This window comes from Trachypithecus francoisi, unplaced genomic scaffold (assembly GCF_009764315.1).
Source record: "Trachypithecus francoisi isolate TF-2019V2 unplaced genomic scaffold, Tfra_2.0 Lachesis_group10, whole genome shotgun sequence".
Classification (NCBI taxonomy): Eukaryota; Metazoa; Chordata; class Mammalia; order Primates; family Cercopithecidae; genus Trachypithecus; species Trachypithecus francoisi.
Genome location: NW_022681455.1, coordinates 60,519,487 through 60,633,686, shown reverse-complemented (window position 1 = coordinate 60,633,686; position 114,200 = coordinate 60,519,487). Strand labels below are relative to the sequence as shown.

At 36.9% G+C, this 114,200-nt stretch overlaps 1 protein-coding gene across 4 annotated transcripts; it reads right to left on the bottom strand.

Moving 5' to 3' along the window:
- Positions 1–576: 576 nt before the first annotated feature.
- Positions 577–82,370, bottom strand: PHF3 (PHD finger protein 3). Of its 4 annotated transcripts, none has more exons than XM_033217550.1 (16): positions 82,004–82,370; positions 71,216–71,484; positions 37,791–37,952; positions 32,017–33,796; positions 25,141–25,447; positions 21,792–21,975; positions 17,883–18,030; positions 17,647–17,803; positions 15,754–15,870; positions 13,282–13,413; positions 12,258–12,393; positions 9,328–9,523; positions 8,690–8,837; positions 6,330–6,419; positions 4,198–4,393; positions 577–3,974 (listed from the first exon to the last, which is right to left on the bottom strand). In XM_033217550.1, the coding sequence occupies exons 2-16, from the start codon at positions 71,457–71,459 to the stop codon at positions 1,852–1,854; spliced, it is 6,120 nt and encodes a 2,039-aa protein (XP_033073441.1). In that variant the 5' UTR covers positions 71,460–71,484; positions 82,004–82,370; the 3' UTR covers positions 577–1,851. The 4 variants fall into 4 exon arrangements, with proteins under 4 accessions (XP_033073441.1, XP_033073442.1, XP_033073443.1 ...); XM_033217551.1 differs by having other exon boundaries at positions 71,216–71,392; positions 82,004–82,369; XM_033217552.1 differs by lacking the exon at positions 71,216–71,484 and having other exon boundaries at positions 82,004–82,369.
- Positions 82,371–114,200: the final 31,830 nt, after the last annotated feature.

Below are 114,200 nucleotides of genomic sequence, written 5' to 3'. Positions count from 1 at the left end.
TACCTAAAAGCTTGTTTTCATTCATTGACCCATTATTTTTTACTTTTATCTTGCAAAAGAAATCTGGAGTCTGATAATCCCTCAACCAGATATACCAGTAAAGGGAGATGTATTGATGACATATACATATGAAATTGAAAAACTAATGTTTTTGTTTTTAATGTGTAAAACCCTGACAGCAATTTCTTTGTAATGGTGCAAATTATGACTTAGATTTTGTTTTGTTTGGGAATTTGTTTTCTAACAGGTTAATTTCCAAAAGAAAAGTGGACCAAAGTTAAACGGGCTTTATTTAAATACAAGTCCTCTGTTTTAGGACTTTATGACGACAAATTTCAGAGGATACGGTAGGGAAAAAAGTACTGCAAGTCATTGCAAATTAGATAGAATGTTTGGTTCTGAATTTCCTCCCTTCTCTCCAGCAAAAATAACAAAGACAATTCTGTTTCAAAACCAATTTTTAACTCTAATCTTTAAGTTCTTTAGGAAAACAAACAATCTTAATTTTGTGCAATTATTTATATTTTTCTTCATTAATACAGGTAAGTAAATATACTGAGTTCTGTTTTTTGGGAGTTTTTTTTTTTTTTTTTTTGTCAGCATCATTTGATAGCTCTTGCCTTACATCACAGCCATGAAAACCATGTGTTTTAGGGTTTAAATAAATTTAGATTTGAATTAATAGTTTTCATATTTTTTTTTTCAAGTAAAACTAGTATACGAAACTGTACAGTTACTTTACAAATTAGGCTAAATCACATTTTATAAAAAGATTCAAAACATATTTCTCTTCAAGTTCTGTGGTCTTTAATTTTAATGATTAGTGAGTCAGAGTACCAAATTGTGATGGTGTGAAAGTTTTCAGAAACTTACCTAAAAGGGGGCTATAGCTGTACAGTGTTTCACAAGTAAATTCTAGTCTCTTTAGAACTACACAATTCATCTCAGCCTATAATTTAAGATTTTAAAAAATTGTTTTTCCCCTCGTCTAATGCCTGACATAGATATGTCTATATGTTCTTGAATGAGTAATGAAAAATCAATGTTTGAAGGTAATTAAAGCTTTAAAGAAGAAATTCTTTTACTACTGAATTTCAAGTCACACACACAAAATAGGTGAGAAATTCTTTTATCATATTTAGAATCAAAATATCCCTTAAAATATTTACATTTTACAGTAAAAAGGATAGCAAAACACAAGATCATGTACAAGCTTAAGTATTCAAGTTTCTGAAGAGCCAAAAATGAAAATGAAAACAATGGCCTATCACAAAGCTGTAGTACATGGTAATAAATGACTTCAATGAGTGCAGATTAAAGCAATAAATGTACCCCTTGGGCTTCTGATTCTTGGTCAAAAACTGCTCAACTAAATGATTAGCATAATCTGATTATGAAGTTGCTTGGATTTTTGTTGCTCCTCTACAGTTTCTTTAAAAACAGTGCAATTTAAAACAAACTTACAGAGCACACATTACTCCCAAATTAGTCATTATATAAAGGACATTCACTAGAGGCAGTAAATATATTCCATAGTTAACCATATTTACCAATTAAGGAATAAAACTAAAATTTCTAAGCCTTTATTGCATATTAATAAAACAAATCTTTGAATATACAGCAATGTAAAACTTTTAAAAATATTAAATTCCTATAACTAGGGACAGTTGGTATGAAGAAGGGATGATGAGCACTGGTACAGGGCACTCTGCACCAACACACAGAATTTACTGTTCTGCAAATGACTGACAGTAAAAATTTTAAAGATGGCACAATCCTAGCAGGCAATCTTTCTTTTGTTTACAAGATACAACAGTTATTTAAATGCAATCCTGAAGCAGCCTGCAAATTTTACCTTTTGCTTTTAGTTCTGTCAGTGTGGTCCCTATCTTTGTGGTACCTATCCCTGTCCTTTTCTCCTTCTCTATGTTTACTTTTCTCTCGATCTTTGTCCTTCTCATAGTCTTCACTTTTAGGTTTATCTGGCTTCTTGTCTACACTCCTACTATCTCTGCTTGCTTTTCCATCTGTTCCTCGATCACCATGTGATAACCGTGCCCTCTCTTTATCTTTGTGCCCTTCCTCCCTGCTTTTTCTGTCTCTGTCCTTGTCTTGGCTTCTGTCTCTGCGTCTATGCCTTTCAGATTCTTGCTCCCATTCCTTTTCATGTCGCTCTCTTTTCAAGTGGTGTGAATCACTATGAAATCTCTGGCGGTCCCCTTTACCCCTATTAAATGGCCTATCCAGTTGCTGTTGGTCTTGCCTACCCCAAGGGTCACTATGGCGCCTTTCTGGTCTCCGAACGTCTTTAACCTGGTAAAAACTCTGTGGGCCTATATACCTTGATGCTTGTGAGAGAGGACCCATCATACGCTGTGGCTGACCTGGGAGATGAACAACAGGTGGCCAGGGAACCATGGGATTTTGAGCAAAGCCAAAGCCTGGAGGGGGAAGTAATGGAGGTGGCAAATGTGGTGGAAATCCAAACATGCTTTGTGGGGGAAAATTAGGAGGCCCTGGAAATGGAAATCCAGGTGGGCTAGACTTGAGATGCTGAAGGTTGGGCTGCTGTGGCCTCACAGGTGAAAAGTTTGTACTTGTTCTGGGGCTGGTGCTTCTGGAAGTAAAGGTGATGCTTTTAGAAGGAAATTCTGATGGACATGTGTTTCCAACTTCAAAATGAGATGTCGCTACTGCTGATCCTCTTCGAAATGGGTGCACAGTTTCAATATTTTGCATTAAAATATCCTCCTGTAAGGGTTTTGCTTGTTCTGCCTGAGAAGTCTGTATGTTTTCTACCGATGGCGAGTTTTGTGCAACTTTTAAATTGTCACTCTGCTGAACACATGAGTTTTTCTCTACAGAACACAACTTTTCCTCTACATTCATTTGTTCTGTTAAGTGCTCCTTGTTGTGTGACAGACCAGGAAGGATGTGTTTTTCTCCATTCCTGCAACTATCTCCATCTTTGCTTTCTGAAGTAGTTACAGGCTGACTTCGTCCTGCTGCTTGCCTAGGATCCCTTTTTAGGTTGATAAACTGTGGAGACCTTGTATTAGCAACAAGGTTTTCACTACAGCTCACATTACCATCTATGTTTCCTTTTCCTACATTAGATCTGCATGGAGAACTATCTGAAGTCTGGTTATCTTGCAAACTATTCTCTTGATCTTCCTGAAGCTGTCTTTTTAATGTTTTCTCTTTACTCTCCACAGTTTCCTCTTGTTTTGACTGAATCGATAAATTTGTTAAAAATGCTTCTGTAGAAACATCTGGTGGTTTACCTCTGAGACTAAGACTTGTCAAAGGCCCTGCAGAAATGGAAGAGGATCCTACTATTGATGTTTCTTCTCCTATTACTGCTGACTTATCTGTGGATTCTGAAAGATTATCTACTTTAACTTTTACCTCCTTGTTTTCACCATCAGTGACTTCCACGTTATCTACTTTTTCTATTTTTGAGTTGGTCTGCTCATTTAAAAATGGAATTTCTTTAAGAGCGTTTTGTTCCATCACTGACTGAGCCTGGTCATATACTTGACCAGCGGTGCCCAAAAGGCTTTGAAGTATATCATCCACAGGAAGAGGTTTATTTGCTAATTCCAGAGTAGTAGGTTGATTTTCCCAGCCAATCAGTACGCCAGGAAGAAATCTTAAAGGTTTTGGTGGCTCATGTTTGGTGACTTCCATTAAAGGTTCAACTGCTGTTGGAAGGTCTTCCTGAAGATTCTGCTGAGGTTTATTTCTCTGCTTGTGTAATACAGTTGTAAAGGAATTAAAAAAGTCATTTTCTTCCTCTGGTGCTTCTTCCGTAGAAACTTCTATTTTATTTTTTTTATCAGGTGGCAATGCTATTGGTGCACTTTCAGGAGTCTCAGCTATATGACTCGTACTAGCACAGGCACTGTGCTGCCGCTTCAGTTTCTGACGAATAATTAAGCCCAACAATAGATTAGGTCTATGCAGTTCAAGCCCTGTATAAAACCAAAAACATTAATTAATTCATTATTTTCAATCATTACAAAAAAGGGTAAAATTCTGCCTCTAACTTATTACAGGATATTAAATGGTGCCTGGCCCTGTAAAGCCATCTGTAGATGGCTGGATCCTGAGAAAGAAGGCAGAATCAGTCTTTTCACTCTGGTCCCACCTCCCATGTTATTTCAATCTTATCCTATTATTAAAACGTATACCTACCAGGTCCATCAAAAGGCACAAGAGGGTGTGGAATTTTATCTGTGGCACCCAAAGGAATAAGGTACATATCTTTAACCTGCTTCATGTTGTTAGCAGCTACTCCATAGCGCTTTCTGCTACTGAAGTATGCAAAGAGCAAAGTATAAGAAATTTGATCTTCTTCAGTTACTGGTGTGAAGCGAACCACACAAATTTCCTGTTCAAGAAAAGAATAAACGATTGTTTAAGATAATAAGCTGAAGAGTAGCTTGGTTTTAAAACTATTTCTCAATTAGTAATAATCTACTGAACTTTATGATGATAGTACCAAATAACATGGTTTACCAACTTGAATACAGAAGAGAATATTAAAAGGAAGTAACTCTTAAGAAAAGATCTTTACTGATCCACTGATGGATTTATCTGATGGCTTACACTTCTTAGGGAAACGTAAAGAAATGGAGTCCCAAGGTGATTAACGACTTTTATGAAGGTGACAAATACAACTGTGTCAGTGGCAGAGATGATACTGAAACCCAAGTCTTCTAATATCTATACTATGTCGTGATTTCCAATGCTGTAACCTCCACAAAGGGCTGCCTATGTTCTTGACCCACTGGGAACTAAAAGCATCCAACACTTCCACCCTACCATACATTTATGTACACAACAGAGAAATCTACTAATAATCCAGTTATTAGGCACTGAATTTAGAAACAAAAAGGGCTGCATTAAGAGACCTTAAACACATACAGACCATAAATTTTGTAAAGTAATTTGGCTTACTCAGGAATTTTCTTGATTGCCTCTAGGTTCCCGGCTTTGTTTCAGATAGAAAAGACAGTCCTAATTTGTTACTAATTTGGTAGTGTTCAAAAACAATGTTTTTTTCATGATGGTATATGGCCGAAATGGGAGAGCCAGATTTGCTGCAAAGCCTAAAACTGATGCAAGCTCCTAAGGAAAACATGTGAATGAGCTGAAATATGACTCTATCTCTTATAAAATGTGTGTCATCTAAACTGCCCTCTTTTAGAGTAAAAATCACCATATGTATGTTAGTAACAACTATTACAGCGTGTTTAAATCTGTTAAATTGGAACATACTATAAAGTGTTGGGCAATAATATATGTGTGGATTCAAGACTGATTCTCAAAATGCCCAAGAGTAATACTTCTCATTTTTATTAGTGCTTTAATTTGTATTTTAACACTGTATCAATTTAAATCCTAAAATCTATATTGGAACAAAATATTCTTTTCAGCTTAAGATTACCCATTTTGGTTCATTCCAAAGGAAAACTAGAGACTTCTAGAAAAAGAGGGAAAAAAGTAACATTTATTCATTCAAGATTTATTTATTGAATGACTGTAATATACTAGGTACTATCACATCCCCTGTAAGGAAAAACAATTTCTCCTAATGATTAAATTTTCCTCTGTAGTAATAATATTCTATAAGTTAAAAAAAAAAAAGAAAAGAAAATGTAGAGAGAAAAAGGAAAAGGAGAAATATTATTGTAATAGAGCCATTTCACAGTATCTTTTCTCCTTTCCTCCTATTACTAATGAGAAGCCCTTAACTTTCAGCTGGGTACATGGCCATCTAATAAAGATTACATTTCCCAGCCTCCCTAGCACCTATGTATGGCTATGTGACTAGGTTCTTTCCAATGGAAGCTGATGACTGCAATTTGCCTTTGAAACAACTAGACAGGTATTCCTCATTTATTCCTATTTGGTATGTTTGACTGCTGAGGACAACACTCCAATCAACTTCCATATTCTTTCAGTCACTATATTTTAGATTCTTTTACAATAGCTTAGCTGTGCCCTCACTCAAACACATGTCTATAATAGAAGCAAGGCAAAATTCCAGGGTGAACTTCAGTATTTACTCTAAAACATTTCTTCTAAACCATTAACAGAAGCCACAAAGAGAGCATCCCAGAAGAGGAGAGGAAAAAAAAATGCTGTACTGTTTACAGCCTCAGCAAATGGCTTTTGTTCAGTTTTGTGAGGTGTATTATGTAGACTTAAAATGTGTATTGCCTTCTTTCCCCAGGAGACCTTGCACCCTTGCAAAAGAATTCTGAACTGTTTACTTTCTAAACATTTTCCCATGCTGGTATAGTGAAAAAAGTTTTCCTCACCTTGGTTCCTGATGCTTTTATTTTTTCCACATAATCCCAAACTGTCTGAGGTGATATCCTGCCACCTACTTGAACACTATCTGGTAGGTCCTGTGGTTAAAAAAAAAAAAAAAAAAAAAAAATCAATATATAGAGATTATCTTTATTATGACATTAGCAATTCATACAAATTTGGTTCTAAAACTAATTTGAAACAGTAATAAAAACAAGTAAATAAAAATATTATGAAAAATGCATCAGAAAACAAGATAATATAGAGAGAGTAATTAGGCTTTACTTAAAATGCCAACTAAAAATGACTGATGCCTAAAATACAGCTACTAAGAAAGAGTCTGAGTTCATGCCCAATCTCACTATGAAAGACGGAAAAGGGAAGCAATGGCAAGCATACCACATTAACAATTCAGAAAGAACACAACACATTTCAGAATATCAGCAGAGATTGTAACCTCCCCTTTTGGTAGTAGTAGGCAGGAAAATTCCTTAATAATTAACAGAATTTCAAAGGTTACCAAATCTAATTACAGAGTGCATTTTTGCAAAAAGGAGAATAATACTGTAATAATTCAAAGTTTTTTTTAAAGGCATAATCCTTCTGAAGACAGATGATTACACATAAAAGCAATTAAGAATATTTAACTTTATTCAGTACATTCCTATTTTTTCCATGAAGGCTGAGGAAAATCATAAAAACATACTTGATATTAAATTCAATTTAGTTTATTTAAATTATTAACTACTTTAAAATATTTGATTTGGGAGTTTAGTCCCAAACTAAAAACAAGTACAAAATGGAAGTGAAAAATCTGGACAGCAACCACATAAAAACTGTGACTCGGAGAGGAAAATAATAATTTTGTTTAAAATCAAAAGGATTTTGTAGTTAAGGGCTTACCTCTCCATTTAAAAAATTGTCTTCACCATGGACTGACCAAACAATAAATTTCTAAACAGATTTGTTCAAGAAGAACATCATGGGTCTAATTCATTTTTCTCTTATAAAGCCCACATTTTTAAAATATTTATCAAGCAAACTGTATATAAAATTGATTAGTCTGTTTATTAATCGAAAACACACTGCTAGGCTGGGCAAAGTGGCTCACATCTGTAATCCCAGTACTCTGGGAGGCAGAGGCGGGCAGATCACTTGAGGTCAGGGGTTCGGAACCAGCCTGGCCAACATGGTGAAGCCCCGTTTCTACGAATAATACAAAAATTAGCCAGGTGTGGTAGCACATGTCTGTTAACCCTAGTTACATGGGAGGCTGAGACAGGAGAATGGCTTGAACGCGGGAGGCAGAGGTTGCAGTAAGCCGAGATCACATATCACATCACTGCACTCCAGCCAGGGCGACAGGGCAAGACTCCGTCTCAAAAAAAAAAAAAAAAAAAAAAAACACCCCACAACTGCTAACCAAATAAACTGATATAAACATTACATAAACAATATTATACTGAATTAAACTAATTGCAGCCTAATCCAAAGAAAAGTAAAATTTATGTTAGCCTTAAAAAAAAAAACAAACAGGCAAATGATTTAGGCTTTTCCAAATACTAAAAGGAACTTTTTACAATCTTTTAATTCTTTAAAATCAGCGATGGAGAATAAATGAAAAAGATAAGAGCAAGATAGCAAAATATGATCTCAATATAAATACAGTATATATGTACTGACTTATTTTCCTTCTATACACATACAAAAATACATTTCCTTCAAAATAGTTCAAAAATGTCAGTCTCATTTATCACAATATTATAATGTTACTGCTGCTTATTTTCCATAAATACCACATAATTTCTTCCTATTTCCCTCAGGTGTAAAACCAACCAAGGGTGTCACTGGCAGCAACTACAGTCACTAGTTTCACTGGTTTTCAACTAGCTATAAAGCTTCAACTCCCAGTCTACATAAACCACATTCACAGAAATAGGCAGGTAAGAACAGTAGTCATGAAGATGGGGAAACATAAGCAGTGCGGAAATTAGAAGACTTGTTCAACGAAAAAAATCTCAATGGGTTAACATTAAAGGCCAAAAATATGTAAATCTTTTATTTAAGTGTGTATTCAAAGAAAAACTTGGATAGCCATGTAGACCCTCATTGATTTTTAATTATCTGACACAGTGAGGCAGTACATCTTGGGAAAAGTACAGGATATGGGAGTTTAAAACTTTCAGAGTATAGTTTATTTCACAATTCTAAAGATCCATTTGTTAATTCATAATTATATTACTTGAACTGTTTAAGAATCATTGTTAATAAATATTTCTATTTCTAACTCTGTCTTATTTTCCTGTCAATTACTTTCAGAAACACACATATCAATTCATGCACAGAAGAGCAGAAAAGTTCACAGTACCTCTGTCAGGTATTCAGGGGAGCCAGATACTGGATAGGCTTTGGTAACAAATTTTGCCACAGAAGGCATGTTGATAAAACCTTTCCAGATGAAGTTCAATCGAGCCAGAAAGGTAGACTCAACCTCAACAGTTCCAGGCATCTCTGGACTAGAAAATGACATTAAAAAGCCTAAAGACAAGCTGATGAATAAATCAATGTCCTACTTAGTTATCAGTTACTCGTATTTTAGCATGTGAAGAAGGCCAAAATATGAGGCTATTGACAAAGAGTTCACACTTTTATTTTATAAAATTACATTCATATTTACATAGTTATGTTTTACAAAATTTTCCCTTTTGGGAGAACTAAGATGGAGAAAAGTGCAAGCATTTCTTCTTTAATAATCTATCCCTGACTTTTGGGACCAGCACAATTAAAGAGAATTTAAAGCTGTTTCCCCACACACTCAAATCTCTCACTCAAACCACTCAAAATAAATTTACTTTCAAAGTCTTGTTTTATCTCAAAGTACAGGAAAGTACAGTTACTTTCTCAAATGAAAGTTCCCAAAATGTCACTTCTCTGTTTTCGAAGACTTGCAAGTACAATCTGGCAAAGATCTATGATGAGTGCAGAATTTACAACAGAGAAAATTACCGTGGAGCAGGAGAGAATGTTGACTTTGGAGACTCTTGTTTCTCCTCCTCAAAGAATTCAGAAGCCAAAATATTTGAGGTTGAAGACAACGCATCTGCTATACTTTCTGCTTCATTGTCTGAATGTTTACGAGTTACTCCTACAACAACTTTTACTTTTTTTGGAGAAAGATCATCTACAGGTGGTGCCATTCGACCTAAGCCCAGAATACACCAAAAAAAAAAAAACTGTTATTAACCACAACTTTTATAACTTGACCCATTTTCACTTTCTAAAGTTATTCAGGTTCTATGATTCGATTGTTGAGTAACCATACATCTCCTGGGGTTATATCTAATTGTCATCATTTAGTTATGTTACAACCACATTTAAGAATCAGCAGAAAATTCACCAGTGTTCTCCCCACTGCCAGTCCTCTTCTACATACAGGGATCTAAGCTTATCTGAAATGCAATTCAAAGCAAATCGTGCATGGTTCTACCTATAATAAAAGTTAATTTCCCCTTAAAATCACTTCATAATTATTTCCTACATACAAAACATATAATGAGTAAATATGGACAAGATTAGCAGTCCCCAACCTTTTTATCACCAGGAACCAGTTTTATAGAAGACAATTTTCCCATGGACAGCTGGGATGGGGGGAGAGAGATGGTTTCAGGATGAAACCATTACACCTCAGATCATCAAGCATTAATAGTTAAAGATTCTCATAAGGAGCACCCAACCTAGATCCTTCACATGTGCAGTTCACAATAGGGTTTGTACCCCTATGAGAACCTAATGCCACCGTTGATCTGACAGGAGGCGGAGCTCAGGCAGTAATGCTCACTCGTCCACCGCTCACCTCCTGCTGTGAGGCCCAGTTCCTAACAAGCCACGGACCGTACAGGTTTGTGGTCCGGCGGTTGAGGACCCCTAGAGTAGACAGTGTTCCTCTCTTAGTGATGTGAAAAATTAGAAGAAGAGAATGTTAAACAACTCAGACAAGCTAAAATGAAAATATGATTACTAGAACCTGAAACAGGTTTCTTAATTCTTGATAATTTTTTTTTTAACTAAACCACACCAAATTCCAATAGTCTCGAGATGTAACATGAAGAACTAAGACAAACCTGTGTTATCTGTATCCAGGTTTGGATTATACAGCAACAGCTCATGACTCTACATGCCTGAAGAGACACCTCACCAGAGAAGTTATACAGGTGGCATATAAGCATGAAAAGATGCTACATCAGGAAAATGCAAAGTAAAACAACAGAGAGATACCACTATACACCTATTAGAATGGCCAAAATCCAGAATACTGAAAACACCAAATGCTAGCAAGGATGTAGAGCAACAGGAACTCTCATTCATTGCTGGCAGGAAGGCAAAATGAACTCTCATTCATTGCTGGCAGGAAGGCAAAATGGCACAGCCTCTGTGAAAAATAGTTTGGAGGTTTCTTAAAAGATAAACACACTCTTACTATACGATCCAGCAATTGTGCTCCATGGTATTTACCCAAAGGAGCTGAAAACACATCCACACAAAAAGCTGCATACAGATGTTTATACTAGTTTTATTCGTAATTGCCAAAACTTGTAATAAAACAAGATCTCCTACATTAAGTGAATGGATAAACTATATAAACTATATATGCAGACAATGGAATATTATTCAATGCTACAAAGAAATGAGTTATCCACCCATGAAAAAACATAGGGGAAACTTAAATGCATATTACTAAGTGAAAGTAGCCAATCTGAAAATGTTACATACTAGATGATTCCAATTACACAATATTCTGAAAAAGGCAAAACTACAGACAGTGAAAAGATCAGTGGTTTCCAGGCGTTGGTGGGGGTGTTGGGGGAAGGGATGAAAAGACAGAGAAAAGAGGATTTTTAGGGCAGTGAAAATACTCTGTATAATACTATAATGCTAGATTCATGTCTTTACACATTTGTCCATACCCACAGAATGTACAACTCTAAAGAGTGAACCCCAATGTAAACTATGGATTTGGGGTCATTATTTTTCAGTGTAGGTTCGTCAACTGTAATAACTGTACCACTCTGGTGTGGGATGTTGGTTAACAGCGGAGACAATGCACGTAGGGAGGCAGCAGGTATATGGGAAATCTCTGTAACTTCCTCTCAATTTTGCTATGAACCTAAAACTGCTCTTAAAAATAAAAAGCTTTTGGCCGGGCGCGGTGGCTCAAGCCTGTAATCCCAGCACTTTGGGAGGCCGAGATGGGCGGATCACAAGGTCAGGAGATCGAGACCATCCTGGCTAATACGGTGAAACCCCGTCTCTACTAAAGAATACAAAAAACTAGCCGGGCGACGAGGCGGGCGCCTGTAGTCCCAGCTACTTGGGAGGCGGAGGCAGGAGAATGGCGTAAACCTGGGAGGCGGAGCTTGCAGTGAGCTGAGATCCGGCCACTGCACTCCAGCCTGGGCGACAGAGCCAGACTCCGTCTCAAAAAAAAAAAAAAATAAAATAAAATAAATAAATAAATAAATAAATAAAAAGCTTTTTCACAAAAAAGTAATTTCAGTTTCCGATTTGTCTGTTATATATAATAATAAAATATAAATACTATTTTACTCCTTTACTTTAGTAAATGACAGTATCATCACAACGGCCCACAATTTTTGATGTTCATTCTAATGGTTAAATCCTTGTCATCTGACTCTGGCAAGAAGAGTTTTTAAGATCAAATCATGTATGGTATAATTAGGTCTAGATAGTAGACTATACTACAGTATCAAACTATACCTCAACCCAGAAAACTAGTCACATGAAAGCTTAAACTGTGAGTGAGTGCTTCACCACCAATACTGGGAAAACAAAACCTACTTAAATTACATATACTAGTATACAAGTACCCTTCTTTCATAATGAATGCAAAATTTTAGGAAGAAAAAACTTCCAATTACCTATGCAAATTTTGCAATTGAGATCAAAAAGATGCTGTCTGTGTTGACTAGTGGTATCTTTAGACATAGAGTCAATCTCCTCTTTTTGTTTTTCAGATCCTTCTGGCTTCTCCAGTGACTTATTGGCAGCTGGTTCCTAACGTAAGTGAAAGTAAAAATTAGTTTTAGCTGATAAAATTTGGCCTCAATTATCAAAATCAATTTATATTTCCCATTTATATTTTTCCAAAATGAAACTGTTCCATAGATAGGTTTTTTTTTGTTTTTTACTATTTCTTAAGAAAATGAATGCTAACTTTTAACTGTAACTTAAAAGAGCAAAAATTTAAACATTCCCCATTCTTCAAGGCTTTTAATAAGACTTCAAATTATTTCTTCACTGATTTTTGAAAATAAGAAAAGCTATGCCACCTATCAAACGACAATCTGCCTAAGAAGCACTTACAGATTTCTAAAGCCTACTAAAAAATTCACTAAGTCAAGCCAGGCACAGTGGCTCATACCTGTCATCCCCGCACTTCGGGAGGCCGAGGTGGGCAGATCACTTGAGGTCAAGAGTTTGAGACCAGCCTGGCCAACATGGTGAAACTCTATCTCTACTAAAAATACAAAAATTAGCTGGGTGTGTTGGCGCATGCCTGTAATCCCAACTACCTGGGAGGCTGAGGTGGCAGCATCGCTTGAACCTGGGAGGTGGAGGTTGCAGTGAGCCGAGATTGCTCCACTGCACTCAAGCCTGGGCAACAAAGCAAGACTCCATCCCACAAAAAAATAAAAAGAAATTCACTAAGCCAGAGCACTCCAGGAATCTACATTGTAATAACTATTTAACAGGTACCTATAATACAATTTGCACACTAAGAGAAACATTACTCAACACTCAAAAAACCACTAAACCAAAAAAATAGGCCACTTTGAAATGGATGCATATTTTAAAATTCTTTTCTCTACTTTAAAAACATTAGACAAACTTTTTCTGAATCTTCATGTTTTGAGCTATAAAACATGGTATATCTATCCTTACCTGAATCTCCATGGCTGCTTCCTGTTCTTTCATTGGGGCATCACTCTCAATTTCTATTTCACCTTTATGAGTTATTTTGGTAATTGGACGTCGTTCCACTTCTCTCTGCTCTTTCTCAATCATTTCTATGGTCTAACAGAAAATACTTTTTAAAAAATATTAAACTTAAAATATGTATTTCCAAATGTACACCTTAAATAATAAGAGCTTACCTAAAAATAAATGCATCATCACAGATGACTTTTAATCTTAAGGTAATGTCTCATATAACAAACATATTCTGAGTACTGTCATATGCCAGAGACAGTTTTAAGTACTGGGGTTGTAAGAATTAGACCCCATATCTCAACTATGAGAAGTTGACACGTACATTTATATCAGGAGGCAAATGAAATCCAAAGTAATTTGCAAAGTGGTGAAACACAGTATTTATTTTTGAAATCTGTTTGCTGATTTAGTACTTTTTAGCAGCTGCCACAAGGAAATAGGACTATCTCGCTCTTAAATTCCTAATTCAATGTTCTAACATACCCCACAACAGCAGTTTAATCCAACGACTGATCTGGTAGTCCTTTATTAGTTATCTCCTAACTAAACCTCCTTAGTGACCTTGAAAATTCAGTTGAACAAGCTTAGCAACAAAACATCAAAATGAAGCAAGTATAACGAGAAGTAGTAAAAAGGTAGCCAGGAATAGAACAGGTAAGGAGGCCATAGATGGGACTCCCTTTGTTAAGTACAAATTATCCTTTAAAGAAAAATCAGGTACATGGCCTTAAGAAAGAACAAGCTGCCATTTTCTGATGCAGATGATACTCGCAGCCAGTTTCAAAGCAGAAGAGTGGCATGTGCATATTTGGAATATGGAGGGAAAGAAGAGGAGGTGATATTATTTTCAAAATATAAGAGGAGGAGAAATTACATATGGGGAAGGTAAAGGAATGTATGAAGAAGTATGATATGTCAAATCAAGGCTTCTAGATGAGCTTCAAACTAGATCTGGCATAGGTCTATATGGAGGTTTAGTGCCTCAGATGTAACTAAATATTATGAACAAAAAATCAGGTATCCCAGCACTTTGGGAGGCTGAGGCGGGTGGATCACGAGGTCAGGAGATCGAGACCCTCCTGGCTAACACGGTGAAACCCCGTCTCTACTAAAAATACAAAAAACTAGCCAGGCGCGGTGGCGGGCGCCTGTAGTCCCAGCTACTCGGAGGCTGAGGCGGGAGAATGGCGGGAACCCAGGAGGTGGAGCTTGCAGTGAGCCGAGATTGCCCCACTGCACTCCAGCCTGGGCGACACAGCGAGACTCCGTCTCAAAAAAAAAAAAAAAAAAGAATCAGGTAAATCATGTGGAGTTAATATGAACTATAACTAGTATTTTCTAGAATAAGTGGCTAACATTCTGATGCCATTGTAATACAAAAATTGGATAACATGGCTATCTCACTGTCACAATAGCTCTAAGTAACATACTCAATTTTTAAAGGTACTCTAAGTACCTTTAAGTTCACAATCTCCAAACAAAAACTCTTGCTATCTGTGAGTTTCAGAATTTTTAAATTCGAACATGAAATATGGTGCACACACTCTGTATTACATAACATTCCAGTTAGGTCTGAGACAGCACCATATAATATACAATATTTCTGTGAATATGAACATTCATACATGGCAATTCAGGTCAAGCTTTATCAATAAATTAGTTATGCGAAAATAACTTTATTTTTCAGAGCTTCTGGCATTTGAAACTTTGGATAAGAGATAAACCTGTACACATTTTTATTCTGACTTAATTCATCTGGCTCTACAAATTACCAATATTCATAATACCTTCAAACTGCGCTGCTGAAAAATACAGATGTAATTATGAAAAGTGTTAATTCTTTTCCCATCCTTCTTATTTACAAACTATAATAAAACACAAGGTAATTCTGTAACCTAGCAACTGGAGAAAATGAGGAAAAAAACTGACAAGATGAGGGAAACCAACAGAATTTAAGAACTACAGGAATGGAGAACACGTAACTAAAAGCAGCATGTAGGCCGGGCACCGTGGCTCATGCCTGTAATCCTAGCACTTTGGGAGGCCAAGGTCGGCGGATCATGAGGTCAGGATATCGAGACCATCCTGGCCAACATGGTGAAACTCCGTCTCGACTAAAAATACAAAAATTAGCTGGGCATGGCAGCGCGTGCCTGTAATCCCAGCTACTCGGGAGGCTGAGGCAGGAGAATCACTTGAACCCAGGAAGTGGAGGTTGCAGTGTGCTGAGATCGCACCACTGCACTCCAACCTGGCAATAGAGCTAGACTCCATTTCAAAAAAAAAAAAAAAAAAAAGGCAGCAGCATGTAACAGAAAGTCTGTGTTATTGTGCAGTCTGTGAATTTACCTCTGTATAATTTTTACCCAATGGCTGAAAAAAAATAATTTTGATAATCAAATGCCTATTTATAGATAATCTTACATGTCTGTTTTCTCTTCGTCTCCAAGCAGCTAACTCTTTAGAAGCTAGTTCTTCTGGACTCATTCTGATAAGATGATCAGGAGTTACTTCTCCTTTCAGTACTTTTTTAAATAATATCTGGAAGGATTTTAAAACAGGAATAGAAGGGGAGACAAACATTTAAAAGAGTGGTTACTCTTTTAACGTAAAAGAGTGGTTACTATACAGAAACTTGTAATAAAGATACAATTTTTGAAGACTGATTTACAAATTTTTAATTATTTGTATATTACCTACTACACAGAGATTAAATGACAGCTTTGTGTTCTAGGAATTTATCTAAGGCAGCAAAACAAACATTTCATGTAAAAATCAACACATATGGAGAAGCATGTACAGTAGAACCATTACAATACCTACCCGAAAGCTGTATTAAGTCTACCCAGGGACACAATCTAACCATAACAACAAGCAATCTATAGTATAGGAAGGTACTGCATCTAACAGCTTTACTCAATGTAATGGTCTTCATAGTTTTAAGATTTTACATATTTAAATCCTGACAAGCTTGGAGGAAACTGCAGAGCCAAGAACCACCTGCAAGAAAGAAACCTGAAAGAAACTGGAGGGAGGCCGGGTGCCGTGGCTCACGCCTATAATCCCAGCACGTTAGGAGGGCAAGTCAGGCAGATCACAAGGTCAGAAGTTTGGGACCAGCCTGGCCAAAATGGTGAAACCCCGTCTCTACTAAAAATACAAAAATTAGCTGGGCATGGTGGTGCGTGCCTGTAATCCCAGCTATTCGGGAGGCTGAGGCAGGACAGTCATTTGAACCCAGGAGCCGAGGCTGCAGTGAGCTGAGATGGCGCCATTGCACTCCAGCCTAGGCAACAGGGCAAGACTCTGTCTCCAAAAAAAAGAGAAAACAATCTGAGGGAAATAAATCTTTATTTAATTGCTGAAGTTAAGCTTCCAGATCATGTAATTCCAGAAGCATCTGATCCCTGGGACCATGATGGCAGAATATACAATGTATATTTTTAAGTCTCTGTTAGTATACTTCAAGAAAATACCTCAAATCACATACTGTAGCAAATATCCTGAAACAAATTTGTATCAGTTGTGTGAAAACCTTTCATGCAAAAAGGTTGCATCTAATTACATTCTGTTACCTAGAGTCATCTATAGTAAAAAACTGCTGGTGAACCTAAGTAAATGTCAGACACAAGAGATCAGTCATGTTCCGATCTTTTAAAATGTTCACTGGCGTGACTTTTGCTTATTGTACTTATCAGGGACCGACTTTCAGTGTTGAGAGCTAACACTGACATACACGCACACACATGCACAGCCTTCAGATTTCCTCTGTCCAAAACACAAAATCCCAAGAAAAATATTATTAATATTTACTCTACTGCTAAAAGATACTTGGAATTAAAGTTATATTTAAGACTATCTTTAGAACTAAAGTTATGTATTTTCTTAAGAAAATAAATTACATTTCAATAAAAACAATTTAAAAGCATTTTTACCCTATCTTCAGATTTAAGTACAAAATAGCTATTTTCAGATTTAAGAAAAAAAGTGTTACAAATTTTAGTTTAAAAGTTTTTTAAGAATACATATGAATGAATTTTTTAGTAAACTGGATTATATAAAGGAGAGTAAAGAAAAAAATAATATAAATCAGGTTAAGACATGGTTAGCATTTCAGTAGACTGAATGGTTAATGCTATCCATTAGTATGCAGAATTCTTCAGTAGCAAAAAGACCATTAAAATGACATGTTCTACATCAAAAGGAAATCTAATCTCACTCCAATTAACAAATTATAGATCTACTGTATTTACAATCTGAGATACCTACGTATTCAGGAAAGTTGGAAGCATAAACATATGAACAAAGCATACTTACATTGTTTTTAGGATCTTTCAAATTAAACATCAAACTTCTGTATTTGTTCTTATATTTAGCATCTGTGTCCCGAAAAAAAGAGAAAAGTTCTTTCTCAATTTTTGTGGCAACTTTTGCTGCCTTTTCCTCTGGTACCTTCAAATTTGAGTCTGTAAGTCTTAAAATCAGAACAATTCAATTATTTTTCAAATATATAAAGCATAATTATTCAAACTTCTATAATAATAATATGTTACCTCTTCATAAGAATGTCTTTGAGAGAATGTCTGACACTTTGCCTGATCTGATCTGCAGAAGGCTTGGAAGCAGAAGCAGCAGGAGGATGTACATTAAGCACTCCTTTTTCAGCTTTCTTCTTTTTCATCTCTTGCTTCTCATGAGTACCTAATTTGAATAAATATCAAAATTAATTACATTGCTTTTAAAACATCTTTCCTTTTTAATGAATAATTTTATAAACAAAACTGATTAAAAATCACTATTTAGAAATAAGATCAGGGCCGGACGTGGTGGCTCAAGCCTGTAATCCCAGCACTGTGGGAGGCCAAGACAGGCGGATCACGAGGTCAGGAGATTGAGACCATCCTGGCTAACACGGTGAAACCCCATCTCTACTAAAAAATACAAAAAAACTAGCCAGGCAAGGTGGCGGACACCTGTAGTCCCAGCTACTCGGGAGGCTGAGGCAGGAGAATGGCGTAAACCCAGGAGGCGGAACTTGCAGTGAGCTGAGATCTGGCCACTGCATTCCAGCCTGGGCGACAGAGCGAGACTCCGTCTCAAATAAAAAAAAAAAAAAGACATAAGATCAGAACCCATAGTCCATACTGAAATATTCCTGACACTAAAATCCTAATTAAAATGAATAGTGACTAAAAACTGGTCTTACTCTTTCCTCAATTTAGACAATGGCTTTTAGAGCTAGTTATTTTTCCACATATATATATTAATTAAATTTTAAAAGCTATTTAGAAATTTTGATCTAAACTTATTAGGAGCAGATAATAACCTAATACCACAAAATTGATGAATCTCTTCTGGTTTTAATTGCGTTTAATATTACTAATTTGAAGGCTAAGCTTTTCAAATTATCTTTATTCTATCATTACTAATTCCCACGCATCTCCAAAATCTCAATGTCAAGCATCCCACCGCTCTTACTATATTAGTACATTTATTCTAGAATCTCCTCATTCCAATAATTCTTAAATCTATAATTTTTACCATCTTCATGTATTCACTTTCATACATTATAAACTTAGATTACATAGTCCAATACCATTACCAGCCCCTTGTATACTTAATACCTTTATTCTCTCTCCTTTAAACATGTGTGTTGGCAAAACCAAAACCCTGCTAAAAGCCAACTTTTATCCTTCACCCAAATAGGCAACAAATGGCTAAAGACAAGGGAGAAAAAGCAGCACTGGTACTGACAAATGTCTTTTTAAATTTATAACCACAAGTTTTAAGTAGGTAACTCAACCTTCTGCCCTAATCCTATTAACTTTTCCTAATAAATTTGCTCTCCCACTTTTTAAGATATCTTTTTCATACTTTTTCTCCTCTCATCTCAAACCAACAATACCACTTTCTCAACTACAATCTTTTTGATTTGCTCTTCATATTTCACTGAAAAAATGGAAAAAATGTCAGCTATCACATTTTCCCATTACCAAATCCAACCTACCTACATTAGTTCTTCCTCCTACCACATACAATCTTCCCTACTACCCAATGGATGCACTTTACCTTTCTGATAAATATCTCCCTCCATGTGAAGTGAATCCCATCCCCTCTCATCTCTTCCTGAGTTTCACACCTACACTATCACTTCTCTCTCTTACATCATCATCATCATCATCTCTCTCTAGCTCTGTCTCTTTCTATTGGATCATTCCCATTAGTCTTACAAACATGATATAGTATCTTTTAAAAAAAATTCACATCCACTTCTAGCGACTATAGCATTTGTTTCTTTAAACAGCAAAACTCCTTGAGAGAGTTATCTGTTATCAGTATCTCCAGTTTCTCACTCTTTCATTCATTCACAAGCCACTACAATTGGTTTTTTTCCCTACTGCTCCACCAAAACCACTCTAGTCAAGGTCACCAATGATTTCCATTTTGCTAAGTCATAGACTTAACAATCTTATGTTTATCTTATTAGATGTCCAGACAGCATCTGGTCATTCCTTCCTTCTTGAAACTTCACCTGGCTTCCAGGCCACCAGTCTTAGTTCTCCTCTTTCCTCACAGGCCACCCATTAGTTTCTTTTGCTGTATAAACTCTTCTCTCCCCAATTTTTAAATGCTGATGGCCAGGGTCAGTGGCTCATGCCTGTAATCCCAGCACTTTGAGAGGCCAAAGCAGGAAGATCACTTGAAGGCCAGGAGTTTGAGACCAGACTGGCCAACACAACGAAACACCATCTCTACAAAAAAAAATCAAAAAAATTAGCTGGGTGTGGTGGTGCACACCTGTAGTCTCAGCCACTCAGGAGGCTGAGGCGAGAGGATAGCTCAAGCCCAGGAGTTCAAGGCTGTAGTGAGCTACTACTGCACTAAGCCTGGGTGACAGAGTGAGACTCTGTCACAAAAATAAAGTAAAAATAAATGCTGGTGCTTCCCAAGGGCTCTGTTTCTGTCCCTTCATGATCAAACTCTCTTGTAGCTATTTACATCTAAGCCCAGGATTTTAAATAGGTTGAGTATGCCCTTATATGAAATGCTTGGGACCAGAGTATTTCCAATTTCGGATTTTTTCAAATCCTGGAATATTTGCATTGTATTTACCAGTGGAGTATCCCAAGTCAGAAAATCTGAAATCCACAATGCTCCAACAAGCACTGCCTTTGAGCATCATGCCAGCATTCAAGTTTCAGATTTCAGATTTTCACATTTGGGATGTTTCACCTGTACTAACTGCTATGCATTAGTAAATCCCAAATTTATATACCAATCTCCAAAGTCTTCTAATAGGCTCCAGACTCATCAGCCAAAGATTTACTCAAAACATTTCTACCTGGATGTCTAATAGGAATCTCACAATGGCCAAGACATAATTTTTCAATTTTCTTCCCCCAACCTTTTTCCTTCTCTTTTCACAGACTCTATTTCCTTTACCAACCTATATCGAAGCCATCAGCAAGTTCTGTCAACTCTATTATAAAACATATGTGAATCTGACCACTACTCACTACCTTCATTGTATTTCCATTCCAAGTTACCATCATTTCTTTCCTAGGATATTGCTATGAACTAATCAGGTTACTGTCTTTCTCTCCTGCCCTCCTACAATCCAAACTGTACAGAGCAACCAGTGTTTTCCCTTGTACAAAACCCCCTAAAGGTTTCCCACAACATTCAGAACAAAATATAAACTCTTTGCCATAGTCCCAAAGGTCCCATGAGGTAGAATAAACCATCAAAGTACCTGCTACTCTTGTTCTAATTATAATCCACAAATAATTACTAGTAAAACTGGAATTCTGAGACCCTTGGGAGAAATTAATCACATCCTACTAATGTTACTGAAAGACAGGGAAAGGAACACTATATAGACAGACATATACTCAGGTTTTAAAATAGGGTACAATCAATAATTTTCTTTGAACTCATCTAACACTGTTCTATCCCTTATGTATTACCTTTTAATCACTCCATAGTGGCTTTCCTGCTCCTGAAACGCCAAGCTTGTTTCTACCACAAATCCTTAAGATTTGATGTGTCCCTTACCTTGTACCTCCTCCAAAAATCTTTGCATCCCTTCAAATCCCACCTCACAAGTTACTTCCTCCACTCCATGTAAAACAGAAGTCCCATTACTCTTCCCACCTGTGACTATTCCATTACTCCACTTTTTCTTCACAAGCTATAAAACAACATGCAATTTTCTTACTTGCAAACTTACTGCCTTCTTCCATTAGTATTTAAGTGCCATGAGAACAGGGGTCTTATCTTGATTTCACTAGTGCTTCCCCAGAATTTAGAGCAAGTTTTTAATTACAAGTAACGCCAATCACTTAACCCATTTTTATTGCCATTAAAATGTTCAATTTGTAAAAATTCCCTAAGTATACTAATTGTATATTAAATAGGATATAAATAAATTAGTATATAATTATTTCTGTTCATCTCACTACCTGGTTTTGAAGCTTTTTCTCCTGTGCAAGTAACAGTTGTAGACTCTTTTGGTATTTTTTCACTTTTTTCTTCTGAGGATCTCCGAGGTAAAACTGGTTGTCCCATCTTACGAAGAGGAGCTAGCTGCCATTTTTTAATTTCATTATCTCTACAGTCTGATGAATTTCTGCCTTCACCAGACTCCTGGAAAAATAGTACATCAGAATGAAAATAACTAACAATCTTTGTTTTTTAAGACGTACAAAAATAACTCTTTATTAGTAAAATGAGATTCACTCTTTCATTCGAAATTTATTCTGCACCTATTTTGTGTAGAACACATAATAGTTTATAAAGGAGAAACAAATGACATAAAGATCATGCTCTCAATACCATTAGTAGAAAGAAAATTAAAAACTAAGGTAGTAAGAATTCTCTTATTTGGCTCTGGATATGGAAAAAGGAGAAGGAAACTGTGAAGAAACAAGTGTCTATATTCTAAAACAAATGAAATTACGTTCACTTATATACTAGTAAGTGTATCAATTAAGTCCTCAGTGTGCCTATTGGCAATTTTAATTCCCATGAGGTAGAATAAACCATCAGAGTACCTGCTACTCTGGTTCTAATTATAATCCACAAAAAGTTCCTAGTAAAACTGGAATTCTGAGACCCTTGGAAGAAATTAATTACATCCTACTAATGTTCCTGAAAGACAGGGAGAAGAACGCTATATAGTCAGACATATACTCAGGTTTTAAAATAGGGTACAATCAAAATAGTGCTTTTCTCTAGACTAAGAATCCTCTAATTTTTTATTTGTCTGTTTCTTTGGTCTGCAACTAGACATTGAGAGCAGGAATATACTTCAATATTTATACGCCTAAGGCAGGTAGTGCTATGCCACACAACAGAAACTCAATAAAAAGTTCAACATAAAAATCTAGGGATAAGAAAAGCAGATTCCATAAACTAACATCAGACAAGTCCAAATAAGAGTCAACAGTTCTTGGCCGGGCGCGGTGGCTCAAGCCTGTAATCCCAGCACTTTGGGAGGCCGAGACGGGCGGATCACGAGGTCAGGAGATCGAGACCATCCTGGCTAACACGGTGAAACCCCGTCTCTACTAAAAATACAAAAAAAAAAAACTAGCCGGGCGAGGTGGCGGGCGCCTGTAGTCCCAGCTACTCGGGAGGCTGAGGCAGGAGAATGGCTTAAACCCAGGAGGCGGAGCTTGCAGTGAGCTGAGATCCGGCCACTGCACTCCAGTCCGGGCGACAGAGCGAGACTCCGCCTCAAAAAAAAAAAAAAAAAGAGTCAACAGTTCTTATCAAAAAGGAAGCAGTGGGCCGGGCGCAGTGGCTCACGCCTGTAATCCCAGCACTTTGGGAGGCCGAGGCGGGCAGATCACAAGGTCAGGAGATCGAGACCATCCTGGCTAACATGGTGAAACCCTGTCTCTACTAAAAAATACAAAAAAAAAAATTAGTCAGGGGTGGTGGCAGACACCTGTAGTCCCAGCTTACTGGGGAGGCTGAGGCAGGAGAATGGCATGCACCCAGGAGGTGGAGCTTGCAGTGAGCCGAAATTGCACCACTGCACCCCAGCCTGGGCGACAGAGCGAGACTCCGTCTCAAAAAAAAGGAGGCAGTGATCATTTGTATGGTGCACGCATTTACAAAATCAGACTCACCTCAGATTCTTTTCTGATACAGACTGGATAAAGAGGTTCTCAAAATATTAAAATTGTTAATGTTTTATGATGTCTTATTTATTTATGAGACGGAGTTTCACTCTTTTGCCAAGGCTGGAATAAAGTGGCACGATCCCAGCTCACTGCAATCTCCGTCTCCCGGGTTCAAGCGATTCTCCTGCCTCAGCCTCCCAAGCAGCTGGAATTACAGGCATGCACCGCCATGCTCGGCTAATTTTTGTATTTTCAGTAGAGATGGGGTTTCACCATGTTGGCCAGGCTGGTCTCAAACTCCTGGCCTCAGGCGATCCACCCACCTCGGCCTCCCAAAGTGCTAGGATTACAGGTGTGAGTCACCACACCCAGACTTTATGATGTTTTTTTAAGCAAGACAGAGACAACTCAGTTACGGCCAATACAATTAGCTATATTTCTCACTGTATTACATACATATATGGCCAAGAAATTGTACATAAGAGGTGATTATTAATACTAGTTAATAACAGACAGAAGTTTTCCAAATACATGCTATAAACTGTTCTCGTTGTGGCTCTCAGATCCATATTATCGATTACTTTGATGATCAAATCAACAAAGTAACAACACGAATCAGAAGGACAGAATCTGATTCTCAAAAAGTCTTGACAGACAAAAAATACTAGATGCCACAAGAATGTGGCAAACTGGAACTTAATCCAGATTTGGTATACAAGGAGTGCCTGAAAGAAATTGATTTGTAAATAATAGGTAAGATACTGCAGAACACATCCTCATGCTCTTCAACCTAAAATAACTTCCATATCTCGTTGTAGAGAAATTAGTTTTAATAAGGAGGCTTCAATTCAGGGATGGAAATTTCAGCTCAAACTGATGAACTTTCTAACAATCAGATACTTAAAAATGAAGATGTATCCCCTTGCAATGGATTTCAAACAGAAACTAGATCATTACTTCCTAGAAATGTTGTAGGGCATATTAATAAATCAAAATGGTTGGACTAAAAGATTTCCAAAGTTCCAACTATAAAATTCATGTTCTTTGTGTTTTGGATTATAATTGCCTAACCACATACATGTGTTGCCACTGTGTTTCCTCTCTAGCAGTATTCTATAAGAGTAACAAATTAATGATTAAAAAAGTGATAGGTAATAAAAAGGTAGACAATGAGGAAAGAAAATTTAATCAGATAAAATTTTCTTTATCTGATTATTTGATGTGTCCTTTACACATTTCTATTGAAGCCTAAATATCTTGAAATTTCTATTTAGAAAATACTTTCAGAAGATAGTCAAAAAATAATGTCAAATGTTCAAAGGGCTGGTAGATATTTATAGACTGAAAAGCTTTTCTAAAAAAACTTAGCAAGCACAATTTACACTTAACGGCCACAAGATCCACACACATCCTACAACAGAAAATTCAAGTACCAAACTAAGGGCTAGAAATGGCATAAAAGACGGTAAGAGAGAAGATCTGCATATTCTAAAAGTCACTATCTGGTTTCACCAAGACTGCCAAAAAATTTTAAATAAAAACCTATTCACTTTCATGGAAAACTAAATTTGAAAATGTAAAAGAACATTAAAACTTCTACGGAGAAATTTCAAACTTACTGCAGTCAGTCCATACAAAAAGCTCTTAAATAAACAAAATAATTCATTAATGAAGAGCTCACCCGTTTTAAAATTTTGACCTTGTGCTTCACTGTATCATCTATATATTTGGTTCTATCATTTGCTGTGTGTTTTGATAATCCAAGCTTTTCACACTCCATTGTTTTATCTTCACTATGGAATTCAACTGTGGCTTGGTTTTCCAAAGTATCTGGATCTAATATTTCAGTCTTTTTGTCTTCTTCAGCACAACATTTTACACAGACATATTCTTTGTCTTCCTCGCCCATCTGTTGTGCTTGAGAAAGACTTAACCCAACACAATCACCATGAAACCAGTCATCACATCTCCCACAGCCAACCATAAACCTGGAAAACAGAACACCAAAAAACTTTTATCTCTTTTCTTAACAAGAAAATCTATGTCAAAAATCAGGCTAAATTAAATTTTCAATATTTGATTTCTGAAACTTTGCATGTTTTCCATCTCTATCCATTCCGTAAGTTCAACATACAGCAAGTTTTCAAAGAAAATAATATTCTATTAAAATGATACCTTTAACACCTCAAATATTTCTCCTCTGGTATGAATGAGAAAATGCTGGGGGAGGGAGGGGACAATAAACCATCAGGAAGAAAAGACAACTGGCCTTTGTCAGTCTTGAATACTACAAAGAATAACAAAGTATAGACTAACAATAAATTTCTCCACTGAGAAGAGTGATAAAATCTTGGTAATAATTTCATCACAGACAATTCATCAACATTACAGCTACCTACCCCACCACAGACGTGAAATCATACATAAAGCTGGGAAGAACTGTTTATCCAACGAATCGTTTTAAATAAAAGAAAAAACTAACAATAGCGACAGATACAGAACTCAAAAGCTAGCATGATGAAGCCTCTCAAACTATTAGTCATCTTACCCAGATAACCTCAAAATATCCTGGTTCATGGTGTCACGCTGATTCAGCTAAAGAATATTTTTCTGTACTTTTAAGTTCAAAGGACTTCCTTAATAACTACCATGTGTTTTAGATTTGTTTCTCCAAATAAAGATCACTATTCTATCTTAACATAAAAATATTAGTACTTGGGTTGGATTTAATTCCCAATTTTCTTATAAAAGTTTTCCCATCATTGTCTTTTAGCTAAGTAATAACTTCACTAACCAACAGGACAAGTCCAGAGATGTGAGATGTATGACTCTAAAAAAGCTTCTATCTTCCCAGTTTAAAAGGAGTATCTATAACTACCCGTGAAAATAATGGCAAATGAGATACATACACAGCGATTTAATTTACATGCTTTTTAACCCATTGTTAGGAAAGCTGCAATGCTCATTTCAGACATCCATCCTTAACTTTGCCCTTTTTTTCTTCAGGCTAGCAATTTATGATACAGATGAAAGACTTAGGATTTAGGTCAATACTTTAACAATCTAAAGACTGTGCTGCTGATTTTGATAATAGTGGCACCACCAACAGTGCCAAACTCCTTTCAAAAAGCTGTAGTCCAAGAGAGAGGATATTGAAGGTAACACACTGGGTGATATAGCCAACTCAAAATATACCAGAGGTACTGTTTTAATGTTAGAACTGTAAAAACTACAACAGTGAGTTCCAATCCTTAGTGTTTTTAAAGTCTTGCCAAATACCTCACTCAATAGCAACACTTCCTTTTCCTCTTCCTCATGTGCCTATTGTGTATAAAACCACTACTATGCCTTGAGACTTGACTTCATCACATCTATAATTTATCATTTTTTATCCTTGCTGGTAATGCCTGTGCTAGCTTTAGCAGGTTAAGTCCTCATCTCCCTAGGGATTAATTTGATTTGAAAAAAACAATACAGAATATTTGGGGTTGACAAGCAAGGAAACTTTCGAACAATGTAACATACATTTGGAAGACAGAAGTAATTCCTACAGGTTTGAGATTTTTGATGGGCCCATAATGATACAGATATTCTAGCAAAAGGGGAAAAAAGTTTGAAATGCAGGTGTTTAAAGTCTTCCCACTTCAGGTTGCAAAGTTAAAATATTAAAGATGATTATCTGTAATGAGCGTCGTAGCTTTCCTAACAATGGGTTAACTGCTATTTCTTGAAAGCAACTGTCTAACATGAATGTTTCTGAAATACTGAAGGAAAGCTAATAATTTCCCTTTACTTCCACAATCAAAGGTATATTAAAATTTCTTCAAAGCAAGTCTGGGATAGTTTCAGTGAGACATGACTTATAAACCTACAGTACAAATCATGCTATTGTCCCAAATCCAAACCTAAAGGTCAAAATGTAAAGCATATATCAAGGAATTTTCACATTTTTATTCGACAACCAGGCAAGAGTGGTTTCATGATCGTGAAATTTATCAAGCAACTATTTCAATAAACCTCAAGTTTACATTGGAAATGTCTCATTCAAACTTGAGAGGCTATGAAAAGCAAAACTCTAGTGCCATCTACAGATATATCTTAATAGTTTATATTTCCGTTTAAAAAATGCAGTTATATAAAAGTTTCTGAGAAATCAAGAAAAAAATGGCATCGACAGAAATAATTTCCACATGTCCTAGAGATAAATTCACTTTAAAATGAAATTGATAACCAAAAATGTATTATATGGATCACTTTAAGGTCTCTAAAACATGGAAGTACTAAGAACATTTTAAACCACATTTAAAAAAACAAAAAAGATGGCCTATCACATAAAGAGAATATATTTTCTTTCCTTTTCATGCTGTTGTTCTACTTCAAAAACATGGGAATGTGGGGAGTATGGAATAAGGAAGAGAGTAGCTAGAGTGGCTGTAACTAACAATTACTCTACCACTTTCTGGCCCGTCCTTAAATTTCTTTTTTTTTTTTTTTTTTTGAGACGGAGTCTCGCTCTGTCGCCCAGGCTGGAGTGCAGTGGCGCAATCTCGGCTCACTGCAAGCTCCGCCTCCCGGGTTCACGCCATTCTCCTGCCTCAGCCTCCCGAGTAGCTGGGACTACAGGCGCCCGCCACCTCGCCCGGCTAGTTTTTTTTTTTTTTGTATTTTTAGTAGAGACGGGGTTTCACCATGTTAGCCAGGATGGTCTCGATCTCCTGACCTCGTGATCCGCCCGTCTCGGCCTCCCAAAGTGCTGGGATTACAGGCTTGAGCCACCGCGCCCGGCCTGTCCTTAAATTTCTAATTACCAAGAGGAAAGAAGGAAAAGGCTACAGCCTAGATGTTAAATGTTTTACTATAAAATCAATGTTGTGTGGAGTTTAGCTGTGGATCAATTAACTGGACCAAGTCAGTATCAATCATTTAATTGGAAGAGTTACAAGCAATATTTATGCTGTCTTTTCCTACTGTCACATGTTCACATACAAAATTAAAAATAAAACTAAAAAAACTAAACTAGACCTACTAAAGAGAATTAAAAACTATTATCTTTTCGGCATGAGCAAAATTTTCAAGTTTCTTCAAAGTTAAACTACAGAGATAGCATTTAGAACTCCTCTCTTAACAAATTCATCATAAATTCACTAACATCGTGGGCATTTCAAGATGGGCCTCCAGTTCTGGTGTTCCCTTTTAAGTAACAGACTAGACCATGTTACTGTGTGTGAGAGAGAGAGACTCCCTCTTCTAAAATGAAAAAATTCTATTTCACGTAACATTACATCATTTTTGTTACTAACAATCTGCAGAGAAAAGCAGAATCATTTGTTCTAGAAGTTTCTTCTCAGAAGTTTTCTTGTTTGAAAGCTATAAATCCATTTTCTGTTTGTTTTTTAAATATTATCTGATATACTAGTCTTCTACAATTGGGGCCAAGGAAGTGTAATGCAAACTAAAAAACTCAAGCATCTTCTGGAGAAGTAGAAAAATAGAAACCACAAGGTAAGTAATATGAAAACACTAAGACTTCCTCCTTACAAAATGCCAACTGACTTACATTTAAAAGAAGTTCAAAAGTTGTATTAATTTAAAAATTAGAGGATTAAATAATCTGGTCTTTAAAATCATATACCTTTGGTATAAGTTTGAATCATGAAAATAAATGGAAGCAACAAAAACCTAGCATGATATGTTGCCTCTTTAAGGATCTGTATAGAAGTCTTTAGGATATGTATAGAAGTTGCTTACGATTAATATTACATCTAGCCATGACATAGCTACATTACAAAATATAATTTCCAACTGGGAGCACACACAAGGAAGCTAACTTCAACTGCAATATGTAAAAAAATGATAAAGTACTACTATAGTCTTCACAGAAGCAAAGCTGTTTCAAGTGATAGAAAATGTGTCGTATTAACAAACAGCTTTCAATGTATCTAGTGCATGAAATCAAAGAGAAGGACCAAAATTATTTCCAAATATGCCCTTTCTAATAAACTTATATTCTTACACAAGGATTAAAATAGGAAAATTACAAGCTGCATGACAGGTGCATTTTTTGAGTAAACAAAATGTATACAAGCACAATGTATCAAAGTAGTAGGATCACAGTAGTAGTGAAGGCTAGTTAATACGTAAAAACAACAATCAGCTGGGCACCATGGCTTGTGCCTGTAATCCCAGCACTTTGGGAGGCTGAGGTGGGCGGATCACCTGAGGCCAGGAGTTCGAGACCAGCCTGGTCAACATGTAGAGAAACCCCATCTCTACAAGCATACGAAATAAGCCGGGCATGGTGGTGCTTGCCTGTAATCCCAGCTACTTGGGAGGCTGAGGCAGGAGAATCGCTTGAACTCAGGAGGTGGAGTTTGCAGTCAGCCAAGATCACGCCACTGCACTCCAGCCGGGTCAACAGTGAGACTTCGTCTCAAAAAAAAAAAAAAAGAAGAAAAAGAAAAAGAAAAAACCAATTGCACAGGCTTTTTTATTCACAAAATTGAAGTAATCAAAAATGCTGCTTTCAAAATTGTTTCCAATGTTAACATATATTATTCACATCAATTACAGAGTGTAAACCCAAAATCTCTATGCACCCAACATTCTAAGTCATTCTACAGACTGGAACAAAAACACTCTAGATTCTATACAGTAGATCCAAAAGGTGGCAGCAGGTAAACAACAACAACAAAGGGACTAACACCTACTCTTCAATTTAGGAAAATTATAAAACGTTGGTGAAGCAAGAGTCATCATTAAAAAGCCTGGGCAAACTCCTGAAGACTGGACTGGAAGTTTATCTACAAGGTTAGTAAGTTACATTATAACTTACTAACATGGCTTCCAACTCTATGCCAAAGTTTCATTTTAGAAATTCATTTACTTAAGGAACCTATTCCATCTCTCTGTCCACGTAACAGTATGATAATTTTTCAAATATTCTGGCAGAAAGAAAATGGCTGGTTTAAAGGAGCACTTAAAAGCACCACCTAACTCTTCATTCTTCGCCTGAAAACAGCAGGCCTACTTCAGAACATTTGAGTAAGGTGTTTATTTATTTATGGAAACAGAGTCTCACACTTCATCACCAGCTGGAGTGCAGTGGCTCGATCCCGACTCACTGCAACCTCCATTTCTCAGGTTCAAGTGGTTTCATGCTTCAGTCTCCCACGTAGCTGGGATTATAGGCATGCAAGAGCATGCCCAGCTAACTTTTGTATTTTTTAGTAGAGACGGGGTTTCACTATGTTGGCCAGGCTGGTCTCAAACTCCTGACCTCAAGTGATCTGCCTACTGCCCACCTCAGCCTCTCAAAGTGCTGGATTACAGGCATGCACCACTGCACCCAGCCGAGTAAGGTGTTTTAAAGAAAAAAACATATAATTAAGAGCATGTAATTGACAGTGAATGTAGCACTGTATTCAAACAAGTGACAGCTTTTAAAAACTGGAATATACTGTTATAAACTAACCCCTGACGCTAAAAACAGGCCATGGGCTGGATCACAAATGAAGAAATACTTTGCCATAAAACTTACACAATGGCCCCAACATCTCCTTTCCAAACGCCCCAATCACCCTATCACCACCAAAATAATAACACACTTCACTAAATTGTCCCTCCCTAAAGAGTTTCATTTTTATGCACTAAGATAGTGCTGGGAAAAAATCACTCTAACACAGTTTCATGAATAAGGATAGTAAGAATATAATATACAAATTATAATGTTATTTTATCATATCAGCATCGAAAGAAGTTCCAACAGCAATATGAACACTTGAACAGAATAATCTTGTAGCTGCAAACTCCACTTCATCTCTTGCTTTCCTTTTCTTAAAAAGCTAACAAAAAACACATGAGGGGTGCAGTGTCACAAAACTACAAATCACTGAATACTAGAAAGAATGATGAAAATCAGTGCTAAAATCATCTCTAAAATTTTAAGAGACTAGAATTCACAAAAAATTATTTAAAACATTCAAAAAAAGAAATGCATGTTTTCACTCTACTCCATGTTGACCTGGGTAATCTAACAATTGTTTAGCTATCAAATTTCACTGCAGGATAAAGTTTGATAGTTATGAAATGATAGTGTTAGGTCTTTAATGTGTTTCATTTTAAGAAAAAAAAAAACTTCAAAACAAAAATAAAATTTCCATTATGACCTTCATACTTTATTACTATTTCTTCTCACACCAAATAAAATAATATTTAACTTAGACCCAAAGCAGTGTAACAATTTTCTAATAACCAGGAAGTGTTTGGCTTTTTTGCAGATGCAGTGGCTAAATTACAGTTTAACCTGTGACAATGACAAAATATTTCCATGTATGTCAGCTGTTGGCCAGACTATGCTTTTTTAAATGTTCTAGGATGACACATTTGTAAATTCAGTAGATCCATCTATCATTTATCCAAGACTGATGAAGTTTTTTGTTTTTGCACAGGTCTCTGTGTATCAAATAATGTCTTTAAAACAATTCTCACATTTATCTCAACCCCCAAAAAGCAATTTTTCTTCAATGTACACATCACTCATACACACATACACACACACCTGTTGCCATGGGGTTTTTTGCAAAACCCACACTGCTTGCTGGGAGTCCACATATATTTGCTTTCAAATGAGGAGCTATGATCAGAGCCTTCTCTTTTTATGGTAGCTATGTTATCTGGAATGAACAATGGTGGCTCATCTAAAGAAAAACTTCTGCTGCTCCTTCTTTGGCGGGGTTGTAGGTTCTTCTCAGGTTTTTTCAGTTTCAGTTTATCCTCTTCCTTAAAATGCTCAATGCCTGGGTGTTCAAGCTCTTCCTTCACATGACTATTGGTTTTCATTGCTAGGACCTGTTGCTGAGGCTTATGACACTGTTTCTGGCTGGAATGTGATACATGTCCAGTTTGTGCAAGATGATGAGGTTCTTTCAAGCAACCAGGATGAGCATGTGACTTATCACTCAAAGAATGAGTTAAGGGCTTGAAAATTTGTACTACAGTTTGGTCCTGTAATGTTTTTTTCAATACAGAATGAGCTTGGTTTTTCACAGATTTAACCCCAGAATTGCAAGTCTGAATCTTTGGCTCCTTATCAATTTGTTTTTTTCTGACTTTGACTGGCCTATGAAAATTTTGCTGAGATTCTGGTTCATCAGTATTTCGTTTCACACTTTTGACATTAACTTTAGTTTTGCTATGCATTACTTCATACTTTGCTGCAACAATTTTCTTCGGAGTATCTGTGGTCATGTTTTGCTTAGAATGAATTACAGCTTTTGGATGTTTGGATTTTACACTTTTTGACTCTAAGTAAGAAACGCTACTTGACTGGCTGTTTCTGTCATCCTGAAGGTTTGCTGTTTCATGGGGCTCTATTTTCGTACTTTCTATAGCATTCAACTGTTTTGAATTTTGGTCAGGCACATCACAAATAGCATTTTCCAAAATATTACTTTCTGGTTCAAAAGTACTAGTATCAACCACCTCTAAGTTTGATTTATTAAACTCAGTGCTCGCCAACTGTCTATTAGACTTTGCATCTTCACAATAACCCAATGGTTCCATTTTATCTCTTTCAAGGGTGTTCTCAGTTTTATCAGCAATATCCATGGTATTCCTCAATTCCAAATTACATTCAGTCACTTCATCCACACAACTAGGCAAACCTACAAGGCTGTTTTCTGTCTTATTTGGATTTGTACAAGCAGTATCACCAGAACTATCAGAAGATCCAGGGTCCTCAAGAATATGGTCATCTTCACGGGATAATTTTACAGTCTCCTTTGATCCTTGTTCAACTTTTCTTGTTGCTATCATTTCTTCAACAACAGTCTCATTCGATTTACCTGAAATGGAATCATTTTGTTCATGTTCTTTATCTGAAAACTTAAACAATGGGCTACCAACAGGCTTGGCTTTACATTCCACCAGAGCTTCATTTTTCTTTTCTCCAATAGTAACACAAGTCTCCGAAAGAAGTGAACAAGTTAATTCATGAGACGGCACATCTGCTTCTCCCTGATTATTACACTTATGCTTAGAATCTAATCCATCTTCATCCTTCATTTCAAGACAAGATGACACTGAAGAATGACTTGAAGACACTGATACTTCAGGTACCACTTCAATTTGTCCACTATTTCGGCTGCTCCTTCTATTCTCCTTATGGTACTCAGGTTTCAGTGACGTACAAACTTCTTCTTTAACCTGACTCCTTTCTGGCTGTTTCACTCCTGCTTTAGGGGTAGATACAGTCTTCCCAGATGGTTTTTTTGTGTTACTTAATGGTGCTGCATTTGAACGCTTGGCAATAGTGCTCTGCCGCAAACTTCTTACTTGTTCTATCACAGGGGAAAAAAATAAATAAAAATACTTAGCTATTTTGTCATGTGTTTTTATTTCAATACAATTTAGAATATATCACTTCTGTATTCTGAGCTATAATTTTCTCAACAAAAATGTATTGAACAGTACTCATAATGGTGATATTATATATATACACACATATATGTAATTTAACAAATGTCATATTTTATATTTATCAAACTTCTCTGAATTCTAGCAGGGGGAAAAGCCTCTAAAAAATTCAGACTAATATTATACCTTATTAAAAGAAATGTTTTCATCAAATCTCTTTTCCATAGAAAGTAACCTAGGAGTGAAGTAAGTAAAATGAGCTTCCTTTACCATTCATGCCCATATTAAAGCAAGACCATCATGCATTGTTAAATATTAAATAATTCTAAATATATAAAACCAAATAAATTCCAGTGCTAACGAAATCTGAACTAAAAACCTCCTATCACACAAAACAGGATCTGTGCGAGTTTCAAAATACAGCCTCAAACAGACTCTAAGTCCCTTATCAATGTGCTTCCCTTCGGTCACCATTTTAGCATTAAAGCTATTCCTAAGAAATGACACCTACACAGAGTACCACACACAGTTCATCAAAAAAGAAACACAATTTAAAAGATTTAAACCAAGAAAATGTATCATAAGTATGAAAATAATGTAAAAGCTTCCCACACAATGCTCCTATTAGTCTATTAAATGAAAGAGTCTCCTTTCCCTATTCTGATACATCCCCTTCTATCAGGAGAAAGGAGAAACATGAAAAGAGCTAAAAAGAAAGAGAGCTAAATAATTCACTAAGTACAAAAACAACCCACAAACTGAATTTGTCATTTATCACTGAACTGTGAGAATCTTTAAAAAGGTAAATGTCCAGGGCTGCTTGTAGTTCGGATCTAGTATTAATAGCACACTTTCATTCTCAAAAGTATGCCTATTTGAATAATAAATTATATAGTCACCCTAATCTTACACACTCTTTCTAATTCCCATAGGACTCAACAAAGTATCTGAGTATTAGGTTAAGTACTTAACAATGTTTAAAAATTACTTGGTGGATTATGAACTATTTATCACATGTTCAGTTACATAATTTTTTTAAATAACTAAAATTTTAATAAAGCTTTGTTTCAATATTTAGGTGATTTTTAAAGCTTTAAAGACAGATTATAGTAATTTACAGCTCTACTTTATTCATCCTTGAAATGAAACAAATGAAGGATTTTAACATTCATTACACATTAATAAATAAAGATCTTTTAACACCCAAGCGGTTGCTAAAAATGACAAAATAGTATATTCAACTGTGAAGGATATTCAGATAAAAAATGGTTTTCCAATAGTAAGCAAATTATTAAGCAAAGGCTAAAGTCACTTTTTCTCCTCTAAATATTACCTTCCTTAGTTTGAAGCCTGATTCTATAGGCAAAAAAATTTTATTTTCCTAAAATGTTTATTCTATTCTTTTCATTTCTCAAAGTCACAAGTATACACCAAATAACTGATTTTGAAAATGTATTAAAAACACAGATCAAAGAAAAGATGATGAAATAAATACATGCATCTAAATTTATTCACTTCTCAAAACCCTACTGAAGCTGTAACAGCGGGATCTTTTTTGAAAAATCCAAAAGGCAAGGAAGAACAACAGAGGAAAAACCAGCAGCAAATTTTGGAAACCAAACAGGAGATGATTACCAAGTAACTCATATAAGATACCCAAAAGTAATAAACACTAGGCTGGCAGTGTTGGCAAAAACTAACATCATTAACACCTCAAAAACCTTAAGACTTGGTGGTCCCAGATGATTCTAAAGTGGGAATGAAGACAGATGCTTAATACTTTGAAGGGTTGAAAGCTCTTTAAAAGCAGCAGTTAGATTTCTAGATCCCTCTTTCCCCTACTCCATTTGTTGGGCAACTGCCCTTCCCTGGTCCTGAGCCAAAACTTGTAGCTTATTCTCTGGAGATAGTAAAGCAAGGTTTCTAGGCTGAAGAACATGAGGCACAGTAGAGACTGGCTGTAAAGTACACTGAAATTTGTAAGATTAAGTGAGTCTGTATACACTGAAAGCTGAGAAACCCCAGTCAGTATTCCTTACGGGTTTCCATAATATGCTAGCAATCTAATAAGTTATGGAAAATAACCTAAATTCTGATATGAAGGGTTCTGTCAAATAACAGTACAGCCAGATTGTTATACACTGACGCTCACAGCTGGTAAAACCCAATCCCCACACTTAGTTTTATAATTTTAGTTCCCTACCCTTAAACATGAGCAATAATCAAGGGTCAGACATTTCAGGAAAGCATCTAGAAAAGATGGAGGCCAAAACATTTTTTAAAATTTGTTTACAATAATGCAACATGGAGAAATCAGAAACTATGAAAGGAGACAAAAACTATTTAAAATGCCATTAATAGCTTAATAAAGACAAAAGAAGATACTATATCCATGAAACATGAATAGAACACTACAGAAAGGACCATTCTCAAAACAACAAAAAGAACAGTTAAGACTCAAAAGTACAAAATTTGACTGAAAAGTTGGAGGATAAATACGAGAAAATTTAAGCACGTAAAAGAAAAATTACAAAGAGGTGGGAAGCAGGCAAAATAAAGAAAACAGAGGGACCAGTACCTGTTATGTAACAAATAATAAAGTTTACAGAAACCAAGAACTAACAAAACAAAGAGAAGAATTAACAATAAAATAATTTGAAAAATTTTCCCAGAATTGAATGACAAAATTTTTCAGACTAAGAGGATCTACTGAGTGTCTTGAGCTCCATACACAAAATACACCAAAACCAATACACATCATCATGAAATATCAAAACACCAAAGCTGAAGAGAAAGATTCCCAAACTTCCAGAAGAAATCAGGTAACATACACTCCTACACACACATACACACACACACACACACACATATCAAAATAAACTTCTCAACCCTGAAGTTAGAAAAAAATGGAGCAACACCTTCAGAATTTCTGAAGGAAAATGATTTCCAACCTTGAATTTTAAGTCCAACCAGACCATGATTCCAGTATGAGACCAGACTAAATACAAGGTAAACATACAAGGTTTAAAAAGTGTATCACACTGCTCCTTTTTCTCACAAAACTACTGAAAGAGGTGCATCACCAAAATAAAAAAGTTGAATCCAGAAAGAGGAAATAGGAACTACAACAAAAGCACAAAGCATAGACTTTCAGAAAAATGGTTAAGGGAGATCCCTGAACAGTTTTGCATCAGGCTCACAGGACTAACAAGAGTCTGTCTATATAAGAGGGAATCAGAAGGCTCCAAGAGGTATTTTCAATAAAATGGATATGACAGAATACCTGAAATACACAAATATCTTTAAGGTAGATTTAGTCAACTGGTAGAGCAGTTTTAGTATAACTGCTAGTATGTACACACTAAACAACTGAGAAACAAAAACAAATCAGAAAAACAAGTTATACAAGAAAAGTAACTGTAGTTTCTTAAATGGATCATCTCTAATAGCATATTACTCATAGTAACATAATTACCATTGATCTAACAAAATTATATATTGGAAAAATGAAAAAGATGTTCTTTTTTGTGATGAGGACAAGTAGCAGGAACAAAATCATCCAGAGTGGAAAGTCAATAGATGGATGAATAATAAATCAGAATAATCAAAAAACCGCAACATATGCATGTTACCTAGAGATATAAAGGTAAATACTGAAAAAACAGCAACAACAAAAAAATTAAACCAGCTCAAAGAGTTACTAGTGGTTTCCTCTGAGGAAGGAGAAATGGGTAGTGTGGGGTTGTAGGTACTGCAAACTTACAGAACAAATTGACATGATCTCAAAACTGATTGTCATCAAAACGACTGGATTAGCAAAACATCAAGAAAACATGACTCCTGCTCAGCAGTTTTCTAACTTAACACATCTGCCCCTATACCTCTGATTTTCTAGCTAGACCTCTCTGAAAGGATTACCTTGTGCCATTAAACGAGGTGATTTTCTTGGTGATCTCACTGAATTTTCTTCTACCTTGTCCCTTAAGTTCCTGTTAGGTAAAATCAGTTCTTCTTCATCAATGGTATCATTGCCACTTTCTTTAACAACTCCTTCATCCATAATATCGTCAAGACCAACAACTAGAAAAAAACAACAACAAAAGTTAATTTTTAAAAATATTGAGAATGTTAGGCAATTAAAGGCAGCACAGAAAATACTGTGAGATAGTCTCAACATAACACTACATACTCCTGAAAATCTAGAGCGTGAAATTTTCAAACATGTGAAATTGCCACTACCAAATTCCCAAATCAAGTCAGTTTTATAAACTTCTACCTTGTAAAATAATTAGTCAAAGACAGTATTAGCTATATTATACTCCTTCCTGATTTAGCCTCAAATATCACTTCCATTTATCACTTGTTGACCCCTTGTGAAAGACATAGGTGACTATACCTGGAGTACTCAAGTATCACAACTTTGGTTAAGGCAGTTGAAGAGTTCCATACCCTGAAAAGCTGGATTCTAGGTTCATGTTAGAATCAAAAATTCTACTTCTAACTGGGATCCCAATACTCTCAAGACTTTATGCTACATGTATGAAAGCAAACAATGCAGATGTACTCTTGACTGGTACCAAAAGAAAAAAACAGGAAAAAAATGAAAAACATAATGTAACTTCCCCTTCCCCCAAATGCTGGAGAAAACAGTAGATGTTTAATATAGGTATATAATTACATTACCTTCTCCTAGTCAAAAGAGAGACAGAGTCATGTATTTAATTTGTGGGGTGGAGAAAGAATATAAGAAGACTCAGGAACAGTCAAAGAAATACTAACACCATACTCATATTGTCATTAGGTTTATTTCTATATAGAACAAATGCCACTTAGCCAACATGTATCAGTAATTCTAAATGTGCAGTTGTATGAAATCTTGCCAAAAAGAATGTGATTATTTAGATCAGAAGGTCTGGATTCAAATCCTTACTAGAACGTTAAAAAAAAAAGAAAAGAAAAAAGAAAAACACCTTGATCAAGTCACTTAACCTCTCTATCAGTTTCTTTATCTCTAAAATGAGAATAACAATACCTGTCCTACCTACCTCACAGGGCTGTTGTGAGGATCAAGTGAGATGATGTATGAGAACTCACTCTGTAAACTTTAGAGCACTATACAAATGTTAGTTATTATCTTCATCCTAGGGGTTAGAAGGAACCTCAAGGAGTTATCTAGTCCTCATCTTTGTGTCCAAGTAGAACTTCATTTAAAAGAGCTCAACAAGATAGTGGTCTATCCTAAAATTTAAAGAGAACAAAATTCTTCATAAGTTTACTTTTAAATGACACAATTTTTTTTGAAGAGCAATTTGACAACCAACAGAATCATGAAACTGCTCATATGCTTTGATCAAAATAAATTTACAAAGAGAGGAAAGAATGGATTGTGAAGAAAAATGCTGATCAGAAAACACAGTGTGATCCTCGTTAGAAACAAACACACAAATAAAATGCCTGTGTATGTACATTTAGATAGAAAAAAAAAAAAGAATGGCAGAAAACAGATGAAAATTTTACCAGTAATCATAGGCAGTAATTCTTATCCATAAACAGATAAGAATATATCTTTTTCCTATTTTCCAAATTTCCTGCTATAAGCATGTATTATAAAAGTAAAAATAGAGCCCATGCTTTTAACCATTATGCTATGCACTAAAAGTTTGAAGAATATGCTTTAGAAAAATTAATCAGGATTCATTTAAGATATAATTTGCGTAAAAACAGGTAGGAAGTCCAGTTAGGTATTCCAACATGATGGAATATTTGTTGCCACACATTCACATACATCCTCAGGTTATTTTATTTTATTTTATTTTATTAGGTATTCCAACGTGATGGAATATTTGTTGCCACACATTCACATACATCCTCAGGTATTTTTTTATTTTGTTTATTTTATTTTATTTATTTTATTTTTGAGACGGAGTCTCACTCTGTTGCCCAAGCTGGAGTGCAGTGGTGCCATCTTAGCTCACTGCAATCTCCACCTCCAGGTTCAAGTGATTCTCCTGCCTCAGCCTCCCAAGTAGCTGAGAATACAGGTGTGTGCCATCACGCCCAGCTAATTTTTGTATTTTTAGTAGAGACGGGGTTTTGCCATGTTGGCCAGGCTGGTCTCAAACTCCTGACCTCAGGTGATCCGCCTGCCTTGGCCTCCCAAAGTGCTGGGATTACAGGCATGAGCCACTGCACTCAGCCTCAAAAAAGTTTTGACATTAGATTACAGGTCTACTACGTTCCTTTAAATACGCAAATTTTAAGACTACTTTTCATTAATTCTGTAGAAAATCATATATATATATAGTATATGCATTACAAAGATGCATAAGAAACATTAACAGGAAAACCACAACAGACTGTTCAATCGTGATTATCTCTAGTTGTAAGGAATTTTGCCATTGCTGTTGTTTTTTAACCTTCACTATACTTTCTCTGAGTTTTCCAAGTTTTCTATAATGAGCATGTATTCTACAATGTAAACAGGAGAAAAAAGAACCATCCAAAATAGAAAAACAGATCAGGAGGAAAGCCTGATTAATAGTGTTTGTTGACAGGGAGTGAAGTCATGTAATGAATTTTAGAGCTATACTACAAAGCAGAATCAACAGGATTTAGCAAGCCAAATCCAAAGGTCAATTATAAGGTTTTAAATTATTCCATTTCTTTGCAACATCTGACATAGCTGATTCCTCTCCACTTTCTGAATCTCCATTTTTTTCGCTTCACTTCTGGGATATCACATCCTCCCATTTCCCTAGCCACTTGTCAACAGCCTTTGATAAAGCCTTTTCTTCCTGCTGACATCTACATATTGAAGGATCCAACAGTTCAGTCCCTCCATCTTTCTTCTTTATCTACACTAATACTCACATATCCCTTCACACTCACCTATCCCTAAGGTGATCTTATCCTGGCCCATCTATACTCTGATTCCCACAGGTATCTTATCCAACCCAAAGCTCATGAGACTTTCAGAAGAGTGTAATCTGACATCTTCATCAAGTTGTCTAACAAGTACTTCAAAGTTAACATACCAAAAATAAACACTGATTCTATCAATCCTCCCTCCCCCTCAAAGAACTGTTCCTCCCAAGGTATTCAGAGTAAATGGAATCTCCAATCACCTAGTTCAATTCTAAAACTCAAGAACTGTCCTTAGCTCCTCTCCCCATATCTGACACATCCAAGCTATCAGCATATCCTGCTGGCTTTATCTTCAAAATGTATCACACATCTGACCAGGTAACATTCTACTCCCAAATCACCATCTCTCATCAAGACTGTAACAGCCTCCTAGTGTCCCAGGTTTCTCTACTGCCATCCCCTCTCCCCTGACACAGTTTATTCTCCACACAGTTATCACTGTGATTCTTCTAAAATATTAAGTCAGATCACGTTAATATTCTTCTGTTCAAAATCCTCTAAAACCTTCCCAATACATTTAGACATAAAGCCCAAAATCCTAGCCAGGGCCCATAGGGTCCTATAACAGGATCTTCTCCTGCCAACTTCTTTGACTTCATCTCCTCCCCCTGCTGATTCACTCTCCTCCAGTCACAATGGCTTTTCCTGAACATAGGGAAGCATAAGCCCATCTCCAGGTTTTTGCACTTGCTATACCCTCTGCATGAAGGCTCTTCTCCCAAATACCCATAACTCATTCTTTCCCTTCATTCAGATTTTACTTAGATACCATCTTCTCAGAGAAATCTGCCCTAACCACCTTATGCAAAACAGCACATATTCCCATTACTGCCTACGGATCCTTAGCATACTTTATCCTTTAAAATGTTTCTCTACATGACATTAAGTATCTGTCTGACAGTCTTCTCCACTAGAGCATAAGCTGCACAGGTAAAGACCTTTGTCTCTTACTTGTGGCTGAATCCCCAGAATCTAGAATCACAACCTTGTATATAGTAGGTATTCCAGAAAATATTTGCTGAGTAAAAGCATTACGGGAAAAGACAGATTGGGAGAACTTAAACCTTGATAAGTGAGAAAAAAATGTTTCTACTGACCAAACAGAGAAGTTGGAAAGAACAAATTTGGAAGTAACATACTGACTTCACTTTTTTGATATACTGATGATATGAAGGAAAAATATCAGACCAAAGATGCGTGAAGATAAAGCAGCATCACAAAAATTTCATAGTAGTGGGAATCAGGAAGGTTAACTGCAACCCAAAGAACAAATAAAGGAGAGAAATCCATTAGTTTGACACACAAAGCAGAGAATCAGATGAGTAGGAGTTAAGGAGTAAGTAAATGAAGAATGACAATAATTGTAGTCGCTTTTAAGTTTAATGGAGGAAAGTGGAGAGAAGGAAAGGGACAGAAGAGGGAAAAATCAACAGAGATCTGACAACGTTTGTATGTGCCGGAAAATAACTTGGAAGTTAAGTAATGACTTGAGGTTCTATCCCTGAACAACCTCTTGGTCAACAATCTACAATTAGAATAACTAAGACTGCATTTGGGATGTTTCTCAAGGTAAGATTTCCAAGCATGCATCTTTTTCTGAACTCCTGCTCCTCCTGACAACACACTTCCTTCAACTCAAAAATCTATTTCTACATTAAATCAAGCTCTACATTGCCTTAGAGTTTCCAGAGTTCTCATGCTGAACAAGAGCCCCAACAACAGAAGCACCTCCAATATATTTTTTCTTCCCTTGTATATTCCAGAACTAGGTACTAGGTGCCATTCTCATTTTTACCCCCAAGTCTGAAACTTAACGCCAACTTTATAACAGAGGAAATGAGGAAATAACTGACCTAGAAGTAGTTAAGCTGAGTTTGACCTTTGTGCTGCCAGCATAATTATCATATAACAAATGTAAAAATTCCCTACTAGTCCTGCCCTGTAATTCTCCCTTTTGTGTGGTATTAAAGTGATTTACACCAATCCCTATTGTTGAGAAATGGAATAAATTTAATCCCAAATGGTTTTAAAATTTTGGCATAAAGTCCGTGATCATACTCAGAAATCTCTTCGAGCCTGATTTTACATCACATTAAAATTCCTCCCATCCCAACCCCAAATTGCCCTAATTAAACTTGCTTAAGTGAAGTCCTCCTGACATTGGTACTATTTTAACTCCAGACTATTTAAATTAAACCTATCTGTTTGGAAAGGGCGCAAATGAGATAAAGAGAATAAAATCAAACGATTCAGAGTTAAATTTATTGCACTGCTCAAGAGATTTGTTTAAATAACTTTAATACCATACAAAGGGGGAGAATGACAAATCAGGAATAGGAGGGAGCTCTTCACATTTGGAATGCCTTAATTATGCAGGCAGCACAAAGGTCAAACTTAGCTCAACTATTATACTTCTATGTCAGTTATTTATTCTATTACAAAGTTGGCAGTAAGTATCAGACTTGAGGGGGAAAAAGAACCTATCTGTGCAGTATCACAACAATAAAGAATAGTTATCTATTTTATACGGCTTGTGTTTTTTAAGTATAATAAGAAAATATGTGAACAACTCCTCTTAACAGAACCCCTACAGCTTTCCCCTCTAACATCACAGAAGACCACCACTCTCTACTTGGCCACCCTTTGGTAAGAATTCTTTCCTTCATGGATGAGTCACAGATTCATCCCAAAAAGAGGCTGAGGCATGACACACTCCATCGAGTTGTATGTTACATACAATTAACTATTTGGGAATGAATTTATCCCTGTAGATATTATCATGTTCTTAGTTTGAAAAAAATAAACAACGCTATATAAATAATGCTTTTCTTCCCCTCTTCTATTCCTTCCTTATGATACATTTTAAAACACAGGTTCACTGAGTCGAAGATGGTATACATATACACACACACATATATGGTGTACATATATACACACATACATATATGGTATATATATATACACACATACAAATATGTATATATATACACACACAAATATATACGTATTCATTTTAGTCTTAGATATCAAATGTTTCTCCAAAAATATAAAATATTTACAGTGCAAAGAGCTTCATATTAAGTCTCAAGAACTCATTAGCACTAATTTCAGATTAAAAAAAATGGGGGTTACTAAAAAAGCTTGAATACTTTGTGGATTTATATACTGCCTTTTTGTATGTCTTTAAGTTTGTCAGTTATTAGGTCAAATTTAAAATTTCCCTATTAATTCTTAAGTACTTTGTATAAGGGAAAAGAGCTTCTATAAAAGAGCAACGAATTTGGCTGCCCAGGAATGGCAGCTTTACCAGATACAGCAAAAGCCACCCCTATCCTTTGACTGAATGTTTTTCTCTGCAATATGACTTCAGCCTAAACTATGCAAACTCTAAAGACAGATAAGATCAAATACTTGGCTCCTGTCAACTCCCTTACCTTTATGGTTAACAGGAGGAGATATCCACCTTTTTGGTACAGCCACAGTTTAGTGCCCATTTGTTACTTGTTCTTACCTGGTAGGTTAGACTTTCAGTTGAAAGGTAATGGGATGCTTTTGCTTAGAAAGGGCCTGGCAGGCATTCCAGTCTCAGGTGGGTACTCTGCCCCCTTGATTTTTCAAGGAACCCTCAGGCCCATCCTTGAAGAAAACATAAGGATGTTTTGCAAGTTTCTAGTAACCTGAGCCAGAAATTAGAGATCAATTTATTGATTGTTGTAGAGGTGAAGGATCAACCTTAATAAACAGACAAAAGGCTGAAAGAAGTGAGCTGGGTCTTGCTTATCCCGTTATTAGATGTTTCGTGGAATAAGCAGTCAAAGCTAGAGAAGGATGAAAAGAAAGGGTGACTTTTTTTTAATGTTTTGGGGGTTGATTTTATCCTATGGTTTATCCTGAGTTGGGGTTTATAAGGCAGCACAGGCTGCCTAATGCTGCTTTTTTATGAACAGAAATCACTTTGGGATATTTTTTCTGCAACACTGGAAAACTATTTAAAAACAAAAAATACTTAAGCAGATACCCGTATCTTTTCAATCCTTTTCTAAGAGACAATCTTTATTGGGTCTACACCTCCATACTTGAACTTGTTAGAGGTGCTGTTTCCGCTGTTAGCCATGTTAAAGTGTTAATCCTGCACATTTGGTAATACAAGATTGTTGACATTAAAAAAAAAAAAAATCCCAAGCATAGACAAAACAAAGAATAAGATAGTGTTAAAGGGAAAACTTGAAGAGAAATAAATTTAAAGGAGCTTAACTGAGCAGTGAACGACTCATGAATCGGGCAGCCCCCAAAATCAGAGCAGATTCAGAGAGACTCCTAGAGTGCCTCGCGGTCAGAACAAATTTATAGACAAAAAAGGGAAGGGAACTGACATACAGAAATCGGCAGTGAGGTACAGAAATAGCTGGATTGGTTACAGGTTGGCGTTTGCCTTATGTGAACAGTTTGAACACTGTGTTCAACTGTGGTTCAAGTATGGCCACTGGGATTGACCAGTACTCAGCTATTGTACAGGCACATACTCCAGGTTAGGTTTCCAATCTTGTCTGCCTATTAAGCTAGGTTATGGCTCATCCACAAGCACTCAAATATAGAAGTAGAGTCCTTCTCAGGCATATTTAGTTTGCTTTAACAGTAGATATCCTATCATGTAACCACAAACCATACCTGTGGAAAACAGAGTAGTAGAAACTTAACCATAAAATATGATCTTTTAATATCATTAAAGGAGTATCTAAATATAGGACATTACAATAAAGGCAAAAAAATGTATAAAAGTGTTTTTTAAGCTACCAAGCAACATTATGAAATTAAGAAAAATAAAAAAAAACACATTCCAAATTTTCATTTGGATTAGCTCTGTCTGCCCTATGTGTATAAAAACAGGCAGAAAAGAGGCACTTGGCCAGACACTAACCAATTCTAGAAAACCTACAGTGAGATAAAGTATACACTCTTGTTAATATGAGTATGTGTGTCTGTGGAGAAGAGGAGAATACTTTATGAATTGCTTCTTAATTGTTTAAATATTATTTTTATTTCTTAGATTTTTTTTTATGCAATAGCACATGAAAAAGTTACTGTCTCACAGTTCATTTATTTATACAGCCCACCAACTACAGACTTGGTTCAGTTAAAAACTGTAAATATGGGCCGGGCACGGTGGCTCATACCTCCCAGCACTTTGGAGGCCGAGACGGACGGATCACGAGGTCAGGAGATCGAGACCATCCTGGCCAACATGGTGAAACCCCGACTCTACTAAAAATACAAAAATTAGCTGGGCGTGGTGGTGCGTGCCTGTAATCCCAGCTACTCGGGAAGCTGAGGCAGGAGAATCACTTGAACCTCACTGGAGTCGGAGGTTCCAGTGAGCCAAGATCACACCACTGCACTCCAGCCTGACGAAAGAGGAAGACTCCGTCTCAAAAAAAAAAAAAAAACAACTGTAAATATGAATGTAATCATGTAAACACAACCCTCAGAGATACTAAAACTATTTAGTAACCATGAATTACTTTAATCTGATAAACTAAACATCATTTTGAGTACACTTCATTTGCTATTTCTCTGCTGAAAATGTACTTTACTTGCCTAGGATTTTCAAAAGGCTGGCCACTACAAGTATCTCAGCATGCAGCTACTCTCCATGTTAGAGAGAGGCCCACCCTAATTAGCCCAAGTCAAATAAACCATGGACTTCTGCCACCAAAAAAACAATTAGACATTTTCTATCACCTTACAATTAATTAGGTTGATGCAAAAGTAATTGTATTTCTTCCCATTCAGAGTAATGGCCAAAGTCGCAATCAATTTTGCACCAACCTAATACTTGCAAGTTCCATGAGGGCAAGGACTTTGTCTCAAACACCACTCTATCCTCCAGCACTGGAAACAGTCTGGCATATGATAGGTATGAAATAAACATTTGTTAAACAAACAGTACAGTACCAATCACTTTTATCTCAAAGCAAATCATTATACCTTACATATGATTGTTGTAAATTGCTGATCCCTGGAATGTTATTTAATGAAAATCACGTTACTGTAAAACAGGAATAGGTTTAAAAAAAAAAAAAAGGCTCAACCATCTTATAATATGGATCTCATTATTATTCACTGAGTTTCACATTCTAATAAGTCAATTCCCAACTAGGCACTTTGTTCTGTAACATTTCAGTTGCATTTACTCAAACATATGAAAATAACAGACACAAACAGGACCACCCAGAGTTCTTAGAGAATCACATTAATTTTTTCAGTAAGTAAGAGAGGCCAGGAAAATGAGTTAAATAATTAACAGCCCTAATTTGTAGTAGCCCAGGAAAAGACTATTATGGTACTATACACTCCACTAAATAGAACTCCCCAAGAGCAGGAATTTGTTATTCTTTTGTTTTCTGATGTATCACTAGTGCTAGAACAGCAGCTGGAACATAAAATACTCCGTTTTAAAACATAGCTTAAATGAACAAATGCATGAGTGCATACAAAAATATCATGGCTCTATCTCAAGAGATGAGAACCTCCATGTTCAACTAGACTCAAATCAGAAGTTATTTTCCTCAGCAACCAAAAGAAATAGAATAAAACACCTCTACACCATCACAGTAGTGTTGACTAACCCATGCAGTTAGGATGATAGTTTAGAAAGCACAGATGAGAAGGAAGCATCCAAACATGGAATAACCAAATAACTACAAAAAAAGCTGCTCACTCAAAAAGACAGAATTAGTAGTATTTTTTCAGGTGTATGCCTAGGAATCAAAGTCTCCTTTTAAGAGTATAAAAAAGCCTATATAAAAGGAACTTTCATCAAATATATTACAGAGATTAAAGATATGAACCTGAATAGAATTAAAAAAGTCAACTCTGCAATAAATTTGGAACACGTAAGAGAATTATTACAACTTGGAAAACACAATTCTGATACACATACCTAGGTAAATGTCATAACTTAATGAGGAAAAAATTAGTATTATATGTATTTAGCCTTGCAACAACAGTAAAATGTATCTTGCTCCATTCTATAACGTAGGTTTAAAAGTCAGTAAATGCTTCCTGTTATCATCCAGAAGTTTCTCTGGCCTCTTATGAACAGTTGAGAATGGGTAATCCCTTACATCAAGTTCATGTCAGTTAGCTTTCCAACTCTAGAGCCTTCCTCAAGAAAAATCAAGTATATAGAAACCCTCAGAGAAAACCTACTTTAATATGGTTTATTTCTGTCCATGTGTTTTACATATATACACACCTTTATAAGTAGTCTCTTATTTTTATTTCACATATTTCTATTAACTCAAGTTTCCTGGCCTTTCACAATTAGATGAATGGATCGAATATTCTAGATGTTTGAGAAAGATAAAGTACAAGGTCCTAAGACAGTATTATAAAAAGAGGAGAAACACATCATTGAAAAGCAATTTTTTCCTAGTGTATTTGGCCCAGGCCCAGTTAATACAGGGACCAAAAGCCTTACCTACAAAAACAGTACCTAAGGACATTGCTAATAAGTAATAATACAATCATTTGTTTCCCAAGACTACTAAATCAACAGTTAAAAGCTAAACTATGTTCACTATACTGCTTTAAAAAGGAAGAACTATCAATATACTTTTTTAAATGTCAGTTTCCTGAAGATTTATTTACAATAATTATTTTCCTAAATCATCACAAGAATGTTTCTATATTAAAGCCAAGATTGCTTTGTCCACTAATCAAGGTCATTTATTTGACAATTTTCCTGTCACCAGTGTATATCAAATTTAATTTAAAGCATTTCATCAACATTCAGCCTTAAGCTAAGGAAAAAATTTTCTACCAAACCTTCACAACCGATCAGTTAATTTCTAAGCTGACCTCCTTTTACATGTTTCATGTGCTTTTTGAAGTTGCATATCAAGAAATCTTATACTGAAACTGACTGTAATTATACATGCAACAGAGGAAAATATGGTCCTAAGGCCAAAATTAAAAATCACAGAATGAAAAAAATCAGCAAGCACTTTTAGAAGCATTCTGCCTCTGTAACGGTAACAAAACTATGCAATGGAACACACATTTAAAAGTACATCTCACTGACTACATTGTGAGGTGATTTGGTTAAAAAAAAAAATTTGAGCATCATAAGGAAAAAAGCAATGTGATATATATTTTTTCAATCTATTAACTCATTATAACCATCAAAAAGGAAAGAGGGCCAGGTGCAGTGGCTCAAGTTTACAATCCCAGCACTTTGGGAAGCCCACGCGGGACAATCACTTGAGCCCAGGAGTTCAAGACTAGCCTGGGCAACATGGAGACCCCATCTATACAAAAACGAAAAAAAAAAAAAAAATTAGTAGGTGTGATGGTACACATCTGTGGTCCCAGCTACTTGGGAAGCTGAGGCAAGAGGATCACTTAAGCCCAGGAGGTGGAGGATCACTGAAGCCCACGAGGTCAAGGCTGTAGTGAGCCATGATCACGCCACTGCACTGCAGCCTGGGCAACAGAGTGACAGCCTGTCTCAAAAAAAAAAAAAAAAAAAGTGAAAGTCAAAAAAAAAAACCATTTGCCACCTCTGCCACTAGCAGTAATCATTTCACCAAAACTCCTTACTCTGAAAGATCATTCCTCCAACTCCTAACTTTGAAATGTTCATTCTTTCCTTCTAATCTGCCTCTTTAGTAGGAACTGTAAGCAACCAGGTAATGAAACAAAACTTTCCCTTACCAGAATGCCAGCAAATAAATGTAAAAGAAAAGTTAAATATAGAAAGCCATCACTTCACTACAACTGATTCCAGCGAATATCATCAATGGATGCATAAAACCATTAGGAAAAACGCTGATGAGGAACTAAATATTTTCACATTGCCAAAGCTGCATCTCTGTGTAGATTACTTGCCATCTCAAGTATTTAGGAAGAAGAGATTTTGCTCTCACCACCTTAACCCAGTAATCCAATTTAACATCGAGTCAGATGATAAACATTCTAAGATGTGACACTATACAGCTTTACCTACGAAGTTTTCTGAATGCCAAATATGTTTGTCTCTAATCAAGCTATTAAACCTAATTTCCAACTTGCAGAAAATACAATTTAAAAAATCTAAAACTCAGGATGTTGCTAAGAGACCTTTGTTTCCCAAGGAAAAAATTAGTATTATATGTATTGGGGACAAATGACTAATTTGAACATGGACAGAATATTAGATGATACTTGGAAATTGTTTCTTAGGTGTAGTTATGGTACTGTTATGTATAAGTCCTTTCTGGGAAGATATATGATGAAGTTTAACTAAATGGGTAGACTGGATGGAGGAACAGCTGTTGAATATTGGTGATGACTAAATGTGAGTACACTGCACTTTGTTTTTCGGTATGTTTTATATTTTTAAAATACAAAATTAAATTTAAAAAATGTTTAAACCTTGAAACAACAAGTATCCTTAACCAGGTATCTAAATAGCATATATCTGATTTACAGTCTACTTTGTTCCAAAACATATTTAAAGTTTAAAGTGTCTTTTAAAAGGACATACAGTCAACCCTCCAAATCCATGGGTTCTTCATATGTGAATAAAACCAACGGCAAATCAAAAATATCTGGGAAGGCTGAGTATGGTAGCTCATGTCTGTAATCCCAGCACTTTCAAAAGCCAAGGTAGGAGGATTGCTTGAGCGCAGGGGTTCAAGACCAGCCTGGGCAACTTAGGGAGACCCCGCCTCTGCAATCCCAGCACTTTGAGAGGCCAAGGCAGGCAGATCACTTGAGGTCAGGAGTTCAAGACCAGCCTAGCAAACACAGTGAAACCCTGTCTCTACTAAAAATACAAAAACTAGCTGGGCATGGTGGCACATGCCTGTAATCCCAGCTACTTGGGAGGTTGAGGCAGGAGAATGGCTTGAACCCGGGAGGCAGAGAGTGCAGTGAACTGAGATTATGCCACTGCACTCCAGCCTGGGCAACTGAGCAAGACTCCATCTCAAAAAAAAAAAAAGGAGGGGGACAATGATGCCTGTATGAAAAATGTACAGACTTTTTTTTCTTGTCATTATTCCCTAAACAACACTGTACCACAACTATTTACACAGCACTTACATTGTATTAGGTATAACTCAAAGATGATTTAAAATATATAGGAGGATATGCATGGGTTATATGCAAATACTACACCACTTTATATCAGAGACTTGAACATATTGAGTATATTGGTATTGTGGCAGGGAGAAGTCCTGGAACAAATCTCCCATGGATACCGAGGAACGACTCTACAATATAAGGAAATGTTTCAAAAGAAAAAAAATGCTGACAAAAACTAAGCAAATAAATGTATTAAAGATTATTAAAATATTTATGCCACATATATATGTAAATACATATATACGTAAAAAACTAAGATGAACAACAATAATGTCAGTACCCAGAGTAAGTTATAAATATTTACTTTTACTAGGCGTTCCCTGATCTCATAAAGACAAAGTCAAAGTTTGTCAGGCATTCAGCAGAACTTTTTATGGAGAAACACATGAAAAAACAGTCAGTATACCTTAAAAAGATACTACCTCTAAATTAGTCACTCTTTCAAAAGACATCCTTATTGCAGCTTTTATTAGACTTTATACATTAAGCAAATCATTTCCTAAGGTGGTGTGTATAACTAAAGGGGTAGGCATGACAATCAATCTATGATGAAATGTTACTTTCATCATAGAAAAAGAAATCAAACTTAACTAATATTTAATCAGATTGCCACTAGTATCCTTGATGAATACATGTCAATTTATCCAAAAGAAAGGATACTGAAAGAGTAAAAATTCCATAAAGTAGAGAGGAATTGATACCCTTAATGCATTTGTTTGGCTTCAGCACTTTGCATTGTTACAGAATGTCATTAATATAAATACAGTTCCTTTTACACTAAAAATACTTTGTAAAACAGTAGACTGTTTACAGTAATTTTAGGTCAGGTGCGGGGGCTCATGCCTGTAATCCTAGCACTTTGGGAGGCTGAGGTGGGTGCATCACTTGAGGTCAGGAGTTCGAAACTAGCCTGGCCAACATGATGAAGCCCCGTCTTTACTAAAAATACAAAAATACTAGCCACGCGTGGTGGCAGGCACCTGTAATCCCAGTTACCTGGGTGGCTGAGGCAGGAGAATTGCTTGAACCCAGGAGACCGAGGTTGCAGTGAGCCAAGATCACACCACTGCAGTCCAGCCTGGGCAACAGAGCAAGACTCTGTCTCAAAAAAAAAAAAGAAAAAACCCACCACAAAACAAAACAGTAATTTTAATGAAATGAAAAGTAATTACTAAAATCTTTATGCCACATAAAAATTCTCCATTAATTCACAGCAAAGGCCTTAATAGAGATACTATACTTACTTTATTTTTAAAAAATAAATTTTTGTTTTACAAAATAAATGTTCTACAAATGAGACAAGTGTTACAAACATGCTGGCCTTTTCTATTATAAGCAGATGTGATAAGTCATATGAGAAAATAGACACCTTTCATCTGTCCCTTCTACATAAAATGGTATTTTAGTGATAAGAAAGAAACTCTTTTCTTACTTTAAAAAGAAAAAACACGGGCTAAGAAAATTGATGGTTAGGTATGTTTTCACTGTTATGTGATATATGGCTAAAAATGAAATGAGGCATTTAAAAAAAATGTTTTTAATCTGGACATTTAAAAATTTTTCCAAACAAAAAAAAAGTTCAGTGAATTTTGATCTTATATGGTAATAACTATTTAATGTAACCACTTCCTAGTAGTTTAAAAGAACAACAAGCACACTGAAAGATGGTAGAAATGTTCTAATTAACTAAAATAAAAGCTTTTCTGTATTTAAAACAAAAAAAACTAAGATTATAACTTAGTAACTAGAGCCTACAATAAATTTCTTCCATTTAAATACATGTATAATCGAGTTATCTTTTTCAGCTATGATAGCCATTAAAACCCAGTATCAAGCTCAATTTGGAACCAGATATGTAAAAAATTAGATCAAAATAAGATGAAATTTCCAAAACTAATTAAGCATGTGCAATCATAATGCATTCTAAGTAAGTTCTTATACAACTAATAATTTTACTTAATAATTTGAAAAGTATAAATATTTTATCTATGCTCAACATTTTAAAATATTTAATATCTACTGTATTTGTTATGCAACATACATTAATACAGTAGAATAGTAAGACAAGTAATATAAACACATGTAAAAATACTGGTGTGCACGCAAATGTCTTATGTATAAACATGTACAATCAAAAAAGTTTGCTTACCTTACCTTAATGAAATATCTCCAATACACAAGTAGCAATTTTGACACCCATCTCCTTCAGAGTGAAACAAGAATTCAATCTCCCTCTAAAAATTCTGATACAAGCAAATGATCATGCTCTATGAACAGAGAACTGGACTTTATCTGATTCCCAAGTTCCATTTGTTAGGGAGGAAATACAGATATACAGTCTAGAAGTCTTTGACAAGTGAGGCAGGATGAGCTCTGAAAAAAGGCCAAGTATTGGTCAAACCTGGGTCCCAGGATGACCAGCGAGCTAGGAAAAGGTGATGATCTCAGATTCCTCACAGACTGAGCTATAGAAATTGTACTTGAAACTGCCAGCTGTTGCCCAATCAGCCATTCTTCCTCGTTTACTGGAATTTCTATTATTTAGCTGGGTACATGGTTACCCAAAATAAAAATGACACTTTTCAATCTACCTTACTGATAGCTGTGGTTACTAAGGTGTGGCCAATGGGATGTGAGCAGAAATGAACACACAACTTTCAGGATACGATTTTAAATGAAGGAGATATTACCTGTCCCTCCCCTTTTTTACTGAGTGGAATCAGTATCTGATAGCTGCAGAGACCATCTCAAATTATGCAATAAATGTGGAATTAGTGATCATACATGATAGTGCAAGGTAGAAGGAGTCTGGGTCCCTGGCACTGTGCAACTCCATAATAGCTCTCAGTCACTTCCTTCTGAGCTACTGCATGACAAAATAAATTTTTTTCTTTATACCACTGTTATCTGGAGTTTTCTGTTAGCTGAGCCTAATCCTAACTAAAACCAAGGCCAAAAATTCTAAATCAAGATGACGACTCAGTAAATTACAACCTATGGGAAGCAAATTCATGATGGTAACAGAGACTAGGAAAAGAATATAGAGTCTAGAGTACAGAAAGTGTTTCTGGGGTCAGACAGGAGGCTGAGGAAATGAGAAATGGACAGCCAGGGAGACCGAGGAGGCCTAGGTCTATGATTTGGAGAAATCTAGGTAGCCAGTTTTCCTACTTCTCTAAAAAACAAGAATCTGCCACTGCCAAGGAATTACGAAACTCAGCTTCTGTAGCTGGCAGATACATTTATTTCTAGGATAGTGAAGGCGAACCAAGGATAGGGCCTTGAAACAAGTAATCACTCTTCTGGGCCACTATAAATTAGCCAGTCTCATCTTGAGATCCCGTAAGAATCAAGATGCAGCTCTCTATCTTTTATCAGAATTTCTTTCTGATCAGTATCCTCAAAAGATAGCAAAGAGCTTACAGATTTTATTATTTAATTTTCTTCTTGACAGAAAAAAAATCAGTAATTATGAGGCTAATTAGACAAAGGAAAAGGAGGTCAAAACTAAGGTTAAGAAAACATTTGCTCAAGGATCCTTGATATTCTTTGTACCAAAATTATTTTTTTTTTCACTTCCTTAAACTATCCAGGCTGTTGTCTACTCACCTGAAACGGGCACTATTCACACTGTATCTTCTGAGATTGGTACCCACTGCAGTTGTCAACCATTAAAATGCTCTCATCCTAATCTCAGACTCTGTTTACAGGAAATTAGCTTTAGCAGGAAAACAGAAATGACATCAATTATGCTTTAAACAATGTCATCATTTTGGATATTCTCGTACTTCTGGAAACTTCCATGTAATCATTACATGACAATTTATCGTTCTTGTTATGTAAGCACATATTTGATAACTAATTTGTCATTCATGGTTCACTTAAAGACATGATAAAAAACCTATGACAAAAGACCAAAATTAGGAAAAGGCAGTATTTTAGGAAAGAACAGATGGCAGAAAATAGCACCAATACCAGTAGATTCAGATCAGAAATCTTTTGAGAAGATCCTCCAACTAAGCAAATAAATATGGAAGGGAAAAGAGTACAAGAGGAGAAGACACAGGTCTACAGAGTTCCAAAAGAATCCAGGCAACAAGTACAGTAAAAATGGCAACAAGGGATTCTGCAATCCTGCCATGACTAGAAGAAAATAGCAAGAAAAATCATTGGAACTAAAGAGGATACAATTGATTAATTTTACTCAGCTAGTTCTTACTTTAAATGTGGGCTATAAAACAAAAAATACACCAAAATGATCTTCGTGTCTGAAGGTGTGGGGCTACTCCTGTCTATTTAAGATGTTACAGAGGACCCCAAAATAACTTTTTGAGGAAAATTTTGGCCCTATCCTCTTCAGCAACTGCCCCCAACCTTTTTGGCACCTGGGACTAGTTTCATGAAGACAATTTTTCCATGGATGAGGGGGTGGTTTTGTGATAAAACTGTTCTACCTCAGATCATCACACATTAGATTCTCATAAGCAGAGCACAACCTAGATCCCTCACATGCAGAGTTCACAATAGGGTTCACGCTCCTATGAAAATCTAATGCCAACGCTGACATGACAGGAGGCAGAACTCAAGCGGTAATACTCACTTGCCCGCAGCTCACCTGTTGCTGTGCAGCTGGGTTCCTAACAGGCCCTGAACTGGTACTGGTCCATGGCCCACAGTTTGGGGACCCCTGCTCTACAGAACAGCCTCCTATTCTAACAAACACTCTTATCAGAGCCTGAATTTATGCAATCTCATACCCAGTCCTGATGATTAATAAAACTTATGTATAGGGCAAAATAAAACAAAAGGCTAATTACATTCTCAACAGTTCTCAGATAGTATCATATAACTCATCTTCTTATCAATATATTTAAAAATCTAGTGACAACTGATATCCAAGGTAGGCTGTTTGAAAGATAAGTTAAAATCTATCCTGGGATTGAATCAGTCAGACCATGATGCTAGCCCCTGTAATACTGCTCATACTGGAATATACATTGAGGGATATAAGAAAAAGCCCTATGTTCACTGAAATTATGTTAAAGATTTTTTCGTATCACACTGGTTGAAATTTCTTTCCAGTTTTAGTGTCAAAAATTATTTCCCTTTTCCTGGATACCAAATTTGTTTTTACATTCAGGACACTGTATTCTTTACTTTGGAATGTTTCCTCTTCAACAGTAATTGCTATAAATCTGTGAGGCAAAGTTGTACCGCACCTGCATCACACATTTTATTAACTTCTAGTCTCACTATCTGGTCCCACTTTTTCCTTGTGCGTTTTTCCAGTCAAAATTTACTAAATGTCTACTATTCTAGTGTTGGTATGAATAACATACATAGTTGCAATCCCTGCCTTCCTAGAGGTAAATTATTTAAATTTAAATATCTTTAATAATTAAAGTATTGCTAAACCTTCATAAATAATTCCTGGGATTAAACACAGTAATGCTGGCGGGGCGCAGTGGCTCAAGCCTGTAATCCCAGCATTTTGGGAGGCCGAGACGGGCGGATCACGAGGTCAGGAGATCGAGACCATCCTGGCTAACACGGTGAAACCCCGTCTCTACTAAAAATACAAAAAAAAAAAAAACTAGCCAGGTGAGGTGGCAGGCGCCTGTATTCCCAGCTACTCCAGAGGCTGAGGCAGGAAAATGGCATAAACCCGGGAGGCGGAGCTTGCAGTGAGCTGAGATCCGGCCACTGCACTCCAGCCCGGGCGACAGAGCAAGACTCCATCTCAAAAAAAAAAACACAGTAATGTTGAGAACCGCAAGAACTGTAAAGGGTCTGGGATTTTTACCCTATTCACAAACTAATGAACTAGCCTATTACTGATTCATGTTCACTGACAGAAAACACAAGGGTACTGGGTAAAAGACAAAGAACTCTGTCACCCATGGCACAGCAAGCAGCATGATGACAAGATTCCCCTGTCACCTCAAGTTCCACAGGGACAACACAGGTATGCCTATATAGATGCCTACACACACAATGGGTTGAAACACAGGAGAGGAATATTGTTGAGAAGGCATTGCCTTTTATAGCGAGCAGTAAGCAAGCCTGCTGAGTGTAGAGTTAAGAAGTGGGGGTAAGAGAGCAAATGTAATGTCATCCTTCAATGCTGCTTGCTATAATTACGACCCTGAGAAACGGTCCAGGAAAAGAGTGGTCAGGACCTTGCATTCTTGCCATGCTGAGCAAGAAAGCTCAAGAACACTCAAAACTCATGGAAGGCAACCTCTCCCAGTAAGTTTATATTAAATAAATAGACTTACTAAACATCCTGGGAAAATAAGAAGAAAAATTATTTCTATACTAAACTTTAAGCTCCGTAAGAAGAGATCAAGTTTTGTTTTACTCAACATTGTATGTCCACTGCCTAGCATATTACCTGACATATAACAGACATTCAACAAATGAATAAAGTCAAAATCAGCTAACTTGTACAAAGAAAAAAATATCCAAGGTAATGTTTATCCATAAACCACAATTTCTTCAACTGTAAAATGAGTATGAAGTTAGAGGTTTTTTCCTTATATCTAGATGAATTCCATCCTGAATCACCCTTATCTGATAAAGAAGGGTTCGAGTAGCTTGCAGTACACGTCTACCTGTTGGCACTTAACAAAGGCACATTTTTAGAGCACTTCTCTGGTATTCAAGATTAACAAAATCACTGGCCAATGACTGTTTTTCTCTCTAAAGTCCTTGGCTTTAATAACTAAGAGCCATGAGCACCACGGAACCTGCCGACATGTGATGTCTCCCCCGGACACCCAGCTTTAAAATTTCTCTCTTTTGTATTCTTTCCCTTTATTTCTCAGACCAGCCGACACTTAGGAAAATAGAAAAGAACCCACGTTGAATATCAGGGGTGGGGTTTCGTCCAATATCTGGTGCCCACGTGGTCTTTCTTTTTTCCTAAGTGCATGTGGGAACCCGATTCCCTTTGGTAGGTGCAGAGAAACATCATCGGTTTGGTCCACAGATATGCATGTTCAACTTCCCGACGACTGGTGAGTAGTCTGTGTATGGTCCGGGTTAACTATGGGTCAATGGAGTATAAAAATTATACTTATCTCTTCTATATTAAACTCCGGTTAAAACAGGGAATGGTTCGAGTGCCTATGGAAAATAACTAAGAGCCATTTCGGGCACTCATACATCTCTCCTACAAACACACATATATTCTTTAAACAGGAAAGAGAACTATCTTCTTTGTTCTTTCAAGAACAAAACTAAAAAGAAACCAACACACACAAAAAAACAATATAACATCCTAATCTTGCTGACTACAAAGCTAAACGAAATCTGAGAACCGATTGAGAGCACAGATCTTAACAGAACTTACGTACTTGAAGGCAACAACAATTAGAATGATTGCAATCCATGTACTATGACTTACATATTAATAACCTTGGGAAATTAACCATTCTCAAAACTTCAGTTTACTGGGCTACAAAATGAGATTAATAATACAGGTTGAGTATCCTTAACCCAAAAATCAAAATACAAAATACAAAACTTTTTGAACATCAAAATGGCATTCAAAAGGATATGCTCATTGGAGCATTTTGGAGTTGGGATTTTCAGATTAGGCAGGCTCGCTGAACCAGTAAGTATAACGGAAATATTCCAAAATCCAAAGAATAAAATCCAAAATCTGAAACACTTCTGGTCCTAAGCATTTCAGATACGGGATACTCAACCTGTAGTATCTACAACTCTTAAGGTTGTCATGAAGATTTAATAAGACAGCACTAGCAAAGTGGTTTTGCACAGTATTGAGTACATTAACATCCACACATATTAACTATTTTTTCAATTTCCTTTATATATACAATTCCTTATGAGAAAAGAGTTGGGGGTTTTCTTTTTAAGCTGCATCTGCCTACAATACTCATCTTGAAACCACTTTCTCAAAAATCCTAAGATTAATACTACTTTCATGACAACATATATAAAATAGCAGTTCAAAGAATAATTTATCATGTTCCAAGTTTTGGGAACCTTACTATGATAGTTAATTTGATTTTTTCATTATTTAGTTGACAGTAATATATGTTTATGGTATACAACATGTTTTGAAATATGTATACATTGTGGAATGGCTAAATCAAATTAATTAACATGCATGCATTAACTCACATAAACTTTTCTGTGGTGAGAGATGGTTTATTTTATATGTTAACTTGGCTAGGCTATGATGCCCCAATATGTGGTCAAACACAAGTCTAAATGCTGCTGTGAAAGTATTTTTTAAATAATTAACATTTAAACCAAAAGACTTGAGTAAAAAAGATCACTCTCCACGATATGGGTCAGCTACAACCAATTAGGTAAAGCTCTTCAGAGACAAAAAGGGAGGTCTGCTGAACAAGAGAAATTCTGCTTCCAAAATGCCTTTGGACTCAAACTGCAACATCAAATCTTCCCTAAGTCTCCAGCCTGCCACCCTACCCTGCAGATTTTGGGCTTGCCAGCCAGTCTCCACAATCACGTAAGCCAACTCCTTAAAATCAATCAATCAATCTCTCCCTCTCTCTCTCTCGCTATAAACACACACACACACACACACACACACACACACACACACACATACACACACACAATCTATTGGTTCTGTTTCTCTGGAGAACCCTGCAAACTCAAGTAAGTTTGTTGATAGCTTTATTACTAACACAAGATTAATATTACTAATAGGTGAAAAAATCTGAAAGCAAGGAAAGTAATGCAAATACACCATGAAAGAAATAACCATCAAGATAATAATGGAGAGGGTTCCAAAATCCCTAAGAAAGAATTACTGGATGCCAGAAATTTTATATTTATTATGATGTAATTAAAAGAGTCACTGATTCAATACGGCAGACTTCGTACATCTTTCTCTCCCCATCCGCAAATCCCATTAAAATGAGAAGGAATAGAAGGTAAAAACCTGTAACACCGAAGTGAATAAAGAGAAGACTAAAAGCAAATGAAAGATTTAAACACATTTCTAGGAGATGAAGAGAAAACTGAATAGAAAAGATAACTAAAACAGAGCATGAAAAAGTCACAGCCCAGAGTCCAAAGAAGCGGAAGCTTAAGAGGCTGTGAATAACCTTGTCCAACAAACTTTTAGAACCTCTAACAATGAAATGATAGCATAAGTAGTGAGCTGGGCTAGACATTAAGGATTAACTGAAAGCCTTAATACTGAGAGGTCAACCTCATCTCCTCCCCCACCTGAATACCCAGCAAGGCCTACAACCAAGCATTGAACTCAAAGTAAGAGAAAGTATTTTCTTAACCCTGAACTTAAATTGAATGAACTGACGGAAATAGGACAGTTATCACCTAATGATAAGGTACTTCTCACCTGGTTCCCCAAAATAACCTCAGGCTATCTATCTAAAGCCTACTTATCCCACAGCAAAACATGCTAGATTTCCTATTAATTGTAAACATTAACAACCAATGAAAAACAATCTGACCTTTGGGCAAAGCATGCAGTACTACGAGAAAGATCAAAATAAACAAATAGAAAAATTAATTCAGACTATATCTAAAGAGACACCTATTCAGTTGACCCTTGAACAAAATGGGTTTGAACTGTGCAGTTCCACTTATATATCAATTTTCTTCTCTCTCTGCCACCCGTGCGACAGCAAGACTAGCCACTAGCCCCTCTTCTTCCTCCTCCTCAACCTACTCAACATGAAGATGAGGGTGAAGACTTTTTTAATGATCCACTTCCACTTAATGAATACATATTCTCTTTTTGATGACTGTCTTAATATTTCTCTAGTGTACTTTACTGTAAGAATACGGTATATAATACACATAATATACAAAATACGTGTTAATCAGCTGCTTCTGCTATCTGTAAAGCTTCCAGTCAACATAGGCTATTAGTAGTTAAGTTTGGAGGAAGATAAAAGTTATATGTGAATTTCTGAATGCAAAGAATGGAGGTTCTATGTCCCTAAATCCCACATTATTCAAAAGTCTACTGTGTATCCCTGTGAGAATAGACTACTACCAAAAACATGGAATAAAGAGGATACATGAAAGATTTCTTAGAAACAGTAAAATATTTGTCAAAATGAAATATTCAAAGAGGTGGAAAATATGGCAATAAATATCTAGAAAGACATAAAGCAAAATGTTGGAAAGATGCAAGAAATAGGTAAAAAGCACCAGCCAACATCTGTCTTCCAGGAGTTTGCAGAGAAAACACAAGTTCCCAAAGTTTAAGAGAACACGCTCCAAATTGAAAAGGCCCACCAAGTGCCCAGGAAAATAAATGAAAGGCTAATGCAGATATATCACTGCAATTTCAGAACATCAAAAGGTAAAGAGAAGATCCTAAAGCTGGGTTGGAGGAAAGGTAACCTAACAATGCAGCAAGCCTTATATAAGTATCAGGCAACAGAGCAGCAATATTAAATGCTAGAAGGCTAAGAAACAACGAGATAAAATTTGAAGGAAAAGTGACATTCAACTTTGGATTCTATGTAAAAGCAAATCATTAGTCAAGTATGAGGGTATTAGAGGGTATTAGAAAATTACCAAGGACTTCAACAAAGAAAGAGGGTATAGATAAAAAAATAAAGAAGATGGAATACAGGGAAACAATAGCTCTAATTAAGGAGAGCAGTAAAGCTCAGAGATAGAAGATATATAACATGCCTAAAAAATCACAAACCCAGACAGGGGGCTCTGGGCAACAGATCTCCAGGGAAAAAATGAATTCAATAGACAAATAGTAGGCTCAAAATCTTGGAAAAAGAAGTCTCTTGTAACAGCACAAAAATGCAAGTTTATACACACTATACACACACACATACAAACATACAGTCAGCAACTGCACTAGAATAAAAACTGTACTAGTCGTGGCCCAAGGTGTCTGGATTTTTTTAAGGGTTACAGGAATAACAATGGAATAAATTTAAGCAACAGATGAAGAAACAAAATATCAGAGATACAGTAATGAAGATTAATTTTATTTCACATTTTAAGTTAAAAAGACAAAAAAATTAGTCAATGCAAAGTACAACTAAGATATATTCAGTTTTACATTATGTTAAGCTAAGGAAAGCAAAAATAAATGGAAGCAAATAGAATTAAAACAGAAAACCCACAGAATATGCAAAATAAAGACTTCAACTGGAAAGCTCTGGCCTTGGGCCAGAAATTCCCTACTCTGGATTTTCTGAATTTATAAAGTGATATTTTAGTATTTACATTAAAAGATATATATGTTTTATCTCTGAGTTCAATTGTTATTTTTGTTATTAAGGATGGTTGCAGCAATGACTATGGAAAAATAATCTGAAAAGAACAGTACAGTCTATTAGAAATGTCTAAAGCAGGGCCGGGCACGGTGGTTCATGCCTGTAATCACAGAATGGCTTGAGCCCATGAGTTCAAGACCAGCCTGAGCAACATAGCAAAACGCCAACACTGCAATAAAAAGAAAAAGAAAAAGAAGAAGTATCTATATAGAACAGCAGTCTATAATCCAGAAAAAGCATAAGAAAACGACAAGAAATAAACTGAACTAAGAGCAATTAAAGCTGCTTACATAAATGTAGTAGTTATCACTGTGCTTTTAAGCTATATTGCATATAATTTAAAGAAGCTATGAAATACAAAAAGCCAACCAATAGAACTTAGGACTAAAGTGAACACAAAAAATAATTTGCATTTCTTTTTATAAAAAGAAATAACAGTTTCATGGACAATTTAGGTTAGAAAAGACCTTAAAAGGTCACCTAAAGCCAGGCACAGTGGCACACGCCTGAAATCCCAGCACTGTGGGGAGCCAAGGTGGGCGGCTCACTTGAGCTCAGGAGTTCGAGACCAGCCTGAGCAACATGGTGAAACCCTGTCTCTACAAAAAATACAAAAACAGGCCAGGTGTGGTGGCTCACACCTGTAATCCCAGCACTTTGGGAAGCCGAGGCAGGTGGATCACCTGAGGTCAGGAGTTCAAGACCAGCCTGATCAACATGGAGAAACCCCATCTCTACTAAAAATACCAAATATTAGCCAGGCATGGTGGCGGGTATGGTGGTGGGCGCCTGTAACCCTAGATACTTAGGAGGCTGAGGCAGAAGAATTGCTTGAACCCACAAGGTGGAGGTTGCAGTGAGCTGAGATCACGCCATTGCACTCCAGCCTAAGCAACAAGAGCGAAACTCTGTCTCAAAAAGAAAAAAAATTCAGCAGGGTGTGGCAGCACGCACCTGTAGTCCCAACAACTAGGCAGGCTGAGTTGAGAAGATCACTTGACCCTGGGAGGTTGAGGTTGCAGTGAGCTGAAACTGTACCACTGCACTCCAGCCTGGGCAACACAGTGAGACCCCGTCTCAAAAACAAAACAAAACAACAAAGAGATCACCTAATACAAATAACTATCTGATGCCTGAATCCCCAGTGAAACACCTCAGTCAAAGGGTCATAACCAGCAAAAGCAAAAATCCTATATGCCCAGCAAGGGAACCTAGTATTCCATTTTGGAGAACCACAACTTCCTCCTTTTAGCAACTTAAACTCTGCCTCCTTCTAACTGCCATCTAAGGGACCTAGGTATTTCCCTTTCATTCATAAAGAAGTCAGATCTCTTGTCAATATGATAAACTGTCAAATATCTATGGCAGCTACCAGGTCATACTCTTTGGATCTTTCAGCATTTCCTCTTCTTCCCTAAGTTACAGCTCTAATTCTATAAAGTACTTACCTCTCTTTTATCTTTTGCTCTCTTCAAAACATACTCCACATTTAACTGAACCCCTCTACGTAAAACTCAAAATGATATTTAATCTTAATCATCAATCTTACAGAAATTTTTATTCTTAAAGGGTAAGCATGTGCTTACAAGGCTCATAGTTCATCTTGTTTAACATTTAATTAAAAGTACATACTTTGTCTTAACCAATGTATTTCCACCTCATCTGCATGGCTACACATACTAAATTTGTATTTTTCATGTTAAACATGATTCTCTCTGTAAAAATAAATCTCCCATCAAAGAAAAGCTGAGGACCCAGTTTTCACTGCAGAATTCTACCAAACATTTAAAGAAATACCAATTCTCAAACTATTCCAGAAAATTGAAGAGGAGGGAATTCTTCTTCCTAACTCAGTGTGGCTAACGTTACCCTGATACTAAAACCAGACAAAAACACATCAAAAAAAGAAAATTAGAGGCCAATATCCCCGATTAATAGAAATGCAAAAATCCTAGCAAACTGAATCCAGCAGCACATTAAAAAGATCACTCACCATGATCAGGTAGCATTTATCCCATGAATGCAAGAATGGTTTAACATATGAAATCAATAAATATGATACATCACATCAACAGAATGAAGAACAAAAATAGTATGATCATCTCAACAGACACAGGAAAAGCAAGTGATAAAATTCAACATCCCTTCACAATAAAAACTCTCAACAAGTTAGGTATAGGAGAAACATCTCAACACAATAAAGGCATGACAAACCACAGTCAACATCATACTAAGTTGGGGAAAGTTGAAAGTTTTTCCTCTAACATCTGAAAGAAGACAAGGACGCCCATTTCCATTCAATACAGTACTGGAAGTCCTAGCCCAAGCAATTAAGCAGAAGAAAAAAATAAAAATAAAGGACATCCAAATTGGAAAGGAAGAAATCAAACTGTTTATCTGCACTGCTAGAACTTATAAACAGATTCATTAAACTTGCGGGATACAAAATAAACATACAAAAGTCAGCAGCATTTCTATATACCAAAATAAACTAGTGGGGAAAAAAAAATCAAGAAAGCAATCCTACTCACCAAAAAATGTAAAACACGTTGGTATAAATTTAACCAAGAGGTTAAAGATCTCTGCAAAGATGACTACAAAAAAAACTAATAACAGAAATTAAAGAGAACACACACCAAAAAATAGAAAGACATCCAATGTTCATGGTTAGAAGAATTAATATGAAAATGACCATATTACCTACCAAAAGCAGTGTATAATGATTCAATACAATGCCTACCAAAATACATTCTTTACAGCAATGGAAAAAGACAATCCACAAAACCACACACACACACACACAAAATACACAGAAGCACAAAAAAAAAAAAACACTAAATAGCCGACGTAATCCTGAGCAAAAAAAACAAAGCTGGAGTTATCACACTACTGGACTTCAAAATATACTACAAAGCTATGATAACCAATACAGCATGGTACTGGCCTAAGAGCAGACACGCAGACCAATGGAACAGAATAAGAAACCCAGAAATGAATCCACATATTTATAACCAACTGATTTTCAACAAAGGCACCAAAACAATCATTTGGGAAGGAATAATCTCTTCAATAAATGGTGCTGGGAAAACTGGATATCTATGTGCAGAAAAATGAAACTAACCCCCATCTCTCTCCATATACAAAAACCAACTCAAAATGGATTAAAGACTTAAATGTAAGATCCAAAACTAAGAAACTACTAGAAGAAAATGGTGGAAATGCTTTAGGACACTGGTCTGTGCAAAGATTTTATGGAGACCTCAAAAGCACATGCAGTAAAAGCAGAAGCAGACAATTGGGATTAGATCAAACTAAAAAGCTCTGGACAGAAAAGGAAACAATAAATAGAGTGAAGAGAAACCTACAGAATGGGAGAAAATATTTGCAACTGACCCATCCAACAAGGGATTAACAGAATATATAAGGAATTCAAACAACAACAAAAGCAATCCAATTTTTTAAATGGGCAAATAAGCTGAATAAACATCTTTCAAAACAGACATACAAATGACTAACAGGCATATGAAGAAAATGCTCACCATTACTAATCATCTGGGAAATGCCAATCAAAATTACAATGAGATATCATCTCACCCCATTTAGAATGGCTATTATCAAAAAGATAAAAAATAATAAACACTGGCAAGAATGTGGAGAAAGGGGAACTCTTACACATTCTTGGAGGGAATGTAAATCAGTACTGTCATTATGGAAAATAGTATGGAAGTTCCTCAAAAAACTAAGAACTACCATATGATCTAGCAATCCCACCACTGGACATAAATAGCTAAAGGAAAAGAAATCAGTATCTTTGCACTCCCATGTTTATTGCAGCACTATTCACAATAGCCAAAATATGAAATTGACCTAAGTGTCTACCAACAGTTGGATGAATAAGAAAATGTGATATATATACACAATGGAATACTATTAAAAAAGAACAAAATTCTGTCATTTATCGGAACACAGATGAGCTTGTAGGACAATAGGTGAAATAAGCCTGGCACAGAAATATAAATACTACATGCTCTCAGTCATATATAGCAGCAAGAGTTGAGCTCAAAGAAGTAGACAGTACAACAGTGATTACTAGAGTTGGGGAAGGGGAAGGAGCAGGAGGACTAGCCAAAAGTTTGTTAATAGATACAAAATCACAACTAGGTAGGGCACAGTGGCACACATCTCTAATCCCAGCACTTTGGGAGGCCAAGGTGGGCAGATCACTTGAGGTCAGGAGTTCAAGACCAGCCTGGTCAACACGGTGCAACCCTGTCTCTACGAAAAATATAAAAACTAGCTGGGCATGGTGGCAGGCCCCCATAATCCCAGCTACACAGGAGGCTGAGGCAAGAGAATCACTTGAACCTGGGAGGTGGAGGTTGCAGTGAGCCAAGATAGGCCACCTGCACTCCAGCCTGGATAACAGAGAAAAACTCCATCTCAAAAAGAAGGAAAAAAAAGAAAAATTTACAGCTAGATAGGAGGAATAAACTCTAGTACTCTATAAACACTACAGGGTAACTATAATTAACAATTTATTGTGCATTTCCAAATAGCTAGAAAGGCAGCTTTTGAATGTTCGTAACACAAAGAAATGACAAATATTTGAGGTGATAAATATGCAAATTAACCTAATTTGATCATTACACGTTGTACACATGCATAAAAATATCACTGTACTCCACAAATATGTACAATTATGTGTCAAAAACAATTTTTTAAAACTCGATTCTCAAAAATAAGTTATTAGTGTAAAAGGTTCATTGAAGCACAGAAGCTTTAAAAAAAATCAACAAATACTAATAATAAACAAAAACAGTGAGAAGACTCCAATGCAGATATAGAATGAACTTATATGTGTACCTGGATTCAGAGATGTAATTAGTATGCACAAATAGCCCCACCAATCCCCAAGAAAGCACAAATAGGGAGTAAAATAATTAATATCTGAAAACTGAATTTTACTAGACCAGAGAGCCACTATGTTTAGTTCAATGTCCTGTCTGACTGAAAATGCTATCCAAGAGAAACATGAAGCCATAAAACCCAAAACTTTTTAAACAAATCTCAAGTGACACACTAGTACACCAAACCTTTTTTTTCCAGAACAAGTGCAATATAATTTTTCCAATATTACATAGATGAATTCTGTCTAGTGATAAAGGAGCCTCAAACTAGGTATGATTAAAAGTTTAAAATTCATATGACAAAAAAGGGACTAAATCACACTACTACTGATAGTTTCACTAATTGTAAAACTAGTCTTAACATATATTACAAGTATTACAACACTCTGCTTGAAAGGAAAGCAGTGCAAGCTAAAATTATATTAAAAAACACTGACGTCATATAATATCAATGTCATTTATGATAGGAAAGCAACACATGATGTAAGCAGGTGTTTTCCTTTAGTTGAAAAAATAATTACACAATATGAATCAACTCTTCCCAAATATTTGGGATACCTGTAAGAGTTCAACGACTTTTTAATTTGCTTAACCTCCAAAAACCATACTATAGTAGAGAATTTTTTTTTAATTAAAAGAATGATGATTTTGCTAGCCATAATGCAGCCTTGAAAAGACACCTTGGTTTCACTGAAGGATGCAGTAGCTACAAGTAGTAACCTACAGTAGCAGATAAAAGTGTTATTTGAATGAAAGGCTGCTCTAAACACTCATGTTTCTATAGTATGTCTGTTTTGTTGGTCTTAAAACTATGTTGAACTATACTGTAAAAACTAAAGACATCAACTTACAGTCATTGAACATTTATTTTCAATATACCATATTAAGAAATGGATTGTAAACACAAGATTGTTCCACACTTATGAATCACAGCTGTCAATGTAAAAAGGGAACACATTTGTAAAATGAGTGATAAACATTTCTTCATAAAACTGATGCCAGTAAACACCATTTCAGTGATTTTGAACACACTCCTCAAGTGGTATATATAAACACTATATTCAGTATCTCAAACCTATTACCCGGGAAAATATTGTTTTGCTCACTCGCTAGAGGTTAAAAAAGTGTATTAATGGGCATATCTAAAAACCATATGCAAACACTACAATTAGATGAAGTAATACTTGACACAGTCAAAAGCATTCAAAGAAGAATGCTGGCTGCTTTCTCTCAAAATGAAACAATTGGCCCCCCAACTTTTGTGTATCCAACAGAGCACTAAATGTAATTTTCTATGTTTCTTATTTTTATAATTTTCTAAAACTATGATTTTTTTTGAGACAGCTGAAATACAATCCAAATCACTATGTCAACAACAAAAACACTGGTCCGAAACCAACTTGGTTCACCATAACAGAAAAGATGATGTAGTAATTATTTTGGTAGCTAATTTTAGCACTAAGGTTACAAAACAGCCACGATCTATAGCTTTCACTGGTCTAAGGAATATAAATAGGATTATTTTCCTGCTTAGCTTCAATGAAAACAGCTAGTAAAAGCCTATAGTGCCAGGAACAACAATCTGGGCAAGAACTATGTTGTTTTTATTTAAAAACAGCTGAGGTTACTGAAAGTTACTGTCCACACAGGGTTTTCATCAATAATTACAGTAAGATTTCCCAGGCCAAGCACAGTGGCTCACGCCTGTAATCCCAGCACTCTGTGAGACAGAGGCCAGAGGATGGCTTGAGGCCAGGAGTTAGAGACCACCCCGGGCAATATAACAAGACCCTGTCTCTACCAAAATAAATAAATAAATAAGATTTCTTCTTTGCAATTCTCTCTTAAATCTAACAAAAAGTCAAAATTTTTTTCAAAAATGTTTTCCATTTTGCTTTCAGAAAATGTGTGGGCCTTTTACTGACCTAAATATCCCAAAGGGCAAAAGAACTTTGAAGAAATCAAGATAAATCCCCTGCTAGATGGCACAATGAAACTTAAACAGTCTTAAACAGAAAAGCCTTATTAAGTTTCCCCCACATATTTCCTTACATATCTTTAAAACATACACACTAAACATATATCAATGCAAACATTCTGCTACAGAATCAAAGATAAATAATTGTAGTAAAACAAATTTTAATATCAGAAAATTTAGGAAGTAATTTAAGTTCCTAAATTTAAAAGTTCATTTAAAAGATAACAGAACCATAAACAAATAATAAATCATAACTCAAAAAATTTCTATGTACTTACAAAGGTGCTCTAAGTCTTCTATTAGCAAAAGAGATGTATAACAAAACTGAAAAGATTTTTCACATTAATAAAAACTTTTCATAGCAACAGAAATCAATTTTAAAAAAAAGGACAGGAAGTAAGAATACAAGTATTACTATAGAGCTGGAATTTTATAAGTAAAAAAGCCTAACAAGAACACATGTGTCAGTTCCACATCCAATGAAACACCCCTGAAGGTAGGAACTGGAGTTCCAGCAAGAACGATGTTAATATTAAATAAATGTTTTTCCTGAATTTGGACTAAACTAGGAAACAGTGACCATACAACCAAACACTGTCAAAGGTGCTTAACAATAAAGATAATTAGAGCTACTATACTGACACAAGCACCAAAGTAAAAAATTGAACAATGCATACATAAAACAAAAGTTTAAAAGCTTTAAAACATTTAGAATACAAAAACAGAACAATGTAAACCTAAGTAATAACACAACACAATATAAATAATTCAGAGATACACTATTAGCAAGCAATTCAAAAGACCTCAGTTTTAAGGAGTTGTTAAAATGAAGCTTCCTAGTAGCCAGTGTTGAGGTCCTAAGGCGGAGTAACCTGACAAACTTATGGGCGAACAGCAGACCACCTATTCCCAACTTTAAGTATTGCTATATTAAATTTGAAATATACATAGAAAATGTTTTTAAAAATGAAAAATATGCTGAACAAACTGTACAGGAGAAAATATCTAGTCAATGAAAAACAAACCAACATCACATAAATCTGAGAACTATTTACTCTAGGGAATGGTGAGGGAAAACCTTACTGTTCCATGGGAAGCTGATTTTACCTTTACCTATAATTTTACTCACAGAATAGCTACTAATAATTGCCACAATGTTTACAGTAATATTTTCTCTGCTTTATAAAAGAAAAACTGTTTTTATACATTAACATGACAAAGTAATCTCTTATTAAGAATAGTTTAGCCTTACAGAAAAGTACTATCTTCAGTCTTTTAGTTACTTCAACTATAGACCCTTTTCTGTCCAACAGAAATATAATGTAAGACACATACGTAATTTTAAATTTTCAAGTAGTCACTTTTTAAAAGGCAAAAAAAACAAAACACGTGACATAAATTTTAAACACAAATATCCAAAATATCACCTCAGCACATAAGCAACATTAAAAAATTGAAGAATTTTTTTTTAACTTTTTTTCATACTGAGTCTTCAAAATCTAATGTGCATTTTATAGCACATCTCAATTAAGACCAGACTCATTGCAAGTGACCAATAGTTACATGTGGCTAGCGTTTACTGTCCAGAGCAGCAGAGGTATAGAGTTCTTTCTCTGGTTTTAAGATAAATGCAAAAAATACCAAAAGAGGTGAAATGGGAGCAAACAATGTAAGTATTTCAGGGGCTGGGAGGTATGCTGAGAAAGGTCAATTCAGCCATCTCCCCTGACTCCAGCAGGCCTAAGGTGACCACATGTTTCAATTTGCCGGGCAATCCCTATTTACTCAAGAATCCCAATTTATACCTGTTGTCATGATGTAATTATTAAAGTACTCGCTGTAATTCTAAAAAGTGTCCCATACTGGATAATAAATTATATGGTCACCCTACCTATATCCATAATATCCTTGAGGATAACTCCACACTCCTTGGAAGAAAATTTAGTTTAAATTCTAATTCTGATGCCTGGAAAAGAAGCTCTAAATTCAAAGGAAAGAACCCTAAATTTACTACTACCCTCCTCATTAAAAAAAAAAAAAAAAAAGAAAAAAAGAAAAAAGAAAAAGCTGCTGAAAATTTATTTTAAATTGCAGACTAAAAAAAAAAAAAAAAGTAAGAATTACCTGTTGAACAAGGCATCTGGAAATTGGGATCATTGCTATCCAAAACAGGCAAACAGAACTGGTTACTTGCAGATCCTAGCATAGGATCCTTATCGCTGAGCATGTTCTTCAGCGAGTCCTCTAAGACATTTTGACTTGCACTAAAATCCTCACAGACTTCATTCTCCAGGTTGGATCCTAGAAATAGGGCATCATCTAAGTGTTCAGTAGGAATTAAATGATTAAATGTATCAACTATATCCATGAAGACTTCTGTGTGTCTTTCAGCCCTATAGAAAGACAAAAAAAATACCATAAGAAATAAAGCTATCAATTGAAAATCACCTAATACCAAATTATTTTAATAGTTTTGAGTCTAAGAACACACTTAAGGTATTTCTGAATTGTTGTTTTAAAAAAATCCTCACTTGTTTTTAGAATATACATTTGGAAATGTAGAACGAATCTTTACTAATGTTTCTTCATCATGCATGTAGTATATCATTTTACCAGAAATTCTACTAAATGTTTACTCAGTTCATTATTTTTAGAAAAAAAATATGTATATAGTCCATTAACTTGACACATACGAAAGAATTACAAGGCTTAAAGCATAAAAACAATTGTTTTTAACCACAACCTTTTCACAAATTAAGCATCAGACACTGCTTTTACAATAAGTCCACATAAAAGAGCTAAAATCAAAAAGTTTAAATTTTTATCCCATACCTATTAAAACCATAAAGTGGCCTTGCTTTATTTACAAAGTATTAAAATTATTTAAAGAAAGGTAATACATATAGACAAAGGGCTTTTATTGTGGGGGTAGGGGTGGAAAATGAAAAAGAAACTATTAACCCAACAAATCAAAACTTAAAAAACTACACACGCACACAAAGATGTGCACAAATACACCTTTTTTCAAGGTCCCCTTTTAGGAGAAAAACAAGATAAATGACACAAAGACAATCTACATCATGTATTTAGATTTATTTTAGTTATGTGTGGTCTATACAAGTATCAAGTTAGTCTCCCATTTGAACTGTACCCACATTGCTCAGCAAAAGTCACTTCAAAGCTCTACAGGAGCCTTAATTATGAAAAGTTAAACCAATTAAATTGAACTGGTTTGAGAGAAAACTGAATCAACGTATTTTAGGGGGTAGAAAGTCAACCAAAAAAAAACTAATATTAATTTAACCAAAAAATTCCACTGATTAACCTATAACATCTTGGGCTCCTTAATTCCAAGATTTTTGAGATTAGCTCTAAATCTAACAAAATTTCCTCAAACTAGTCTTGAATTCTCTCCCCCTACAAAACTGAGGGAAGAATTTCAGATACACGCTAACATTCACTGGTTATATATGTCATACTGTACTAAAAATTTTACCAACATTTATATAATTTAAGCCCCTATAATAAATAGGGTCTATTATCATCCTTGCACTATTTTTTAAAATGCACTTGAATAATTTAAATGTCTTCCCCAAAGTCACAACACAGAGCCAAAATTCTAGCCTGGGTTTCAAGCTCCACAGCCCATACCCATTAGTAAGTGTTACCCTTTCACATTGAGCTAAGGGCTGAGATGATCTGACTTATTAAAGGCTCTCTAAAAACAATTTTCCTGCCAGGTCCAGTGGCTCATGCCTGTATTCCTAGCACTTTGGGAGGTGGGCAGATCACTACAGCCCAGGAGTTGGAGACCAGCCTAGGCAACAAGGCGAAATCCCATCTCTACAAAAATTAGCCAGGTGTGGTGGTGCGTGCCTGTAGTACCAGTTTCTTGGGCGGCTGAGTTGGGAGGATCATTTGAGTACAGGACACGGAGGCTGCAGCAAAATCAAGCCACTGAACTCCAGCCCGGTAACAAAAGAGCCCGACTCTGTGTCAAAAAAAAAAAAAAGATCAACTGCAAAAGGGAAGATGGATACCTGAGAGATGACGGAAATGTCCTAAATCTTGATTGCGATAATGGTTTCAGAAATCTGTTCATTTTTAATGAATGCATTTATTATACCTCAATTAAAAAAAAAAAGCAAAGAAATTTCCTGTCTCACAAAAGTTAATGCCCTTCTAAATAGAAGAGTTTCGGTATCTCTTCTCATTTTTTCCCATTTATTTACATTGAAATGTTAATAAAGCTCTGAAAGAAAATGCTAACTACAGACTTGCTGCTTATTTTACATGCATTTTCTCAACTGACAGAAAACTGTAGCTAGCAATGCTGAAGAAAACTCAGGACAAGTTCCTTTAAGAATTCCCTACCACACTATATGACATCAGCGCCAAAGAAAGTCTCAATTATCATACATCACCAATACTTCCGCCTTATATGTTTTTAGGTTCCAAAAAAAATTTTAGTATGTTAAATTCTGGTAATTAAAAATAATTTATGAAAATATTTACTAAATGTTTACAAAATTAAGTAGAACTACCAATGAATTCATTTATCTGAATGTGCTGGAATCCAGTACTGCAAGCCAAAGACATCTCCACTTCAGAGAGTTGCATCCCAATTAGTAATCTTTTTTCTCAGACCAATCAAAAAGAAAAAAGGCAGTTTCAGCTCTAGAAACAAATGGCTAACTTTCCTTCAAAAAAATGGTATGCTGAATCTACTGACAAAGTAAATGCACTTGTTACCATAGCAACATGAAGCTAGCAAATTCTGCAAACTTCTATGAGGTCTTTCTATTGTACCAACTATACGCTGTGAGCTTTCAAGTGATGGGAACATTCAAAACATTCAGAAGTTAGGGTCACGAAGCTCAAGATCGCATCGCTATAATGAAGACCAGGCAATTACAACTAGTCATCAACAAGCAATTTTTTTTTTGTTTTCAATAATATTGCTATGAGTGAAACCATCCCAAAACTCTTTCATGGCTTCAGAGCCTGTAATGTATTTCTTGAAGATCATTTTTTTTAAAATAAAGCATATTGTAAATAACATGAGTCAAGCTTTCCAGTACTGTTTTTAAGTCAAAACTATTATGACTTATAAAGTATGTTTCCCCGGATTTAAACGGGCATTATCAGGAAAAAGGTTTCCACAGTCACAAGTGGAGACAGACTGAAGTTATATTTCTTTCACGATACTCTTTATTTATTCATCAAATGTTTACTAAGCAGCTACCATTATGTGAGACACGTTTAGTAGGCTAATGAAAATGGGAATATTCTAAGAACATAGTAATAAAGCGTATCACATTTGTGAGTCCACAGAAGACAATTTCCACAGGACAAATCATAATCCTAGTGTTTCGTGGTATACGTTTTAAGAAAAATTGTTATAAATGAGTGAGAATAATTTTTCTTACGTGGTTCCAACTGGCTCTGGCGGTAATTCCAAAGAGAAAATGCCAAAAATGAAGAGTATGTACCCATCCAAAAGAATTCCCTTGAAAGTAACATTTATTGGAGGTATAATTCATTTTTAAAAATCAGTTTCAGATATAAAGTGATCAGTCTCAATAATAAACTAACTCTAATGCTAAATAAGCAAACAAATTAGCCAAATGTAGAAATATTTACTCACTTGTAATGGATACACTAATCTACTAAACGCAATGTGGTACCCTGGATTAGATCATGGAACAGAAAAGGGACAGTAGCAAAAAAAACTGGTAAAATCAGAATAAAGTCTGTAATTTAGTTAACAGTAATACACCAATAATAATAATATGTGTTCTGATAAAGGCACTAACTTTATGTCAGATGTTAATAATCAGGGAAACTAGATAAGGGTATATAGAAACACTACACACCCTTTGCAACTTAAATATAAAAGTATTACAAAATAAAGTCTTAAAAAAAACTAAGAATATTCTGGGATATCTAGTAATGTGGCTAACAAAGACAATCGGATCTAATTAAGGGGGGAAATTAGGAGCCAATTTAGTATCTTCGTTAATTAAACAAATTGTCTAATTTAAACAAATTTCTGTTTCTTACACTAAAACTCTACTTAAATGCTCCCCTATATTTGGCGTTCTAAATTTAATAAAACATAATAAGCCTATATAGGGTGAATTTTAAATGGCTAATGATACGTGTATATCCAATTAAATCAGTATTGGTAATTTGGGAATATACATGTTAAAGTCAGAAATTGTTTCTGGGTAAACTCATGTTTACAGACAACAGAATATATGCAGCTAAGTATATAAGTGAATAATCTGCGTAATTCAAAATTATTCATTTACTCATACATTAAGCATCTAATACAAAGTATTTTAAGTCTAGTGAAACGAACCCGTCAAAAAGTCGAAGAATTCACAATTCAAAACGACATAAACATATATAAACAAACACAACACATATAAACACCGCAACAAAATGCTAAGTGCCGTATTGAAGGGCTGCAAATAATATCACAGACGAAGGTAAAACTCAGGAAGCTAACAAAGGCTAGGCAGGTGATATGTAAGCTGGATCCTAAAGATCCAGAGGATATTCCAGGCAAATGGAACACCATGTCTTAATTACAAATGGCTGAGTTTGGTCCTAATGGACTATTTATAAAGACTCAGAATACAACTGAAAATAATTAGTACTAATTTGCCAAATAAAATTTAATCTGAGTCCAAAGATATTTCCTGCTTTAAAATATGTTTCATCTGTAATTCTCAGAGAATTACACTGAAGCCAGGTTTAGCTTATACTAACAAAACAGCCTAATTATTTTATAAGTGTTTCAAGTATTAATAGAATGCAAAAAGATGAGATTTAGAAAGTGTCAACAGCAAAAAAATTTCACTTTAGGCCAGGCGCCGTGGCTCACACCTGTAATCCCAGCACTCTGGGAGGATGAGGCGGGCAGCTCACCTGAGGTTAGGAGTTCGAGACCAGCCTGACCAATATGGCGAAAACCCGTCTCTACTAAAGACAAAAAAAATTAGCTGAGTGTGGTGGAGGCTGAGGCGGGAGAACAGCTTGAACCTGAGAGGCAGAGGTTGCAGTAGCCAAGATCGCACCACTGCACTCCAGATTGGACGACAAAAACAAAATTCCATCTCGAAAAAAAAAAATTACACTTTACGAAAACTCACTTTAAGAGCAAATTAAAATTCTCTATCCCAGCTTTTTAAAAACACCTTCAAAGTAAACCTATGAATTCTATTATTTCCTAAAACACACACACACACATACATGCCTAACAATAAATCACTAAGGCTATCAAAGGCCAAAGAGGTTATGTACTACGATGAAGTACACTCTCACATAGTCTACATTTGTGTCTGTGGGTGTGTGTGTAGGGGGGTGGTGTGAGGGGAGCACAAATATATCAGGAGACTAATATCTCTGACGAAAAGTTATACAGAGCAATAGTAATGGTGGTGGTGATGGGGGATTGGTTTATCAGAGTAAGTGAAAGCCTCACAGCGTAACACTTGAACCAAAATCTGAAGTGAGGTAGTTATCAATGCATAAATGCTGAAGAGCAATCCAGACAAAGTCCTAGAAGCACAATGGTCTTAAAAGCAGAGCACACTTGACGCCTTCAGCCCCTAATACCATCATTTAAATTAAGCAATTTTATCAGGCGTGCTTACTAAAAACAAATTCCTAATAGGCAGTAGCAGAAGAACAAAACTACTACTAATAATGATAAAACAAAACTTATTGTGCTCAAACTTCAAGACAGGCATTGTTCTACATGCTTTATATCTATAATTCTCAATCAGAGGTGAGTATGCCCATGCAAAGAATATCTGCCATGTCTAGAGACATTTTTGGTCATCACAACTGGAAAGGGTGCTATCTGCATCTAGTAAACATACTATAATGCACTAGGACAGCCCCCCCAACACACACACAAAATTATCCAGCCAAAAATGTCAACAGTGCCAAGTTTAAGAAATTCTGCTCTACATTTATTAATTCATTTAATCCTCAAAACAACCTTATATTATTATCCTGATAATATAAAAAATGAAATAAAATGAAATTAGGATCAAAGAGATTAAATGATTTGCCACAGTAGGTGACGGAGCTAAAAGTCATTTGTCTTTATTTGTTTAAGCTATCTCCTACAGGAAAAACAGAGCTAAAATCTGAACCCAGAAAATTTCATTTAAGAGTCAATGCGCTTATGACTACCCTATGTGTTTATAAGGTTAAATTCACTGGATGTTTACTGTGTGCAAGGCATTGTGCTAAACAAATTAAATGCATCATGCCATTTAATCCTCAGAACCAAACCATTATGCAGGTACTATCATTCCCAATTTACAAGAGAGGGGCTACATAGCAAAGTTACACCCAATATTACCAAATAAATAAGTGACAGAGCCAGGACTCAAATCCACTCTGCATTACACCAAGGTCAGTTCTTAACCACTATGGTATAACAACACTGAAGATGAATCATAGGTTATCCTTCGAGGACAGTCAAAAATTAGTAAGTGGTTAGATCATGTGCTATGACACAATACTACAAAGTACCATTCTATAAAGCAATTCAACCTAGTCATCTACTCTATACCCCCACTTCAAATTCTGGTTCAGTTTCGTTAATTAGAATCTATTGGCAAGACATCATTAAAGAAAGCAAGGATCATAACTTCTTTTCTAAATGGATCTGGTAAAAAGAAGATATCAAGGTGTCTGCTGCACAAAGACAACTTAGACCAAAGCAGACCTAAGGCCCTGGGAAAGGATTAGAAGATGTTGAAACTGGCAAACGCAGAATTACAGTAGCCAACAGTAACAAGAGTTAACTTCAAAGTTTACAATTCTATTGGCATTATATCGTAACTGATATTATTAAGCATTAGGAATTTGAATAAACCACCAAAGTAGTGGACCTAGCTCATCATCAAAACTATGGCCTAGGTAGTAACAGCCCAAGCTAATATGTACCTGGCACACATTATACGCCAGGCCCTGTGTATCGTATGCATTATCTCATTAGTTCCTCACAGCGACCCTGTAAGGTACGCGCAATTATTAGTCCTTTCTCTTTAGAGCAAACTGAGACCCAGATAATTACATAATTTGCCCAAGGTCACATACCCAATATTCCCACATTTGAACCCATTCAGTGTGATTCCTGAACCTACACTTTACACTCTATAATGCACTCTACACATTAAATTTTATGCTTTTAATGTATCATTAATGAAATATTTAAAAATGCTAGAAACAAAAGTGACTCATCCTTCTTCCAAAATTAAGCAGGAATATGCACTTAGCCATCCTTTACACTTAAAAAAAAAAAAAGTTAGCCTCAATGCATATGAACATCATTAGAGGAAAAGCAATTTATCAGCTACAAACTTTTCCATTTATTTTCAGTCTAAAACTTCATGTTTTCATGTGCCCAGCTCACACAAATTACAAGTGAATTAAAATATTAAAGTTCAGCCTTTCTGTATAATCTACCATGCTCTTCAAAACTGTCTAATAAAGTTAGATTATGCCAACAGGTTAAAACTTCTGGAAATATCTTAAAATTTTTACTCAACTATTTCTCTATATCCACTCTTCATTGTATAATAGTCATAAAATTTTAAGATACCATTAAAAATGGTCTAAATTAAACACATTACGCAGGACAGTACTTGTCAAGTCCACACATAAAGCAACGCCTCATACAATGCCTTTTAAAACTCTTTATATTTTCCCCTTTAACTCTAATACACTGATTAACATCGGATGTCCATGAATATTGTTTCCCAGGCTATATCTTTACTGAGAACAGTCTCAGGATCTCATGTATGTTTAATCACATCAATACTCTCAATATCTTTCCCTGTGTAATCAAAGGGCAACAATCAAAGAATATTTTTTGACTGTGTTCTCAAAAATGCAACAGTATCATAAATGTCTAACAGTTTGCCAAGTAATTTTTATAGTTGAAAAAGTGTCGCCGGGCGCGGTGGCTCAAGCCTGTAATCCCAGCACTTTGGGAGGCTGAGACGGGCGGATCACAAGGTCAGGAGATCGAGACCATCCTGGCTAATACGGTGAAACCCTGTCTCTACTTAAAAATACAAAAAACTAGCCGGGCGACGAGGCGGGCGCCTGTAGTCCCAGCTACTCGGGAGGCTGAGGCAGGAGAATGGCGTAAACCCGGGAGGCGGAGCTTGCAGTGAGCTGAGATCAGGCCACTGCACTCCAGCCTGGGTGGCAGAGCAAGACTCCGTCTCAAAAAAAAAAAAAGAAAAAGAAAAAGTGTCTATCCTTCTGAAAAGATACTCCAGAATTCTGAGAGGGTGCTCCAAGAAGAAATAAGAGAAACATAGTCCAAGACGTACTTTTCCAGAAAAGAAAAAAATCCAGCAGGCACTTGTCAGAAAGAATTCTTGAAATGCAGATGAATAAAAACTGTTAGAAATCAGCACCCCAAGAATCCTGAACTCCTTGACACTGTGTGGTGAAATAGTTATTGGTAATACACAAACCTAAACGTTGACCAAAAAAATCTCATAATCTTATTAAAAAACAGAAAAGTTATCTCCAGAAAAAACATATGTAAAAAGGATTTTATGAGAAATTTAAATGGATCTTAAGAAAGTAAAATATATCAAAAAAGCAAACACCATCCCACCATGTTAAGGAAGACAAACATCATCTATTTTAGTAACTGAAACACAGAATTGTATGTATTATTTTTATTTACCAGTTTTTCCAAATAGGCCTCATACTATGAAAAAAATCTAAGCTCTTGATTTTGCAATACTCTAAGTTCTCACTTGCTGCCTCCCAACTTTTATAAGTAATACATTACATAAGTGAAAGTCAAAGACTGTCAACCTTTCCTAGTGGATTCCAATACTCAATAATATTTAAATTTTAATAACATGGTTTGAAATGATTAAAGACAAATTCCTTTCGATTTTTCTATCTTGAAATGTGCATGTGATCAAACCAATTTTTTACCTACATTTACATAGAACACTTCTCATAGGTGACTTTTCTGATTATGCAACATATAAGTATACCGTAAGATCAACATGATAAAGTTATCCGAGGTATATCCCAACAAGAGAGAATACATAACTAATTCAGGTGTATGCAAAAGCAGTAAAATAAACTACATTTTTCTATTCTTCAATAAATGAACCTATAAAGAATGTAAATAAGAGGCAAACTTTGGTGCCATCACTGGCTCATTTTTATCATTTTGACAAATGAGCTATCTGAAAAAGCTTAAAAGCTAAAGTTGCAATCTTTTTAAATAAAAGTAGCCGATTTCAGGACTGATTGTGTGGCTCAATCACAGCAATCATTACTCCTAAAAGTCTCTGCCACTAAACTCTGCTACTATCACCAGAAAATGAAGTATGTATTGCGAAATAATAGTAATAGTGAGAATGACAATGATGATAATGAAGTAAAGAATCATTATGGTAATATATAACCAGTAAACAGATGAATGAAGAGAAAAAATAGGGGGAAAAGGTCTAAGTGATAAAGTTAAAAATTACTATTTAACAATAATCTTTACACAACACCTTTTGTGCTGTGGAAAGGAGTTATAAATTCAAAAACATAAGTATACTACAATAGAAAAGTTTCTGGTTCTTTGACTCAACATGTCGCTCTATCACAAACATACATCTTTGTCTACAAATATTTTCACAGTTCCAAACATTTCATTCAGGAATCAAAAAATGAATAATTGAGGCGTAGTTTGTTAGATCCTAAGCAATCATTCTGACAAAGGTAAGACAAGTTCCACCCCAAAATAGTAATTAAATACAACAATGTACTGTATAAGTACTCCCTTTGGAGTTTACTGTACTGGTTTTTAAATTTAACTTAAGATAGTAAAGTTAGTATTTAGAGAAGGCTCAATAATTGTTCTTTTTAAATTAAATACCTCTACATGTAATGCAGATTAGGACTAGAATATTAAAGCAGTGTTGCCACTTAACACTAATCCATGAACATATTCTCCGTGTGACTACTGGAAAGCACTAATAACCACCCCAATCTAAAGTCTCTAGGAATTGGCATTTAAGAGCCAAAAGACGGAAAAAGGTCACCTGACCCGGCAACACAGCCTGAGGGAACGGAGGGACACAGGACTCTGCGCGATATCAACATTCTCTCTCTTTCTACTCTCCGCACCGCCCCCGCCCCCCGTGTCAGGTGATCAGTTATTTAGCACCATTAACACGTACGTATCGACAAGTGGTTCACTAAATTACATGTATTATCGGAAGACAAGGGTCTAGGCTTCTCATTTCAAACTAAGCAAAAGGAGTCGACAGTTTGGGTCCCGGGCACAAAAGCGCGCGTTAACTGGCGGATAAATGGAACAGCAACTCTCATCTCCAAAAAGCAGCGGCAGGGAGCAGCCTAGCAGCCAGGGCCAGTCCCAGTTTCCCGAAACCAAGGCCCAAAGCTCCACGCTGGGGCTCCCTGAGAGGGAAGAGGCCCTAAGCCGGATCCCGGGGCCTTCGAGCCGGGCCTTCCAGGCAGCGCCCGCCGTGCCTTGGGCCTGCGCGCCCGTGCCTCGGCGGCAGCGGGGCGCACTCGCGGCAGACGGCTGGGTACCAGTGGCCGGGAGAGAGGCCGCGGTCCCGACCCTCCGCCTGGCGACGGCGTCGCTGCGACTCCCTCCCCAGCCCGCGGTCCAAATGGTCCACAGGCGGCAGAGGCGCGGCCCAGGTAGGCCGAGAACGTTGCGCAAGAGGCCCAAGAGGCGATCTCTCGGCTGCGCGGGAGAAAAGCGCGGAGAGTCCGCCGCGGGAGGGGCGGAGAGGCCCGCGGAGGCGCTGTGCGTGTGGAAGGGGATGGGGGAGGGGAGGATTGCCCGTCTCCCTGGCCGCGGCCACAGCCGCAACTCACCCAGCTCCGCCAGACGAGCGCTACCACTGGCAGCAAGAGGAAGATGGTGGACGCTGCCGCCGCCGAAGAGGAGGAGGAGGGGGCCCGGTGGGTGCCGCGGAGAGGGGGTACGCGCAGGACGTCGGCGTCGCTGCCACAGCCTCTTTTCCTCCTGGGACCGAATAGCTGCTGCTGACGACACTATTCCTGGCTTCCGCGCCGCCCTCCTAATCCTCGTTGCAGCAGCCGCCGCCGCCCTGAGCCCGAAGGTCGCTTGCCGCGTGGGGACTGTGCGACGGCGCGAGACCCCGCAGCCATCGGCGTGCGGCGGCGGCGCGGGAGCTGGAGAGGGGCCGGGTCACGTGACCCCACTGTTTACCGTTCCGGGGGCCGCGGCCTGCGTCGCTGCCGCGCCTGCGCGCTGTGGGGCCTCGAGCGCCGCGCCTCCGTGGGGCCCCGGGCTGCTGCACTCCCCAGCGCTGCCGCACCCCTCCCTGTCTTCCGAGGACGCGGCACCGCCTGCGGGATTCTAGCTCACACCTCCGGGCCGCCGGGAGGGGCGAATCAGAGGAGGGCTTTTTCTCGACCGTAATAAGCACTAAGGCTTCACAGTTAATACAGTATTCATGCTCAGCTCCCCAACCCCAGGTACTTTTTATTAATTGACTGTGAGTTCAAGAATGGTAGAGTAGGATAGAGTAGATGAGACCTCTGCCCAAATATTTGTACTGGCTCGGGACAGCAGCCTTGCCATTAACTACTTCCGTTACCCTCACCCTGCATGGCTGGTCTACCTCAGGACTCAAACTGCTACCTCCAAGAAACATTCTTGGTATCCAGTAAGCAGTCTTCAGAATATGGTCTTAGGTTTCCCTGAGGGGTCGCCAAGACCTTTCAAAAGAGCCTCCATTTCTTTGCCAGGAGCATCTGTCTAAGGCCAAATTTTCTTCCCATCCTTCAACCAAAACAGCATAGAGCAGCTGATTCAATGCAGAAACAGATAAGAGAATCCAGCCATCTTCTATTAAGCCAGACATTGAGGAAATTTGCAAAAATTTTAAGTATCACTCTTTTTATTAATTTGGAAAATATACTTTTCATAAATACATTATTTGTAGTAACAAATATTGTGTAGAGGTCCAGAGACAAAAAGTTTTGAGACCCACTGGTCTGCTTCCACAGACACTTGAGCTAACCCCTATCTCAGCCCTTAATAAGCACTGTGAAGTAATTGTTGCTTGTCAGTCACTCCAACCAAAAGGAGCTCCTTAGGGACAGGGTTTGTGGCTTTTTTTTTTTTTTTTTTTTTGAGACGGAGTCTCGCTCTGTCACCCAGGCTGGAGTGCAGTGGCCGGATCTCAGCTCACTGCAAGCTCCGCCTCCCGGGTTCACGCCATTCTCCTGCCTCAGCCTCCCAGGTAGCTGGGACTACAGGCGCCGCCACCTCGCCCGGCTAGTTTTTTGTAGTTTTTAGTAGAGACGGGGTTTCACCATGTTAGCCAGGATGGTCTTGATCTCCTGACCTCGCGATCCGCCGGTCTCGGCCTCCCAAAGTGCTAGGATTACAGGCTTGAGCCACCGCGCCCGGCCAGTTTGTGGCTTTTATCTGCAGGACCATTACAGTATTCAGCCAGTACCTGCTGAGCACCTTACTGTGTGGTCTGCACTGTTTTAAAACCTTTACAGTACTTGTTGATTTAAGCCTTAGACCAACCGCAGCCCACATTGTAAGATTAGTGCAGGATGGAAGAATAAGTCACAGGCATGCGGTGAAGATCTGTTCTTTCCTCTCTCTACTCTTCTGATACTTTAAGTACTCCCAATACCAAATGCTCTTCTACAAAGGAGGTTTCGGTTGTCCTGATTCCACTGGATTCCTAGAGTTTCACACCATGTCTTGACTAATGAATCCCTCAAGACTTTGTTTTACAATATTTTTGTAATGTGTTTTTGAGAAAGGAAAATAGAAATGAGTTTTGTTTTTTTTTTTTTTAATTCTCACTTGGGATGTCTGGGATGAATTATAAAAATAAGCCTAATGTTATCTTTACTCTTCTGGTGGATCTCAGTGTGAGATTTCAAAAGGGCGTTTGGAAAGAATAAAATTATTGTTATAAACAAAATCCAACCCCGAAGGAATTCAATAGAGTAGAACTTGATAAGGAGACTACTAGCTGGAAAATCCTTTAGAAGGGCTGAGGAAAACTTACCTTCTCAGAGAAGTTTTAGTAAATTTAAGGTAAAACAAAATGGAGATTAAAAGAAAATGTAAGAATCATAAGACTGTCACATTTACAAAGCAAAGATTTCTGATCCTAAAAAAGTCAACAAGCTTGCCATAGGCATGATGTTTTGATTCTGTTATTTTGAACCAGCCAAGCGCCCAGTTCACATTTGTCCATTAATGATCTTTGCTTTTTGCTTCCAGATGTAAACACGAACTATTTATCTTATACTCAATTCACAGAAAGGTTAGTAGAAGAAAGAACGAGCATAATAATACTGGCAACAGCTATAACTGCACACAGGACTTATTGGAAGATCAGATTGTATCAGTAACATTGAAAACTCCAGGCCGGGCGTGGTAGCTCACGCCTGTAATCCCATCACTTTGGGAGGCTGAGGCAGATGGATCACCTGAGGTCAATAGTCTGGCCAACATGGGGAAACCTTGTCTCTACTAAAAATATGAAAATTAGCTGAGTGTGGTGGTGTACGCCTGTAATCCCAGCTACTTGGGAGGCTGAGGCAGGAGAATTGATTGAACCCAGCAGGCGGAGGTTGCAGTGAGCTGACATCGCACCACTGCACTCCAGCCTGGGCGACAGAGCGAGACTCCATCATGAAAAATTAAAATCCAAACTTCTTAATGTAACCAAGGCCCTTTAGGATTGGTCCTTGCCAACTCTTCAGTCTCTTCTCTCCCTATATCCTGCTTTTTAACTTATGATACAACAATACCTCATTACTTCCTATTTTCTACACACGTCCACACAATGTCCCTCAACCTAAAATTTTTGCTCGTGCTGCTCCTTCTGACAGGAATGCCCTCCCAAATGACCCCAAAAGCCACATAATACCTCCTCTCATTTTATCTGAATTGTTCCTGCATCCTTTAAAGATGCAGTTCAATGATGTATCCCTCACACTTAATGGTGAAAAGATAGAGGCATCCCCATTCAAGCCAGGTTACATAAGGCTGCCACTATCACCACCATTATTCAATATTAGCCAATACTAAAAGGCAAAAATAGAAATAGTAGCTATAGAAAAGGAAAGGACACAAAAGATCATTATTTGCATATAATAAAAACTGCCTGACAAAGAGAATCAATGAGACAACTGCTAGCAGTAAAAAGTTGCCTTGGTACTATTTAAAAATCAGTGAAAAAAAATGATGACTTTCCCATAAACAACAATCATCAGTAGAGTACAGTAGGGAAAAAAATTCCAACAAAAATGTAAAACATTTAAGTAGCATAACAGGAAAAAAATGTGCATTTTTTATATGTACACAAAAAGAAAAGCTATACATATAAAGAAACAACCCAGAATAGCCAAAATATTGAAAAAGAAGTGGAAAGGTGAAGGACACACACTTCCTGATTTCAACACTTATAATGAAGTAACTAATCAAGACAGTGTGGTACTGGCATAAAGATAGACATATACTTCAATGGAATAGAATTGAAAGTTTAGAAATAAAACCATGTGTCTATTTTCAAAAGACTTTTGACACGAGTGCCAAGAATACAATGGGAAAAGAATAGTCTTTTCAACACATGGTACTGGGAACCACTAATCAGCCACCTACGAAAGAATGGAGTTTGGACCCCCACCTCAAACCACGCACAAAAATTTCCTCAAAATGAATCTACCAGACTTCAGTTACAACAAAGAGGCAAAGGGCACCTGATAAGGGATAGTGAAATACAACTTTTATCTGATTAAAGACTGGTTTCCCAGTTGCTAGAGCAATTGTTTGTACTCTGAGCACATTCAGAATCAGAATCACAAGATATGATTGAAAGCAAGTTTATGTTGCATGCTCCTAGGCCCAGAAAGTAGAGAAGCAAAAGAAAGGGTCTTTAGTTTAAAAGCACAGCAAATGTTACAGCTCTCCCTACTCCAGGCAGAAGACTAAAGGTTAAGTGTTCCCTGCAATTTGTGGTTTCCCAAGATGCTACATCAACCAGTCCAAAAGTGGAGAAGCATCTTCAACTGGAAACAGAGTAAATTGGAGCAACAACAGAATGCATGTCCACTAGGCAAGGTTGCCTTTGGAATGAGGGTTAGGGGACCTGCTTCTTATGGGGCTGAAGAGAGCCATGCCTTTTCTCAAAAGGGACCATGCTAGCATTCCTGAGCTAGGTGCCCACTCATAAGTCTTTCAAATTGCTTCACTAAAAGCCAATAACTTTTTTATAATTTGTGTTTAAATTCCAACTATGACAGAAGAAAAAGGTGGTAAAATATTGTGTGCAACTTAATGTCTACACAGAGAGAGAGAGAGCCTCAAGAAAATGTAAAATTTGCTTGGAGGGTCCAGGCTCCACAAGGACATTTTTTTCAGGAAGTCTCACCAATAGAAATATGTAGAAAACTTGGTTGATCACAAATTGGAATTCAGAAGACATATTGGAAAGATTGGAAGGGAGGGCCAGAAAAGAGGATTTCATCAAACTAAAGGAGGGGTTGGGAGTTGAAAAGGTGAAATTATGTGATAGCAGACAACCAGGAAAGTCATATAAGTAAGAACATTCTAGAAGAAGAAAAGGCTAATTCCAAGATACTATACTAGTAACACATTTGGGAGGTTCTAGAAGCAGAAAGAAGACTAATCTGACTGGAGTATAGGGTGCAAGACAGGAAGATGAGAGATTGGCAAGAACAAGGCAAGATGTTTAGAATCTACTATAAATGAAATGAGAAGCTATGGGAGTATTAAAAGCAAAAAGTGACATCTGATTTTTTTGGTACAGTTGTTATTGAGATATAATTCACATACCATATAGTTTGCCCATTTAAAGTGTACCATTCAATGATTTTTTAGTACTTTTTTAGTATATTTAGTGCATTTAGCACGGAATTGTACAAGCATCACCACAGTCAATTTTAGATCATTTTCATACTGCCAAAAAAAATTCCATGCCTTTTGGTCATTACCACCCCTGCTTTATTCCCTCACCAGCCCTAGGCAACCACTAATATGTCATTAATTGTCTCTGGATTTGTCTATTCTGGACATTTCTTACAAATGGAATCACATAACATGGTCTCTTGTGACTGACTACTTAGCTTTAAAATGTATTCAGGGTTTGTTCATGTTATAGCAAGCATCAGTACTTCACTTCTTTTTATTACCAATAATATTTTATTGTATGGGTATATCACAATTTTGATCCATTGACATTGATGGACATTTGAGTTGTTCCTACTTTTTGGCCTTTATGAATAATGCGACATAAACATTCATATACAAGCTTCTATGTGGACATACACTTTCACTTCTCTTGTGGTTATACTTAGAAATGAAATTTCTTGGTCCTGTGACAACTTTGTGTCTAGCAATTCTTTTTTTTTTTTTTTTGGAGACAGAGTCTCACTCTGTCACCCAAGCTGGAGTGTAGTGGTGCAATCTCGGGTCACTGCAAACTCTGCCTCCTGGGTTCAAGCAATTCTCGTGCCTCAGCCCCCCAAGTAGCTGGGATTACAGGTGTGCATCACCATGCCCGTATAATTTTTGTATTTTTAGTAGAGACGGGGTATTGCCATGTTGGCCACGCTGGTCTGGCCACCTGGAACTCCTGGCATCAAGCTCTCCACCTGCCTCAGCCTCCCAAAGTGCTGGGAATATAGACATGAGCCACCATGCCTGGCCTATGTTTAACAATTTTAAGAATTGCTGAACTGTCTTCCAAAGCAGCTGTACCATTTTACATTCCTAAACAGTAATGTATAAAGGTTCTAATTTCTTCAATTCCTCTCCAACACTTGTTATTAACTGACTCTTTGATTATTTATATCTCATTAGGTGTGAAGTAGTATCCCACTGTATGATTTTCAATAAACCTATTCATGTTTTCTGTTTTCTCTTGAGTCTAATTAGCTGTTATAGTTTCCTAGAAAATTGTTCATAATGTCTACATTTTCCTATTTAGTAATACAAACTTTTTATTTTTATTATTCTCTTTTTCAGGTCCTTTGTATTTATTTATAGCTATATCAACATTTTTTCCTCATTTTTCTAAGGTTCTACCTTCTACAATTTTGCTTGATTAATTTTACCAAAGGTTTGTCTATTTTGTTATCATTTTTAATCATTTTCAGCTTTGTTAATCCACTCTACTACGTCTTTGTTTTCTATTCTTTGATTTGTCTTACACATTGCTCAAACTACTTTAAGGAAAATGAATTTTAGCCAAACAAGAGTGAACAATTATGGTCGAATACCTATAAAAGTGAAGATTACAGATACTCCATTGCAGAAATCCAGGAGGCTGAGAAAAATGGTGTTGCATGGACCAGAGTGGTAATAATAGGATTGAGGGAGATTTAAACACAGCCAGACTATCTTTTGTAAGTAGAACTGACAAGGTATACTAATGGATTAGATGCAGGACTAAAGAGAAAGAAGTTAAGAAGTTCAAGATTTGGCATCTAAGTAACAGGATGAAAGATGATATTATTTGCTGGATTTGGAGAGGATTGGTGTGGGAGCAGATTAGGGTGCAGGGGTACAATGATTTCATGGTAGGCATTTCATAAATGTTATGTTGGAAATATCTGTGAGATATCCAAGTGAGACTTTAAAATGAATAGTTGGATATAAAAGCTTAGAATTCAGGAGTGATGGTATAGCTGACGTTATGAATTTTTCAAGCAATCAGCATACACTAGATGATACTTAAAGCCACAGGACTAGATTAGATTACCTAAGGAGTAAATGTAGACAGAGGGATAAAAGGAGCAGAGATGGATCTCTGGAGCATAGCAATGTGTAGAGGTTGAGAGGAGGATGTAGCAGAAAGCTTATACCCAGGAACTTGCTTCAGGTGATCTCTGGAAGCTGACACAATCATGTATGTGAGGCCAGTCAAAAGAGTCCTTCCTGATTATACTTTATTTATTTATTTATAAACACAGTTTGACTCTGTCCCCAGGCTGGAGTGCAGTGGCACGATCTTGGCTCACTGCAACCTCCACCTCCGGATAGCTGGGATTACAGGCACGTGCCACCATGCACGCTGGGCTCATTTTTGTATTATTAGTAGGGACGTGGTTTCACCATGTTAGCCGGGCTGGTCTTGAACTCTTAACCTCTGGTGACCCGCCCGCCAGCCTCAGCCTCCTAAAGTGCTGGGATTACATGCCTGAGCCACCACGCCCAACCAATACTTTTGACACATATTTAAAGAAAAGCCTATGATACAAAGTTTTGTGTACTGCTTTAAGAAGATGTTTCTGATTATTTTCAGAAAAGGTCTTAAGATTGTTGTGCCCTTCACTATGCATATGCCATCACGGAAATCCAGAAGGTGGAAATTTCTGAAAGTGAAATGACCCAGTTTCTTCAATAGATTAATGACATAAAAAAAAAAAAAGAAAAACTAGAAAAGGAAGGCGAAATATTATTGATTAAAAGAGACTTAAAAAACACATGAAACAAATGCAATGTGTAGATTTTCTTTGGATTCTGCATTGAACAAGCTAGTAAACAACTGAACAAACTAATAACTGAAACGTAAAGACATTTTAAAGCAATTGGAGAAAATTGAATAGACTAAATATTTAAGGCCTTTAGAAATTTTTGTTTAGTGTGATAACTATATTGGGCTGTTTTCTATAAAACCCTTGTTTTTTAGAAATTCATGTGGACATTCATATAGGTAAACTGTCTGTTATCTAGAATTTTATTTTAAAAATTCCAGAAAAAATAATTAAGATTAAAAATAACGGATGGAGACTAGATGAAAGAAGAATGACAAAATGCTAATAATTATGAATGCTAGGAGGTGAGTACAAGAGGGCTTATGATACTGTTCTCGCTCTGCTTTTATGTATGTTTTTAAATTTTCACAATAAAAAGTAAAATTAAAAAAGATCATTGCTTTCACATGTGCACATTTATTTATTTATTTATGTGAGACGGAGTCTCGCTCTGTCGCCAGGCTGGAGTGCATTGATGTAATCTCGGCTCACTGCAACCTCACCTCCCAAGTTCAAGCGATTTTCCTGCCTCAGCCTCCTGAGTAGCTGGGACTACAGGTGTGGTCGCCACGCCCAGCTAAATTTTGTATTTTTAGTAGAGACGGGGTTTCACCATGTTAGCCAGGATGGTCTCAATCTCTTCGCCTTGTGTTCCGCCCACCTCGGCATCATGAAGTGCTGGGATTACAGATGTGAGCCGCCGCACCTGGCCCACATTTAATATTTTTTCATGAACTACTTCTTTTATACAAACACGTTTAATGTTTTAAGCTTTGGATCTAAAAATGTGGCAGAGGAACACAGATTTGGTTTTAAGAAAAAAAAAATCACTTCCAATATTTTAACCTTCTTCTCAGTTTTCATTATGTGCTTATGATTTCCAAAATCTCCCTTGAATTTAAATGACAGGAGAATCTTAATGCTGGGTTCCATGTGAGAAATGCTTGCCCTCTCAGGACACATCAATTTGGTTTCTTCTTAAGTAGCCAGTTAACATCTTCTGCAGGTAATCATTCATTGTTAGTAAGTCCTGCCAGGCTAGTATTGTAATCTGTCAAATATGGTAAAAAGTCTTTATTTTGTTCCAGCAGCCTTTTATGTATGTAACAGCAGATATTCCATCTTGCTTGAATAGTTTGTATGAGAACATGAAAAAACAATTCCAAAATCTGAGTTGATCAAATTAATATTCTACTTTTAATTCTTACTCACAGAAGTGAAAAATTCTCAAAAGGAATTTTTTTCTTCAAAAACTTCATAATATAAATGAAGTTAAACAACAAAATTTAAAATACAGTTCTTACAGATTATTTTGATGCTATGAATTCTAATTTTCAAAAGTTCTGCAGATTATGATGATGATAAAATCTAATCTCTATTATTCTGTCTGATACTATTTTTGAAATTTTTGTAAATATTTCTTGACTCGAAATTGATTCACTATTCTTCTTAAAGTTTTCTAGCCAACATTTTCTTTTAACATTGATATGAATCATAATTCTATAACCCTTTGTGTTTAATATTTGAAAGTCCTTAGAAATTGTCTTGGTACATTAAATTAACAGCGTTTATAATCATCATTAATCACCGCACCACTTACTCTTGTAATAATATAAATATATATTTGTACTTTAAGTAATTGATAAAGTTTCCAAATTTAAAGCCCTTGAGGACTTTGTTTTTAGGATACTTACCTATATTTTAAAGTGTATATTCAGATATCAATACATTCAAATGACGTGTTTACTGTATATTACTAGCTTGTTAGACTTATTGTTTAGGATAGTAACCTATGTACTCATAGAATCACTGCTCAAGTTCCAGGATGTCTAGAATAATGCTGAAAAAGATATTCAGCTATTCAGCCATCCAAAGAAAAGCCAAAACCAAAGTGGTATTGAAGATTTGAGCTCATAACCAAGGCAAAGGCTGGACTACAAAGGAAAGGACGGTATCCTTTGTGGGATTTACACTGTCTCAAGGAGTCTCACTGGAAAATGAGTTGGATCTATAATAAAGCAAACAGTTAACAATACCTCTTCTCACTACAAAATATGTATTAAATCAGTATGGTTGGAGTGGCCACCAAAATCTGATGCCAGGAGCATCAGTAATCTCAGTTATATTCTGAAGTGCTTGCAAGTTCAGTATGCAGAAACATAGATCCACACAATTAGATGAAGGCTTGGCCTCTGAACTTGGGAGTATGGCCACAAATTCTTTTGTTTAATTGAGTCATAGCTCTATGGGCAGAATTTTAGAATTTCAGCAGCAGATATTTGAAAGTGTGATCATAGGGAAATGATAGGAATCTAGCCACAGGAGTGAATGAGGTTCCAAGTAAGAAACTTAGCCCTGGAAGGGCAGGTGCATGAGTAGGAACCTGGTCCCAGAGAGGATATTGATTTATAGGATATTGTACCAGTAACCTGGAAATTTATGATGTGGACTCATGCACTGGGGCTTTTGGGTGCCAAGGTCGGAGCCAAAGCAACAGCAAGACTGATTATGCTGAGCTGTTAAATAACTGCTGTTGAATTACACTCTTACAAACTTCTGTCCAGGAGGCCAGGGAAAGGGTTAACAGAGAAAACAAGCCACGTGTGTGAAGAATGATGCTGAATACTGTACACACATTATTACATTTAAGTGCCTCAACAATCCTACAAGATTGTTAACCTCATTTGGAGATATGAAAGTTTAAGTAACTGGGCACAGGTTTTAGCCAGGAGTCATGAAGTTAAGATTTGAACTCAGGTCTTTCTGCCTCGCCTCCTCACTCTGTGCTTTTTCCTCAGAACTTTGATCAAAGCTTTTTCTTCATTTGATGTGATTTGCTTCAATCTGTATCTAAACATAATCTGTATCCACTCTTTTCTCTTTCCTTCTTGTCTCAATATAAGAGAGACTCTATGCTAGGTGCAGTGGCTCATGCCTGTAATCCCAGTATTTTGGAAAAACAAGGTGGGAGGATCATTTGAGCTCAGGAATTGATGCTGCAGTGAGCTATGATCACACCACTATGCTCCAGCCTAGCAACAGAGGGAGACCGTGTCTCAAAAAAAAAGTAACACATGTTTATTGATTTAAAAACAAACCTTAAAGAAGTTATAAAAGAAAATGTCCCCTCATTCCCGCCCTCACTACCAATTTTACTCCACGTAATGTGTACCCTTCCAAATATTTTTTCTAAATATTTTTATACATAACGCATATCAAATATTTGCAACTGGATTTTCACTTGGTCTCCTGATCCCAATCACTATGCACTAGTCTGACCTTTGGCCCAATCAAATAGCAATGGGAGAATTCTTAGTAAAAGACACTAGAATGCAAGTTCTTTGAAGGCAGGGATTTTTGACTATTTTATTCACTGATATATCTCTAGCTCCTCAAACAGTGTCAAGTATATAGTAGTGGTTCAATAATATGTATTGAATGAATGAATGAATGAATCTCTGACAAAAGCCAAGAGGGGAGATTAGTGCAGAACAGCAGCTGGCCTGGAAGCTAACGGATAAAAATGAAGTAGACGAGACAATGATCTGGCTACTCCAATAATCAGAGAGGCTGATAAGTAGCATCTTAGACCACAGAAAGTAAAAGGCATCTTACTTAGGTGACTTCTTGGATATTAGGGAGCCATGTTTCAAAACTTGGGTATGGACTGGTCTCTAACTCGCCAGGTGATAGGGGAAGTAATGTGTTGCCACTGCTGGGCACCATGAGGTAGGATGTAGGGCTCGTGCCTGAGTAAGCCCTTCTAGGGAAAGTGGTGCTGGGCTAGGGTCTTCCTTCACATCTGAGGTGTTTTATGTGCACCACCACCCTCTAAGCCAAAAGAAATTCTGAAACATTAGATTCGTTTGAGTCCAGGACAATTGCCTCCTTTTGAACACAAGCTCCCAAAACCTTCTACTTCTCAGTATATTGTAGTGGTTAAGAGCACATATTCCTCCTATCCAATACTGGCTTTTCCAGTTATTACAATGACATACTGTATAACATAAGGCACATTGCTTAGCCTCTCAGTGGGTTGGTTTTTTCCTCTAATCAAATGGAAACGACAAGAGCACCTATTTCCTAGGATTGTTGTGAAGATTAAATAATTACTATAAAACTCTTAGAACATCACTTGGTGTTATGGGCTGACTTTTGTGCCCCTAAAATTTGTATGTTGAAGCCCTAACTCCCAATGTAACTGTATTTGGAGATAGGGCCTTTTAGGAGCTAAAGGTTAAATGAGGTCATAAGGACGGCCTCATACAACTGGTATTGAAGACAACCATCTGCAAGTCAAGGAGAGAGGCCTCGTAAGGAACCAACCCTGCCAAAACCTTGATCTCAGACTTCTAGCCTCCAGAACTGTGAGATAATAACTTTTTGTTGCTTCAGTGTGAAATAATCGTATTATATATATACACATATATATATATGTAATTTATACAAACATGTTTAATGTTTTAAGCTTTGGATCTAAAAATGTGGCAGAGGAATGACAATTTGATTTTAAGAAAAAAATAACTTCCAATATTTTAATCTCCTTCTCAGTTTTCATTACGTGCTTATGATTTCCAAAATCTCCCTTGAATTTAAATAACAGGAGGATCTTAATGCTGGGTTCCATGTGAGAAATGCTTGCCCTCTCAGGACACATCAATTTGGTTTCTTCTTAAGCAGCCAATTAACATCTTTTAGAGGTAATCATTCATTGTTAGTAAGTCCTGCCAGGCTAGTATTGTAATCTGCCAAGTATGATAAAAATTCTTTATTTTGTTCCAGCAGCCTTTTATATATGTAACAGCAGATATTCCATCTTGCTTGAATAGTTTGCATGAGAACATAAAAAAACAATTCCAAAAAGCCCTCATTCCAAATACAGTTACACTGGAAAAAAAAAAAAAAATATATATATATATATATATATATACACCCCAGTTCCTGACTTAAAGCTGCTAAAACCCTTGTAGATAGGGGTGCTAGGAGTCTTCACTTCTGGCATTTGGTCTTTGATCCTGATTCCTGACACAGACCTCCTAAATTTCTTTCCTGGGTTATAGGAGGATCTTTTGTTCTAATGAGGTGACTTTTGGTGGGCTCCTGAGTAGCCTCAGGATGGGAGCTTGTTGCCAAGGGAAGCAATCGTATGACTAGAAGATTGAAACTTTCAGTGTCATTCCCAACTTCTGGGGAGGAGAGAGGGACTGAAGGTTGAGTTGATCACCAATAGCCAGTGTTATATTCAGTCATACCTATGTAATGAAGCCTCCATAAAAACCTAAAAGATGGGATTCAGACAGCTTCTAGGTTGCTGAACATGTGGAGGTGCTTGGGAGATGGTGTGCCTGGAGAGGGTATGAAAGCTCCCCCATACCTCTCCCTCCCTGTGCATCTCTTCTATGTGGATGTTCACCTGTATTCTTTGTGATATTCTTAAAATGAGTAAACAATAACTTGAGTATACTTACTTAATGCTCCTCTATTCATCAATATCATTGAAATGATAGTAAAGAAATATGAAGGAAATAACCCCATATCAGTAAATAAAATGGGAAGTGGCTGATTAGTTAACCAGCGTTTTCAATGAATTTTTGAAAGATGGAATATGGATGGTAGTTTATTGACAAAATAACATAAAACATGAGCTTCTGGCCAGGCGAGGTGGCTCACGCCTGTAATCCCAGCACTTTGGGAGGCCAAGGTGGGCAGATCACTTGAGGTCAGGAGTTTGACACCAGTCTGCCAACATGGAGACACTCTGTCTCTATGAAAAATACAAAAATGAGCCAGGCGTGGTGGCAGTTGCCTGTAATCCCAGCTACTTGGGAGACTGAGCCAGGAGAATTGCTTGAACCCCGGAGGCGGAGGTTACAGTGAGCTGAGATCATGCCAGTACACTCCAGCCTGGGCAACAGAATGACACTCTGTCTCAAAAACAACAAAAAATTATATCCTAGAACAAAGTCTCAGCATTCCCATTCTGATTTGTTGTTGCTTCTCCACACTGTCCTCTCTCTTTCTTTTTCTTTCTTTTTTTTTTTTTTTTGAGACTGAATCTCGCCCTGTTGCCCAGGTGCATGATCTCGACTCACTGCAACCTCCACCTCCCAGGTTCAAGCGATTCTCCTGCCTCAGCCTCCCGAGTAGCTGGGATTACAAGCGCCTGCCACCACGCTTGGCTAACTTTGTTTCTTTAGTAGAAATGGGGTTTTACCGTGTTGACCAGGCTGGTCTCAAACTCCTGCCCTCATGATCTGTCCGCCTTGGCCTCCCAAAGTCTGGAATTACAGGAGTGAGCCACCGTGCCCAGCCTGTCCTCTTGCTTTCTACCTAAAAGACCAAATAAATAAAGTTGGCCAAGAAATACCCCTCACTCATCTACACACATATTGCTGCTAGCTAGGGAAGAGACTTACCGGAGAAAAAACACACAGCTGGAGAAACTCATGCCAGCATTGATACTGACTAGCCTATCTTTTATTTTGTAAGTATAAATGGACAAATATATATATCCCCAGAAATAGGAGGAAAATTATCAATTTTAATGTAAAAGACCAGGATGAACAAACCAAAAATGGGCAGAAACAGAGCCAATTTGAGAAAGAGAAGAGAACTTATAACATTGATAAAACAAATTCTTATTAGTATCCTCTGAAAAGTTAAAAGTCATATTGTACCCACATTACCATGCTAGATACTCTGCCAGAAAAAAAAACTGTGCTAAAATCTATGAAAAATTAACCATCAGGAAACACAAAAAAGCTTTTGGAAACCAAAAACAAATGTTAAAAAAAAAAAAAAAATCAGTAGAGCTGGGCATGGTGGCTCACGCCTGCAATCCTAGCACTTTGGGAGGCTGAAGCAGGAGGATCACTTGAGGTCAGGAGTTTGGGAGCAGCCTGGCCGACATGGTGAAAACTTGTCTCTACTAAAAATACAAAAATTAGTGGGGCCTGGTGGCTGAGACAGGAGAATCGCTTGAACCTGGGAGGCGGAGGTTGCAGTGAGCTGAGATCATTCCACGGCATTCCAGCCTGGGCAACAGAGTGAGGCACCATCTTAAAAAAAAAAAAAAAAAAAAATTAATAGAAGTACTGCCAGGAAGTCTCCAGAATGAAGAGCAAAAACGAAGATGGGAAGCATGAAAGAAAAGGTGATGCATAGAGGTTCAATCTAGGAACTCCAACGCTTGATCTAATTTGTACTTCAGAAAAAAAGAATTGAAGAAATAGAGGAGAGGGAATTATTAAAGGAAGAAAATTCTTAGGACTGAAAACAAATAAGTTTTTAAACGAAAAAATACCTATAAATAGTCAAGTAGGCTATATGAAAACTAAAATAAAATATGTTCACACATCTTCATTATATTTCAGATTACCAAGGATAAAGATAAAATTCTAAAAGCTTCTAGAAAGAAAATCCAAGTTCACTTACAGAGTAAGGAATATCTAACTGTCAACTTCTAAATAGCAATACTGGATATGAGAAGACAATGAAGAAAAGTGCTTATAAACTTCTCAAATAAGTGATCTTGGACTTTGTATTTTATGCCCAAATTATCAGACAATTGTGAGTACAAAGAAATACATTTTCAGACATGCAAGAATTCAGAAAGATGATCTCCCAATCATCTTTTTTGAGGATACTATTTGAATATATAGTTTAGCAGAACAAGGAATAAACGTGAAAAAGAGGAAAGTATGGAAACAATGAAGCTAAGCCGGGGGAAAATTAAGACAAAGTTTGTCCAGATGGAAGCAGGAAATTAGAGGGATCCTGGAACAGTCCTGCAACAGACAGTAATTTCTACAGGCTAGATAATCTTCACATAGAGTAAAGGGTTATGTTTCTTTTGTCAGCAAGGCGAAAGAAAAGCAATCAGAAGTACCACTAAGCAATAAAGGTTTTATAAGAAATGGTGGTTTACGGAGTGATTACTTCATCCCCTTTGCCCTTCTGTCACCCGTCTTTTGCATGTGGCTCTTTTAAGCTTCTCAACTTTCTCCTGGGACGCTTCATGAATAACTTGTAATAGAAATGCTACTGAAAAGCTGCCTAAACAAAAAATCACGTAAAGTAGGAACTTGTATGAACTAATACTGTTGTAAATCCAAAAAACTGATGAGTTAAATATAAAGCAAACTAAAATATGGAATGATTGAATAGGCAATTGAATGTAAGGAGAGAAAATATTTTATCTTGATGTTTGGAACATTATTTTTTGATTGGTACGGGGTAATGATGTTGGACTTACAACAAAGTATAACCTTATTCTACTTTACTCTGTAGTAAACAATATTAACGTTATCATAAAAATGTAAATGCTATCTTTTGAGAGGGTTTCAAGTTTCAAAATCATTCTACACAAAACATAGAAATCTTAATTTTTGTCACAGAACCGAATAAATGGCTGAATTAAATGAATTCATTTAATTACATTAATTATTTACTTCTTATAAATTGGGAGGTGCAAGGTCAGGAGGAGAGATGAAGGAAAATGCAAGAGTAGTTTACAAAACAGGGAGTCAATATATTCTGGTTAAACTGAATAAGATACTAATGTTTAACAATATGTGAATTTATCAATGTAGCCATTAAAAGAAAAGCAAGAGTAGTGACTGTAATTACTTATACAGTATTTATTATGTACCAGGCACAGTTCTAAGCATTTTACATGCATTAAGTCATTTAATCCTTACAATAATCCCTCTAAGTATTCAAAGACTTTTGTCCACTTGAGACACAATAAAACTGAGTCACCGGGCTTGTTGGCTCACGCCTATAATCCCAACACTTGGGAAGCCGAGGCGGGCAGACCACCTGAGGCTGGGAGTGTGATGCCAGGCTGGCTAACATGGAGAAACCCCGTTTCTTTTTTTTTTTTTCTTTTCTTTTTTTTTTTTTTTTTTTTTTTTTTTGAGACGGAGTCTCGCTCTGTCGCCCAGGCTGGAGTGCAGTGGCCGGATCTCAGCTCACTGCAAGCTCCGCCTCCCGGGTTCCCGCCATTCTCCTGCCTCAGCCTCCCAAGTAGCTGGGACTACAGGCGCCCGGCTAGTTTTTTGTATTTTTTTTTTAGTAGAGACGGGGTTTCACCGTATTAGCCAGGATGGTCTCGATCTCCTGACCTCGTGATCCGCCCGTCTCGGCCTCCCAAAGTGCTGGGATTACAGGCTTGAGCCACCGCGCCCGGCCGGAGAAACCCCGTTTCTACTAAAAATACAAAATTAGCCCGGCGTGGTGGCGCATGCCTGTAATCCCAGCTACTTGGGAGGCTGAGGCAGGAGAATCACTTGAACCTGGGAGGTGGAGGTTGCAGTGAGCCGAGATCACGCCATTGTACTCTAGCCTGGGCAACAAGAGAGAAACTCTGTCTCAAAAACAAAAACAAAAACAATAAAAACTAAGTCACAGAGGGTTAAGTAACTTGCCCAAGTTTACATACCTAGTAATGGAGGCTCACAAATGGAAATAAAATAATGATTTAATTAAGAGGTATGGATGGGAAAATTGATAATATGAACAATGATTTGTATTAGGAAGCAATATATATTATATATTATCGCAAGTTGATAAATCTACAGTAATAAGCTATTTACAGCTATGGAGTTACAACAGTAATTACTAGAAGATCTAGAGGCTGGGCAGCTTAGTACTGTATATTTTACTTTCCATTTTAAACCATTTTACATAGTTATTTATTAAGTGTATATATTTTTTAAATCTTTAACTTTTTTTAATTAGAAAAAAAAATTTAGGCCGGGAGCAGTGGCTCACACCTGTAATCTCAGCACTTTGGGAGGCTGAGGTGGGAGGATCATCTGAGATTGGGAGTTCGAGACCAGCCTGACCAACACAGAGAAACCCCCATCTCTACTAAAAATACAAAATTAGCTGGCTGTGGTGGGGCATGGCTGTAATCCCAGCTACTTGGGAAGCTGAGGCAGGAGAATCACTTGAACCCGGGAGGCAGAGGTGGCGGTGAGCCAAGATCGTGCTGCTGCACTCCAGCATGAGCAACAAGAACAAAACTCCATCTCAATAAAAAAAAAAAAAAAAAAAAAATTAAACTGGGCCAGGTCTATAATCTCAACACTTTGGCAGGCTGAGGTGGAAGGATCACTTGAGCCCAGGAGTTCAAGACCAGCCTGGGCAACATGGCGAAAACTCAGCTCTGAAAAAATTAAAAACTTAATCAAACGTGGTGGCATGCACCTTTGGTCCCAGTTATTCAGGAGGCTGAGGCAGGAGTGTCACTTGAGCCCAGGAGGATGAGGCTGCAATGAGCCACATGGTCACATCACTGCACTCCCACTCCCACCTGGGTGACAGAATGAAAATTACAATTAAAATTAAGCTGATCACCTCCTTCCAAACATTTTACTCACTCACACATAATGAAACATCTCTCAAGATAGTTTCCTCTTGATTTTAAATATTAGTACATTCATACTTGGGGAGATTGCAGATAATACTACCAAAATACAGAAAGTATCTTCAGCTCGTTTTGGTTAAAAGTGCCTCATCTGCCATGTGTCTGTATACAATTCATTTTGTGTTCATAAAAGGTGACATTAGAAACATCTTACAAAGTTGCTAAAATGTTTGTGTCATCTTGGCACAACACTTACTAAAGTAATGTAGTGAAGAAAAATCCCATGGCCTAGGAGAGTAAAAATGATGGAAGTGCTACAGTGAGAGCAATACAGTAGAAATACTGAAGAGTTAATGATGCCAAATTAAAAAGCAACCAAAAGCAGAGTCATCATGGGATTATAGAAAGGAAGAGAATGTTAATTTATTCATTCTCTTATTTAACCAATATTTACTGGGCATCTATATGTTCTTAATGTATACCACATGCTAAATGCTGAGCTTGTGAAAAATTGGACATGCAACTTGCTCTTAGTTTATAGTTTAGCAGATAATACAAAGGATGCATATAAATACCTTTAGTATATGATAGAAATTGATAAGTAATATCATGTGATAAAAATGTGATATGGTAACAAAAGTAAGGGAGAAATGCTCCAGGGAAATTACAAAAAGTAGAGCAATTTTTAATTGTATCATGTTCTCAGTGACAGGCGGATGCCAAATGAGTTGTAGGTCCATCACTGGGGTTGACAAATATAGGTCAGAATATGAGGAAACATCATGTGATGTTGCTACCGAACTAATCATATGTAAAAATAGTCATATATTTTTGTTAAGAGACCTACCTTTACCAATTCTTTCTGGAATAGGACAGTTACCAATACCTCTGCTGGGCACTCAGCCTACCCGAAGCCAGAATAATACAAGGAGAACATGATACAGGAAAAAAATACAATATCCTTTAGCAAAATTGCACACTAGATTCAGTGTTCAGTATTAGAAGGTTTGTGTGGTTTGGTGATTTTGACTTTGAGACTGAACCAGGTGCCTGATTTTTCAACTTCTCCACTGTGGGCAGGGACTGAGAGGCTGCAGTGCTCCCCCAATGCCCCTCCCTTATCCCTCCATGCCCACCAACACACACACACACACACACACACACACACACACACCCTTGTCCCTCTCTAGCTTGGGCTCCTTGTTAATCAGATTCAGAGAGACCCTGAGCCAGAGAGTGAAGAGAAAAAGGTGGGATGGTGGGATGGTAAGGACAGGGAGGGGAGAGAAACTGGATGGCAGCCAGCTCATAAAGGTTCATTGGACAAAGCACAGCAGGACAATGTGGAATACAAGGTTGAAACTTTCTGGTATCTATAAGAAGCTCATTGGAAAGGATATTAATTTTGAATTCCCAGAGTTTCAGTTGCAAACAAAAATAACTAAAGTATATTTATAGTAATTAAAAAAAGACTAATCTTTAACACATTTAAACATTGAATTCAATCAGATCTAGTACTAGTTTTAGTGGACATGAAAATATTTTGGAAAATGTGCATTTAATTGGAAAATGCTGAGTGGAACTCAAATGTTCATTAGTATTATGTATTAGAAATTCAAACACAGATGAGGTATGCTAAAATGATCTGCACCTGCTCGCCCAGAGTTTCCAAAATATTGACATCAGAAGTGTGCTCTCCTGAACTTTCTCTGGAGGTTGGGCTCTAGGTCTATGGTTCCCATAGCAGTGAAAAACACATTCATCACTTTTTATTGTGAAGAGTTAACTATATCTCTCACTAGACAATGAGTTCCAACAGCATTAGATTCATGTCTTATTCATTTTTCTAGTAGTGTTACTTTGTGTTATATAGACTGCTTTTCTTTCTTTTCCCCTTTTCTTCTTTCTTTTTCAATAAATGTAACAAAACGTCCCCCAAATGCCAAAAAACACTAAGGAAGAATCCCTTTATTAAAATAAGGCTTCATTTTGTTACTCATTATGTCATTGTTTTCATTCACTATAAGTCTATTGAATTTTAAGTAGAAGCTTATAAGACTAAATTTTTATAAATTAATGTAAGATGACTAATAAATACTCAAACAGAGTATAGCAGCAAATAGCTGCTCAAATTCCAACAAAGGTGATTCTTTACCTAGTTCTCCTTACATTTTTTATTCTAGAATTGAATTTAGTGATAGCAAAGAGAAAATTCAGTTTTAAAAAGTAATGAACTACATATACAATAGGGCAAAAGATTTACTAAGCTGAAGTCATTTTATGCTTCATGCACTTAACGTTAATATTTTGGGCAGATAACTTTTTATGAGTCCAAAATAAGCATTCATAACAGCTTTTAAAAATTACATTTGAAAACAGTGTACCAGGAAAGTAGAAACCTTTAAACAACATTTGCAAAAAAATGTTAAGTCAGCAAAATTGTGTTCATGTGTTGGGTTTTTATTTGTTTCCAAAGACAAACATACAAATATCTGAACCACCATCTTGATTACAATGTGAGTATAACATATATTTCCCTAAAAATATATTTACTTTTATACTAAATTCATATATACATATTTTATATATACAATCACATATATTAATACATATATATTTATATTACATTTTATATATACTTGTGTGTATTTTTATATATATGCATATGTATATAATATTTAAACCTCAGAAAATGCTTTACTTTGGCCTCTGTTGAAAGCACTCAATAAAGAGAAAATTTGTTCTATATTCAGATTCTATGACCTGGCTTCCTTATCAGTGGAAACATTGGCAAATATTAGCTTTACTTAGGATCAGATTTATTTCTATTGTATATGCACATAGTTGTAATTGATTGCTTTCTATGTTAACTTCCTAAGAAACCAAGGGCTACTTTAAAGAAGCATTGTGGGTAATAGTAAAATCCGGTGAACAAGAAGAGGCAGGAGACATGATTGAACATTCTTTACAGAGGAAAAAAAAAGGCATTCAGAACTCATAATGTGCTCTAGAGTAATTAGCTACTGCTTAGTAGTCATAACATTACAAGAAACCAAATGTCAGGTTTAAAAATGATTAATGTGTAAATGAACTGTTGTGCTACCTGCTGCTAAGATCTCAACAATCAAAGTACTTTTAGCACTATCTTGGAACAAAAGCCATCATTTCTAGGGCTGGGGTTTGCTTTATTTATTTATTTATTTATTTATTTATTTATTTATTTATTTTTGAGATGGAGTCTAGCCCTGTCACCCAGGCTGGAGTGCAGTAGCACAATCTCGGCTCACTGCAACCTCTGCCTCCAGGGTTCAAGCTATTCTCCTCCCTCAGCCTCCTGAGTAGCTGAGTACAGGCGTGCGCCACCATACCCGGCGTTTTGTATTTTTAGTAGAGATGGGGTTTCATCATGTTGGTCAGGCTGGTCTCGAACTCCTGACCTTGTGACCCCCCAGCCTCAGCCTCCCAAAGTGCTGGGATTACAGGTGTGAGCCACCGTGCCTGGCTGGGGTTTGCTTTTTCTCTTCATAAAAATGTTGATGTTTTATATGATTAGGATGAATCAAGTCAAAAGTGAAAATAGGCCATGCGTGGTGGCTCACATCTGTAATCCCAGCACTTTGGGAGGCTGAGGCGAGAGGATCACTTGAGGTCAGGAGTTTGAGACCAGCCTGGCCAACATGGCAAAACCCCATTTCTACTAAAAGTATAAAAATTAGCCAAGGCATGGTGGCACGCACCAGTTTACTCCGGAGGCTGAGGCATGAGAATTGCTTGAACCCAGGAGGCAGAGGTTGCGGTGAGCTGAAATTGTGCCACTGCACTCCAGCCTGGGCAACAGAGGGAGACTCCGTTTCAAAAAAAAAAAAACCAGAAAAGAGAAAAGAGAGAAAAGAAAAAGTTGAAGTATGTTTCTATTACAACTTCAGTTTTGGTTTATTATAACTCATATTGCTGTATAAAAGTTAACATGTAAGGCAAGGAAAACAGTACATTATGACTATTAACTTATTTTCTCCAGTTTTATAATTTTTTATTTTTAATGTTTTTGGGTACATAGTAGGTGTATATATTTATGGGATATATTAGATGTTTTGATATAGGCATGCAATGTGTAATAATCACATAATGGAAAATGGGATATCCATCCCCTCAAGCATTTATCCTTTGTGTGATAAACTATTCAATTATACTATTTTAGTTATTTTTAAATGTACAATTAAATTATTATCGACTATAGTCACTCTGTTGTGCTATCAAGTACTAGGCCTTAGTCATTCTTTCTAATTATTTTTTGTACTCATTAACTATCCCCACCTCCTTCTCACTCTCCCACTACCCTTCCCAGCTTCTGGTAGCCATCCTTCTACTGTCTCTCTCCAAGGGTTCAATTGTTTTGATGTTTAGATCCCACAAACAAGTGAGAACATGCAATGTTTGTCTTTCTGTGCCTAGCTTATTTAACTTAACATAATGATCCCCAGTTCTATCCATGTTATTGCAAATGACTGAATCTCGTTATTTTTTTATGGCTAAATAGTACTCCATTGTATATAAGTGTGACATTTTCTTTATTCATTTATCTGTTGATGAACACTTACGTTGCTTCCAAATCTTAGCCATTGTGAACAGTGCTGCAATAAACATGAGAGTGCAGATATCTCTTCAATATACTTATTCTCTTTCTTTGGAGTATATACGTAGCAGTGGGATTGCTGTACAGTCCCTCTATTTTTAGTTTTTTGAGGAAGCTCCAAATTGTTCTCCATAGTGGTTGCACTAATTTACATTCCCATCAACAGTATGAGAGTTCCCTTTTTTCTTAGCTTGTATCCAAAAGACAGGCAAGAACTGGGGGAGAGATTAGTTATTAGGGTGAAATCACATCTCATTGTAGTTTCGATTTGCACTTCTCTGATGATCAATGATGTTGAGCATCTTGTCATATGTCTTCCATTGACAAAATGTCTATTCAAACCTTTTGCCCATTTTTTAATTGGATTATAGAGTTGTTTGAGCCCTTTATGGCTATTAGCTTTAAAACAATAAATAGCAAATGTTTAATTTATGCTTATTATTCAGGTTCTTTTCAGTATCATTGGAATAACTTTGTGGGTATTAGCTTCAAAATTACATCCAGTAGGCCAGGCACAGTGGCTCATGCCTGTAATCCCAGCCCTTTGGGAGGCTGAAGCGGGCAGATCACCTGAGGTCAGGAGCTCAAGACCAGCCTGGCCAAAATGGCGAGACCCCATCTCTACTAAAAATACAAAAATTAGCTAGGCATTGTGGCAGGCTACCAAGTATCTGTAATCCCAGATACTTGATAGGCTGATGCAGGAGAATCGCTTGAACCTGGGAGGCAAAGATTGCAGTGAGCCAAGATCACGCCACTGCACTCCAGCCTGGGTGACACAGCAAGACTATGTCTCAAAAAATAAAATAAATAATTTTTTTATAAAAAAGAGTAAATACATTTTTTAAAAATTTGGAAAAAAGCTTACTTCAACCTGTAAAAATACAAAGAACATGATTATGGACAAATAGCCACTGAACCACTAACCAATTTAATTCCTTCTCATATATGGTCAGAATGGAAGCTAACTTTCCTTCATGAGCGAGAAGTCATTGTATGCCATAATACTCAAAAGGAATGAAAACCACAAAGCAAAACTTTCCAGAGGATTGTGAGAATCAGAGATCTTTTAGAAGACTTTATAAATTCTTGGCATTAGGTCATACTTTGGCTTTGTTTAAGAGTCATTGTCTTTTGGAAGAAGTTTTCTGAGCTCCCAGTTCATGAAGAATTCAGGAGACAGCAGGGGCCTAGTAAGGAAGTTGTGGAGATTCTACAGAAACTGGCACAAAGATCCAGATGACTCTGAAAGGTGGAGCAGTTGGTGTTCTGCGCAATGTTGCTGGGTGTTGGTGGCAACACATTTACGTGAAATAAGTGGCCTGATTAGGGAAACAGAAGCAGTGTGATAGGCAAGGCTCGGCTTCTAAGAGTCATGGAAGGGTTTGTTACTTTCAAGAGTGGTATAATACATGCCGCTATTAATATTAATGGTACATTTTACTTGATAGCAAAGTGACCAATGAACCCAGAACACCAGCTGCTAATGGTGATGGGTCTAGGTGGAGTTACTGGGGCCTCAAACCTTTCGGATCTCATTATTCTTTCAGAACCTAGGTTTGGTCAGTGGCTCTTTGGTCAAACCAAGGAAGGTTGCGTCCCAAGTCCAGCTCGACTTATAGGTTGGGAAAATCCTTGAAAATGCTGAATACTTGTTGCAACCATCCTTGCAGCCAGACATGGAATGAAGGTCAGGCATTTCTTTTCATAGCACCATAGCATCACACTATTATTTTCTAACTCTGTCTCTTCCAACAGACTATAAACTATTTGAGTCAAGAAAACTTACATGTTTTTGTATCTAAAGTGCCTTGCACAATATCTGAGAGAGAATAAATATTTTTATAATGAATGACTGGATTAAGCAGCTAAGGACTAAATCAGAGGGGAAATCTAAAGCTGGAATGTTAGTCTATCAGAAGAAAGAGGTTCTGAGCGGAACATGGCGGCTCCCACGTGTAATGCCAGTGCTTTGGGAGGCTAAGGTGGGAGCATTGTTGAGACCAGGTATTAAAGATAAGCCTGGAAAGCATAGCAAGACCCCTGTCTCTACAAAAAATTTAAAAATTAGCCATGTGTGGTAACACATGCCTGTAGTCCCAGCTGCTTGGGAGGCTGAGGCAGGAGGATCATTTGAGGCCAGGAGTTAGAGATTAGTGCACTATGATTGCACCACTGCACTGAAGCCTAGGTGACAGAGCAAGACCTTGTCTCAAAAGAGAAAGAGAGAGAGAGAGAGAGAGAGAGAGAGAGAAGTGATGGAGCCTGAGTTATTACTGTAGCTACCATTGAAGTGTGCCAATATGCCAACCACCATGTTAAACATTTTTCATATGTCATATAATCCTCACATAACCTTTTGAGGTAAGTACCGTCATAAGTATTATGTTACAGAGAAGTGTATGATACAGATAAGGAAAATAAATAAAAGAAAACTACAAAAAAAAAAAACCACACTCACACACGCAAAAAACATGGCCCTAAGTCTCACAACTAGTACGAATTAGACACCATAGCTTAAGAGTTTTTTAAGTTAATTAATTTATTTTTTGTAGCAGTTTTAGGTTTGTGGAAAATTAAGCCGATAATAAGAGAGTTCCCATATACTTCCTTACTCTTCAGCTTACAGTTTCCCCTATAGTTAAAATCTTGCATTAATGGCTTTGTTATAATTAGTAAACCAAAAACAATATATTATTAGTAACTAAAGTCCATAGTTAATGGTCCTTATTTTGTGTTGTACAGTTATATGGGCATTGACAAATACATACATAGCTTAAAATTGTAACCCCATGTCACAGTAAAAAGATACTCTGGAATCATTAAAAAGATGTTTGAATGAATTCCGAGATCTCATCATGAGGATGGCAACTCTTCCAAATTAATCTATGATGCTAGTGCAATTCCTATCATACATCCAAAGGATTTTCATTAAATTTGAAAAACCTGTGCAAAACTCAAATGGAAAAGGCCAAGAAGAGCCAGGACAATTTTGAAGAAGAGGAATGATTATCTTTACCAGATATCAAGCTTGTAATAAATCTATAATAATTAAAACATGCTCTTTTTATAATTAAACAGATAATCAAATACACCATTAAAAAGAAATACAAGTCTAGAAACAGACCCATGCACATATGGATTTTTTTATTTATGGCAGAATTTTTATCTATTTATAAATCAGCTGGGAAATGGTAAACTATTCAATAAATGATGCTGGAACCAATGATTCTCCATATAGGGCAAGAAGGAAAATTTTGCCACCCACCAAAAATTTAAGGTAAAATAGACACTAAACTTGAAAAACAAAACTATAAAACTTAAGAAAACACAGGAAAATGCCTTCATTACACTTGGGCCAGGACATATTTCTTTAATAAGGCACAAAGACCACAACTCATAAAGGAAACCTGATAAATTTGCATATAATGACATTTTTGCATATAATATTTGAAATTCTGTATGACAAAAGACATCATAAACACAGTAAAAAAACATGCACAAATTGGAAGAATTTTGCAATCCATATAGCAAAATAATTATAATAGAATTTACGAAGAACTGCCACTAGATAAATAAGGCAAAGCAGAAGGGAAAAATAAAGCAATTGATGTAAACAGAAGGGGAAAAAATGGATGGCAAAGAAAAATATGTAAAGATGTTCAACCTTGCTATGAATCCGAGGAATGCAAATGAATGGCACAGTGCTAGGCTGTTTTATACCTACTGGCTTGAGAAAAATTGAAAATTCATATTATGTATTGGTAAAAGTGCAGAGGAATAGAAATTCTTGTACACTCCTGGAAAGACAAATGACTCCCAATACTTTGAACAATGAGACAGAGACTGCTTATTCTTTATCGAATTCATTTTCTTCTTTTTCCAGGGCACGCAGACTATCTTTCCTAGGTTCCCTTGCAGTTGGGTGTGGTTACCTAACAGAATGTTACCAGTGGAATGGGATTAAAATGATGTGTTTCTCCATGTACATTGCCCCTTCCGGCTGACTGGAATGGCCATGCCAAGGGAAACTTGAAAGTCACATGTTAAAAATGGCAGCATCCCTAACAGCCTGGTTACCTGAATAGCTGTGTAGAGCAGAGTCCCCCTCCCCTCAACCCATTCTACATGTTATCTGGTGTTTGTTCAAGTCACTATGTCTCAGCACACGCTGCTCTAGGTTTTTAGGTGAATGAGAAATAGACTGTTATTCTATTTGCTGCATTATTTTGCGGTGGGGGAAAGTCTGTCTGATGTTGTATCTGAGCTCACTACACAGATGCATTTGGCAATATGCAAGATCTATACCTGTAGCCAGCAATTCTGTTTTTATCTACATTCCCTAGAGAACCTAATAGTTATATGAAGAGGGAGACATGTCTAAGAATGCTCATTAGCTGGGCGCGGTGGCTCACGCTTGCAATCCCAGCACTTTGGGAGGCTGAGGCAGGCGGATCACAAGGTCAGGAATTTGAGACCAGCCTGGCCAATATGGTGAAACTCTGTCTCTACTAAAAATACAAAAATTAGCCGGGTGTAGTGGCGGGCTCCTGTAGTCCCAGCTACTCTGGTGACTGAGGTAGGAGAATCGCTTGAACCCGAGAGGCGAAGATTGCAATGAGCTGAGATCGTGCCATTGCACTCCAGCCTGGGCAACAGAGTGAGACTCCATCTCAAAAAAAAAAAAAAAAAAAAAAAAAAAAAGAATGTTCATCGCAGTTCATTGTCCAGGCTGGAGTGCAGTGGCATGATCTCGGCTCACTGCAACCTCCACCTCCTGAGTTCAAGCGATTCTCCTGCCTCAGCCTCCCAAGTAGCTGGGATTGCAGGCACCTGTGACCATTACAGGCACACGCCACCATGCCCAGCTAATTTTTGTATTTTTAGTAGAGACAGGGTTTCACCACTGTCAGGCTGGTCTGAAACTCCTGATCTTGAGATCCGCCTGGCTCAGGCTCCCAAAGTGCTGGGATTACAAGCATGAGCCACTGCGCCCCGCCATTTTAATCATATTTTAACTTTAATTGTATCTGTAATTTATTTTAAAAGACAAAGATAAATCAAAGGAGAAGAATCTGATATTGTCAAATGTGGACTTTTGTTTAATCTTGTAGTTCATTAGTAGATATCTTTATTTATTTATTTATTTATTTATTTATTTGAGACAGTCTTGTTCTGTCACCCAGGCTGGAGTACAGTGGTGCGATCTCAGCTCACTGCAACCTCTTCCTCCCAAGTTCAAGCCATTCTCTTGCCTCAGCCTCCTGAGTAGCTGGGACTACAGGCACATGCCACCACACCCAGCTAATTTTTGTAGTTTTAGTAGAGACGGGGTTCCACCATGTTGGCCAGGCTGGTCTTGAACTCCTGACCTCATGATCCACCCGCCTCAGCCTCCAAACTGCTGGGATTACAGGTGTGAGCCACAGCACCCAGCCCTTTTTATTTTCATACTTTTTGCTACATGTATAGTGTTTCATAATGTAAAAAGATAAAAAGAAAAGTAAAGAAGGTCCCAAGGGCAGTTCTTTTTATTATTTCACTATTTTATTATTATTTTTATTATTTCACTTTATTTTTTTCATGATTGAAAAGTAATGGTCAGGCTCAGTGGCTCAGGCCTGTAATCCCAGCAGTTTGGGAGGCCGAGGTGGGTGGATCACCTAAGGTCAAGAGTTTGAGACCAGCCTGGCCAACATGGTGAAACCCCGTCTCTACTAAAAATATAAAAATTAACTGGGCGTGGTTGCACACACCTGTAATCCCAGCTACTTGGGAGGCTGAAGCATGAGAATCACTTGAACCTGACAGGTGGAGGTTGCAGTGAACCGAGATCGTGCCACTGCACCCCAGCCTGGGTGATAGAGTGAGACTCCATCTCAGAAAACAACAACAAAAAAAGAAAAGTAATAAATGCTTTATTATAGTAAAATTTGAAGAGCACAAAACACGAAAAAAGACTAAAGGAAACAAGTCACTCATATTCCCATTCTAGAAGTTCGTATATTTCTGAAAGTGTAGGAAGATTCCAAAGCCACTGGAAAAAGTGAAAATTATAATAAAGTCTAGTATATGCATCAATATTTTGATGCATATTTAACTATAATATTCTATTGATATATTGTGGTTTGTCTATAGTACATGGGCCATAAAATTGGTATATTAGATAAATAGGCAATAAAGCGACTGCTATGGTTTGCAGGGACCTCTATCAAAATAAAACTCATTACTTCCAGTTATTTTCAAATAGGAATAGAGAGGAGATTGGTGGGAGTTTATAGACATGGGCATGGCTATTGTTGGTTGGATGTGGAGCCTTAGACAAAACACACTGTGTCTTTCATTTGTCTTATTACTTGCCAGTGGATATTTATAACAATGAAGATGAAATTCGGTTTAAACAGTGCTAAGGACAATTCAGAAGCACTAAAAACAAAATACATGTTAAAGGGTAGGTGCAGTGTGGCAGATTATATTTTCCAAAGGTGACCACAATAGTATCTTTTATCTCATCTTTCTTCTTACCATATATTTTCTCTCTTCCCATTGAGAGATGGGGTGTAGGTTATGACTTCTCTTCTCCAACCTGGGCAAGTTTTTGTGACTGCCTTGACCAAAAGCATATGGCAGAGAGATGCCATGTGACATCTAAGGATGGGTAATAAATATGCTACACATTCACCTTGATCTCTAATGATCACACTGAGGGATGCCACCCACATATAAGCAGCCTAAATATTCTGAGGCCGCCATGCTTTGAGGAAGCCTAAAAAGTAGCCCACATAAAGAGACCCTGAGACAACTTGGAGAGAGATGCTTGACCTGCCCCCAGTTGCTTCAGCCCTTCATTGGTACAGTCAATGTCTCACTACAATTGCATTAGAAACCCAAGGCAGAACCATCTAACCAAGACTTTCCTGAATTCCTGACCCACAGAAACCATGAGAGATAAGGAAATGATTGTTGTTTTAAGCCATTAAGTTTTACAGTGTTTCCTTAATACCACAATAAATAAGTGAAACATGTAGAAAAGAGGATAGAAGAGTGAGTATAGTTAATAATAATTTATTGTGCATTTCAAAATAGCTACACGAGAAGATTTGAAATGTTCTCAGCATAAAGAAATGATAAATGTTTGAGGTGATGGATATCCTGACTACCCTGATTTGATCATTATACATTATATGCGTGTATCAAAATATCACATGGACCCTATATATATGTACAATTATTAGGTATCAATTTTTTTAAAAACTATAAAACAGGTCATGCGAGGTGACTCACACCTGTAATCCCAGCATTCTGGGAGGCTGTGGTGGAAGGAACACTTGAGCCCAGGAGTTTGAGACCAGCCTGGGCAACATAGTGAGACCCCATCTCTACAAAAAATAAGAAATTGGCCGGGTGTGGTGGCGTGTGCCTGTAGTCCCAGCTACCCAGGAGGCTGAGCCAGGAGGATTGCTTGACCCCAGGAGATGGAGACTGCAGTGAGCTATAATCTCACCACTGCACTCCAGTCTGGTGACAGAGGTAGATCTTGTCTCAAAAAAAAAAAAAAAAAGCTTCTCCTTCTCTGACTTCTGCTCTTTCACTCTCACTCTCCAATGAAAAACAAACAAAAAAGAGTTTAGGATCAGTTGCTAGTCTCCAGATTCTGAAATTTTATTAGTACCAATTGAAAGGTTCCATTTTCTTTTTTGCACATACACAGTCCCTTGGGTCTGGTGTCTGGTAGTGTTTTGTACCTCAAGAGGGAACAATTAACCTTAGTTAAACAGATGACTATTCTGCAGCAACTGAGCATACTTAACCTGGGTTTTCACCTAGCCAACATGGCGAAATTCTGCCTCTACTAAAATTACAAAAACAAAAATTAGCCAGGTATGGTAGTGGGTGCCTGTAATCTCAGCTACTCAGGAGGCTGAGGCAGGAAAATCAGTTCAACCCGGGAGGTGGAGGTTTTGGTAAGCCGAGGTCACGCCACTGCGCTCCAGCCTGGGAGACAGAGTGAGGCTCCATGTTAAAAATAAATAATAATAAAAATAAAAAGTCCGGGCGTGGTGGCTCATGCCTGTAATCCCAGCACTTTGGGTGGCCGAGGCAGGCAGCTCACGAGGTCAAGCGATGGAGACCATCCTGGGCAACATGGTGAAACCCTGTCCCTACTAAAAATACAAAAATTAGTGGGGCGTGGTGGCGGGTGTCTGTAGTCCCAGCTACTCTGGAGGCTGAGGCAGGAGAATTTCTTGCACCTGGGAGGCGGAAGTTGCAGTGAGCCGAGATGGTATCACTGCACTCCAGCCTGGGCGACAGAGTGAGTCTCCGTCTCAAAATAATAATAATAATAATAATAATAATAACAACACAATTTTTAAAAATGTTGGGTTTTCATAAAGTGAACCAACATTGCACACCCTTGTATTCTCTTCATTGTTCTTCTCACAAACAGGAAATATACTTACTTTGCAAGGCAGTACAGAATAATCTTCCCCTTAGAGCTTTGCCTAAAAGCTTTACTAGCTTCACTTTTTGAGTCATGATGTTTCCTTCTTGGTATAAATGATAATGTGCTGTCTTCAAAACACCAGGCTAGGTCTCTGAATTTTTTATCCCCTGTATAGTTAAAGAACAAATGTGTTTAGTTTTGAGGTATTGCATATCATAAAGTCCTAGGAATAACTTCTATATAGTATTATTATCATTCTTCAAATCTGGGAATTACTACCTTTAAAGGAAGAGTAGAAAGCAGGATTTCCAAGGAGGAAGGATTAAAAATTAATTGGAAAATAACCAAATCAAACGTTAAAAAAAATTTAAAACATTCATTTAACTAAAATTAGTGCAATAAATAACTGGGTAAATTTCCAGGAGTATTTGTCTAATAAAATCTATTATTACTCTTGTTTGTAAATCAAAAAACCCCAGTTTAGGGAACTAGTTTGGGCAAAAAATGGGGATTTGTTGGCTCATTTAAACAAACCCTGGCAGAGCACAGTGGCTTGTGCCTGTAATCCCAGCACTTTGGGAGGCCGAGGAGGGCAGATCACCAGAGGTCGGGAGTTCAAGACTAGCCTGACCAACATTGTGAAACCCTGTCTCTACTAAAAATACAAAAATTAGCTGAGTGTTGTGGCAGGCACCTGTAATCCCAGCTACTCAGGAGGCTGAGGCAGGATAATTGCTTGAACCCAGGAGGCGGAGGTGGCAGTGAGCTGAGATCTCGCCATTGCACTGCAGCCTGGACAAGAGTGAGACTCTGTCTCAAAAAGCAAACAACCCCCCCCCCTCCAAAAAACCCTATTAAGATCAGCAGTACAGTTAGCATCAAAGGTATCTGGAACCAGGAACTCAAATGTATTACGGTCTTTCTCCCTTGTACCGTCTCTCCCTGCTTTTTTCTCTCTCTCCCCATTTTTTGGTTTGCTTCTCTCTACTTTTTAATCTCAACACACTTAAAAGTAGAAGTTTCCTGTTTTTAATTGTTCCCCTGGTCTGTTTTTCCT

Coding starts and splice junctions, on each gene's coding strand:
- PHF3 (XM_033217550.1), bottom strand. CDS start 71,459: ATGGATATAGTTGATACATTTAATCATTTAATTCCTACTGAACACTTA. Junction 12,394..13,281: donor AAGCAGCCATGGAGATTCAG/GTAAGGATAGAT, acceptor CACTTACGTTAG/GAACCAGCTGCCAATAAGTC. Junction 4,394..6,329: donor TAAAAGCATCAGGAACCAAG/GTGAGGAAAACT, acceptor TTTCTTGAACAG/GAAATTTGTGTGGTTCGCTT.